Raw genomic sequence first — 144,179 nt, forward strand, 5'->3', positions numbered from 1 at the left:
GGGAGTGTTCGTAGGGGGTGTCCTGAGGACGCTGTCCGTATTGTTCTCTGTCAAGTTGAATGTGTCCTAAGAACACTCGTGGTGTACTGAAATGTTCGCAAATAAACAAGATGGTGGTGTTCTGAAGAGGCTTCTAAGAACACTTGCGGTGTCCGGGGAGTGTTCGTAGGGGGTGTCCTGAGGACGCTGTTCGTATTGTTCTCTGTCAAGTTGAATGTGTCCTAAGAACACTCGCGGTGTCCTGAAATGTTCGCAAATAAACAAAATGGGGGTGTTCTGAAGACGCTTCTAAGAATGTGTCCTAAGAACACTCGCGGTGTACTGAAATGTTCGCAAATAAACAAGATGGTGGTGTTCTGAAGAGGCTTCTAAGAACACTCGCGGTGTCCGGGGAGTGTTCGTAGGGGGTGTCCTGAGGACGCTGTCCGTATTGTTCTTTGTCAATTTGAATGTGTCCTAAGAACACTCCCGGTGTCCTGGAATGTTCATAGGGGGTGTCCTTAGGACGCTGTCCGTATTGTCCGTTGTTCAGTTGAAAGTGTTGTAAGAACTATCGCGTTGTTCTGAAATGTTCGTAGGGGATTTGCAGTGACGTCCTGTTGCATTTCTGTTTGATTTAGTTTTCTTTTACAACGTTTTAGTTTTTGTGGAACAGAATATGTGTTTAGATAGGGAGTGTATAGTGAGCGAAGTCTATTATATTCTAAAATGCAAGGAATATCAGCGTTTACTTTACTTGCATCAAAGTTGATTAGAAATAGACCGTCAAGTGTACGTAAGTGTGATAGTGCTACGTAGCTCATGCCTTCTTTAAAGACTGTGGGCCTCATTACACGGATGGCAGTAAGGATTTACCGGTACCGGTAAAATACCGGTACCGGTAAATCCTAACCGCCTTACTACGAGGTCCCTTTGCGGGTTGGGGGATTTAACGCGTGCTTTTTGCAGGCGTTAAAATCCAACCCGCAAAGGGACCTCGGAGCTAATTACAGCACCGCAAAATTCCGGTGCCATAATTAGCGCCTTCCCCATTCCCATAGAGCCCTATGGGGCAGAAATGGGACTGGGGAAGGGCAATGGTGGAAGGGGGATTTACCACCCCTCCAACCTTGGAATGGGGCGGTAAATCCCCTTTCCACCAAGTGTAATGAGGCCCTGTGTTACCAATATCTATCATTGCTTTGTCTAGGGTAAGACCTTGTGATTTATGAATTGTGACTGCGTATGCAAGAGTTAGAGAAAATTGCTCTCTGCGTACATACATATCTTTGAAGAGAAGGAATCTAGCTGTTGAGCGTCCTATCCGTTTTACTTCTGAAAGTTTGTCAAAGAGTATATTGACAAACTGAATTTTGTTGTCACGTGGGTATGTTTGAAAGCCAACAACTGTACCCAGTGCTCCATTAACTAGTCCTTGGTCCACGTCAAGGTTACGTTTAAGGATTACTCTGCAATTTAAGGATAATTTTAACATCTTTTCTAAGCCTGCTGTGTTTGAGATTGATTTTTCTAAATTATTTAGTCTTGTTGTGGCTTGGTCACACATGGGTAGTGTCATACCATGTACATCTAGTTTGTCTGTGGCGCTAATTTCCATTATTGGTTGCATTTCTTTACTTAGCATGATTTCATTGAATTTGAAACAGCTTGCAAGAGTTGGCATTAAGGCCATACAATTGACATTTTTGTGGGCTAATTGTTCCATAACATCTGCAGCACATGCATTATCGCCATAAAGTGCATTAATGTGCAGGGTTTTCAATGTTGCTTCTGCTTCTTTAGAAAGTATACCAACTCTCAAACTTTTTAAAATGTTGGCATAAGTTAGATCTGCAGATTGGCGCATGTTTTCTGTTAATTCTCTGTATTGGAAATGTTGCCAAAGGTTGACATTTCCAATGCAGCCAACAGTTTTACGGCAGAGTTTGTGCCCTAATGTTTTAAAAATAGGTTCACCTTTTACTGGTGTTAATTGAAGCAGATCTCCAAAAACAATAATATGTTTGCTCACTTCATCTATTAGTAGCATTTTCATTTGTTTCAATACTCTGCGTAATTCCATTGCAGCTTCTGCAGAAAGCTTGTAATAGTCTAATTTGTTCTGGTGTTCTACTGGTAATAGTAGTAATCGGTGTAATGTAACACCACCTATGTTGTAGGCAGCTAAACCTGTGGGGGCAGTGACAACAGCTGACAGTTTGTTGTTTGTCAATTGTTGAAGGAACTTACTAAGGATTTTGATTGTTTTGCCAGAACCAGCTTCACCACTGACGTACAGTAGTATAGGTTTATAATTATGGCAGGAACATTCTTTATTTTCATGTTTTACACCATGTGCAATTTGTGTTGTTACTTCTTGAAAAATGCTACTTTGGCATTGTTTAGTTTTGATTGTAGTATAGTTAAGTCTTCCTTATCTTCATACTGACACATGGTGTTTTCTACTTCTATCATAGCTAATTCTGCCTCATTTGTTATTAGTGGTTCTCCCAGTGGTTCTTGGCTTCCTGTTACAGAAGGTTGACTACTGTCAGGAGTATCCTTATCTAGTTGGGCTTGGAGTTCTTCTTCATGTTGCTGTTCATTGTGCAACATTGTTTTGTACTGTGTAAAGTTTACATCAGTTATAGTGCTTTCATTTGCTTTGAAAGCATCCTCATATGAGTCATAGTTATCTAGTAATTGTTCTTCTTTTCTCCATGGTTTGAAGAGTTGTAGCAGGGACATGTAATATACTTCTATATGTTGAGGAGTCTTCAATGACAATTTGATATGATTAATTAAATTTGGCTTAGTGAGTTTAACTAAGCTGCCTTCACAGTCTGTCACTCTATATTTACCTTTTTTTTCATCAGGTTTCATATTATTTTTGTATGTGTAGTTTTGGGCTATTTGGTATAGACACATGTTTTCCAAAGTATTACTTCTGTTTGGGTAGTATGTGTCCAATAAATTGTTTTTTAAAATGTCTTGGCTGTTGGGATCATGTTTGGCTATTGTTTCTATATCTTCATATGATTTTAGAACTCTTTTTCTAGATTTAGCTGGACCAAGACTTAGCCATACTATATTTTCAGATTTACCATATAATGAAGTACCAGTTAAACAATCAGCTGCTTCATAAGATCCACATTCTCTATGGGTGAGCATTTTTATGCCCAAGCTGTATAATTTCTGAGATACTGTTTTATCTGATGACAGGTCATTCCAGAGGTCTTGGAGCTCTGTCTTTTCTGCTTTAGTTAAGTATGCTGTGACATATCGTGCAACTGCAGTAGAATTGTCTGCAATGTACTGCACATCTATGTTTGCATTCCATAAGTGGGCAATGATTGCATTATAATCATTGATATATTTTTCTTCTTCTTTTCTTTTTATGTAATATGTATTTTTAGGTGACTTTCCTTTAACAGTATGTCTAACTGAAGACATGAGGTTGTTTACTTGACCTGTATTTGTAACTGGTCTAGGGAAACCAAATCGGCATTTGGTGTAGTATTTGCCTTTGTTTTTGTATTTGTGACGACAATATTTTCCACATTTGTGTCTTTGAAATTGTAAAATTTGTGCACAAAGATGACTATTTGTGGCTTCTGATGGAATTTCACAAGTGACATATTTTTCAATAAACTGTAAAACAGTGGCATCACTGTCTTGACCAAATTTAGGAGCATCTTTAATCCATAAAAGCATGTGGATATGTGGTGCTCCTCTGGCTTGGCATTCTTTTCTCCAAAAGAAGTGTTGCACTTCTCCAAGGGGAGGAACAGTTTTATTACAAATAAAATGTAGCATAGCAATGAAGCGATGGTGAAAATATCTTGCAACATTAACAGGATCCAAAGAACAAAATTCTCCAGGTGTTAGAATATGTATGTTTGTTTTGTTTTTATTTGATATGCGTAGGAAATAATGTAAATCTTCCCATGCATATTCTGCACAAATTAATGTAACAAACCAAGTGTGTGGGCCAAGGTTTCTGATCATACAACGTACATCTCCATGATGTCGAAACCAGTACTCTTTAGTACCACGCATATTTGCTAATAGATTTGTAATATTTGATTGTAAAACCTCATCCTTTTGTTGCACTTTCTCTAATAATTGTGTAGCTGTCATATTTTGAAAGTGTGATCCCGATTTTAATATGTGTGCAACTCCGTAACATAAAGTTGCTAGTTCACTTTCAAAGAGTAGGTGGAATATGTATTCCACATTTTGTCTAAATCTGGGATCTTCAGAATACATCCGTAATGAGCGGTATTCTGAAGCTGATATTTGAATAGGTCTATCATCATACCTTCCTCCTTTGCCAGTTGGAAAGAGTAGAGGAAAAGCACGTGCTTCTATACTTTTTTCCCATATACTGATTGGCGATCCTTTTGTTTGACGCATTTGGTAAGTTTCTGGTACATCTTGTACGGTGTCATTACAGTGCAAAGGATGAATTGTATAATGGTCTAAAGTATTTGATATTGTAGCAGGATCTAGTAGCTCAAATTGACCAGCTTCTTGTGTTTCTTGAATTATTTCAGTTGTATCTTTCAAGTTTTCTTCAATATTAATTTCTTTGTAATATTCATTATTCTCGTTAAGATATTGGAAGGCTTGTCTAACTTTATATAAATCTACCAGCTGTTGCATATTTGTTTGTCTTTTGTAGGTACTCCATTTACTGATATAATTAAAGATTGCTGCATTGGACGTTGCACTCCTAGAGTATGCACATTTTCTTTTAGATTTAATGGTAAATAAACTACTTTTCCACGAATGCCTTTTACCAATTCAGAGGGAGGTAATTTTGCTGTTTTTGGTTGAAGGCGTATTATTGCTTGAAATGGGTGTACTGTTTGAATTATGATGCTCTCATATAAATGAAGTTGTTGTAGAGGTTTTGGTACGGGGTATAATTCCAAATTATTTGTGATAGAACGTGAAGGAGTTTGGTTGTTGTCAAGTTTTGTAGTGCAATAACTGCAAAGTATTAAGGGCTCAGTTATTTCATATTTGTTTTCTGCTAGAAGGTAGAGAGCTAATTCAAACCATTTAGAATCTTCATTGTATTCTATTTTGTTTGATAGGTCCACAGATTTTGTGTTACTTTTATGTAAAATTCTACGGCAACATACATGTACATGGTTTGGTACTTCAGCTGATGTACTTTTAAATTTTAGTATTTCTTTTTTGTATGTGTTTAGCAAAAGGTTGCCATGTGTAGAATTGTTGCTTAATTGGTTTAAAGCTATTTCATTCTGTAAATGGCTTTCACTTCCAAAATATTTTTTCTGGATATAGTGAATTTCTTCAAGTAGGTCCTTTGCTGTACCAGGTAGAAGGATGTTATTTAACTTTGCTAGTGCTAAAGCAGGACTTTTAGCATAGTACAGGTTATAGACTAGATTTCATATAGTTGAATGATGTGTTGATATCCTTTTGATATCATGGAAAGTGGTTTTACAAGTAGGTCCTGTAATGCAGGCCAATGAATGTCCTTGTAGTCCTGTGTACTTGCGCACTGGACAGGTATCTATATTTTGCAGTAATTTAATTTTGATTTTGTCTTTGCTTTTTACAAATTTATTGAGGAATTGGTGTAAAGATTTGAAACATTGTTTGGGAATGTTACACATTGACGTGCATGGCCATTTGTACACTAGACGTTCTGATTCAGTTGAATGGAGGGGTAATTCTAAGTTTTCAGGGCATATTTTTGTAAGGAGTACTTCTTGTTCCATTATGGTATTATTCACTTTTTCATAACCTCGACCACTGCTATTTATGGCAATTGTATTCGTTTGCTTTTGTTTGTATGCTTCTTCATTAAAATATGGTTCTGTGCTCATAGAGTGATTCCATTCACCTCTGCAGATACTTAAGAAGTTCTTTCTGTTGACATTTCGCTTATTGAGAAGTCTTTTTTGTAATTTAGTTATTAGTTTTGCTAGTGGTTTCATTTTGTGTAACAGTAAAATAAATAAATTTCTTTTGAGAAGAATTGCACTGTCCATCAATGCTTCTAAGATTAATTTCCTACGATAGGTTTTAAGCTTTGAACCTGATTTCTCTCCTGTTTTTATAAGATTTTGAAGGACTTTGTGACGGTATATTTTGGCTAAAATACTTTTCTTGGTATGCTTACTTTGCACTATATTAAAATTTGAAGAAGTAGTTTTATCTGTACTGATAGCTGATTTTCTGTTAATTGTTTTTTGGTTTGTTTTACATTTTGATAGAGGAAGCGAAGTTGTTGTACTTGAAACTTCTTGTGTTTCACTAAATGATTGTATTAGCTGTTTTGTTTCAACTTTTTTTTACAAATTCTGCTAGAGATGGATGCTTATGTTGGACACCTTTATTTTCATTTGCTCTAATTTTGTGTTGCTTTCTACGGAGTTGTCTGTTGGTAGGCATTCTTTAGGGTCTGTTGAAAAAAATAAAGAAGATATGGGTTGGGGTGTTCTGGAATGTATGTGTGCTGTGTGCATGAGTGTTTGAGTAAGATGATAAAGATGTATGTAATGGTGTGTGATTGTGCATTGGGAACTAAAACTAGTAGGGATAGGTATTCTTGAATTTATGTGTCACTAAACTGGGGTTCAGATGACAAAAAAAAGGAAGCTAGTGGTGTGGAAAAGTACAAATAGTAAATCTAATGTATACAATTAAAACAGTTGTTTGTTCTATAATATGAAAATTGTAGTGGTACAGTTGGCTAATTTGTGTGTCCAAAAATAGAAATTTGTGGGCCATTCTGGTTGTAAATCGCTGTTTACGACATGGACATTTTTTGGACAAAATGGTACAAAATCTCTATTTTAAGAAACCAAAATAGCTGGTATTAATGTTATAGTATATTTGATTAATAATATACATATTATGGTGATATTTTACTTACTTTTTTTTTAAAATTAACAGGTAACTTCTTAGTTTTTCTTTCTTCTTCGAATTCGGCTGATTCTTTTCAGGAAACTGGTCTTCACTGCAACTGTAAAAGCTTCAAATTAGTAACTTTGTTTGTATATAGCACTGTTTTTAATTTAGATATTGATTTTTTTTTAATTGAAATCCTCAGTGCCTTCTGTAAAACCATTAAACTAATTTATTTACATAAGATACATTGCATCAGTTCAGTACATATGATATGTTCTTAATGAACAAATTGTATTGAATGACTAACTGTAGCAAAAATAAAATATCTTTACTATGTCTTGTGAAATTTATAATATATTAGAGAATACCACTATTTCTGTAAGTAAACTGTTCTAGGTAATAGCGCCTCAATGTCATGTCTAATTTAAAGTAATTAAGTAAATAAATAAATAAAAACAAAAAATATGAAATTGTATAAGTATTTTTATAAAGGTTTAAACATAGATTGTGTTTGCATGCAATTTTGTTTGAATATATGTAGTCTACATATTTAATTTAAAAAATGTTAGTTTAACATGATTTGAGTGTGTGTGTATAAAGAAAGTAAAAAGTGTAAAGGTGTATAAGTGATAGTTGATTTTAGGAAATTGAAAAAAGTACAGTAAATTCATTTTACAGATTTTACAAGGTAAAAGTCTGTTTGAAAATGTGTTCATCTACCATAGCTCTCAACTCACACGCTTTTGGCGGGTGTCACACGCCTTGTAAAGGGCAGACTCACCCGCCAAGCCTCCTGCACGTTCCAATGGGCGTCTCACCCGCTAAAAACCGAATCGGGTGATTTCACCCGCCTGTAAAACAAAAATGGTTGAGAGCTATGTCATCTACTATACAGAAAATATGCATACCTGAAGTTTGTGTTCATGCATATGGATATGCATGGAGCTGCAAGTAGAAATCTTGAAGACTTGTACAGTATTTGTGGTAGATGCTGCTTGCCAATGATATGACACTTGTACTCAGAGAGATTCAGAGTACATTTGCAGTGCTGCTCTATGATGATGCAGTTAGATGTAGAGGTCTTGAATGTGATTGGTGCATGGTCATGTGATTTTTGAGGTACATCCAATGAGGGAATGGCAGAGAGAGTGTAGTGGAAATGGTAGAAGGGCTGTTCATGTTACAATATGTCTGCGGACATGGCGGTAGTTCCCGGACATCGGGAGTTACATCCGGGGATTTTTGGGTTCAGAAGTCATGCAAATGAGAATAAGCACTGAAAGGGATTGGTCAGGAAAGTTTGGTGGGTGTGTTGTGCCAGGAGAGATTTTCTGAGATACTCTTTTTGCTGAGAGAACAAAAGATAGCTATGGCTGTGTGTTTCAGAAAACAGATTGTTTGGATTTTAGGAGATTCGTGGATACATTGGTTGAAGGTGCATGCAGAAAGCTGTGGAGTAGCTGTAGATCTTGGATTCCCACATGTGGAAGTACACTGGCATGGAGTACGTGGAATGAAGTGGTTGGATTTGCTACCACTCTGTGCTACTTTGGAGACAGAGCAACATCCAGACCTAATTGTAATTCATTGTGGAGGGAACAGTTTAGGGCATGTGACTGGAATTTTTTTGCAATTTGCTATGAAAGAAGGACTGAGGAAGGTTATAGACATGTTTCCTAATTCTCAAGTGATATTTTCACGGATTGCGCAGAGACAAATGTGGCTTCGTTCTTCTTCATTTGGTCCAAAAATGGAAAAAGCAAGGCGCAATGTTAATAAGGCTGTTTGTGGCTTTCTAAGAGATTTTGGCATGTCTTCTTTTCACAATGAAAATATTATGTTTTGTAGTACATACATTTTTCGCAGAGGTGGAGTCCATCTTACTTATGCTGGCAATCAGATTTTTCTGAGAAATGTACAAAATGCATTGCGACCTTTTTTGGAATTACAACAACGATTTTGAAGTAGATGTTAAGCATTTACAATTTTTGACTTACAAACACCACCCAAAGGCTCTTTTCAGAGCCACCACTTCTTTACAGAGAAAATTACAATGTTTGTGATGGAGTAGTAACCCAATTTTTTTAATGTTCGCGAACTGTTTGCGGACTTCTAAAAAATACAAAGAGCCCTGCTTCATTTATTTTCACTTCTATTTTTTAACTGGGAAAGGCGGCTCTGAAAAGAGCCTTATTTTTTTTTGATTTTTGTAATTTTGTATTTACACTAGGAGAGGAGGGTAAAGGAGGGTAAAGGGGGGACACCAACCACAGGGATAAGAAAGGGCGAGCTGAGAGAGGAAGATGTAGAGTGGGTTTTATTTGGGTAGTGAGCAGGTCTTCTCGTGCTCTGAGACGATAGTCTCAAAAGCACTCAGAAGTCGCTCACCCCTGCAGAGTACTGTGTCGCAGTACATACATACAACTGTGACCCTCGAAAGGTAAGGGTCATTAGCATTCTGTATGGCCTGTGAGGCAGCTTGAGAAAGACGCTGTCCCACAGAGGTGGTCCTTGTGGTGACAGGATCAGAAACAGAGGATGAAGTGGAGGAAATCAACCTGCTACGTTCTTCGCAAGGTACAACCCTGCGAATAGCCCCAGAGTGAAATGACCTCAGGTGTCGCTTCATAGTAGTGCTCCCAAAGCTGTAGTTACCGTGCTTCCCACGACTGAGTATCATTTTGCACTCATTGCAGGTAACATGGTTCACACAAGCCTTAGGACCATTCCCATGAATGGTAAATAACCGCCACACCCAAGACTCACGCCTAGTGCGGGTAGTAGGGATTTCCTCTACCTCATTCTCATCATCCTCTTCTTCCTCCTCCGCATCCTCAGTCCTGTTCCCCTCTTCAGGCCCTTGGGGAGGTGGTGGTGGTGGAGGGGGTGGTGGTGGTGCTAAAGCAGGTGCAGCACAAAGTGGCAGTTCAGCAGCCAATGATGCCATGTCGATGATGGTGTAGTCTGCAGGTGGCAGCAAAAATCACTGTGTTCTGAAGAATAGCCAGAAACACAATGGGAATAAGCTCTTGGGCGTGGTCTTTTTTAGGGGTGCTTGTGCGTGGTCTGCGGACATGCGCACTGTGCGCGGACAGATCGAACACAAAAAAAGGATCGGAAAGTTTCAAAAGGTATATAGAAACTCAAGATTGCTATGTGGGACTTGTGGCATGGTGAGATTTTATTGAAAAATATTATGGATTATGGATTAACTGAAAATGTACTTTTAATTGTCCGCATTTCAGGACACACGATGAGCGTGGGCGCGGTCATATGATCTGTTTGCGAACTAGTCTGCGAAGGAAGCGCCTGTCCGCAGGACACCAAGTGCACGGAGATTGGTTAGCGCATGCGCATTGATGTCCTACGGGCACTGTTCGGGTTCTGAAGTAATTAAAAGTGCGTCACACGTGAAACGAACATTTCAGGACACCGCGTGTGTTCTTAGAACAGTTTAAACTTGGTAGCGAACAGTAAGGACAGATATAGTGTTCTTCAGGACACGTGTAATTTAGTTTATGTACGAACATTTCAGGACACCAATTGTGTTCTTAGAACACTTTCAATTGGGTAGCGAACACTACGAACAGTTGTACTGTTGTTCAGGACACCTAATTTTTGTTTATTTACAAACATTTCAGGACACCAATTGTGTTCTTAGGACAGTTTTAAGTTGATAGCGAACATTACGGACAGATATAGTGTTCTTTAGAACACTTTAATTTTTGTTTCTTTACGAACATTTCAGGACACCACATGTGTTCTTAGAACAGTTTCAACTTGCTAGCGAACAGTACGAACAGGTGTGGTGTTCTTCAGGACACCTCCATTTTCGTTTATGTACAAACATTTCAGAGCACTCGCACTGTCCGCGGACACTTTTATTGTTTTTTAAAAAAAAAACGGAAACTATTCACAATACAATATAAAAATTAAACTTTATTTAACATATATTAATAATTTATGACAGAGAAGGTGAGGCAGAAACAGAAACAAAAACAGGAGAATTTGGAGTTTCAACATGATTGGTATTAGGTGAGGAAGGGATGGAAATCTCATCAAAACGTTTTGGATTATGGAGAGGGTTTGGGGATAATTGACTGGGATATGGTGAGGAGGGACAAGTACATGTGGGGCAATGGTATGACGTTTTTGTTTTAAAATGATCTTCAACAAAAGTTTTCAAATTATTAAAATTGGTCAACAGTAAATCAATTTTGTCTTTTATGTTGTCAAGCGTGTTTTCCATAACAGCTTCTTCAGAGGTAGTTTCTATTTTGTTATGCTCTGTATAAAAAATATATATATATATATGTTAAATGTATACAAAATAATAATATTTAAATGGTTTATGTTATAAAGTGTTTACCATTAGTTTCACTATCTTGTGACATTTCTTCATGTGGGAAATTGTCCTCTAGCCATTCCAGAGTACTATACATTTATGTGAGAAAAAAAAAGAAAAGATAATATATTTTTTAATCTAATACAGAAAGTTTATAAATATATGAGTAAAATGAAGTACACTTACTATTTCTGGTAAGAAAAGTCCTATGTATTCAGTGGATCTGGTCTTGTTCTCAGTTCTGTTGTGTCTGTGAGGTAATTATGTTGGAAGCCAATTTATGTTCTTGTGGTATATTCCATTTCAGAACATATTGGGCCTCATTACGACCCAGGCGGTAAGTTACCGCCTGGGCCGTGACTTTACCACCATGGCGTAAACTACGTTTACGCCATGGTGGTTGGCGGACTTACCGCCCCATTCCAACCTTGGCGGGGCGGTAAGTCCCCAATCCCCATTTACCCTTCCCCATTCCCATTTTTGCCCCATAGGGCATAATGGGAGTGGGGAAGGCGTTAATTACGCCACCGTAAATTACGGTGGCGTAATTAACTCCATGGTCCCTTAGCGCCATGGATTTTAACACCTGCTAAAAGCAGGTGTTAAAAGCGCCATGGCGCTAAGGGACCTCGTAATTGGCGGTAAGGGGTCGGCGCAGCTAACGCTGGCGTAAACCCCTTACCGCCAGGGTCGTAATGAGGCCCATTGTATTTAAATGAATGGTTAGTGTGTTACATATATGGGTTACATTTCTTATGTATTACTATATATAATGTGTTTGTGTGCTGCTTTTTGAATTTGTTAAATGTTCTTATATTATGATATAACAATCAAACATACCCCCCCACCCCCCCACAGTTTTTAGGTAGTGGTACTGTTCTCCGAACATGTCCGCAAACATTAAATAAGTTTGCGGACATCAAGTTCATAAGAAGAGGTCTAGTCAGTTCCATATGACATGTATATAAAGTCAAAGTCATTATTGTTAAGTTTTGCTACTAAAAACCTATGAAATTCAGTGAAAAAACTTTGTTAAAGGGACGTTATGGTTAAGTTGCGCTACTAAAAATCTATGAAATTCAGTGAAAAAACTTTGTTAAAGGGACGTTATGGTTCCAAGTAAAACCGAAAAACCCTTGAAATTTGCCAATTATGGTAAGCTATGCAACCATAACTCGCGCCACCACCGTGCACTGCTAAGACTAACACACAGGACATCAAAGATGACATCACAGTGACATCAGTTTTTTTCACTGAATATATATATATATTTCTTTTTGGACTTCCCCTGTTTCAGTAGAGTGTCATCAGTTTTAGTGGAGGTCGAAGCTTTGTGTGGAGCCTGTGATTTTTCAAATATGCTGAACCATTCTGACTCTTTTTGATCTTGTGTGGGGGCAATCTCATCAGATTTCTTTTTGTTGATCATGGGCCCCTTGATAGTCGTCGGCGCAGAAGACTCCGACCCCAGGACTTGGGGCGTCAAGAATTCATTCTCCTTCGCGGATAGCTGAGGTGTGCTCACGTCAAGTTTAGTTGTTGGCTGACCTACATTCCAGTCAATCTCAGGCCCATTCTTGTTTGAGTCAGTAGAGAGGGATGCCGAGTTGAACTATATGCCTCACGGCAAGGGCTAATCCCCCTATCATGTATATTCAAAGTTGTTCACTCATTTTTTTCGACAGAGATGCTTTTTAGGATTTCTTGCGGCCAGAATGCACCAACAGCATGGCTCCAATATATCAATGTTCAAAGGTCGACTATCCAATCGGTTAGACCCTGGGTCTACGATGTTTCTCTCCATGGTTATTCTAGAGTCACGTTCTTTTTTCAAAATTGCTAAGGCTTTGCAAGCTATTTTGGCCACCAATTTTTTATCTTCGCATTTGTTTTTCAAGGCTTCTTTCAGCACTGTCATCGAAAGATCATTCTTACTCCATATCGTTGTGTTTTGTCCACAGCCATTTCAACCAAGTTTATCTCCAGTTTCATGATTTTTGTATTCAGTACTGGTATCAATGTAGTCTGGTCTCTATAGTTTTCGTTCAATTGTTCGAAGAGTTTTGTTAGGGGGTGACTGCGAATGACGTTGCAGACATCAGATTGGGTTGCAGCTCATTATCACCTTTTCAATTATGACGTCAATTGGAGGCTAGCCATAACTCTCACTCCCATTCGGGACTTCTATGGCTTGTCGTTTCAGTTTCCTCACTGGTGGTCTTTCAGATTCAGATTCAGAGGAGGAGGAAGAGTTATCCATTATTAAATGGTCAATTGGTCTGGCATTATCCCTTTTAGACTCTGCTGGCTCAGTGATTTCAGGGCTATCTCGTGGCATTGAGCTTTTGAGCTGTTTCTGTGAGTAGCAGAAATCACTATCCCAGCTTTTTTCAGTTCTTCGCTGTTTCCTCACAATCTTTGCCCGGTCAGGCGTCACCCAACTGGCGGACTCTCTTAATTCGACTTCGTGCTTGCTCAGCCATTCAATTGTATCCACTGCATTTGGCACAGATGCTTTGGGCCCATCCTGCCGACTCACCCTCTTTGCATCTTCTTTAAGCAGAGGTTTAGCCATCGCAGTTGATGCAGCCATCTTGGCTTGTAGGGTCACAAGATCTCTGATCACTTGATCTACTACCACAATTTAGTTGCTGCGATTGTTGGTTTGAGGATGCTCTGCATACTCGTCTTGTGGGTAGGGATGTAACGGTATTACGGTATACCGTTAAAGATACCGTGAACCACTTAATTGAACAATAATAACCGTCACATTTTTTATACCGGTATACCGTTCATACCGTTAAGTGTGCTTTTCAATCTGATTTGGAAAGGCTGCAGTAAGCAAGTGCTGCACAGTCTTGGTCTTGCACTGTTGGATGTGCCGTCTGCCAAGTAGTTTCAGTTGGAGCAGTTTTTAATGCCATTCCATAAACCACACGTGCCTGACACAAAATCACTATGTTAGCAATAGGAAGAATAAATACAGTGCCAAGAAGGAAAAGGGTTTACTTTGGGTTGGCGGCTTTGGGGTTTACATATTTATAATGGATGTTTTCTAAACATATGACAATGGGGGATTTCCCTGGTTCTATCATTGAATTTACATACAATAAGTCGCGCTGCGAAATTTACTCATCTGTGTGGGTATTCCCTGCTGCCATACCAAAGGGTAACATGTCCGTGATTACTGAACACCTTTTGGCCCGCAAGTAAACTAAAGGCTGTAACGTAAAGAGAGAGTGCGTGTGTGTGTGTGTGTATGCGCACAAGCGTATACTACCATCAGACTCCATTGATCTGTGGCATGCAGGTTATCAAGATGGCAACATGGTCATCTTCACCAGTGGCCAGTGGGTTGCTAAAAGCTTAAATGACCACTTAAGAAAAACTATTCAGTTTGCTTTGCCAGTCGCAGCAGGGCACCCCCCGCTGGCTCCCTCCTCCTCTCCACACATGTGTTTGGTGGAAGCAAGGGGTGGCATTTCAGTGGAAAGTATGTTGAAAAGCCCAATTCTGGCCCTGGATGCCTGGTTTTGTTTGTGATGATAAATCTGACAATTTATGACTTTTTAGAAAATATTTGTTAAGATTAGTTAACTCCACCTGCTATACCGCGATAACCATGATATACCGTCATTTGGCAAGAAGGTTATTGTACCGTCGTAAAACTAATACCGTGACACCCCTACTTGTGGGTTGATTCCTCCTATTACTCCTCTAGCCTCCCACAGTTCATCAGGAGTAGATTCGAGCTTGGCATAGTTGTTACCATCTTGCTCTTGGATCACCATTGGGTCACTGCTCTCGTCCGTGATTAAGGAGGCTGAAGTCTCCCTCCTGGTGTGCATTTTCCCAGAAAGCGACAGAGCTTCACAGCAGCTTTGTTTGACATGGGCACGCGTTAGGGGGATGCCGGTTCTTTTCTCCATTGTCCACAAGTCCACTCGGCCCACGTGGAACACGAGAAACACTCCTGCCACACTCCGTGACACTCTGCATCAGGCAGGGTGTTATAAAGGGTTGGCTCCTCCTTTCTGCAATGAAAACAAAAAAAAACACTGAAACTGGCAGCACCTCCCCACGTGAAACACTCCTGCCACCATTGGGCCTCATTCCGAGATTGGAGGTAGCCATGGTGCTATTAGCACCATGGCTGCCTCCAATACCGGTACCGACTCTGAACTGGTTCAATGGGGACTTAGCGGTGTAGTCCAACCTTTGCGGGACCGGTAAATCCCCATTGAAAAAGGCAATCCCCATTCCCATTTGAGCCCTCATAGGGCTCAAATGGGAATGGGAGGGAGCTAATAATGGTACCGCAATTTGCAGCACCGTTATTTGCTCCCTGGTCCCTTTGCAGCTCCCGCTAAGGGTGCCTGGTAAAACCAGGTGCCCATAGCGGGACCCGCTAAGGGACCTCGTAGTAGGGCGCAAAGGGATTACCAGCACTGATGTCCTTAATGGTGCCCGGTATCCCTTTGCGCCCTACTCAGAAAGAGGCCCATTGACTTTAAGAATACATTCTTCTCATGCATCCCGATTCCCAGTACCTCACTGCGTTCACCTATCACAGAATGAGATTCCAGCACACTTGGCTATCAGAGTGGTACTGTGAGTCCCCCAGCATTTTCAACAGGGTACTGCATGCTGATTTAGGCAGCATCCAAGTGCCCAGTATCATTTTACAATATGTTGATGATTTGCTAGTATGTAGCACCAATGAGCGGCAGTGTAGAGAGGACTCCATCACACTGACGCAACTAATAGCAGATAAAGGGTACAGCTGCATTATCCCTCACACGTCTCTAAGCAAAATATAGCTGCAGACATGCCAAACCTCAAAGAATTGTTAAATACTTTATTTGACAATTATATCACCTATCCTAGGTATAACACAGGGAAAACATCGAGGACACTGCGTAGCACATTACTCCGTCCCAGTGGACCATTCCAAGAACTATATATTGACCATGCTGACATGGGAGAGTGGTGCAAAACATATTGGTATCTCATGGTCATCATTTGCCCGTTCTTCTTTTGGATAGAAGCAGGGCCATGTGCACATCTAGACGCTAAATCAAACACCAAATTCTTAGTATGAAAAGTGTTTCCCTGATGAGTAGTGTGAGAAGTTCTTAAATCTGATAACCAAACTCACTTCTTTAATGAGCTGTTTAAAGAAATAGCTGCATTGTTAGGAATTTGCCATAAAATGTGCTCCATATTCCACCACCAGGCCATCAGTGCTGTCGAGCGGATGAATGGCCTCCTGAATAGCAAATTGTCAAAGTTATGTGTGACCCTCAAAATGAATTGGGTCCACTGTTCGCCCCTGGCCCTTTTCAGTTTGAGGACACTGCCCTGTATGGACCATCACCTCTTGTCTCACAAAATTGTGACGGGAAGGAGAATGCACATGCCGCTTTCACCCATACCTAGTGCATATGCTGATCACAGAGCTGCGACCATTCTGGGAGATGAATTTACAGGATATTTGCATCAGTTAACAAGGTGCATAAAGATTATTTCTCGCCAGATAGCGCCCAGAAGAGAATAACTAGACGACTGCATGGCACCCGTCCCAGCAAGTGTGCCACCACTACAGCTGTTCCCCAGCAATACAGTGTACATAAGACATTTTACCCACAGCAGAAGCTAGCCGAGATTCAATGGACCATACACGGTGCTGTATGCCACACCGTTTGCAGTGTAAAAAAAGGAGTTGCAGTATTGGGTGCACCTTTCTGATGTCCAGAAGGCTCCCCCTTTACCAGACTCCCAAGACCCGTCTGCACGAAGTGAAAATTAATTGAATAACGTTACCAGCTCTTGTCACTTTGTATCAATACTGGCTCCATTGAATCATGTTTTTTTCTTTCAGGATTATATTCACCAAGTGGTATAAAGCGTGTGTTATTATATTGTGCAACTTGAAAAATAATGTGATTAGTGTATGTTCATCTCGTTCTTCTCACTATCTGCAGATTTCTCCTCACAAGTATTGTGTAATAATGTCTGTATTATACGTATGTTAATGATTTATTGTAAGATTATGCATATATTCGATAGGCCAGTTTATATAGTGAGGACATATAAAGGGGGGGTGTATTATATGGTGTAAAGAACATGACATTTTTATGGTAATCCTGAGGAGCAAGGGCAAGGAGCATCTGTTTGGCTGTGGCGAGAGCTGAGTAAGGACTGGACCCTTTCATCCAAAATACTCTACTTGTGAGCCTTCCTAGTCTCCAATTTTCAATTTCCAGAGTGTGGCACCTGGAGGTTCCTGGAGGCGCGTTTGCCTTTAAGACTATCAGTGGGTCAGCCCATATAAGGCCGCCTCCCATGCCAGTTGCTTCACCGATGGGAGTCCGTTCAGCTCAAATCTCACCGGCCCCCTATATTAAGACAGCAATTTTTAGTGAGGCAACAATGCTGCAAGGTGAAGTCTGGTTGGGGGAGGAAATGGATGCTGCACCCAACGCTGGTCGAAGAAACTCCTCAGTGGTGGTTTCAACGGTACTGCAAAAATTGATTGACTTAAATAAAGCTTGTGCATGTAAACAGACGTCATTGCTCACCCCCAACCATAATGGGGGTATAAAAATCCCACAGAAAAGATGATGCAATGATGTGACTGATGTCAATCGAGACATATGGGGGTCCGGTAATTACAAAAGAGCAAGGACATTAGAGGACGTATCCTCTGATGATTCATCTCAGTCAGCAGCTGAAAAGGTGGTAGAGTCACAGAAAAGACAGCCTTTACACAACAATGTAACCCGTTGCTCAAGTCCGTGCCATTTAAATCCACTGCCGCGAAATTCAAACAGTGATGACTCTCTGGATGATTCAACATCCAGGGACTCATCATTTGTGGAGCGAGCCTTCCCAAAAGTTAGAAGAGAACGACCAGCCTTTAGTCAAGCAGCATGGGATGCGCCAAGGCAAGTCAGGGGCGGTAGACTGGCTCCATGTGCTCATGTGCCCTCAAATGACCTCACAATGGCTTTGACTTCTGCAATGACAATCTCTTTGGCCCCATTTAGCAAACTTTATGAAGGAATAAATGAAAACATGAAAGATGTTACAACCTTATTAGCCCTAATGAATTCAAGACTCTTACATTTAGAGGCAATGTATGGTGGGCATAGAACCAAACAAGAAGAGGTAAATCAGAACTTATTGGCAGGCCTCGCATTAGTTAATGAAGGCAAACGCAATGATGTGATCGATAAAAAGCTGTTTGCTGAGGTAGCTAAGGAAGCGCTAGCTCTCTTTCGTAAACCCCACGCGGAATCAAGAGGCGGGGAACCAATTGGAGCTTGTACTGCGCCTCTCAAATCAGTGAAAGAGCTACCGCCCTCACTGTCTCTTCCGCTTAATAGTGCAGCGCCAGCAGAGATTGTAGCAAGACAAACTCAGCCAAGTCAACTCGAGAGCAATCTAGCCCTAATGCAAAGGATTCCTAAAAGCCCACAGTTGGCGGCCTTGCCGATTTGGAACTCATGGTTCTTCCTCATCAGGTCACAATTGAGGGCGAAGGCCTCCTAAATACCTGTGTCATACGCAGTGAAGGTGCTGGCCAGGACAATATAATGGAAACTTCTTTTCACACAGCATTCTTACAAGCCAGAAGCACTGCAAATCTTACCTTGTTATATAGTCAAGGCGTGTCTATTTCAACACCTCAACTACCAGCTGTAGACCAAGCCTCCGGAAATAAAGTGGTGACCATTGACCTTACAAAGACAGCAGGTCTGTTCCCTATTTTTGGAGGCCCAGTTGCAGAACAACTAAAAACTGAGGAAATTTAAAAATGCAATTCACCTCAAACGAAGAAGCAAAAAAACATGCCAGGTCGTAAAAAGTTCCATCAAAGAGGTGCCTGGAAATTCCTCCGGAATATTAATATGCTACAACTTGTTGATAAAGCAATCTGCACACAATTGAATTTAGGTGTAACAACTAAGGAGAGCAAAAAAGGTACCAACAGAAACAACAGCAATTATTCCGCAAGTGGCCGATGGTCATCTAACTGAAGCCACAAAGACAGATCAAGAAGAGCTGATAGAATTATCAGTCTATGAAGACTTCGTTGAGGAAGACAGGGCCCCTGTGAATCCACCTTCTGATGCATCTATCATCATAGAAGCGGTCACCTTGCCTACTAGACAGGGGCTAAACAGCTGTTTTATGAATGTTGAAGCCGATACGTTGATACCAAAAATGTCTATACCTCATGAGCCTCATGTTAAATTAATTAACTCAAATCCTGTGATGGGTGGTAGGATCTCCTCTATAATCCCGTTTGAAGGTGGGGCAGTTAACAGGGAACTGACACCTGTGAGCTCTGTGTTTTCTACTTTACAAGAAAAAAAGGAACGTTTAAGGATGATTGTACAAACAAGGCACCCTTAGTTTGGGAGTATATGTCAACTTCCTTTAAACGTCTCTAAGCTTGACGGAGAAAGCATTGTGCCAACTGCTGCACCATAGGCTGTTGTTGTAAGCAACTCACGAAAAGACAAGTACTATCAGCCGGCGGTGCCTGAGAAAAAACAGAAGAGAAGTAATGGGAATGTAACAGCTCGTCTCGCGGAACATACTCTGTTGATCAAGTTGGTGTTGGAGAGGTTAGAGTCGTGTGATAAATTAATTCTGAATCAATCAAATGTGCTAAAACTGCTCCATCATGTACCACGCCTACAGTCATTGGGTTCCAAAGACTTAAAAATTGTCAAATTTCCTGATGAAGCATGCAATGATAAAGTGATTCAGCATGTCGACTCCAATATAATTGCAAATGCAATATTGGAAGCAGGGGAAGATCTTTTGTCCTTGGGGTTCAATACCTATAAATTACTGGAAAATGCACGCTGCAAAAAAGTGGAGTTTGAGGTTTCAACAGAGGAAGTCTTAGTTGCCCAAGACTCCAACTTATGTTCCACCGGGAGTACACAAAAAACAATGCCGACGGAACATATCCCGACAGGACCGACTCGCAGGAGTGAGCCGGATATGAAAGAAGGGCCAATCAATTCGGCATCACAAAGAAGGATGGCAGTCGAGCAGGAGGTGATGCCCAGATACAGCCAAATGGAGAAAAATCCAAATTACCATAAACAGCCGCAGCTCTTTCACTAAGAGTGCTACCGCCCAAGAAAGTAACCAAGTATGCGAAGAAATTAGCCAAGACTGGAATTGGCTGGCTTCGGCCTTGAATGTTAAAACCCGAAGCTAATGCCTGACAGTGTTGCACAGCTCTGCTCTTTTGCCTCATGGAATACCTGTGGGTTTATTCATTTGTTAAACAGTGCCTGGCTTCATGATTTGCACCTAGTTTGCCTCCAAGAAACTTGGATATGTGAAATGCCAGTTGTTTCAGACTTTGAATGTGCACTGAATCCAGCAATTAAGGCAGAAAAGGGGCGGCCTTCAGCTGGCCTTCTAACCATGATGAAGCGGTCCTCAGGCGGTCCTCAGGCTATCGGTTGTTAAATTCAAAGAACTATACGCCATACATTCAAGTCTCAGAGATAGGCAAAATCGATCACCTGTTAAAGGAGTGGGATGTGATCCAGGTAATAAATCTGTATTGGAATCACCAACGTACAGGGACCTACCCATTTATTAACCACAATTATTGATAATCTGCTTGAATCGAAAAGGGGGGTCAGAATCATAGTATGTGGTGATCTAAATATTGATTTTTTTTAATCCTCAAAACTCCGCTAAAGTGCAACTGGCGAAAGATTGGTCGGAAAAATTAAACATAAGACGTCTAACAATGCTAAATGGTTGCACACAAGGGGATATACCGGCGAAGTCCACATGGCAATGGGAGGGCCATTCGTCAATCATTGACTACATCTTTATATCGGACGCTATCCATGTCAGGGTAAATTCTTTGAAAGTTTGTGCAATGGAAAACAGTGACCATGAAATGCTGGAGTTAAAATTTCAAGTCTCTGAAGTCAAGCAAAGCCATAAATGGGGGACAAAGGTCCGGGTTGAATCAAATCGTTTAAGAGTGAGGCTGGAGGTAAGGGAAGTTTCGAATCTCTGCAATCAATTTAAGAATAACCCGGAGGAGGCTGAATATGCCTCTTTACTGTCCCAATTTAAAGCTAAAAACACAGGGTTATATCAGTTGTCGTTTCGCAAGAAGCACTGTTTCGATCTAATGGTGATGCAGCATAAGAGACTGATGCGTGCCGAAATTCGAAGAAATAAGCAAGGGCCAATGAGTGAAATAGCGTAAAAAAACAGTGCGACCAAACAATCTTACATGAACTGGCTAAAAAGCCACACATTTCTGCTATATCAACAAGATGCAGAGGCCATGCTGAAGACCCTAGCAAACAAGAACAGTGGGGAGTTTTTGCGAATCATCAATCGCATGGAAACGCCGCAGGAAGCCTTACAGGAGTGTTTGGTATCAGAGCTTGAATGGGTGAAGCACTTTACGACTTTATATGATAAAAACCCAGCTCCGAAGCCTCCACTATTACATGAAATAACATTGTGGGATCTACAATTCTTGAGAGAAGATATTCGAGAGGTTATCTTGAAAGCTAAAAACTCCAGGGTGCCCGGTCCAGATGGGCTGTCCAATTTTATGATCAAACAGCTCCCCGAACTCTGGGCTGATTTGTGCTTCGACTTATTTGCGAGAATTAATCTGCACCGACTGTCGCCAACCTCATGGAAAATGGGGAAAATTGTGCCAATTTTCAAAAAAGGCAACAAAATGTCACCTAAAAACTATCGTCCTGTGGCACTGCTGGATGTCTTAGGCAAGATTTACCCTTCTTTGCTCCAAAAAAAACTGATTGATTGGGCCCAATCAGCCAACAGAGTTGACAAAAGACAGGCAGGTTTTGTGAAATATGTTGGATGTTCTCTGAACCTGCTTGTCTTGAATTTACTGAAAATGGAAGCCCTGCGGGCAAATACTAAAGTCTATCTTGCCTTTGTGGATTTTTCTTGTGCTTTCGATATGATGGATCAAGAATTACTCTGCCAAAAGCTGGGGTTGTGGGGTTGCCCAGCTGGTTTATTAGAGGCTATCAAAGAACTCCATACGGACACATCCATTGCAATCCGATTAGATCAATCAGGTTCCCTGTCTGCACAGATCAAGACGCATAAGGGGGTCAAACAGGGCTGTCGGTTGGCAGCTGCAATTTTTAGTCTTTTTATTTCGGACATTGGCAATGCAATAAATTCAGTCCAGGCCTTTCCACCAAAGCTCCACTTATCTAAGATAAGCTGGATGCTGTATGCAGACGACTTGGTTATCTTGGATTTAACCCCGATCGGTTTACAACGTAAACTTGAGGCAGTCCAAAAGTATGTGAACATGAATAATCTGAAAATCAACGCAGTAAAGAGCGAAATACTGGCGTTCCTTAATTTAAGAGCTAAACAGATGGCAAAGGAGTCAAAGTTTGTGTGGAAGTTAGGCCAAGACCAATTACGTATTTCAAAAAGCGTAAAGTATTTGGGCATGTTGCTGAATTCCAGCATTTGTGATGGCCCATGGACACTGGAATCAAAGAGGAAATGTGGTCAGTTAGCATGTCAGGGCCTACTATTACACAGAAAGTTCGGAAGATTCTATATGCGACCCCTGAGAAACTTTTACGAACAGAAAATGGCACCGATCCTAACATATGGAGCAGAGAAAGCTTTTGGCTGCTCGTTCAACAATTGGTCATCGTTAGAGCACATGTTCTGGTCTAAAGCCTTAAGTCTACCAATTGGAATTTCGACAGCCTGCATAAGGTATGAACTTGTGTTAATCTCTTTGCAGGCTCAGATTAGCTGGAATCAACTGGCATTATTTCGGAAATCCAGAGCTTAGGAAAGAATCTTGCAATTCCGAATACTTCACAATGCGTCTTCCGGTGGAATAGACATTGTTTCTTTATGGGGAAAACGTTGTGAAGACCTACTACTTGCATATAACGTCAGCATGGAAACCCTTCATTCAAATCCCACGGCAGCAAAAGTGAAGATCTGGCGTGCCGATTGGGAGGCCACGTGTAGTGAGCGGCTTGCAGCTAGAGCTATGACAAACTCCCCTGCAGAAGCAAGAGGCTTTAACGTGCTACAAAAATATCTGCACCTATTTCCAAATCCAAAAGCCAGACGACTCTTTATGCTGTTCCGCTTAAATGCTTTGGATACCAAGGAGCGGTCCAGCCATTGGACTTGTAACATAGGTTTGAATCTTTCTTGCCGTTTCTGTGATAAAGAGGTTGAATCACTAAAACACTTTGGGCCTCATTACACGGATGGCGCTAAGGGATTACTGGCACCGGTAAGGGCACCGGTGCCGGTTATCCCTTAGCGCCATGCTACGAGGTCCCTCAGCGGGTCCCGTCCTTAACGTGTGGCCAGACCACACGTTAAGGAAGGGACCTGCTGAGGGACTTCAGGGCAAATATCGGTACCGCTAATAGCGGTACCGTTATTTGCTCCTTCCCCATCCCATTGAGCCCTATGGGGGCTCAAATGGGAATGGGGAAGGGCCTTGGTGACTGGGGAATTACTGCCCCGCCAACCTTGGAATGGGGCAGTAATTTCCCCATTCACCAATGCGGACTCTGTAAAATACCGGCGGCAACCATGGCGCTAACAGCGCCATGGTTACCGCTGTCCGTGTAATGAGGCCCATTGTGTTGTTCTGCCCAGAACTGAAAGATGAAAGATCAATTCATTGGGGCCGCTGGAATGACGATCATCCTACTGTGTGTGCGGAAGAATGGTGGATAAGAATGTGGAACAGCACTGACATGAAATTAGCTATGCCTTTAACCACTTTCTTGGATTTAATTGAAGAAAGGCTAAACAGGTGCGTTCATTTGCAGAACGATTGACCTAAACAAGACTAAGATGACTGATTGAAGAGGAACAGGTTGGACTATTGTGCCAAGGGAGGATGGGAGGGAGAGATGTGTTTGTATTTGGGTTGATTGTGTTTTTTCTCTGTGTGTAATATTTTAAAGGTTTGAATTTAAACCAATAAAATTAAAAAAAATAATAATGATTAAAAAAAAATATGGTCATGGTCAAGATGAAGCTTTTCAAAATGGCTTAGTAAATATGAAAATAACCCAGACACTTCATAGGGTTATATGGCATTGGAAGCCACAAGGTCAGGAGAAGGGTTGAGGAAGAGAAGGAATATGACCAATATAAAGGGGTAGCGTTTGACACCATGACTGATGTGCACCGTCCAGAATTAAGTCACTTTTGGTATAGTCACGTGCTCAGTGGGGAAGCAGAGGCCAAATGGGAACTGTTATGTTTGCTCTCTCATCCCGCATGCGTCAGGAGAACTTAAAATGTAAGTACCCCAAGAGATCCCACCCTTAGAAGCCCAGTGTTCAGTCCATTTGGCACTGTGTCAGGTTAGAAGCATGTTCCAAGGGCACAGAGTAGGAGATGTGTTGATGGACAAAGATGAGGAGAAATGTGCAAAACATGAAAAAGATCCCGGATAAAAGACACACACTTTGCTGGAAATGGACAGTGTTGTTTGCTTCTTACAAATGGAGGGAGTCAGAGTAAGCAGGGGGGTTGATGGATGGGATTCAATAAAGAAATCAAATGGGACAAACAAGAACTGTCTCACCATATGGGCCACATATGTGTCAACATTAACATGGATTGAAACAAATGAAACTTCAGTAAAAGTGCAAGCAGCAGAATAATATGAGTTTTGTTTCTGAAGACATGGCACTTTTCCTGAAGACACCACATCAAGTGCAACACGCCACTGTTTATTCCCGACCTCAGCAAAGTTACAGCAGCACTCATGGACATCTTTTGGGAGTGAGGCCCGCAGGCATACATGCATCGCCCACCATCATGGAGAGGAACATGCTCCTTAACAAACTTGCACTCAGCTATCCTAGTGGTTCCTGATGCCCACCTGGCACTAGCAAATGTAACTGCAGCAGAGTCATAGCCATTCCAACCCCCACCAGTGAAGAAAAAGAAGTGCACAATTGGGAGGAATCAAATTATTTTGCCTTTTTTATATTAGTTATCTCAAAAATGAAGGTCCTGTTAACCTGTCTCATGGGATTTTTGCTAGGGAACTCAAACCCATACATTAATAATGATTTATGCTTTTAGCATTAGCCAAACGGAAATACAATAGTTGCAAAAGACGTGTTCTGGTGTGAATTAGACTCTGCCAAAATACTGCATCAAGCTTTGGATATTATACCATCTAGTGAAGTCTTAGAACTGTTGAGTGTGTGAGTGGTCTGGTAGCACAAGTAATACAAAAAATAACTTCTTAAAGTTTTCTGTTACATGCTTTTTCTATGTTCTCTCTCTCTCTCTCTCTCTCTCCCTCTCTCTCTCTCTCTCTCCCTCTCTATCTCTCTCTCTCGCTCCCTTTCCCAGGTGAGATGAACATCCTGCAAAATAATTGGAAACATATGTTTATCAGTAAGGAAGCTGCAAGGCCTGGGAACGGTTAGAGTGCCAAGTTGTCTGGTTTCATGGGAACGGATGTTAGTGTAGCTACTATTTATTGCCACAAAGTGCTGAGTTCACTTTTCACTAATTGCCAAATTAGGTCATCTACAGGGGGATGTATATGAAATGTCACGTGTAATATACTAACCAATAGAGTAGGGTTATCTATGTCAAACTTTAGGTTTGTAAATGGCAAGAACCAGTAGGAGATTAGGGATTTGCATCTACTTAATGTCTGGAACATTATAGTAATTTTGTGGTTTCTGTCTATAAAAATTGTGTCCGAATGTTGGCGAGTAAAGCTTCTCAGTCTTTTGGTCACATGAGAATCATTGACCTCCTGGCCGATGAACTGACTCTTTTTGAGAATATGAAGTTATTGTAACTAGCACGACTCTTGGTCTTTGCCTGCTCCTTGCCTCTTGGGGACCTTATTGCGGATCCTGTCTATCTGAAAAGTTTCAGCAGGAGTGTCCGTAAGCATATCTCCAAACAGATGTTGGACAGTAACTTTCAGTTATCATCAATAATTTCTGGTATATTCGTGAGACGAAAGTTAGATCACCTTGAACAATTTCCCAAGACTTCAGTTTCTATTTCCAAGTTTTGAAAGACTATGGAGAGGTGTTCCAGCAGTTATTCATTTGTCATCAGTCAAATCTTGCAGTGTGCTTTCAGCACTGTTTGTCCTTTCTTCCAATTTGGAAATCTCCTTTTTAATTTCTTGAACTGAGTGCTTTAATTCGGCCATGAGTGAAACAAATTGGTCTTGGAAAGACATTGGGCCTCATGATGAGTCCGGAGGTAGCCGTGATAGTAAAAACAGCAGGCTGCCGCAAGACTCGTGCATTTTTCCGGCGCCTGGCTCCACGACGGAAGCGCCGGCACTGTTAATAACGGTGCCGGTGCTTCCCGGAAAGTCTGCGGGCGGGTGCCGTCCTGTCCACCAGGTTAGTCCTGGTGGGCAGGACGGCAGCCGTCCGCAGAGGTCCAGTAACAACGGTGCTGGTAGGCTTACCGGAACCATTCTTACCGGACCGGCACACTTGTAAAGAGGCCAATAGTGATTTTTTCCTGAAATGTTGTTAAGCATTGCAATAGTTCCTCCTTCGTTATGGCTGCCTGAATAGGTGGTACTTCTGCTTGAGATATACCGTTCTTTGCCATCGGTTGTAAATTCTCATCCTGAATCACACTTTTCCGACCAACAGTGATGTAGGCCCCTTCTGCTTGGAGGCGTTGAGATTTGGGTCGACACAGGGTATTTTTCACTTTCCCCTTTGATAGCAGGAAGATATTGCTTAAGCTGTTTGGGATCTCCCAAAATACAATAGTATGGGGTTTACCTTTACCCCATCAGGGACTGTGCTTAGGGCACCTTGATGAAACAGGTGCCTTAAATTTGCTAATTCTCTTACAATAGATGCAAATCCCCTCAGCTTTAAGATTTGATCTGAGCTCCAGCATATCGTCTTATTGCCACAGAAAACCAGTAAGAATGAGCTTGTCATTCCCTCATAACTGAAACTATGTGAAGTAGTATCAAGCACTTATTGAGAGCCCCCCCAAAACATATTCCATTTCTTCTTCCTCCAAGGATCAGCAGAAAGCCAGAGGTGCTTTAGATACAGCTTCACGTTGTTTCTATCCACGAATAAGTGTGACTCGAGCCCTGCTGTGAGACAAATAAAGTTAAGGAAATTAAATGGGCCTTGCCCTCGTGGTGAGCTGGGTCTTTCCCATAGTCAGCCAGCAGATCTGGGTGGATGCACGCTGCGACAAACCGCCTCTTGTCCGCAGCACTGTCTCGCTCTTCACCAGCTGCTGATGTCACGATGCCCGCTCCCGGGGAGCCAGCTCAGGCCCTGCGTCCCCGAAAGCGGACATCAAGTCCCCGGGGAAGGTCTCAGCAACCGCTTATAGGGGCCCTTTGGACAGCGTCCTGGCGCCTATGGCGCCAGGCTCATAGAAAACGTCAGTCCTGGCGCCATAGGCGCCAGGCTCATTATGAAAGTGTTTGGGTGCACTTACCTGATGCAGACCATGCTGCAGAACCCCGGCCTCCTTGAGGCCTGAAAGGAACTACTTTACCTGTGGGACTCTTTTACCACCCGGGCGTGGTCGGGGAAGGATACATACCTGATTGGAGGAAGGACACATTCTAGGAACTTCTTCCAAGGCTATTTAAACCACACCCGATCAGCCACACGTGCTTCGCGTTGTTCTGCATCTAGCAGCTGGACGCTCACCGTGTCTGCTCCTGCATCTTGACTTCTGCCACACCTGCCAGCATCCTGAATCACCTGCAAAGGAAGGGAACAAGAGAACAGAAGAAGGAAAAGGCCTCACCTGCTAAATCTGCATCCCAGAGACATTTCGCCGACAATCCTGAAAAGGAAGACATTTATTTTTAAAAGCACATCGCATCGATCGCTGCAGCGCCGCATTCTACTCACCTTTACACGGCGCCTCCATGTTCAGCAGCGACCATCCGGATTCGCAGTCGTGCCCCCGCGCCTAGGGAGCAAAAGACAAGAACAAAGGTGAGAGAAAGAAGGGAAAAGGGAAGCTAAAACTCCATGTCAACACTTACCTGTTGGGTCATTCCCTTTTCATTTCGGGTCCGCGCCGCATCCAGGCATTTTCGGACCCCGGCCCCTAAGGGGAAAAAGACATCAGCGTTAATGAGTGAATGAAAAGACATTACCAAAACACTCATTAAAGACTTACCTGATTTCCACAAGGATTTCACCGCTCACCTCGGGTCGGTGCCTGTTCCCCGGCATTCCGTACCCCGGCCCCTATGGAGAAAAAGACACTAGCATTAGAACATTAATGCATGGACGCAAGGGGAACCACTTATAGAAAAACTTACCTGGAAGCCAAGCAAGTTTGGTTCTCACCCATCCGAAAATCCAGTGACGTAACTGGATACCAACGCGCCCCTGCATCAGAAGCAGGATGGAGAGCTCGTCCTTCCAGACCCTAAGGTGAGACGCTACGGGGAAGCAAAGAAGGGTTTTGAGGAGGGTGAAAGGGGTAAGTGGGAGGCCGATTGCATTGCCCCGCAGACAGTTAACCCCCTATTCTCACCTAGAGAAGGATACTTCTGCGAGTCAGACAAGCCAGATCTGGGGCCCAGTCCAGTCCGTCTTCCGAACCCTGCGCATCACCTTAGACGAGGTCACAGCAGCGCGAACCAGGCCAGCGCCCCTGTGGGAGTCAGGTGAGCATTACAGCTGATGAATGGAGGCCATGGGCTGGGTATCAGATTACAAAGCACACCGTCCCTCCCACATGGAGATTAAAAGAACCACTGTAAAACAGCCCAATCAGGGCGATGACCCGCTGTAATATTCAACTATGTTCAGTCATTCTTGTCTCTCTGTGTCCTCATGGTCCGAGGCCCTCATGATGGAGCCCACCACCAGCGCCATCTGGGAATCACTAATTTAAATTTCCATTTATCATATCAGTATTGAAACAAAGAAATGTATGTTTCGTGTACCCAACAACCTAAGTTAGTACACATATGGATGTTTACACCTCATTTTACGTAGAAAGGAGAAACAAAAGATTGCAGAATGCTAGAACTAGCCCCAGTAATTAAATATACGAATATTTATAGTACACAAATACCAAATGTTTACTAATTTGTAATGTAATTACACTTCCTATGTCTACAAAATAATATGCTTATAAACCAGGGTTCTATGTTTATTCTTCAAACTTTTCTTTTCCGCTGCACTTTTTGCCGAAAATTATTTGCCAATAAAAACCATTGATTATTTTTGAATTTGGGGCTATTCAACCCCAATACCCCCTGCCCTATTATGTATCCCTGTACACCACCCCACCCTACCCCTTATATGCCCTACACCCAATAACCCCCATATTTTTAAATGTTTTTTAGGCAAAATAATTTCACCAAAAAGTCTAGCGGAAATAAAACGGGGATGAATGAACATCGTACCTAAACCAGAACCTATTTACATTTGTTTGTTTATTTGGTAATGCGCAGCAAACCCGTAGGTAACTGGGCACAAGAGAAAAGAATACTTACAGCTTAGTTACACAATAGAATCAATACAGTGTCAACAAGGAGTAAACAGTTGGGTTACAGTGAAGGATAAAGTAGGTTACATGGACACATGAATGGATGATACAATAGAATAGGTGATAGAATAGTCATTTTCATAATCAGACAAATGTACGGGTGGTACACTAGAAAAGGAATTTTCATTATCAGGTAGGGGTAGAGCTTACAGTCGTACAAGATTCATATGTCATTGGACCGTAGTCAGTTTAGGGAGTTGCGTATGAAGCTAAGATAGGACTGTTCAATTCTGAGGATCAGAGCTAGTGTGTTCCAGTGTTGTGCAGCTTTCACTGGGAAGCTACCTCCTCCAGATTTAGTTAACTTGAATCTAGGTATTTCTAGACAGTGGGAGTTGGCTGCTCTAGACGGGCGAGTTGAGGTTTTTCTGATCATTCTTTCTGTGAGATATGGGGAGCATTTTTAAGGCATTTGAAAGTGAGCGATATGGATTTAAGTAGGATCCTATCACTTATTTTTAGCCAGTGGTGGTCTCTTCTAAGCTTGGAGATGTGTTCTCTGTTGGTTAGATTTAGGGTAGTTCTCAGGGCATAAGTTTGACGTATTTGTAATGATGTGTTTGTTAGCTCCTAGATATAGGGCATTGCAATAATCTAGTTTTGATAGTATTAGGGCATTGGGATGGGTGATACAGCTTGCTTCAGATAGTTAAGGTCGGCAGGCCCTGATAAGCTTGCCTGTGTAGGCAGTGGAGGATGCCAAGGAGTTGACCTGTTTTCTTAGTGAAAGGGTGGAATCGAGATAAAAACCTAGTCAGGCCGATTCATGGAATAATTAGCGCGGCGCAAGTGGGCAAAAACGTGCGAATCGCAGTGGAATAGCGAAAATCACAGTGCAAGTGCGAAATCGCACGAAAAGCAGCGCACGTCGATTCATGGAAGTCCGTGCGCGAGAAAACCAGCGGATGTGCGATAAAAAGTGCGCCGCACACGTTGGCGCACAGGCCATCTAACAGCGTGCGCCAGGTCACAGCGAAAATCGCACAGGCCACAGCGAAATTCGCACATAGCGCGGCGCACGCAACAAAAGTAGGCGGAACACGGGCGTAACACTCGGAATGGGGAACAACTTGCAAAAACGTGGGCGTCACGGGGGAAGTACAGGGCACAAGTGCGCGGAACGCCCACACGCTCGCCTACAACACGTATTCATGGAATAGAATAGGGCAAAAAAGCGCACGCTCAAACCAGCGCACAGGCACAAACACGACCGCCACAAGAAAGCAGGCGGTAGCGTCTCTGCGGCTGTAAGAAATGTGCGCCAAAAGGTGCGCCAATAAATAGCACCCATATACTGCCATGATGAATGTCCTATACTGTGGCCCTCCAGGACAAATGACGTGCAAAGGGGTACCCACAAACACGGACACGCTGACAAAAAATACGTGTGCGTGTATACCGGGGTGCGCGGGAAGTCTCACACGCGATTTGGCCGGGTACGTGGATTTCAGGGGTGCGCGGGAAGTTCCACACGCGATTACAGCAGGGTACGTGTATTTCAGGGGTGCGCGGGAATTTCCACACGCGAATAGCCTGGGCGCGTGTATTTCAGGGGTGCGCGGGAAGTCCCACACGCGATAACAGCAGGGTAAGTGTATTTCAGGGGTGCGCGGGAAGTTCCACACGCGAATAGCCTGGGCGCGTGTATTTCAGGGGTGCGCGGGAAGTTCCACACGCGAATAGCCTGGGCGCGTGTATTTCAGGGGTGCGCGGGAAGTTCCACATGCGATTACAGCAGGGTAAGTGTATTTCAGGGGTGCGCGGGAAGTTCCACACGCGAATAGCCTGGGCGCGTGTATTTCAGGGGTGCGCGGGAAGTTCCACACGCGAATAGCCTGGCGAGTGTATTTCAGGGGTGCGCGGGAAGTTCCACATGCGATTACAGCAGGGTACGTGTATTTCAGGGGTGCGCGGGAATTTCCACACGCGAATAGCCTGGGCGCGTGTATTTCAGGGGTGCGCGGGAAGTCCCACACGCGATAACAGCAGGGTACGTGTATTTCAGGGGTGCGCGGGAAGTTCCACACGCGAATAGCCTGGGCGCGTGTATTTCAGGGGTGCGCGGGAAGTTCCACACGCGAATAGCCTGGGCGCGTGTATTTCAGGGGTGCGCGGGAAGTTCCACATGCGATTACAGCAGGGTACGTGTATTTCAGGGGTGCGCGGGAATTTCCACACGCGAATAGCCTGGGCGCGTGTATTTCAGGGGTGCGCGGGAAGTCCCACACGCGATTACAGCAGGGTACGTGTATTTCAGGGGTGCGCGGGAATTTCCACACGCGAATAGCCTGGGCGCGTGTATTTCAGGGGTGCGCGGGAATTATCACACGCGATTTGGCTTGGTACGTGTATTACAGGGGTGCGTGGGTAGTCACACACGCGATTAGGCTGGGTGGGTCCTCACAGGTGTTCCCTGTACACCCTTGACGGCCCCTGCAGGCAGCCCACAAAACAGGGGACTACCCTGCACACCTGCTCATGTCTCCCACCACCCCCACCCCCCCAGTCACCAGGGGCAGCCTCCACCAGGCCCCCACCATGTCTCCCACCACCCCCACCCCCCAGTCACCAGGGGCAGCCTCCACCAGGCCCCCACTCATGTCTCCCACCACCCCCACCCCCCAGCATCCAGGGGCACCCTCCACCAGGCCCCCACCCATGTCTCCCACCACCCCCACCCCCCAGCATCCAGGGGAACCCTCCACCAGGCCCCCAGTCATGTCTCCCACCACCCCCACCCCCCCAGTCACCAGGGGCAGCCTCCACCAGGCCCCCACTCATGTCTCCCACCACCCCCACCCCCCCGCCACCAGGGGCACCCTCCACCAGGCCCCCACTCATGTCTCCCACCACCCCCACCCCCCCAGTCACCAGGGGCACCCTCCACCAGGCCCCCACTCATGTCTCCCACCACCCCCACCCCCCAGTCACCAGGGGCAGCCTCCACCAGGCCCCCACCCATGTCTCCCACCACCCCCAACCCCCAGCAGTGCAGGGGCACCCTCCACCAGGCCCCCACTCATGTCTCCCACCACCCCCACCCCCCCAGTCACCAGGGGCACCCTCCACCAGGCCCCCACTCATGTCTCCCACCACCCCCACCCCCCCGCCACCAGGGGCACCCTCCACCAGGCCCCCACTCATGTCTCCCACCACCCCCACCCCCCCAGTCACCAGGGGCACCCTCCACCAGGCCCCCACTCATGTCTCCCACCACCACCACCCCCCCAGTCACCAGGGGCAGCCTCCACCAGGCCCCCACTCATGTCATCCACCACCCCCAACCCCCAGCAGTGCAGGGGCACCCTCCACCAGGCCCCCACTCATGTCTCCCACCACCCCCACCCCCCCCCCGCCACCAGGGGCACCCTCCACCAGGCCCCCACTCATGTCTCCCACTACCCCCACCCCCACCATCCAGGGGCACCCTCCACCAGGCCCCCACCCATGTCTCCCACCACCCCCACCCCCCAGCATCCAGGGGCACCCTCCACCAGGCCCCCACCCATGTCTCCCACCACCCCCACCCCCCAGCATCCAGGGGCACCCTCCACCAGGCCCCCAGTCATGTCCCCTATCACCCCCACCCCCCAGCAGTGCAGGGGCACCCTCCACCAGGCCCCCACTCATGTCTCCCACCACCCCCGCCCCCCCAGTCACCAGGGGCACCCTCCACCAGGCCCCCACTCATGTCTCCCACCACCCCCACCCCCCCAGTCACCAGGGGTAGCCTCCACCAGGCCCCCACTCATGTCTCTCACCACCCCCACCCCCCCGCCACCAGGGGCACCCTCCACCAGGCCCCCACTCATGTCTCCCACCACCCCCACCCCCCCAGTCACCAGGGGCACCCTCCACCAGGCCCCCACTCATGTCTCCCACCACCCCCAACCCCCCAGTCACCAGGGGCAGCCTCCACCAGGCCCCCACTCTTGTCTCCCACCACCCCCACACCCCCGCCACCAGGGGCACCCTCCACCAGGCCCCCACTCATGTCTCCCACCACCCCCACCCCCCCCAGTCACCAGGGGCACCCTCCACCAGGCCCCCACTCATGTCTCCCACCACCCCCACCCCCCCAGTCACCAGGGGCAGCCTCCACCAGGCCCCCACTCATGTCTCCCACCACCCCCACCCCCCCAGTCACCAGGGGCACCCTCCACCAGGCCCCCAATCATGTCTCCCACCACCCCCACCCCCCCAGTCACCAGGGGCAGCCTCCACCAGGCCCCCACTCATGTCTCCCACCACCCCCACCCCCCCGCCACCAGGGGCACCCTCCACCAGGCCCCCACTCATGTCTCCCACCACCCCCACCCCCCCAGTCACCAGGGGCACCCTCCACCAGGCCCCCACTCATGTCTCCCACCACCCCCACCCCCCCAGTCACCAGGGGCAGCCTCCACCAGGCCCCCACTCATGTCTCCCACCACCCCCACCCCCCCAGTCACCAGGGGCAACCTCCACCAGGCCCCCACTCATGTCTCCCACCACCCCCACCCCCCCAGTCACCAGGGGCAGCCTCCACCAGGCCCCCACTCATGTCTCCCACCACCCCACCCCCCGCCACCAGGGGCAGCCTCCACCAGGCCACCACTCATGTCTCCCACCACCCCCACCCCCCCAGTCACCAGGGGCACCCTCCACCAGGCCCCCACTCATGTCTCCCACCACCCCCACCCCCCCAGTCACCAGGGGCAGCCTCCACCAGGCCCCCACTCATGTCTCCCACCACCCCCACCCCCCCGCCACCAGAGGCACCCTCCACCAGGCCCCCACTCATGTCTCCCACCACCCCCACCCCCCCAGTCACCAGGGGCACCCTCCCCCAGGCCCCCACCCATGTCTCCCACCACCCCCACCCCCCAGCATCCAGGGGCACCCTCCACCAGGCCCCCAGTCATGTCGCCCACCACCCCCACCCCCCCCCAGTCACCAGGGGCAGCCTCCACCAGGCCCCCACTCATGTCTCCCACCACCCCCAACCCCCAGCAGTGCAGGGGCACCCTCCACCAGGCCCCCACCCATGTCTCCCACCACCCCCAACCCCCAGCAGTGCAGGGGCAGCCTCCACCAGGCCCCCACTCATGTCTCCCACCACCCCCACCCCCCCAGTCACCAGGGGCAGCCTCCACCAGGCCCCCACTCATGTCTCCCACCACCCCCACCCCCCCAGTCACCAGGGGCACCCTCCACCAGGCCCCCACTCATGTCTCCCACCACCCCCACCCCCCCAGTCACCAGGGGCAGCCTCCACCAGGCCCCCAGTCATGTCTCCCACCACCCCCACCCCCCCAGTCACCAGGGGCAGCCTCCACCAGGCCCCCACTCATGTCTCCCACCGCCCCCACCCCCCAGTCACCAGGGGCACCCTCCACCAGGCCCCCACTCATGTCTCCCACCACCCCCACGCCCCCAGTCACCAGGGGCAGCCTCCACCAGGCCCCCACTCATGTCTCCCACCACCCCCACCCCCCCGCCACCAGGGGCACCCTCCACCAGGCCCCCACTCATGTCTCCCACCACCCCCACCCCCCCAGTCACCAGGGGCACCCTCCACCAGGCCCCCACTCATGTCTCCCACCACCCCCACCCCCCCGCCACCAGGGGCACCCTCCACCAGGCCCCCACTCATGTCTCCCATCACCCCCACCCCCCCAGTCACCAGGGGCACCCTCCACCAGGCCCCCACTCATGTCTCCCACCACCCCACCCCCCCAGTCACCAGGGGCAGCCTCCACCAGGCCCCCACTCATGTCTCCCACCACCCCCACCCCACTGCCACCAGGGGCACCCTCCACCAGGCCCCCACTCATGTCTCCCACCACCCCCACCCCCCCAGTCACCAGGGGCACCCTCCACCAGGCCCCCACTCATGTCTCCCACCACCCCCACCCCCCCAGTCACCAGGGGCAGCCTCCACCAGGCCCCCACTCATGTCTCCCACCACCCCCACCCCCCCGCCACCAGGGGCACCCTCCACCAGGCCCCCACTCATGTCTCCCACCACCCCCCCAGTCACCAGGGGCACCCTCCACCAGGCCCCCACTCATGTCTCCCACCACCCCCACCCCCCCAGTCACCAGGGGCAGCCTCCACCAGGCCCCCACTCATGTCTCCCACCACCCCCACCCCCCACCATCCAGGGGCACCCTCCACCAGGCACCCACACATGTCCCCCTGCCCCCAGGTCCTGACGATAACCAATCATGGCAGTAATGGGCAGCATACCCAGCACAAACACCCAGGCAAGGATTGCATCCACCCACATAGTGAATGCAATTACATGATACAACCCCAATGGCAAGTATGTAAATGAACACATGTCCGTCACACACACATACACAATGGGTGCAAGTGAATGTCAAAACCCATATCATGACATGTATGAAACCAATGAGAAAATACCACAAGTGAAAGTAAATAAAAATTGTATTAAAGATGTGAAATAAGTAAACAAATCAAAAACACAACAATGGGGATAACAAAATAAAAGGTCCATGTCCGAGAACAAATGTAAAAAAATAAAAAAAATTAGGAATCCAAAAACAAATGTAGTCCAAAGCAAAATCATGTGGAAGGAAAATAATGAAAAACCATTTCCTCATGGTGAACACAATAATTAATAAAAGAAATCTCCATTCAAAAAGCAAACTATATACACGAAAATTCAAGGGTCCATGAGCCCAACACCATAAATGAAACCTACTACTACCTAATGAAAAAATATATACAAAAAAGTGGCCATTGTCCGAGCGGTCCAAATAAATAAAAATGAATAAAGGAAACATAACACTAACTAACTAAATAACTATATACAAAGGCAGCAGGCAAGTCCTGCAGCTCACTCGGTGATGTTGCTGGCCAGGGCATCATCGAACTCCATGTCGATGTCCTGGAGGCGGGACTCTGTCCTGGCCCCGAGGTCTCGCAGGGATAACCCCATGTCCAGCTCAAACTCCCTGCGAGCTTCCTCGAGGCACTCAGCCCGCATCAACGCCCGACGCATGGAGAACTCCGCCCTGACCATGGTGAGCCGCTCCTCTTCCGCCCGCTGCCGCTCCGCACCTATCCACTGGACCAACTGCTCCCACACGGAAGACACCACCATCCCAGGGTTGCCCTGCCCTCCGGCCGATGCCTGCTCCTCTGATCTTGATGGCCCCGAGCCATGATGCCTCCCACGTCGAGCCCGCTGCTGCCTCCGACGCCACTGCCTCTGCCAGCACAACGGCATCCAGGCTGATGGAAACCACCGACGCCGTCGTGCACGTGCCCTGCCTGATGATGCTGACACATCTTCCATCTGCTGGGGTCCAGTTGCTGTGTTGTCCACCCCTGCTGGACCTCTGACTCCCAACTGTGGCAGGGATGGGATCCCCACCGAGCTGGCTGCATTGGTCGGGGCAGGTCCACAGGGGGCCCTGGTGGCATCTGGGCTGGAAGACGGCAAGGAGAACGACTGGTGTATAGCCTGCACAGAGGAGGAGAGGGCCGCCACATTGGCCAACACATGCAGGAAACCCCCGAACATGGCCGATCCCAATCGGGCCACGTCGGCACGGTGCACTTGGTGATGACGTGCGTGCTCCTCCCGGGAAGCACGCACGGCATCACGAATCACAGCCGTGCGCATCGCGACCCCAATCAGGACCTTCTCCGCACGGCCAGTGGTTCCCACGTCCGCAGGTGGAGGGGAGTCAGGTGACATGGACATCCCCTCTACCTGCGGACGGGCCTGGGACGGGGCATCCCTGCTGGTGCATGGTGGTGCACTCACAGGGTCAGGGACAGCGACATGCACAGGCCCCTCCACGGTGACCTGTGCTGCCTCCTGCCCCTGGCCCTGGACTGCACCACTTGCACCAGCAGGGATGCCCCCACCAGGCCCCATGTGTGCCCCAGTGGCGGCCTCCTCCTCCTCTGTGCAAACCACCAACCTGGATGGCTCCTCACCGTCTCCCACCGTAGCAGGCCCCTGTGGGGGCTCACCCACCCCTTCCGCTGCAGCCGTGGGGGCATCCCCGCCGCCTTGCTCCACAGCGCCGTCTCCGCCCTCTTCTTCACTAGCCGCTGCGTAGAGGGAGACAAAGAACACAAGCATCAGGGTACTGTACTATGGTCCCCTAGACAGGAAGCAATAGCAGATGACCACCACTGTCAAAGTACACTTCCATCATGTCCCTCCACAACACATGGGTCAGTCCAGGCAAAACACACACAGTAACAGGCATGCTGCATGCCATGGACATTTCCATGCATGTCCAATGGACTCTTGAAACATTCAATGATATGGAACTCACATGCATCATGGCTCATGCATTTCACATGCACACACTTCACCTCAGTCACATCCATCTGGCCCCAAACACAACAAACACAGCGGCTACAAGGGCAATTTGGCTGCTTCACTGAATCTGTGCATTGTCACACACATGTGTCTTGCATCCATGGCATGCACAAGTCACAGACACGCAGGTCAGCCACACAGACATGGCTACCACATATGTACCTGGCATCGGCACCCATCCCTCACCCCCACCCATGTCCCGGTACAGAGACTGGCATGCTCTCATGTTCAAAATCTGCATAGGGGTCCCCATGCGGCATTTAAACACATGCAACAACCATGTGGGTCACACATCACTGGTTGCACATGCATTACCATGATGTCCATGCACACATACATGCATACATGGCCTATGGCACACATACAGGCAAGTATCATAGACCCAGCACACAGCAACATGCCCTGTGTCACACAGTAATGCTTGGACACTTACCGCTCAACTCCAGACGGCCTCCCTCTCAAGGATCTGGGCGTGGAGCGCTGGGTGTACGCGTTCCAGGACCCTCATCTGGATGGAACTCATGCGGCCCAGGCCCCCCTCCACGAGGCGCTGGGCCTTCACAAGGGTCCTGGACCTCAAGTCCTCCTAGCGCTTCTTGATCTTCTGGACGTTGCGGGTTGCCACCCCCTCCGCGTTGATGGCAACCACACAGTCGGCCCAGATCCTCTCCCGTCCATCCTTGCTGGCGCGGGACGATCCAAAGAGGGCATCATACTGCCCCAGGACATGCTCCACCAGGACACCAACTTCTGTGGCAGTGAAGCTGATGCCCCTCTGCCCCTCTGGCCTGGGGTTGCCACTGGTGCCAGATGTGGAAGTGCCCGACATGGCAACCCCAGAGGCAGGTGTGGGTGGGCAACTGGGTCCTGGGGCTGACTGTGGAGCGATGTAATCCCAGTCGGGAGTCTTCAGTTCCAGCAGGGGTGGACACAGCAACTGGACCCCTGCAGATGGCTGATGTGCAGGCACCAAATGGCAGGGCACGGTGGCAGCAGGCAGGCAGGCAGGCAGCAGCAGATGGCACGTGGGAGGCTGCTCGGGGCACGGGGGGCAGTAACTCGGCCTTCTGGGCAGGAGCGTGGTCTTCCGTGTGTTTTCGCGTGGCCAGCTTGATACGGAGTGATTTGGCACGTGAAAATTCGGCACGTCAGCGTGAAATCCGAGGAAAGGCCCTTAGCGCGTAAGCGCGTAAGCACGCATATGCAATTCTATTGGTCCAGAGTCCCTCAGCGCGTAAGCGCGTATGTGACGTGACCCGCATGGGTGTTCCCCACCCAGCACGTGATGACGGAGCACACGTGTAAATACTGCACGTCAGAGTGTCATCGCGTGTAATTGGACAAAAGTGCGCGTACACGCGATTGGCCTATGTACGTGTATTTCAGGGGTGCGCGGGCACTTACACACGCAAGTACGTCAGCGCACCTGTATCCCGTTGTGCGTGTGAATTTCCACACGCTATTGGACTGGGAACTGGATTCCAGGGGTGCGCGGGTCACACGCTCGCCTAGAACACGCGCAAAGCATGAATTTGCACACTTTAACAATAACAAGCCAGACGCCAGGATGAACATACCGTTCCTAGCAGCAGTGGCAGTGGGCTACCAAAGGAGGAGGAGGAGGATGGTCAGGGCCAGATTATTCACACCCAGAACCAGCCTTTTCGGAATGCCTGATGACCAGGTGTATGGAAGGTACAGGTTTCCACCACACATAATACTGGACCTGGTGAGTGAGTGGGAGGATGACCTCACATCACCCACCCTGTGCTCCCAAGCACTCAGCCCCCTGGAGAAGGTCCTCAATGTACTGCACTTCTTAGCCACTGGATCATTTCAGCGGACAAGTGCCATAGTGGGTGGGGTGTCACAGGCCACCCAGTCACGCTGCCTACACCAGGTCTTGAACATCATCACTGCACACCCATCAGTCCGCAGGCACATATACCTGCCCAGAACACCTGCAGAAAGGCATGCTGCCGCCCTGGATTTTTACGGTGTGGCACGATTCCCCAAAGTGCTAGGTGCCATTGACTGCACCCATGTGGCTCTACGTCCCCCCAGGGCATCTGAGCACATCTATAGGAACCGCAAGCACTGGCATTCCATCAACGTGCAGGTAGTATGTAATGTCAAGGGAATCATCACCTCGGTATATGCCAACTATCCCGGCTCCACCCACGACAGCTTCATTTACCGAATGTCCACCCTATGCCGGGACCTAGATGCTGGGCGGCATGGCGATACATGGCTGCTTGGTTAGTATGTATGCCACTGCACATACATGCATGTTGGATACTGAGCAAGGTCACAACCCCACCAATGATACCAATCACCACCTCCACAGGGGACAGTGCCTACCCTCTCAGCCCCCACATGATGACGCCAATTCGGAACCCCACCACGCCACCCGAGGTAAGATATAACACAGCCCACATTACAACCCGGGGCATAGTGGAGCGCACATTCGGAGTGCTAAAGTCATGCTTTCGCTCCCTTGACCGTTCTGGCGGGCAGCTGTTATACGCTCCCCCAGTAGTGTGCAGGATCATAGTGGCAGCATGTGTCCTGCACAACGTTGCAACACGCCGAGGCCTGGCCGTGGACATGGTGGTGGCCCCACATCCCCAACCACATGCACAGCCACTGCGCATGGGAGGGGAAAGGGCACGTGGGGAGGCAGCCCGTACACAGCTAGTGGCTAATTACTTCACATAGAAATCACACCCCTGTGGAGTGCACACTGCCCTGGCACATTCCATCTGACAATCAATGATGACTCAACCTGACACTGATCCTGAATGTCTGGAGAATGAACCGTGAATACCATATCAGCCTGAGATTGTTCACCTGGAAGTGTCACAATGTGTGCATCCCTACCCACACAGACACCACCAATGCAGTTTTGTGGAGTTACACATTCAAGCAGCTAAAAAGAATACCCAGGTAAACAAAGTAATCCCCACAACATGACACTAGTGTCACTATGTACAGTGTCCCTATTAGAAACCTGCAACACCTGAAATGCTCACAGCAATGCCGGACCAACAACATACTTGAGCACGTACTACCATTAACATGACATCACAAATTTTACATATTAGTAGTCTCACCACCTGGAAATGCCTGCACTCCCACCACCACCAACTGTGCAGTGTTGGCGCCATGTAGAGTTGTAGGTGCACTGCTGCCAACATGGACCCCATCTCCAGACTAGAGGTCCTTGTGTAGACATGAGGAAGGGACCTGCAAATTGGGAGGTAGACACAGAAGATGAGTTACACATCAATGCAACATGCAGTGTACAACACAACAGCAATATGCACTAGGAATGTATACACAGTATTGACTACAGACTGCCCACACAGCTCATGGGAGTCCAACGTCACTGTGTAATTCACTGTCACTTGGGCACACCCTTTGCAAGCCCATGGAAACGGGAAACAGGAGGGGTGTGTGTGACTCAAACCCAAGCATCTGAACCAAATACATTACAAGCCTGCATGTGCCCAGCCACAATGCACCGTATGCCCACAGGAACCACGGAAGCCAACAAATCGTCCCAAAAAAATAGGGAATAAAATAAATAACAATAAAAATAAAAATAAGAAACAATCAAAAATGGCCATTGATGGGCCCGGGGGGGTTGGGGAGGCCACCCAGGAGGTCCGAGGACAGGATGCACACCAGAACCCACCTGCGTGGATCCTGGGAAAATAAAACACCTCCATGGGCTCATGGCCCACACGGCTACCCTGTTGTGGGAGTATCACTGCTGTCGCTATTATCACCCTGTGCAGCTGCATCCGGAGGTGGTTGCACTATGGGAGGCAGCCCACGCAAGGCCCTAGTCTGCTCCTCCATGGCTGCAAGCATGCGGGTGTGGTAGGTCTGGTTCTGGAGGATGAGTGTGCGGAGGTCCCCATGCAACAACTCACGGGATGCCCGGACCTCCGCCCTCGTTGCCTGCATCTCAGCTGAGAGCGTACGGGTGAGACGCTCCAGCTGCTGTTCTGTCCTTTGGTGTGTTGAAGCCTCAAGCTCAACAAGAGTGGTCCTGAGGTGAAGGAGCTCCTGCCTCAGGGCTTCCCTGTGGCCCTGGGACTCAATGGAGATGGCCTCCTGCAGAGTCGCCAGTGCCGCCCGCCTGTCCCTGTTGGACCCCAACATGTCCTCCCTGTGTGACTGGCAGATGGAGTCGGTTGCCTGCTCTAGTCGCTCCATAAGCCTTTCTGGGGGGACAATGGAAGTGGCCACGCTATCCATGGCCTGAGCCATCATCTCGGATGATGCAGCCTGTTGGGTTGCCATACCGTAAATGGATTGCTCCCATGCGGTATTGCCAGGTGGCGTACGGCCACCACGTCGGCGGGCACCACACCTGTCTGGGGCAAGGCGAACTGCGCCTTGCTGTGCCGGCACTGCCTGAGGGTGCAGGACTACATTCCCCCTCTGATCTGCTGGCCCAGGAACAGGATCAGATGTCGCGGAGTGTGACCCTGCATCCGTAACCACCAAAGGCGTAGCTGCCAACACTGACATCCCCATGGAGGGTTCTGACCCTGGTGCAGGTGGGTGAGACAGAACAGAATCCCTCCCTGGAACACTCACCTGCGACGGCACGTAGGTCTCATCCGAATCAACACCTGAGTACAGCTCGGGGGAGGTGCAGCCAGAGACACCCCTTGAGAGCACGACCTGCAGCACTTGTGGGTTCTCCCCCACCACCACACCACGTCCCTCACTGGTGGTTGGTCGGCCCTCGGACCCCTCCTGGGTCTGCACCATCTCCACAACCCCAGCAGTATCAGGTGCGTCTTCCCCTGCAAAGACATGAAAACAAAGAAATGGAAACAGGCATTAGCACCATGGCACACAATGAGGGCTGAGAAGCAAGAGAACCAGTACTTGATTGACACTTGTCCCACATGACTAAAACCCTCCCATGCATGCACCCTCACTGCGTATGAAGTGCAGGCAAATGGCACACACTGATGACACCAAGATGGAAAATGAACACATTTTCTGCATGCTGCCTGGCAGTGGCATCACACATTGGCCTGTGATTGCCAGGTGAAACACACATGCCATCACACAGATGGCATGTACCATTGCTATTGAGTGAAGATGGAGAGGAGGGCAGCACCTATTCATTCAGTCCAGTTCCCGCATGTAATTGCTTTTCTAATTCTAACAGGTCAGAATTTTCACCTGGAGCTGCCAGTCTGAAATGGTCCAATTGCACAGGGACATGTGTGTACAAATGATATCCAGGTAACAAAGTCACTCCACTTCACCATAGCCATGTCAGACATGTGACTAGTGGACAGCGACATGGCTAGTAAAAGTGGGGGAATGCAAACAATCTGACTGAATGAACAGTGAAAAATAAGCAACAATGGTGTGGCAAGGTGACACTTCAAGGGCAACTGGCGTGCAGTTGAGCTAGATGTCTACTGTTGGCAGAAGGGATACTGCTATGGCCAAATGCAGCTGCGCAGGAAGTATTGCATGAAGCACATGGCTGACCCATACGACTCAGGCGCACACACTCTCACCTGGCACACAAACAGAAGCCCTCACACACACACCATGCACATGGATGACACACACATGCATGTGCACTCACCGGACAATGCCTCGTAATCAGCCAGATCTCCCACGCCTTGGATCTGTTCCTCCGTGACGTAGGTCCCAGCGACTGACTCATGTGGAGTGAGTTCCATGTCTACTACTGGAGACCCACCTCCAGTCACTAGAGTTGCGGCATGACTTGAGGCCAGCTTACTCTTTGCCCTGCGCTTTAGGTCATTCCAGCGCTTATAGCAATCATTGGCTGTGCGCCTCACGATTCCAAGGGCACTTACGATGTCCGCAACGGTCTGCCAGTGTGCCTGGCGTTGTGCAGGTGTGGTCTTGGATCCTGCAACAATGACCATCTCGTTGTCATGTCCGGACACATACTCGACAAGTGCATTCAGTTCGTCATCCGTGAAGCTGGGCTTCCTGGACGGGCCGGACTGTGTAGCCGTGTCTGGGGCATCAGCCTGTGCCGGACGAGCACTCTTCCTCTTCCGCTTGGAAGGTGGTGGTGATCCTGAGTGTCCTGCGCCGCTCTGGACACTAGGGGCAGGAGCCCTGGTGGACTCTGTATCAGGAGTGTGGGATTGCACACTCAGCATGGGAGTTGGTGCAGGCATTGGCTCTAGTGTGATGGTGTCAGGGGGAATGTCAGCAGCATGGACTAGGACCGACACTGTCCTGGCTGGGTGTGTGAGGGCTGGGGTGGATGGAGCCGCAGCTGCCCCTGCAGCCTCTCCGCCCTGCCTCCTTGGTGCAGCAGATGACCTTGCTGCCCCAGATCCACGTGGCATGATGGCATCAACGTGCACCAGCGCACGTGTCGTAGCCCTGCTGACCTGGAAGTCAGCCATGGAGTCAGCCAGGTCTGGTGCCACAATGGGCTGGTCCAACAGGGGCTGAGCATGGATGGTGTCAGCCACATCAGCCTCAACGGGAGGCGGGGAGGGGGGGATTATGGGTGCCCGTGACTGGTCCTCCACACATGGGGGGACAGGCTCACCCTGCAAGTTACGTCCACGTCCCCTACCGGATCCACCATGGCCACCACTTGTGGCTCTTCCACCTTTGCCACCCTTACGGAATCCTCGCCTCCCAGCCATGGCACTGATGTTAATGTGCGTATGGGAGTGGATGTAGACTATTGTCCTGGGCAATTGGGGGTCAGAGGGGTTGGGTACCAGATGGTAATTGTACCCTAGTGCTCTAGCAAGGCTGAATGTAACCCCTGGGGAAAGATGACGGGTCACGCAATGCACAGGAGGCCCAAAAAAGGGAGATGACGTGCACGCAACCCCTCCTAGACCACGTGTGCAGAAAGAAAAACCTGCACTACGCTGTGGCACCCAGTAACACAAGAATGAACGTATGCGTGTCACACGCAGCCTAGAATGACCTCTGAAGGGGTAGGCTACACACGGGGCAGGCACAGATGTTAGATACGTGCGTGACTCACCGTCTGCCTGGTAAACGAGCGTGTAAAAGGAGCACATTTGGTTGGCAACACCCCCGCCAAAAGAAGATTTGTACGCTGTCTGAGGAGACAGGACAACAGTAGAAGGGAACACTGTTTGAGGGAACAGGCCCAGGTAAACCAGTAAAAGAGAAAAAAGAGAAAAAGCTGTCAGAGGTAACAGGGAATACGAACTTGAAACGCCGTGAAGTAAATCGCGTGTGAAACGACAAGAAGTACAGAATTCACCCACTCGCTCTCCACGAAAAGCACGTACAAGGAAAACGTGTTCTACACGTACCTTTTATACAGGCCCACACGTCCAGCGTCACTTACGCGGCGTGTACGCGCTAGGGCCATTTCCACCAATTACATGCTTTGTCACTTCTGCGTGTAGGGCCATTTCCACCAATTACACGCTTTGTCACTTCTGCGTGTAGGGCCATTTCCACCAATCACACGCTTTGTCACTCCTGCGTGTAGGGCCATTTCCACCAATCACACGCGATTACACTCTGACGTGCAGTCTTTCCACGTGTGCTCTGTCATCACGTGCTGTGTGGGAAACACCTGTGCGGGTCACGTCACAGACGCGCTTACGCGCTGAGGGCCTTTCCTCAGTTTTCACGCTGACGTGCAGGATTTTCACGTGCCAAATCACTCCGTACCAAGCTGGCCATGCGTACGCACACGGAATACCACGCTCCTGCCCAGAAGGCCGAACTACTGCCCCCCAGAGCCCCGAGCACGCTCCCACCTGCTGCTGCCTGACTGCCTGCTGCCCCTGCACTGCTGGGGGATGGGGGTGGTGGGAGACATGGGTGGGGGCCTGGTGGAGGCTGCCCATGGTGGCAGGGGGGTGGGGGTGGTGGGAGACATGAGTGGGGGCCTGGTGGAGGGTGCCCCTGCACTGCTGGGGGGTGGGGGTGGTGGGAGACATGAGTGGGGGCCTGGTGGAGGGTGCCCCTGCACTGCTGGGGGGTGGGGGTGGTGGGAGACATGGGTGGGGGCCTGGTGGAGGCTGCCCCTGCACTGCTGGGGGGTGGGGGTGCAGGGGGACATGGGCAGGTGTGCAGGGTAGTCCCCTGTTTTGTGGGCTGCCTGCAGGGGCCGTGGAGGGTGTACAGGGAACACCTGTGAGGACCCACCCAGCCTAATCGCGTGTGTAACTTCCCACGCACCCCTGTAATACACGTACCAAGCCAAATCGCGTGTGAGAATTCCCGCGCACCCCTGAAATACACGTACCCTGCTGAAATCGCGTGTAAAACTTCCCGCGCACCCCTGAAATGCATGCGCCCAGGCTATTCGCGTGTGGAACTTCCCGCGCACCCCTGAAATACACGCGCCCAGGCTATTCGCGAGTGGAACTTCCCACGCACCCCTGAAATTCACGTAGCACGCTGGGAGACATGAGTGGGGGCCTGGTGGAGGGTGCCCCTGGTGGCGGGGGGGTGGGGGTGATAGGGGACATGAGTGTGGGCCTGGTGGAGGATGCCCCTGCACTGCTGGGGGGTGGGGGTGGTGGGAGACATGGGTGGGGGCCTGGTGGAGGATGCCCCTGCACTGCTGGGGGGTGGGGGTGGTGGGAGACATGAGTCGGGCATGAGTGGGGGCCTGGTGGAGGGTGCCCCTGGTGGCGGGGGGGTGGGGGTGATAGGGGACATGAGTGTGGGCCTGGTGGAGGCTGCCCCTGCACTGCTGGGGGGTGGCGGTGGTGGGAGACATGGGTTTGGCGCCTGGAGGAGGCTGCCCCTGCACTGCTGGGGGGTGGGGGTGGTGGGAGACATGGGTGGGGGCCTGGTGGAGGCTGCCCATGGTGGCAGGGGGGTGGGGGTGGAGGGAGACATGAGTGGGGGCCTGGTGGAGGGTGCCCCTGCACTGCTGGGGGTGGGGTGGTGGGAGACATGGGTGGGGGCCTGGTGGAGGCTGCCCCTGCACTGCTGGAGGGTGGGGGTGGTGGGAGACATGGGTGGGGGCCTGGTGGAGGATGCCCCTGCACTGCTGGGGGGTGGGGGTGGTGGGAGACATGGGTGGGGGCCTGGTGGAGGCTGCCCCTGCACTGCTGGGGGGTGGGGGTGGTGGGAGACATGGGTGGGGGCCTGGTGGAGGCTGCCCCTGCACTGCTGGGGGGTGGGGGTGCAGGGGGACATGGGCAGGTGTGCAGGGTAGTCCCCTGTTTTGTGGGCTGCCTGCAGGGGCCGTGGAGGGTGTACAGGGAACACCTGTGAGGACCCACCCAGCCTAATCGCGTGTGTAACTTCCCACGCACCCCTGTAATACACGTACCAAGCCAAATCGCGTGTGAGAATTCCCGCGCACCCCTGAAATACACGTATCCTGCTGAAATCGTGTGTAAAACTTCCCGCGCACCCCTGAAATGCATGCACCCAGGCTATCCGCGTGTGGAACTTCCCGCGCACCCCTGAAATACACACGCCCAGGCTATTCGTGAGTGGAACTTCCCACGCACCCCTGAAATACACGTAGCATGCTGGGAGACATGAGTGGGGGCCTGGTGGAGGGTGCCCCTGGTGGCGGGGGGGTGGGGGTGATAGGGGACATGAGTGTGGGCCTGGTGGAGGATGCCCCTGCACTGCTGGGGGGTGGGGGTGGTGGGTGACATGGGTTGGGGCCTGCTGGCAGGTGCCCCACAGTGCTGGGGGGTGGGGGTGGTGGGAGACATGGGTGGGGGCCTGGTGGAGGATGCCCCTGCACTGCTGGGGGGTGGGGGTGGTGGGAGACATGGGTGGGGGCCTGGTGGAGGATGCCCCTGCACTGCTGGGGGGTGGGGGTGGTGGGAGACATGAGTCGGGCATGAGTGGGGGCCTGGTGGAGGGTGCCCCTGGTGGCGGGGGGGTGGGGGTGATAGGGGACATGAGTGTGGGCCTGGTGGAGGCTGCCCCTGCACTGCTGGGGGGTGGGGGTGGTGGGAGACATGGGTGGGGGCCTGGTGGAGGCTGCCCCTGCACTGCTGGGGGGTGGGGGTGGTGGGAGACATGGGTGGGGGTCTGGTGGAGGCTGCCCATGGTGGCAGGGGGGTGGGGGTGGTGGGAGACATGAGTGGGGGCCTGGTGGAGAGTGCCCCTGCACTGCTGGGGGGTGGGGGTGGTGGGAGACATGGGTGGGGGCCTGGTGGAGGCTGCCCCTGCACTGCTGGGGGGTGGGGGTGCAGGGGGACATGGGCAGGTGTGCAGGGTAGTCCCCTGTTTTGTGGGCTGCCTGGAGGGGCCGTGGAGGGTGTACAGGGAACACCTGTGAGGACCCACCCAGCCTAATCGCGTGTGTAACTTCCCACGCACCCCTGTAATACACGTACCAAGCCAAATCGCGTGTGAGAATTCCCGCGCACCCCTGAAATACACGTACCCTGCTGAAATCGCGTGTAAAACTTCCCGCGCACCCCTGAAATGCATGCGCCCAGGCTATTCGCGTGTGGAACTTCCCGCGCACCCCTGAAATACACGCGCCCAGGCTATTCGCGAGTGGAACTTCCCACGCACCCCTGAAATACACGTAACACCTTGGAGACATGAGTGGGGGCCTGGTGGAGGGTGCCCCTGGTGGCGGGGGGGTGGGGGTGATAGGGGACATGAGTGTGGGCCTGGTGGAGGATGCCCCTGCACTGCTGGGGGGTGGGGGTGGTGGTGACATGGGTGGGGGCCTGGTGGAGGCTGCCCCTGCACTGCTGGGGGGTGGGGGTGGTAGGAGACATGGGTGGGGGCCTGGTGGTGGGTGCCCCTGGTGGCTTGGGGTGGGGGTGGTGGGTGACATGGGTGGGGGCCTGCTGGCAGGTGCCCCACAGTGCTGGGGGGTGGGGGTGGTGGGAGACATGAGTCGGGCATGAGTGGGGGCCTGGTGGAGGCTGCCCCTGGTGGCTGGGGGGTGGGGGTGGTGGGAGACATGAGTGGGGGCCTGGTGGAGGCTGCCCCTGGACTGCTGGGGGGTGGGGGTGGTGGGAGACATGGGTGGGGGCCTGGTGGAGGATGCCCCTGCACTGCTGGGGGGTGGGGGTGGTGGGTGACATGGGTGGGGGCCTGCTGGCCGGTGCCCCACAGTGCTGGAGGGTGGGGGTGGTGGGAGACATGAGTGGGGGCCTGGTGGAGACTGCCCCTGGTGGCTGGGGGGTGGGGGTGGTGGGAGACATGGGTGGGGGTCTGGTGGAGGCTGCCCATGGTGGCAGGGGGGTGGGGGTGGTGGGAGACATGAGTGGGGGCCTGGTGGAGAGTGCCCCTGCACTGCTGGGGGGTGGGGGTGGTGGGAGACATGGGTGGGGGCCTGGTGGAGGCTGCCCCTGCACTGCTGGGGGGTGGGGGTGCAGGGGGACATGGGCAGGTGTGCAGGGTAGTCCCCTGTTTTGTGGGCTGCCTGGAGGGGCCGTGGAGGGTGTACAGGGAACACCTGTGAGGACCCACCCAGCCTAATCGCGTGTGTAACTTCCCACGCACCCCTGTAATACACGTACCAAGCCAAATCGCGTGTGAGAATTCCCGCGCACCCCGGAAATACACGTACCCTGCTGAAATCGCGTGTAAAACTTCCCGCGCACCCCTGAAATGCATGCGCCCAGGCTATTCGCGTGTGGAACTTCCCGCGCACCCCTGAAATACACGCGCCCAGGCTATTCGCGAGTGGAACTTCCCACGCACCCCTGAAATACACGTAGCACGCTGGGAGACATGAGTGGGGGCCTGGTGGAGGGTGCCCCTGGTGGCGGGGGGGTGGGGGTGATAGGGGACATGAGTGTGGGCCTGGTGGAGGATGCCCCTGCACTGCTGGGGGGTGGGGGTGGTGGGTGACATGGGTGGGGGCCTGGTGGAGGCTGCCCCTGCACTGCTGGGGGGTGGGGGTGGTAGGAGACATGGGTGGGGGCCTGGTGGTGGGTGCCCCTGGTGGCTTGGGGTGGGGGTGGTGGGTGACATGGGTGGGGGCCTGCTGGCAGGTGCCCCACAGTGCTGGGGGGTGGGGGTGGTGGGAGACATGAGTCGGGCATGAGTGGGGGCCTGGTGGAGGCTGCCCCTGGTGGCTGGGGGGTGGGGGTGGTGGGAGACATGAGTGGGGGCCTGGTGGAGGCTGCCCCTGCACTGCTGGGGGGTGGGGGTGGTGGGAGACATGGGTGGGGGCCTGGTGGAGGATGCCCCTGCACTGCTGGGGGGTGGGGGTGGTGGGTGACATGGGTGGGGGCCTGGTGGAGACTGCCCCTGGTGGCTGGGGGGTGGGGGTGGTGGGAGACATGAGTGGGGGCCTGGTGGAGGCTGCCCCTGCACTGCTGGGGGGTGGGGGTGGTGGGTGACATGGGTGGGGGCCTGCTGGCAGGTGCCCCACAGTGCTGGGGGGTGGGGGAGTGGGAGACATGGGTGGGGGCCTGGTGGAGGCTGCCCCTGGTGGCTGGGGGGTGGGGGTGGTGGGAGACATGGGTGGGGGCCTGGTGGAGGATGCCTCTGCACTGCTGGGGGGTGGGGGTGGTGGGAGACATGAGTGGGGGCCTGGTGGAGGCTATCCCTGCACTGCTGGGGGGTGGGGGTGGTAGGAGACATGGGTGGGGGCCTGGTGGTGGGTGCCCCTGGTGGCTGGGGGGTGGGGGTGCAGGGGGACATGAGCAGGTGTGCAGGGTAGTCCCCTGTTTTGTGGGCTGCCTGCAGGGGCCATGGAGGGTGTACAGGGAACACCTGTGAGGACCCACCCAGCCTAATCGCGTGTGATAATTCCCACGCACCCCTGTAATACACGTACCCAGCAAAATGGCGTGTGATAATTCCCACGCACCCCTGTAATTCACGTACCCTGCCAAATCGCGTGTGATATTTCCCGCGTACCCCTGTATTACACGTGCCCTGGCTAATCGCATGTAAGACTTCCCGTGTACCCCTGTAATACACGTTCCCTGGACAATCGCGTGTTGAACTTCCCGCGTACCCCTGTAATACACGTTCCCTGGACTATCGCGTGTTGAACTTCCCGCGTACCCCTGTAATACACGTACCCTGGCTAATTGCGTGTAAAACTTCCCGCGTACTCCTGATATGAAGGTTGCCCGCTTTGCGTTCCTTGTTTGGCAGCCCTGTAAACTGGTCCAGGGTTAGCGCAGCCCTTTGCGATGATTTAGCGATGTTGATGGCTTTTCCTTGCGCGAGGGCGTTCTTGGGGGCGTTACTGGCGCTGCTGCAGGGTCGCTGCGATTCTCTGCGCCACGGCTGGTTTGGGAGCATGGAATCCATGAATACGCTGTGCGCGGAAATCGGTTTTAGCGCACGTGCCTGGCGCACACAATCGCACGCGGACACTCTGCGCCAGCCGCTTGCGACACCTTTCTGCGAAATTCTATGAATTACCCTGAGTGTTTTTACCTTGTTTACTACTTTGATTATATTGCCATCTATATTGAATGAGGCATAGTTGGGATGTAGTTTTTTAAGGTTGTCTGTGGAGCCAAGGATCAGGATCTCTGTTTTCTCGTCATTCAGGCAGAGGCCATGGGATGCCATCCATGCCTGAATGAGGAGATATATTTCATTCACCAAGGCTGTGTCCTTATCAAAATTGCCCGAAAGGGGAATGAGGATCTGGGTGTCATCTGCATAGTTAGTGTAGGTGACACCCAGGCTGTCCAATTCATCAAATAAGGGCTTGGTGAATATATTATACATGATGGGCTAGACACAAGATCCCTGGGACGCCACAGGAAGTTTGGATCGGGTCAAGCGATGCTGATGGGGAGAAGACTCTCATTGATCTATTTGCTAGGAAGGACTGGATCCAGGCTATTGCGTCACTCGAGAAATGGGCTGCCGACGCCAGGTGTTTGCACAAGACTGCATGGTGCACCAAATTAAGGCCACCGATAAGTCAAGGAGGAGTAGCATGACTGTTTTGCCTTTGTCCTTAAGCTTGTCTATTTGGATCTTTAGGTCAATTAACGCTGTTTTATTACCATGGTGTGGTCTGAATCCGGATTGGCGTGATCCTAGTAGGTGGTTGACTTCAAGGTAGTCCTGGATTTGCAGGTATGTTACTCTATCAATTATTTTAAGGGGAAAGGGTACCGTGGTGATGGGTCTGGAGTTGGTGGGGATGGATGCGTCAAGAGTCTGTTTCTTGTGGAGAGGTAGAACCCAAGACTCTTTTAAACTCTTTGGGACAGTGTTAGTTTTAAAGGAGGCGTTGATTAGTTTTGAGATGAAAGGCGCTAGATCTCTTGCTGCATCTTTGACTATTTGGGCAGGACAGTTGTCACCCTGACATTTGGATGGCTTAAGGGATAGGATGATTTTCTCCGTTTCCAGTATGGAAACTTTGGTGAAGCTGAACGGTGCTTGCATGTTCAGTCTTTCGGTGGGAGTGGGGACTTGTGGCTCAGTGAGAGGCAATGAGGCTTTTTTGTTGGCAATTTTAGTTTGGAGGGATGTTATTTTGCTTGATAGGGCGCTCTGGATGCTCGTGCACCATTGTTTGTCCTTGGGTACATTGTCTAGAGGGGGTATCAGGGATTCTAGTTCCCGGGGGATCAGAAAGGGCTCCTTAGTGTTAGAGCTATCTTTAGAGATTCTCTCGTTGAATATCTCTTTTTTGGAGCAGATTATTTTTTTCTTGTATTTATTGGGCAACTAGGTAAATTGTAGTTTTTTTTCCTCTGAGGGGGAGTGGCACAAGCGGGACTGTAATTTTATTTTCTGAGTCTTAGCTCTTTAAGGTGGGGTGTGAACCAGGCGTTGAGATGAGCCTTCTGTTTACTTTTACAGAGTTTGGATGGCACAATGATTTCTAACGCAGTCATCATTGTATTGTTGTAGACCTCTACTAGGAGGTTCGGGTCAGTGTTGTTTGGAAGCAAGTTGAGAGATGGGATGAGGAGAGGTAATAGTTTGTCTGATGTAATATATTTTTTGCATCTAGTGGGCAGTGGTGGTGCAATAGCAGTGGTTTTTTGCATTTGTTTATCTATTGTTAGTGAATAGTGCATCAGATGATGATCTGTCCGATGTTGCATGGTAATATTTGTGATAGTGGAGATGAAGTTAATGTCGGCTACCTAGTCAAGGGTTCTTCCTTTGTCGTGGATAGGGACGTGGACTTTTTGGGTAAATTCATGCTCTGATAGAATTGTTGCTATGGATTGTGCCTGTTTGTCCTCAGGGACATTAAAGCCTAGGTTGAAGTCACCCGGCATTAGTATTTGAGAAGACTCTTTGGTGTTATTGGCCAGCAGGCTGGATAGGTCGTCTTTGAAGGTACCGATAGGTCCAGGTGGTCTATATAGCAGGAAAATATTTAATGTTCTATTACTGGATACAGGTAGTTTGGCTTTAAGCAGTTCACAGGATTTAAGTGGTAGTGGGATGCCAAGTGTTAAGGCAAGGTTGGTTTTGGCAATCATAGCTATGCCACCCCCTCTGTCATTGGGTCTATCCACCCTGAGTATCTGATAGTTGTCAGGGATAGCTAGCATAAAGGTAGGGCCGGCTGCGTCATGTAACCATGATTCAGTGACTGCCAGGAGGTCCAGGTTATTGGAAGATAGGTTGGCTAGTTCAGTAGCGATTGCCACTAGGGATCTTGACTTAATCAGGGCTCCAGAGATAGTGGTCGTATTTTCTTGGGTACCAGTTAGGGTAGGTCTAGATTGGTTCTTTATGGTGTAAGGTGTTAGTGGATGGCAGGGCCTCATGATCTGATCCTACTAGTGAATCATGGTTGGGGTCATTGGTATTGAGCTTGTGGAGAGGATTTAGATTGGTGGAGTTGTTCGTTCTAGGCTCATAGAGTCTGGCTAATCTCTCTATTGTTTCTGTCAGGTAAGGTGCAGGGTGTGGATTTGATTAGAGACATTATGATGTAAAGTAGGATTAGTCTTATTAGGTGCGTCCAGTTCTTTCCTGTATACATAGCGTTAGTTCTATTCCACAGAGTGGGCTGGTCCCAAATTAGCAGGTGGGTAAAGTCAATGACGAGGGTTTGGGCAAGTTAAAGACCGCAGAGTAGCGTAATCCCATGTGAGTAAGGTAATTTGGAGCACACGAACGGCTAGACTAGTCTGGGCAGGAAGATACTTGTTTAATGAAACATACGTTGCCTTAATTAATTACATGAAGTGGGGTCCTGTGCTCATATCATTACTCCTGTTGTGGTCAGAATCATTGACTCTCAAGGAAAATGCAAACAAATACAAACATGCCGATAAGAAAGTTAAAAAAGTTGACAATCACATGCATTCTAACATAAAACTGGAATCAGGGTCAGCCCATTTATTAAAACAAAAGGACTTGCCTCTGTTCCAGGAAGCAGTTTACACAAATGTGAAGCCAGCAAAAAGAAAGATTCAACATACAAATGGGGGTACTACTAAACATTCTTTTTATTTAACAGATAATGACAGATTGGCTGAAGCTCAAAATTCTTATAATGAGCATTTCATTCAATGTATGAACACAGGTGGGCAATGTTTATATTCGACCTGTCAGCTTATCCAGGAGCAATTTCATTTGGTAAACATGTGAATCCATTATTACTTCCAAGTTTTGACACGGTAACAGAGCTTAGTTTTCGAGTGATGCTGCAACCCTGCAGGGGAATCTTCACGATGAAATGAGAAGCAGAAAAAATGCACAGTGGCGTGTGGATTCCTTCTGGATCCTGCGCTTCTCACATTTGCTGAACAGGACATTATTAAATAAAAAAAATGGAGAAAACACTGAATAGTTTCTACATCAATGTTCATTGAGTATAATAAATTAATCTTTATTTAAAACTAAAACTACACTGTAAATGTTGGTTTCAATAAAATTAAGTAAGCACTCTTAAGATACTTAGGCATTCTTGGCTTGAAAGAAACTAAAGAATCAGTTCAGGCAAGACCCTTTGTTTCTCGTCACAGCCAACTGGTATAATGGCCACTGTGAATCTGTACTCTATTGTGGAATATAACACCAACAGTTTCACATTTTCTGTGTGCTATAGAAACGTGAACGTGAGCAAACTTCAAAATGTTGGTATTAATGTGTGGTATAATGTGTCATTATGTTGAATGCTAGTAAGCACCACGTTGACCACAGACCATTTCCTGCTAAGCGTTGGTAACCAGGTTATAGAATGAAACACTATCTTGGTCTGGTACGATAAGGTTGTGGCTGCTGTACAAATGGAGGCATACCCACTCTCTTGGGGACCTGAAACTCTACCTTTCTGCCCTGAATTCTCTCAATTGCACTGTTGATATAACGAAAAGGGAATTCTACCTAACCCACATTGACTCTCACTCCAACCATACTCACCGGCTATAGGGCACCCTAAACTCAGTCCTCACTCCTCCTAAATCTATGATATGGCATTCATAACACGCCTGTACACAGGTGTTTCTAGGCGCAAAAAGACAAGGAGTGGCAAACAGAGGGAGGACAAAACAATGATCTTACTAGGCCTTGTGTCATTCAGATCGTGGATGTACAGAGAAGAGGGAAGGGGAGAAGTGCCAAGGTTGGAGGGGAAGGGAGAAGTAGAGGTAATCAGAAAGTGTAGCCAGCAGGTGGCTCATATGTGCAGAGAGAAGGGGCTGCAGGGTTGCAGGAACAGACCCTTAAGTGCTGGGGTAGCCCAGAGGCAGTGCAAGGAAAACTGGACATGCAGGAGCCCGGGCCCGAGTTCAGAGGGTATCCAGGTGACCAGTGCAAGGAGCAATCAGGTAAATCAGCAGCAGAGAGGAAGAGAGAAAGCGGAAGTGTAAAGGAAGGTCTTGTTCTGCTCAGATTTGAGAGAGGCGGGGAGGCTGTTCTAGAGGGAGGACCCAGCTGAGGAGAGAGATCTGCCCCAACTCTCTGCTCGGAGAAGCGTCTGACCCTCAGAGAGTTGGAGGTGGATGAGCGGAGAGCTAGAGAAGGAAGATGTTTAGGAAGAAAACGTTGGAGGAAGAGCGGTCGCAAGCCCAGAAATCCTTGTGGACGATGCAGAAGGTCTTGAACTTGATCCTTGCAGGCATCGGGAGCCACTGCAGAGATTTCAGTGCTGGAGAGGTATTATTCCTGGACTTCTGGCCAAGGACAAGCCTTGCAGTCCTGTTCTGGATAAGTTGTAAGGGTCGAAGAGTAGAGACAGGCAGATTTAGAAAGAGGCTGTTGCAGTAGTCCAGCCTTAATAGGACCAGAGCTTTGGAGACAGTGAGCTTCTGGGGGAAAGTAAGAAAAGGAAGAATACCTCTGAGGGGGTGCAGCTGATAGTTTGACTTCTTAGAGACATCAGAAATTTTAGGAGAGAAGGAGAGGGTGGAGTCGAAGTTGACATCAAGGTTTTTAGCCTCACTGGTAGGAGCAGGAAGAGGGCCCAGCGTCGGTGGCCAGAAAGAGAGACGAAAGGAGAGAGCAGGTGTCCCAATGAGAAAGATTTCAGTCTTACTGCCATTAAAGCAGAGATTGCTGGTGGAACACCATTCCTGAATTGCATCAGACAGTCTGGTATGAGAGAAAGAGCAGAGGTGACTGACCGGAACCTGAAAGAGAGCTGGGTGTCTTCTGCATAACACTGAAAATTGGGGCAGAAAGTAGCGATGCAGTGGGAAAGAGGTGACAGGTATTGATTGAACAGCCAGGGGGAGAGGTTAGACCCCTGGAGAACACCACAAGTAGAGGAAGTGTTAGGCAGAATCCTGTGCAGCTCCCTTGGGGAACACTGCAAAAAGATTAAGACTACAGGAGTAAGCAGTAAACCTAATTGGTAGCAGTCTGCACCACCCAGATTTACCTGGTAGCTGTGGCTGAGCAGTCAGACCTCTCTCAAGAAGAGTAGGGCAGTATATAGAGTATACACAATAGGGCTAAAAACACAGTAGAGCAAACAAACACTGACCAGGGCTTTGTATAAAAAGTATATAACTATTTATTTAAAACACACTTTAGGCAATATACTAGCACTCTAAATCAAAAGCAAGTTAAAACACAGTCAGGTAAAGTATACACACCTCCCTTAATAACTGTTAGACAAGTCAGAATTAAAACACCACGATTTGTTAAACAGAGGTGAGCGCATAACCTGATGGCACTCCAATAGTTCAGTTAAAGGGAGAGAAAAAGGCAGAGCATAGAAATAAAACAGGTCCCAACACTTTTAGGAGTTCTCAGCAAGGGAATAAAGGCAGTATAGACTGTAGAGCCAAAGTTCATAAACCAGGCCCACTTAAAAGGGAGCAAAGCGAAATGTGCCCAGGATCACACGGTTTAAAAATGCTCTAAAAGTCTTTGCAGAATGTTCAAAAGTGGTTGGGGCGATTCAAGAAGATAAAGTTAGGAGGTCTGGGGCCAACCCAGTTGGCAAGCCAAGGAATTAAGGGTCACCTTGGGCAAACCGAAGAAAGGGAGGCCAGGCACGACACAGTACCTTAAACAGAGAGGAAGCTCCAGCGGTGGTAGTTGTTCCTGGTAGTGGTTGTAGTTTGTTGTTTCGACCAGGGGAAGAGAGGATCTCGTCGACGAGGAAACGTGGAGTTGTTGCACTGCACAGGGATGAAACCAGCCGCTGAGTTCGTCAATAAAAGGAGCGTTCCTTTTATTCGCGGTCAAAGTGGTGAAGCTTGGCTATCCGGCCACCGGGGTGCTTGGCACGGGCGATTCGACCAACAGACGTCTTTGGAACGCAAAAAGGGCGAACTGCTTGGTCCCACCAGCTCAGAGGAAGAAGACTCGTCCAGCAGAAGATCATCTCTTGTCGTCGGGAAAGTGGTGAGGTAGTTGCAGCACGGCTTCACCGGTGGTGTCATCGTTGCAGATGGCTCAGCTTCTTCCCTCTTCGGATTCTTAGGTCCTGTGGCGACTTCTGAAGTTCCAGTCCCAAAGACCCTGATTTTATGCAACAAAAAAAAAACATTCATCAGCCTAGCTGTCAATCACACATGCTAAGTGGTGAGCCGGCAGGCTCACCACTGGGCCAATCAGAGTAGAGTGCAACTTGGGTTGCCGAGGCAACGCAGTCCAGGGTGCCAATTCACCCCTCGCCCCCTCCTGTGGAACCCAGACAGAGTGGCACCATTTGGAGGGCTTCTGTGGAGAAGGCCGCCAAAATAGTGGAACAAAGGGCTCGACCTTGGTCAGAGTTACAGAGACGGACACAAATGCCATTTTAAAAAAGAGTTCTGGCAAAAAGACCCAACCGGGGATTTAATATTAAATAAATAAACCGGCGGTATCTTTAACATTGCACCAAAAAGTGGTGCGTTTAAAATCAATGGGAAAATCCCATAGAGAATATTCCGGTGAAATATTTTGCGTGGTAACCACTGCCACCAGCCAGAAACTCGACAAGGGGGGACTGGATAGTGCCCCCTTGAAAACAGACCCAGGGGCAATATAATTAACCCCTTCCAGTACTTCCACAATATGACGGTTTGTACTGGTTCTGTTCACAATTTAGGACTAGTAAAGTCAATGGTGACTTTACATGACCTGGTAGACAGTAGTCAGTCCCAGGGTATGGAGTCTATGTTTGGGGGTCACTATGACACCCCTGTGCTACTGCACTGAGGGTGCTGTGTAACACACACATAAAAAATAGATGATACCCCATGGAGTAAAAAACCCCATAGCCCATAAGCGCACAAAAAGTCAAAGAAATACCTCAAATCATGCCTAAGAGTGGTAGGAAAAGAGTCTCACTCTTAGCAGGAGAAAATAACAAACCCCAAAAATACAGAAAAGCTGCTGGGGGACTCACTAGGTTTGGGAAATTAGCCTTATAAGAGAATTCTCCCTAACAGGAAGAGATAGAAGAGAGGAAAGTCTCAAGTTGGACCTGGGAGGGTCGGTCAGTAAGAAAGGAGGTCAACCAGGCCAGAGCCTGATCAATGATACCCTGGTTGTCATGGAGGTGTTCGAGGAGGATGGCATGGTTGACCGTATTGAAACCAGAGGATAGATCGAGGAGAATGAGGAAGGAAGGGAGATTAGAGTCAAGATTGGAGAGCAGGACTTCACTGGTGTCAGGGATAGCAGTTTCCATGCTTTTGGCAACTCTGAAGCCAGACTTGTGGCTGTGGAGGCAACCAACAGATTCAGTGTGCAGATTTATCTGGGAGATGGTCAACTTTTCCAAGAGTTTGCCCAGGAAAGGAGTGATTGCATTTGGGTGATAGTTAGCCGGAGAGGAAGGATCGACTGAGGGCTTCCATAGAAGGGGGTGAACAAGAGAGAGCTTAAGTGGAGAGCAGAAAGTTCCAGTGGCAAAGGAGTGATTGCAGAAATCGACCAAGGCTGGAGAAAGGGTGTTGATGTGGTCCTTGATGGTTCTGGATGAGCAGGGGAAAACCTGCGTTGACTAGACTTCCATAGATTGGACTTGTCTAGAAACATCATTAGGGGTCAACAGGGGAAAGGAGGAGAAAGGAGGAGGCGAGATGGCCTCAGACGGGCCAGAAGTGATAGAGGAGGAAGAGAAGGGCGAGGAAGAGAGAGTGGACAGGATGTCCTGAATTTTAGTGGTGAAGTGAGAAGCCAAGGCCATGCAGAGGGCCTGGGAGGGAACGGGAGAGGTAGAGACTGTAGCAGGATTGGCCAGCCCCTTGCTGATTTTGAAATGTTTGGCCAAGTTGTTATATGCCACAGAGATGTAGGCTTGGATATAGGCTCTCTTCTTAGAGAGCACAGAGAATCTGTACTGCCTTTGAAGCTGGTGGCAGGCCATTTTGTCAGGGGGTGCGCCAGATGCCCTACACTTCCTCTCCGCTGCCATACACAAGCGTTTAAGGGCGGTAAGGTTTAAATCTTACCAAGAGTTGCACTTGGATTTTGGCTTCAAGTGGATCCTCATGACAGGTGCAAGGACATCCAGAGAGTTAGAGATAGATAGATGAAGGTTAGAGAGGGCTGTGTCAGGGTGTGAGTCAGCCAAAGGTGTGGGAGGAGGAGAGAAAGTTGCGCTGAAAGCCTCAACTGACACACGATTCATGGGTAGGATGACCGAGAAGGTAGGTGTCAGTGATGGAGTTGGCTTGACCTGAGGGGTAGAGAGAGAGGTGGGAGGAAAGGTGAGAGGTTTGGAGAGAGGGAAGCCTTAGGGGATCAGAACATCCAGAGTGTGCCCTGCAGAGTGAGTCAAAACAGAGGGAAGAATAGAGAGGGAGAGAGAGAGTCGTAGAGGTTGCAAAAGAGTCCTGGAAACGACTGGTAGCATCCAGGTGATGTTCTGGTCTCCAAGGAGGAGAAGTTCAGAGGAAGAGGCAAGGAGGGAGGAGAAGAGGTTAGCCCACTCAGAGACGAAGAGGGCGACTTGGCAAATCGGCCTGTAGATAATGGCCACTGTGTGAGAGAGGTCAGGAGAGATAGAGAGCCTGCAGACCAGGCATTCAAAGGCAGAGTAGTCATGCATTGGAATGATAGAAGCAGGGATCCACTCTGGGAAAATCAAGTCTACACCCCCACCAGGACAGTTGGTTCTGGATGCGGAGAAGATCTTGTAGCCATTAGGAAGGAGAGTTTCAAAACCTGTGACAGAGATGGCGGTGAACCAAATCTCGGTGAGACCGAGTACATCCACATCAAGCTCTTCCCAGAAATGTCAGATGTCAGAGGAATGTTTGACAGCTGAACCAGAGTTGAGAGTAGCGATGTGGAGCAGGTTGCCACATTTGAAGGACTTCCGGGTAGGGGTATAGTACTATGACTATCAACTCCACTCTCACAGCTAATGGCCTAGCTGAATACTTCTCTTCAAAAATGTCCAAAATTAGAGACTCTCTTCTGACCTTTCTAACACTCCCTGCCCTACATTTTACACTTTGCTTACTCTACCATCATCCTCTGCCTCTATCTCCCACTTAAGTCACCCTAAAACTGATGAAGTCCTATCTCTACTGATGAAGGCTAGCCCCTCTTGTGCCCCATCAGACCTTCTATCTCCTTAGCTAGTCAAGCGTATTTCCCCTTTAGTGCCCTCTCACCTTGCTGAACTCTTAAACCTGTCCTTCGACTCTGCTTGCTTTCCCTCTGTTTTCAAAACATCCACTGCCATCATTTGTCCTAAAAAAGCAAGGTGCTGACCCAAACCTACTGCCTCTCCTTCTGCAATACTATAAAGTGTTCAAAATATTGTGTTGAACTGTTTTACCAATTTCTTAGACATCCACAACCTTCGAGAACCCATTACAATCAGGTTTCCACTCCTGTCACTCCACGAAAACTGTTCTCATGAATGTGTCCAAATTAATCACCTTTGCGAAGCACTCCAATCTATTTTCTATCCTAATTCTTCTTGACCTGTCTGCTGCCTTCAACACTGTTGATCCCTCTGATTTCCTTAGTACTCTCCTTTTCCTTAGGATTTACAATCAAGACCTTGCCTGGATTGAATCCTACCTTGCACTTCACCAATTCTCTGTCTCCTGGAGCGACAACAAATTTCAACTCACTCCTCTAACTGTTGGTGTTCCACAAGGCTATGTCTTGGATTTGCTGCTTTTTACACTCTACACTTCTGCTCTTGGGGCACTACAACTCTCCTCCTTTGGGTTCTAGTAACAGCTCCTTGCAGACGACACCCACATCTTCTTCTCTCTTCCTGAACACTCCTCTGATCTGTCTATCAAAAAAATCCAACTGAATTTCTGATGTTAAACTCTACCAAATCAGGGGTGCTCTTCTTCCCTGACAAAAGATCTCTCATCTCTTCCTCTGCCTATCCAGTTCCCACCTGACACTCTGCCCTACTTTTCTTCAGCTAGAATCGTCAGTGTCATCTATGATCCTTCTCACACATTTGCTACTTTCATATCCAAAACTGCAAAATCAGCTCTCCTTAACCTCCTACAAATAAGGAAAATCAGGAACCTCCTTCCTTTCAACACTGCCAAGCATCTCTTAACCACTGTTGTCTTCTCTAAACTGGACTATTGTGCCAGCATTCTCTTTGGTCTCCCCAACTATGCTTTCTGTCCTCATGACAAAATCATTAACTTCTCTACCTGGACTCTCTTCTTTTTGCCGTCACCAGGCTGGATGATTTTTGCCATCCTTAAGGAAAGTGTTGTGTGAAAGAGTTAATTCTACTACTCTTAAGGAATCATTATTTGAAAAGATACTTTTCCCCATCCTCAATAAGGTGTTGTGTGAAAGAGACTATTTTGCTACTCTTAAGGACATAGTTTGAAAAGGACACTTTTCGGCATACTACCTTTAATAGTCCAGGTGAAGTGAACCACTTCCTGGATTCAAGAATTGTTGAATGTTCATGTTTGGTTTTTGCAAATTTGTTTGCTAAATCAAAAACAGAGACACTTATCTTACACCTTTGATTGTTCATTTCTAGTGTGAGGGTCAGATACGTTTTGGAAACAAGGACATTTTGCATAATTCTGATGAAAAGACACAGACTGAACTTGAGTTTTAGTTTTCCAGGAAGAGAAACCCTCTTTAGGATAGGGACAGAAAGGCCTTTATCCAACCCCTTTCTTTTATTAAAAATGTGTGATGTTGAAAACATTGCACATTTGTGTCCACCTCTCATTTCTGACCCCTCACATATGACGTCAGGAGTGGGATCAGATTCAGTTGACACAAACTGGGGAACCCACATGAGTGTAATAGATACAAGCCGCTCACACATTACATCTGGTGAACAGTGGCATAGCAACACTCCTACTAATGGGTGTGATGCCCAAGAACTTGAAACAGATTCCATCTCCTTAACGTCTATATATGGAGAGAAACCTAAACAAGTTTTCTTCTCTACCAATGAGACCCTTAAGAGAATTGTTATCCAGTCAAGCCATTTTACCCATTAGGAACACTTTAGAGGGCCTTATATACCATCTTGTCTGTCCCCAAGACTGTTTGATACCTGGAAAGGATAACATAATATTTCCTTTGCAGTTGAGGATTGATGTCCATACCAGCGTGTCCCTCCATATTATCTTTTGTAAAGAGGGTAGATTAAACATGCTGTCTCTTCTTACTTATGGAGAAGAATGAAGATTGCCTGTGCTTACAGCACAAGCCAGTCTTGATTCTATTAAAGACATGGAGGTGAGCATGATGCTTTACTTTCTTTATTGCTGCCATTTCAGCACTTCAAAACAACAAACATTTAAACTGGATATTTCCTGTTTTCTTCAAGAACTGTGAGAAAAAAGGGTAAATGCAAAGTTTAAAACTTAAGTTCAATATTCTCTTCCCTGAACTACTAGCCCCATGAGTCTCCTAGCTTCTGGTAGTTCTGAAGCTCCTCTCCGTCACCTATCAGGTGCTTGCCTGGGGTATAAGATCCTCCAGCCCCAGGTCCCTTCCTCTTTCTTTGTCTTTAACATAATTCCATGCATAAACGTCCAACTTCTAGAACAAATCAATCCAATGCCATGGATGTCCAACGGATCCCTTGACACTTTGGCTCCACTGGTCCAACAGGACAACTCACCTTTTCATGACCCAAGCTTGAGGTCCTTCAGTGTCCATCAAGACGCTTTCTGCTCGTCTCCTATGAGAATTGAAACAACACCATGAGGGCGGGAGTGCGCCAAAGTCTATATACAACATCAGGTACATAACATTCATCAAGACTTTTGCCATTCTGGGTCGGATATAATGCTCGCCTACGTGCCATTAATAGAATCAAGACTGGCCTGCACTGCTAGCATGGGCAATCTTCATTCTATGTCAAGATAGGTGGCAAGCATTATGCTTGTAGAAAGCTTGCTATCACCTTATTAGTCATATCCGACACAGGTTTGAAATAAAACATTTTAAAAGTAGATTCTGATGACCAATCTGCTGATTTAATTATGTCTTGTAAGGAAACACCTGCTGCAAAAACTCTAGAAGCCATCGCACCTCTAACAGAATGCGCGCCAAAAAAGGCCAAGTCAATTCAAGTCCATTGCATCACCGCTCTTACCCACCTAGCAATCGTCTCTGTGGCTATGGCATGATGGGGCTTCTTATGCGGTATAAGCAGTTGCGTCACACCTTGGCCCTCATTATAACCCTGGCGTTAAGGGGTTAACGGCGCCGTAAAAGGTGGCAGCGCTGTTAACCCCTTAACGCCTGATTACGAGGTCCCTTTGCGGGTTGGCGATTTTAATGCCTGCTTTTTGCAGGCGTTAAAAACAAACCCGCAAAGGGACCTTGGTGCTAAGTACGGTGCCGCAATTTGCGGCATCGTACTTAGCGCCTTCCCCATTCCCATTAAGCCCTATGGGGCAAAAATGGGAATGGGGAAGGGCCATGGCGGCATGGGGAATTACTGCCCCACCAACCGCAGAATGGGGCGGTAATTTCCCATTCTGCCATGGTGGAGTCGGTAAGTTACCGGCATGGACCATGGTGCTATTAGCACCATGGTCCAACGCCAGGGTCGCAATGAGGGCCCTTGTGTCCTAAATTAAGCTGTTGCTGCCAAATAATCCTTAATTCATTGTGCTAGGCATAGTTCTTTTTACATGTGAAGTAAGGGTAGGAAATTATTCTGGAATTGCTCTTTGTTCTCTTCGCTATGTTGAAAGCCACCTCTTTGGGGTAAAATATCTTTCTATTAATTTCCAGGGCCTCGATGTCAGACACCATTCGGCAAGCTACTAAATATAGAAGCATCGCTAGCTTCCCTGAGAATTGAGAGCAGTAAAGGCTGTCATTCTTTGGCATCTAAGAAAGAGTTTCAAGACATCCCGAACATCCCATGAAACTGTGCATTTGGGTTTTGGCTGTCTCTTCAACTTTATTCCTTTCAGAAGTCTAATGACCGCTGGGTGTTCTCCTACTAGACCACCCTCTACCTTGTTGTGCCCCGCAGATAACACAGATCTATAGACCCCTAATGTTCTGTAAGCGCAAACGTCCTGAAATCAGCCCACTAGAAAATTTAGAACCTGCACTACAGGGGCTGAAACGGGATCCAAACCTTGTTCTATGCACCATTGGGATCACCGATGTGGCACCATGTGGCACCGTAGCACCTAATGGTGGAAGGCACCCAGGAGTCTCTGATGCAGTCAGCAGCGAGTTGTGAAATGCCTGGCAACTCCCATCTCTTCCTGAAACCCTGCAGGTGATCAAGTGTAGCGCACCTGTTTCTATCAATGGGTGACGCTGACCTTTGCACTGAGCAGAAGGTCGAGGCGATGCAGAGCTATCCTCAGAAAATCTGAAGAAAGTTCTATCGCTACTGGAAACCGTGCCTGAGACTTCCAAAACGGTATGATCATCACAAGCTCTGCTTATTCTCTGCAAGCCTTCGCCAGGACCCTGGTGATCTGTTACGCTGACCTGGTCTCTGCAGAGGCATTGGGGCACGGTTGCAGCCCTCCCTAAACTTGAATCACCCCCTTCAGGCCTCTCCCTCAGTAGAAAAGCTGTGAGCGGTGGTATGTGGTGATACTGCTCCTGCGTGGAGATAAGAGTGTGTGAGTGCGCCAATCTGTGATTGTTGTACCTCTCGAACCCTTCACCCCAAAGTACGGTTTCTGTGAGCATACCCTGGCCCATAAAGCTCACCTGTGAATAATGGAAGATAAGCTCTCCGTCCTACTGCTTCTGGCAGGGGCACGTCAAATGGGATCTAGTTCCTTCACTGATCCCTGATAAGGATTAGTCCAGTCCAGCTGTGACTATGCTTCTCCTTATGATTGGTAAGTCTTTCTTGAGCACTTGTGATGCTGTTCGTTCTGTTTATTGTCTTTATATGTTGCTCCTATCTATGCCCGCAATAATGTCTCTCTTCTGTTTTCTTCCCTTAGATGGAAATGCGGCCTTAATGCAGCTGTGAGAAGGGAGACGTGGCCGGATGGAAGATGGATGCTACCGCAATGTTCGACAGCAGGTAAGTGATGGTTTAAGGAAAGTGCGAAGTATGGCGAAGCACAACCTTAAACTGATTGTTTTTTCGATGTCTAACCTTGTATTCTGTTTTTTCTTACAGGTGCTGCTGTCGGCGATGGAGCATGTCGTGCTGCGGTGCCAAGATGAAGATTTCGGCGTTCCAGAAAGTGTAAAGATGAATACTTGGTTCACCTGAGAGATGTACAGGTAAGAACAGCTTCCCCCAGTTGGTAAGTATGCTGGCAGGAAGCAGGATGTCCAGGAAGCAGGATCTTCAAAGGTAAGTTTGACATCAGGCGACAGTGAGCGTTACACTGCTTGCAAGTGCAGAATAACGTGAAGCGTCTGTCTTGAGGATCGGGGCAGCTTATATAGCTGAGATCATGGGCACGCCTGTTAAGATGGATTTCTGAACTCTGTCATGGAGGGGCAGTATTTCAGCCTAATGCACACTTCTCACTTCAGACCCGGGAATGCCAAGTGTACGAATCGTGTGAGAGTGCCAAGGACTCGGAATACAACAGCAACCTGACGGCGGTGACAGAGCAAGGCTCCTGGGTAGGCTGGTCAGTCCACTGGATGGCCAAGGGACGCTTCCGAAGGCTTACGTGCAGGAGATGATGAAGATGCCGAGAATAGTTGTTCCCACTATTCCAAAGGGTAGAAGTACCAGTACAGGCCTTCTCATTTGATCAGAGGCAGAATGGTCTCACAGGGCGACAGCAGTGCAGAGGAGCAGTCCTTCAGCGGGTCACCAGCGATTCCTCGGTTCAGCCTCTTAGTTGCAGGATACTTGGCTCCTTTATCCGTCATTCGTGAGAACTCAGGAGATCGACATGGTAGTGGTGTTTCCAGCCTCCTCTTATCCAGAGTTCCCTTTGTGCCAAAATGGAGAGGACTCAATGGGAGATCTGCTCGCAAAACACTCACACCATAAGTGGACCAATCACGGACCACGGTGGTCCCAGGCATTCCAGACACACTAGACTCTCTGGCACCCAGGATGTGTATTTGGACCAGACATCCCAGCCCACATCCTGGAGGCACACACAAGGCATGCAGAAGCCCACGAAAGCATCTGTGTTTCGCAGGAAAGTACATGCCCAAATAATGATGGCCCCGGGTCGGCTCGACCTGGGGAAGGTGAAGGGGCAAGACGGTCAACGGTCAGGACAAAGAACCTTGTGGCATGGCCATTTTGGAAGCCAGGCCACCCATTTTGGGCAAACACGAGAAGCGCGGTTAACAGGGCAAAAGGGAGTTCAAAACACAAAGAAACGATCGCTGCCACCAGTCCCGTCCGTGACATACTTCCACAGTTCATTATAAATCCATCGAGAGTTACAAGGGCCTGTAGAATGACTAGAGACCCAAGAGCGCGGTAATGTAAGTTACGGTGCACTCTTGTGCCATGTTGCGTGAAAGCTGCAACATGAGAAAAGAACTACGGAAAATAACGTTTCCCGGTACTGACTGTCTTAAGGGCATGTCAGTTTCCCCGTAAGAATGAAGCGAAAGCCCAGAGGAGAGCGGCGGAAGGCTGCGCTTCTCTGGCAAAGTCTAGATCAGGGTGTAAAACAACAGCAAAAAGTTTGGGGGTTGCCACATGGAAGGAAAATGACCTACAATATTTAATCTTTCCTAGCACTCGCCCCTCCCAGACTAAGGACAGGGGGAACTAATCCACCCCTGGATGTGTCTCTTGTTCAGGTTGGTTAAACATTCTGGACAACCCATCAGCATTGCTATGTTGGACACCTGGCCTATGCTCAAGCCTTGTAGACTTATCGACCACATAAGCAACTTTGGATTCTCTCCCTTCATGTTCATCAGCCACTTTAAGGGCTTATGGTCAGTTTGCACAGTGAAGTGGGTCCCATAGAGGTAGGGCCTCGGCTTCCGTAGGGCCCACACAACAGAGAAGCATTCTTTCTCTACTGTGGACCATCTGAGCTCTCTGTCCTTAAGATGGCGACTAATGAAACCAATTGGGTGTTCCTTACCCTTCTCATCTACTTGCGATAGTACAGCTCCTATCACAGTGTCAGAGGCGTCTGTCTGCACAATAAAAGGTCTTTGATAATCAGGGGCCCTGAGGATAGGGGCCTGGCACAAGGAGTCTTTTAAGCCGTTGAAGGCCTTCTCACACTCGTCGGTCCAAGTTACCTTCTTGGGTTTCTTCGGAGTGGTGAGGGCAGTCAGAGGGGCAGCTATGGTGCCATAGTCTGCCATGAAGTTGCGGTAATACCCTGTGAGTCCTAAGAAGGCTCTCACTTGGGTCTGTGTAGTGGGGGTAGGCCAGTCTTGTACTGCTTGTACTTTAATGGAAGAGGCTGTATCCTCCCTTGACCTACTTCATGTCCAAGGTAAACCACTGAGCCTTATCCAATCTGGCATTTACTAGCCTTTATGGTCAAGTGTGCTTTCTGAAGAGCCTGTAGCACAATCCCGAGGTGTTTCACATGGTCTTCCCTGGTGGCGCTGAAAACTGTTATATCATCCAGATATGCAAGACAGAATTCATTCAACCCATTCAACACATGATTCACCAGCCTCTGGAAAGTGGCAGGTGCATTCTTCAACTAGAACGGCATTACCCTGAATTGGTAAAGACCGTCTGGAGTGGAAAACGCTGTCTTCTCCTTGGCATGTTCTGCTGAGGCTATTTGCCAATAGCCCGCAATGAGGTCAAACGTGCTGAGGTACTTGGAGGCACCCAAGGTATCCACCAGCTCATCTGTTCGAGGCAAGGGGTGTGCATCTATCTTGGTGACAGCATTCAGAGCCCTGTAATCCACGCAGAACCTCAATTCAGAAGTGCCTGCTTTTGGAACCAAAACCACAGGGCTGGACCAAGGACTACTAGCGGGTTCAATCACCCCAAGATCTAACATTTTGTTGACCTCTGTCTTAATGTAAGACCGCACTTTGTCTGACATCCTGTATCCTCTACTTTTGGTAGGAACGCTGTCTCCTGTGTATATGTTATGTTTGCACCAAGGTGTCAATCCAGGGGACTGCGAAAACAGGGGGGACAATTGCCTAAGCAAACTTTTCACCTCAGTCTGTTGATCAGAAGTCAGGTGAGGGGCCACACAGACACCCTCAAAGGAGCTGTCTGAAGGACCACTTTGGAACAGGTCAGGGGGAGGTTCAGACTCCTCTTCCTCAACATCTGAAGCCAGTAGCAGTGCTACGATTTCGACTCTTGGGACGAAAGCCTTCAGCCTATTTACGTGGAGCACTTTTGGAGCCTATCCAGGCCTTCCAAGGTCCACTAAATAGTTGACCTCCCCCAGGGGCTCGACCACTGTGTAAGGGCCTGACCATTTGTCCTGTAAAGCTCTAGGCCTTATGGGATTCATGATCAGGACTTGCTGACCAGGTGTAAAGTTGATGAGGGAAGCTTTCTGGTTGTACCAATGTTACACCAGCGGTTGTCCTGCCTTCAATTTGTCACTAGCCAGACCCATCAGAAGTACCATCCGTTTTCTGAGCCCTAACACATAGTCGACTACGTTGGTAGTAATAGGGGGAGTGGGCATCTCCCATCCCTCCTTGACTATGGCTAAGGGTCCCCACACAGGGTGACCAGACAGAAGTTCGAAGGGGCTGAAGCCAACACCCTCCTGTGGTACCTCCTGGTAGGCAAACAGTAAGCATGGTAAAAGAAGATCCCATTTTCTTCTTTGAGGTTCTTCCAGAGCCCCAATCATACTCTTTAACGTTCTATTGAAACGTTCCACCAGACCATTGGTGTGGGGGTGGTATGCGGAAGAGAACTTGTAGGTGACCCCACATTCCTTCCACATAGCCTGCATGTACTTTGACATAAAGTTGCTGCCTCTGTCGGACACAACTTATTTAGGGAAGCCAACCCTAGTAAAGATGCCAAGTAACACTTTTGCAACTGACTTGGCAGTTACAGTTTTCAATGGGATGGCCTCAGGATATCTGGTAGCATAGTCGACCAGCACCAGGATAAACCTATTGCCTGAGGATGTTTGCGGGTCAAGGGGGCCAACGATGTCGATCCCTACCCTTTCGAATGGTATTCCCACAACTGGGAGTGGTACCAATGGAGCTTGGATTGTTGAGCCACTCTTACCAGATAACTGGCAGGAGGCACAACTCCTGCAGTGACATTCTACTTGCACCCCGATGTTGGGCCAGTAGAAGTGCATGGATAACCTTTGCTTGGTCCTCTTAATACCAAGGTGACCAGCAAGGGGCACTTCATGCACCAGCTGCAGGAGGAAGGGTCTTACAGCAAGGGGAACCACCAACCTTCTATGGTCTCCTTCTGTAGACTCTGTGGGCTCACTGTACAGGAGTCCACCTTCCCAATAAATCCGATGCTTCCCAGGAGGTTCACCCTCCACCTGGGAGCAGCCCTGTCTCCTTAGGCCTTCCAGAGATGGTCAGTCACGTTGGCTTTTACTGAATTCTTCCCTGTCAGGACCACCTTCTACTAACAAGTCTTTTAGTTCAGGATGGTCATTGGGGTCAAATACTTCAGGTATCGCCGCCTCCTCGTCAGGTCCGGGCGATTGACCAACTTCCTCCACCGCAGTGGTAGGTGAGTTCGGGGGAATATTTTCTTTCCCTCGTTTTGGTTTCTTTACTCCTTTAGCCTTGGGTTTCCCCTTTGTCTGGGGCAGTGCATTGGCCTTGGCCAAGGCTGCCCGTGTTTGAGACTGTGTGCAGGGTCTGTCAGTAGTGTCTCCTACGAGCCCTAAAGCTATGAGATCATTGCCCAACAATACCTTTCCTGTGACGTTCCTCTGAATGCTCACCGGAATCCAGACTGCTGTACCATTGAGAGTAAGATTTACAGGTATTACTGGAAACATGCTAGGTGGGCCATTAGCCAACTTAGTGGGCATCAGAGTAGCTCTGGCAACTTCTGCTGACTCTACCAAGGTAGAATCCACTACAGTTCGACTGCACCCACTATCCCTAAGAGCTGGAGTATCGACTCCATTGATCAGCACACTGTCCTTAAAGTAGTGCTTGGTATTATTGGGAATCCTAGCATAAGCCTCTGCGACTTTAGGCTCCCAGGAACCCAGGGAAACTAAAACTACCTCAGCTTCTATTCCACTGGGGAAGGACTCTGAGGAGAAGGATGCTCCTGTAATCTCTTCTTCCTCGTAGGAGGAGAAGGCCAGATTAGCGGAGTAGACCCCCAAAGGTTTAACCTTACACCGGGGATCCCCCTTCACATGGTCAGTTGCTCCACAAGCAAAACAAGATCCATTGGGTCTGTTTACATAGGGAGGCTTACTATAAACAGAGTTCTGTTTCGGAGGCTGACCTCCACTACCCTGTGAGTTCTCTTGTGTTTTACCCTTATTGTTCTTTTTGTGGCCCTTTTGGGAAGAAGATTTATCAGTTTCCCCACCCCCGTTATCTTTGGACTTTTTCCCTTCCTCCTGCTTACCAGGATGAGTTTTGTCCTTATGGGACACTCGATGTGACACCCATAAATCTGCTGCAATGGCAAGCTTCTTAGGATCTATCTCCTTTGAATCTGCCAAATGCTGCTTAAGCTCAGGGGAAGAAGATGCAAAAATATGTTCCAGCATGACAAGACTTATCATACCTTCAAAGGTAGAAACCTTATAACCTTTGACCCAGCCAGTCAAGTTTTTTAAGGATTCGGTTACATAAGATACCCAAGTACCACCTTCTTTTTTCTTATACTCTTGGAATCATTTTAAATATTGGGCAGGAGTCTTTCCAAACTTTAAAATGAGAGTTTGCTTCAACATTGCAAAATCTGCTCGCACAGCCTTCGACATTTCCATAATGGCACTGCAGCCAGAATGGGGCAGTCTGCTGAGTAACCAGGCAATTTTATCAGCCTTGTCAACTTGTTGAACTTCACATGCATACTCAAACGTATTCAGCCAGTCCATAATGTCATTCTTTTCCTCATATGCACTGAGCAGATCTTTTGGAAACCTTGGATGAGAGGAGGCCCCAGACCCATGTCCAGGACCCTTGGATTCATTTGCAACCTGAAGCTTCGCCAGTTCCAACTGGTGATCCCTGTCTTTCTGTTTTTCTGCCTGTTCGATTTTTTAGTTTGGCCATACTGAAATCAAGCTCCTTCTGCCTAAGCAGCAGCTCTTGCTTCTTGAATTCAAGCATGGCCTCCCCATCGACACTGGCAGAGGAAACATTGGACATTTCATCCTCCCTGTCCTCATGGTTCCGGTGGACCAGTGCAGCGGCAGAACTGTCAGATCTACCAGTGAGAGCAGCCCCACCTCCTACTGCACTGTCCTCAGAAGCTATAGCGTCAAGCCCAGCTTCTTGCCACGCCACGATTCTTTGGATCATATCCAATTTGGTGCCTTGAGATGAGACACCTCTCCCAGCACACATCTTTTTCAATGTTTTGTATTTAGAAGCATTTAAAGTTAACAAGGTATATGTTTCCATACTGTTAGATAGGACTATGGCCTTTTAAAAGTTATACTACGACAATTCACTACGTGTCCTGGTAGGAATAACTTGAAATGCCTTCGCTCGTGCGCAACACTGGATACCTTCAGCCGTATCCCACGCTGTACACCAATTTGTTAAGATGGATGTCTGAACTCTGTCCTGGAGGGGCAGAGGTTCAGAAGGCCAGCCTAGTTTCTTGGAACAGGGTAACCTCTGGAAAAGCCAGACCAATCAGGGTAGCGATGGCAGTGGTCAAGACTAGGTCTCAAGAGGGGTGAGGGTGACTGAAAGCCCGCAATGAGCACACAAAACAAGGACACTTACAAATTACTCCAAGCAGGTGTTATATTAAAAATATAGACACATTTATTACAAGGCCTTTGTAACATTGACCATAGTAAAGAATCACAGTAAAACTCAAGTAAACCAACACATCACAATCAAATACAATATATATACAATTACCGAAGGGTCTAAAGAGTTTGAAGCAAGAAATATGCAGACCACCTAGATGGGGAGGAAAACAGGCAGTGCAAGTAATCGTTAGACCCAGTTCGCCTTCAAAGGCCACCTAACTAGAAGGAAGTCCGAGCCCTACGAAGAGTGGAGCCTTGTGCTCAAAAGTACCTGCACACGCTGGTGCCAACGGGCCAAGGGGAGTCTCTTCAAGGAAATCAGGCAGTTCAGAGCGGTGAACAAATGAGGACAAACAGATCTCTGCTACTCAAGCGCAGCCTCCACTTGTGGGCAGAAGCAGAGCGCGAGTGCGAAAAAGGCGTGCTGTTTAACACAGCGAGGAAAAGCTACAGGCTACTGCAGGAGGGCGACTGGTTCCTAGCGTTGCTACTCACCGGTCCCCGATGCAGGCAGACCCAGGCTTCTCCGCATCAGTTTCAGTGCTGGCAGGTTCAGATACGAGCAGGGGACGTCTCGGCGTCATGTAGATTCCTCAGCAGCAGAAGTTAGAGCTGAGGATGTCCCAAGCGCAGTGAACCCGCACAGATTGTTACCAAAGCAGGGCAATGCAGCGGCCGTGTGTATTTCAGCCTAATGCACACTTCTCATTTCAGACCCGGGAATGCCAAGTGTACGAATCGTGTGAGAGTGCCAAGGACTCGTAATACAACAGCAACCTGACGGCAGTGACAGAGCAAGGCTCCTGGGTAGGCTGGTCAGTCCACTGGATGGCCCAGGGACGCTTCCGAAGGCTTACGTGCAGGAGATGATGAAGATACCGAGAATAGTTGTTACCACTATTCCAAAGGGTCGAAGTACCAGTACAGGCCTTCTCATTCGATCAGAGGCAGAATGGTCTCACAGGGTGACAGCAGTGCAGAGGAGCAGTCCTTCAGCGGGTCACCAGCGATTCCTCGGTTCAGTTTCTTAGTTGCAGGATACTTGGCTCCTTTATCCGTCGTTCGTGAGAACTCAGGAGATCGATATGCTAGTGGTGTTTCCAGCCTCCTCTTATCCAGAGTTCCCTTCGTGCCAAAACGGAGAGGACCCAATGTGAGATCTGCTTGCAAAACACTCACACCATATGTGGACCTATCACAGACCACGGTGGTCCCAGGCATTCAAGACACACTAGACTCTCTGGCACCCAGGATGTGTATTGGGACCAGACATCCCAGCCCACATCCTGGAGGCACACACAAGGCATGCAGAAGCCTGCGAAAGCATCTGTGTCTCGCGGGAAAGTACATGCCCAAATAAGAATGGCCCGGGTCGGCTCGACCTGGGGATGGTGAAGGGGTAAGACGGTCAACGGACAGGACAAAGAACCTCGTGGCATGGCCATTTTGGAAGCCAGGCCACCCATTTTGGCCAAACGTGAGAAGCACGGTTAACAGGGCAAAAGGGAGTTCAAAACACAAAGAAACGATCGCTGCCACCAGTCCATCCGTGACATACTTGCACAGTCGTTATAAATCCATCGAGAGTTACTAGGGTCCGTAGAATGACTAGAGACCCAAGAGCGCGGTAATGTAAATTACGGTGCACTCTTGTGCCATGTTGCGCGAAAGCTGCAACATGAGAAAACAACTACCGAAAACAACGTTTCCCGGTACTGACTGTCTTAAGGGCATGTTAGTTTTCCCGTAAGAATGGAGCGAAAGCCCAGAGGAGTGCGGCGGAAGGCTGCGCTTCTCTGGCAAAGTCTAGATCAGGGTGTAAAACAACAGCAAAAAGTTTTGGTATTGCCACATGGAAGGAAAATTACCTACAATATGAAATCTTTCCTAACAACGTCCATTAGGGCCGGCTTACCAGCCACACCCTGCAACTCAGAGTGACCACGTGCAAAGGCAATCCATTAGCAGGCACACCCAAGAATACACTTGGGGCTGCTTAATGGATGGAATGTTCAGGGTTAATGCATCTGCTTAATGGATGGAATGTTCAAGGTTAATGCATCTGAAGTGCTATTTCCATAATAAAAGCTTTTTGGTGTTCAATGGATTTTCTTCTTTACTTTTGTTCATGGGCCTGGCGCCAAAGGCGCGAGGACAGTGTCCACCCAGGTCTCCTGTGCATGCGACCCCTGCATGCCTGTGCCCCTGACTTCATGACCATGACATGATCACGATGAATGGCAGAAAAGCATTCTGCACCGCCTCTGTCCATGGGTGCAGGAACGCATCTGTGCCCGCTGCCCCTGGGTCTATCCTCCAGCTGAAGTACCTGCGCGTCTGTGCATTCAGTCTGGATGCAAATAGATCTGTGTCTAGGGGGCTCCAGGTATCCTGTAACCACTTGGATACCTGAGGATGTAGCTTCCAATCGCTGGAGTCTACAAGATATCATGAGTTCCAGTCTGCTACGCTGTTCTGTGCCCTGGAAGGTACTCTGCTGCTGTCTCTGGAGCGCTCGATAATGGAGCGGCCCGGGAAAAATTGCTTGGATTGAGGCTGCAAGCAGTCCCACTATCCTGGCTAGACTCCAAATCTAAATAATCTTCTTTACTAATATTGCTCTTATTTCTTTCTTGATTGCTATCACTTTGTGCCCGAGAGTTCCAGAGTAGCTTTTGTGGTATCTATCGTGAACCCCAAGAACTCGATTCTCTGAACTGGTTGAAGCTGAGATTTGTCTAGGTTCACTAGAAATTCCAACGCACATTGCCGGTGAGTGTTACCTTGTCTGGTCCTAGCACGTGAATATCATCTAAATAAATTATAATCCGAATTCCCCTTTCTTGTATGGCCATGGCTACGGGTCTCATTAGTTTGGAAAAAGCCCAAGGCGCGGATGCCAGGCCAAACGGGAGACATGAGAAGTGCCAAATCTCTCTGTTCCATCGGAAGTGCAGATATCTGCGATACGTTGTCGCTATCGGTATCGTGAGATATGCGTCATTGAGTTCTAGTCGCGTTAGCCAATCTCCTGACCATAGGAGGTCCCTGAGCAAGTGAATACCCTCCATATTTAAATGATTGTATACAAGCCATTCGTTTAAGCTCTTCAGATTTATAACAGGTCTTATCTTCTCCCCCTGTGCACTAGGAACATGTTGCTGATAAATACTGCACCCCTATGAGAGTCGTGTTCGATCGCATTTTTGCTTACTAGTTTTAGCAGCTCGCTCTGCAGCAGTGACGTTTCCTCTACTGCCATATGAATCGGGTGAGGTTCTCATCTCTGTATGAGGTTGCCTATGAACTCTAACTGAAGGCCTGCTACTGCTTGGAACACCCAAACATCGCTGGATAAAGCTTGCCATTTGTTCAAAAAGCGGAGGGTTCTCCCTCCTACCTGTTTGCATGCTATACTCACCCCCTGTGGCACTTGGCTGCCGGTAGGCACCTCTCCCTCTACGCCCTCTCGGGAATCTTGATCTCACCGGGAAGAAGGTTTCTTGCTGTCTTCCTTCCCAATACTGGGCTTGTGGCCCGTGGGGTCTGCATTGGAAATTGTATCGACCGGACGACCGATGACGTCCGGTCCTGGCAAAAACACACCCGGGAATATCTTTCTGATAGACCTTTGTGCCTTCTCCAATGCGGAGTAGGTCCCCACGAATTGGGACATTTCCTTAGCAAATTCTTCTCCAAACAGGAGTCCTTTAGCACCTTTTCCTGCTTCATAAAATGGCAGGTCGCTGAACTTTCCGTCTATATTCAGCAATACCCCTCTCCTCCTCTATGAGGAGAGGGCGCAGTTGGCATTGCCAAGGTGGCACACCGCTCACTGCACCCAGTTACCCAGGCTTGGGCATCCACTGGTGTCCTGGTATCTTTGGCTTTTCTGCCAAGTCCATTACTTTTGCCAAAGGGTCGGCCAGGTCGAGGACTTTATCTTGGCACCCTCTGCATGCTCTGTCCATCCCTTTCCTGATGTCTCTTGCCAACTTGGTCACAAAAGGGAGCATCTTTGGATCGAGGTCCAGGGTTTCTGCCATCTTGTCTGGCAATAACAGCCGGGGCCTCTGCCCTCATTCGGGAGCGCACCTCTCTGTCTAGGGGCTTCCTGATGTGTTGCGCCATATATAGTGCAACCCTACATGAAGGCACCCACTCTGAAGAATTTGGGTGTCTAATGGCTTCGGGGTTGAACAAGTCCCCTGTAATGTCCTCTTCCTCTGGGACAATGTTCTCTACCATGGGTTTCTCTGGGGTTCTCCTCCTCTTCTCCCCCTTCATCATCAGGCGAATAGCCCTCGTCCATGTCCCCTGAATTATCCACCACTGGGGTAGGGGGTCTGTTATGGCAATCAGCTTTTTTGCCAGGAAGGCCTTTTTTAGTCTGGCGAAAGGGTCGTCTTCTCTTTGGGGGTCTGTATCCACCCTCTTTTCCTCACTCGGTGGGGTCAAAGAGTCTTTCCTCTTCCGAGCTTTACACCCCCTCTGCTCAACCCCTTTTTGGGGGTGTCCAGCTGACGTACCTTCTCCCGGGCTGAGAGGTCATTTGCTCTCTCTCTCTGCAATACATGCCTCCAGCCTATCCAGTCTCTGGGCTATGGGCTGCACCCCTTGAGAGACTTCCTTTGACAAGGAGTCCCCAAACACCTTTTTAAAACTTAGTGACAATGCAGTCTCCTGTTGCATGGGCACTTTCTCTCATTCCTGCTCACTCCATTCTGGTGTTGTGGACTCGGAATCTCCTCAATAATGAGCCATTGTAAGGCCAATGCTCGTACTGTCAGCTGATCAAACTGGCTTTTAGGAGAGCAGTAGCACCACCACACTGCTCTGGGCCTTCTGAAGAAGCGGTGAAATAAACGCTTTGTTGTTTATAACTTGTCTGTTTTTTTTTTTTTTTTTAAAATTCAATTTTTATTGATTTTTGGAAAACAACAGCATAGGTACGCAAATTACAAGATTTGGGCAATCGCCCTCAACAAATCAGACTATAAGCCATTATTCCCTGCGTTTGTTCCCCCCCTGCACACACAGTATCTCGAGCGCTGCTGTCTACTCATAGAAATGATGCGGCATAGGGCAGCGTCAATCCGGGTTTTCTCCGCCAGTGGTCGACCGGCTTTCCAGGTTCCAAGGCCATTCGTTCCATGTCGGGGCTTGTTTTTGGGCCGGGCCAAGGACGCTTGAGGGTTTCAGGACGTGGCCTATGTATTGCCAAACACCTCTTGAAATTGCAGCCAGTCTGTCTCTATTTGGGTACTTGAACCATGTAAAGCCGCAGTGAGTCTTTCCATTAGGAATATGTCTTTGGCAATCATCACCCATTCTTTCTTCGAGGGGAGGGCGGGCCTCTTCCACGTTCTAGCGCGGGCCGCTCTGGCTGCCAACAGTAGGGAGTGCGAGAGGTCCGGTAATTTTTCCCAGTAGTCATCCTTATGCTGCAGGCCAAACAGTATCAATATCGGGTCCAGCGGGAGCACACCTTCTCCCGCCTCTTTCAGCCAGCTAAGGACTTCGGCCCAGTAAGTTTGGACCTTCCCGCATGTCCACCACATGTGCCAATAGTTTGCCCTTTCCCCACACCCGTGCCAGCAAAGGGGGATTACGTCTGGAAACATCCTAGAAAGTGTGATCGGGTCATACTGCCATCTGTGCAGGAGTTTGACAGCATGGGTTTTGTATTGGCAGGAGATCGAGGTCTTAAATGATCTACTACAGAGTCGCCCCCAGAGACCGTCTCCGATCCTACACCCCAAGTCTCTTTCCCATTTCCCCCTGAGGCTTTTGGTGGTTCCCTCCCGGGGGTTAAAAGGGCAGAGTAAAGGAGTGAGATGAGGCCTCTCATTTCTACATGGGTATCTAAGATTTTTTTAACTGGGGTGAGTTTTCCTTGTAATTTGGGCTTTAGTTTTGCTTTCATTATGATTCCCTTGAGTCTCAGGTAGAGGAGTGGGGGGAGCCTACATATTCCCAAGGATTCTTCAAGCTCCTGGATTCTTATAAAGTACTCCTCCCTGACCAACTGACCAACTCTGCATAGGCCCGCGTCAAACCAGGGCTGATCGTGTTCATGGCCTGGGATTTCCTCTAAAACTGGTGTCGACCAGATGTGACTCATGGGGGAGGGCCAAGTGGTCACCTTCTCACCGTGTCCCTTACCCTCCAACGCCTTCCACATTGTTACTAGTATTGGGTGATCCCTGATTCTCCTTGGCAGCTTTTTCATCGGGACCCATAACCACTCACCCACTGCGACCGGGCTCAGGAGGGAGTTTTTGAGAAAAACCCATTGTTTGTTGGGGTCCTCTCTGAGGTGGGGGGCCAGGGTTCTGAGCTGGGCTGCTCTGTGGTAAGTTTGTAAGTCTGGGAGGCCGACCCCCCCTCTATCCTTGGGGAGGGTGAGTGTTTCGTAACCTATTCCGGGTCTCTGGCCTTGCCATATGAATCTCGTTATATGTTTTTTGGCTTCTTTAAGAAGTGCGTCTGAGGCTTCCAAAGGGAGCATCTGGAAAACGTACAGGACCCTGGGGAGAAGGTTCATGTTTACAGAGTTTATCCTTCCCATCCACGAGATTTGCCCCTTGCCCCATGTCTCCATATCTTTAAATAAGTTGTCAAACAGCGGGGGGTAATTTGTCTGGCTTAGATCTTCGTGGGGCCGGACAATGTTGATCCCCAGGTATTTAATCCCTTCGGTGCGAATTTGGAATCCCACGGGGGACAGCTCCGTGAGGTCCCTGTCTGCGTCTGGGGCAAAGGGGAAGATCACTGACTTCCCTATGTTCATCCTGAAGCCTGAGAATTGGCCGAACCGTTCAATAACCCGAACGGCCGCGGGGACCGAGCTAGTAGGTTCCCTCAGGTGGAGCAGTATGTCATCTGCATAGAGGCCGAGCTTGAAGGTCTGACCTCCAACAGCAATACCGCGGACCATCGGGGCACATCTGATGTACTTCGCGAGTATTTCCATGGTCATGGCGAACAGGATTGGGGAGAGGGGGCAGCCCTGCCTCGTCCCCCTTTGAAGGCTGAATGTTCGTGAAAGGCGACCATTCACCGTGACTCTAGCCGAGGGGTCTGTGTATAAGGCCTTAATGGCTCACCTGATTCCCTCGCCAAAGCCCAGTTTGACAAGGACTCCATGTAGAAACTCCCGGTCCACCCTGTCGAACGCCTTTTCGGTGTCGATGGCCACCAAGACAGGGTTGTCTCCCTCATCAGATGCAGGGTCTTTCGGAGGGTATCCGCCCCTGTCTCCCCTGTATGAAGCCCACCTGGTCGGAGTGGATGAGTACCGGCATATGGCTGTCTATTCTCGTGGCTATGATCCTGGTGAACAGTTTAGCGTCCACATTCAGGAGGGAGATTGGTCTATATGACCGGCAGTCTGTTGGATCTTTGCCCTCCTTCGGGATCACTGTTATCAGTGCTTTGCCAAAAGACGGAGGCGCCCTCCCGGTCCTCATGATATTTGTGAATAGGCCCGCCAGAAACCCCGCTAGTAGGCCTCCAAAGGCCTTATAGAAGCCTGCGGTAAATCCGTCCTCCCTGGGGGCCCTGCCCAGCTTAAGACCCGATATTGCCTTGAGTACCTCCTCGCTCGTTATTGGGGCGTCTAAAGCTGATGCCTCTGGGGGGTCCATCACAGGTAATGTTACTCCTCCGAGGTATGCTCCCAGTGCCTCCGCCTCCACTTCCCCTTCCCTCCCATAGAGAGTCTCATAGAACCCCGCAAATTCCTCCACTATTCCCTCGGGATCCGTTTTTGTCCCCTCATCCCTGCATGAGATCCTTGACACCCATCTATCTCTCCGTTGACCCCGGAGTTTGGCCGCCAGCATGGCATCGGCCTTATCCCCTTTCTCATAATACCTTTGGCGCAGGTGTTGGAGGCCCGCTACAATTTTCCCCATCTCCAATGCTCTCAGCTCTTGCCTTTTCTCTCTTGCATCCCCCAAGTCCCTTTCCCTCTCCTCATCCCTCTTCCCTTCAGATCCCTCCAATGCTATTATCTCCGCCCGTAGCCTATGAGCCAGGAGAGTCCTGGTCCTTTTTTTGGAAGCCCCCTCTCTAATCAGAACACCCCTCCAGGTCACCTTTGCTGCCTCCCAGACTGTCTCTATGTTGACTGCATCCGTGTTATTGAGTTCAAAATATTCATTGATCGCCTTCTCCATCTTCTCCTTAAAAACCACATCCCTTAGCAAGAAGTCATTGCATTTCCACATGAATTCTCTGGGTTTCAGACCCAATACACTAATATCTGTCCAGACCATGTTGTGGTCCGACCAGCTAACCGGGCGGATGATGCAGGACTCCACTCGGCTCGTTGTTCTGGTGCCCCATGAAAAGATAATCTATTCTCGTTCTGGTACCATGGACCGCTGAGTAGAAGGTGTATCCCTTACCCTCCAGATGCAATTCCCTCCATGTGTCCACGAGCCCAAAGCCCCACATTAGCTCCCGGAATTTCCCCTGGGGTCTGCCCCCTCGGCTGCCTAATGGGATGGCCCCTCCACTATGATCTAGTTCCCGATATGCCCACATGTTAAAGTCTCCACCCAGTATAAGGAGCCCCTCTGTCCTGGCCATTGTCTCTCCCATCGCCACTCTGAGAAATTCAACCTGGCACACATTAGGACAATAGATCGCTGCTAGGGAGACCCTGGAGTTGTGCAAGTCACCTGATATAATCATGGCTCCACCGTCTTCCCTCCCCCACCTGGTTACCTCTGTGAGTCTCTGGTTTCTATACAGGATGATCCCGACTCCACTCCGTTTCGTGGGAGCGGATGCCCAGAAGGTCTGGTCCACGTGTGCTCCCGGGATGGCCCTCTCCTCTCCCGTGACCGTTCTAGTTTCCTGTACAAAGAGGATATCTATTTTAGCGTTCTTCATTTCCCTCCCCAAGAGGGAGCACTTTGCTGGGGAGTTCAGACCCTTTACATTGAGTGAGCCAATTCTCAGTGACTCAGCCCGGCCCCTATTCTCATTGTCCGCCATTGGGTCCTTGTCTTGTGTATACCTTCTTCCCGGATCAGTGCTTGCTGCCACTTCCAATGTGGTTTTGAGACTGTGTGGGTCCCCAAGATCCCCAACCCCAACTCCCTCCCTTCCCTCCTTCCCCCTCCCCCTCTTTATCATGACGCCTGCCAACGGGCAAGCCACCAGGGTGAATGCAAGTCCATCCACCGCAGCCCCCTTGTTAAGCTCAGCATCCCCGGCCGGGGCTGTTTGATTCAATCTCTCAGTCTCACTAATAGCGAGCCTCTGATCACTTAGTCCCCTTCGGCTTCCGTTGTGGGGGTGTTAAGTTTCTTGAATTTCCTTTGGCCCTTTATCTTCTTCTTTGTGGACCAGCGGCCCTCCGGTTCCCTCACAGCGCTCCGAGGCTCTTGCGCCTCCATCTCGTTTCCTTCCTCTGGGGTACCCCCTTTGATTACCTGCAGCACTTGGGATGCCTCCTTGCCGCTGGTTACTCTATAGTCCACTCCTGAGCGTTCAAAAGACAAGGCGAATGGGAAGGACCACCTGTATCTTATGTCTTGGCTGGTGAGCCACTGGGTGAGTGGCCGGCACTCTCTTCTGCGGGTAAGAGTGAAAGCCGAGAGGTCCTGGTAAATCCTCACTGTGTCTCCTTCGAACAAGAAACTCTCCAGCCTTCTCGCTTTCTCGAGGACCTCCATTTTCTCTCTGTAGCGGAGGAAGCGCACAACTATGGACCTTGGGCTGCCCCTCGCTCCACCTCCCCCTCGGTGGGCTCTTTCCAGCTATACTTCCTTGCCCCCCATTGAGTGTGAAGAGTTGGTTGATGAGGCCCTGAACATTTCTCCCCACGTCTGCGGCAGTCTCACCTCTCTGTTGAGTCACACCCATAATGCGCAGGTTGTTTCGGCATTCTCTGTTCTCTAGATCGTCCATTTTCAGGGCTTTATCCTCCTCTCTGATTTCTAGGTCTGTTAGCCTCGCTTCGTATTTCATGTCTAACAGGTCCATTTGGAGGTGATTGTTTTCCATTCCCTCCATTTTTTCCTCGAGCATCTCCACTCTCCCCCTGAGATCAACTATAGAGGCTTGTATGTCCGTTCGAATCGCTTTTATCTCCTGGAGGATGTCCTTGAGGTCGTCCTTCGTTAGCACTGCGGGGGTGGGGTCGGCACTTGAAGGCATGGTGACTCTGTGTGGATCACTGAGGGGTGCGTCGGACCGGCGGAAGCGTTGGAGGGAGCGGATTGCGCCCGTGGGCTGGGTTGGTTCCAGGGCTCCGGTCTCTGGGTGCCCTTTGGATTATGGGTGGGGGCGGGGGGTGCCTCTCACCCTGCCTTAATGCCTTGAGGTTTCCTCTGGTCGTCTTGGGCTCTCCCCGCTTCCACGGAGGCAAGCTTGCAAGTGATGGCTCCGGTCCTCACGAGGGGGGCTAGGATTGTGATTGGGGCCCGTTTCTCCAGATGCGTCATGGCTGAAATGTTCCGGGGGGACCCCTGTACTCCAAGGGGGAGGGCCGTGCCAGCTTTTATGGGGTGAGTTGCACTGGTCCGTGCCCGGAGGGAGCCGGGGGGGGCAAACCCAGTCCGCCGAGTATCAGTTCTCCCCCCTGCGCTCCTCACCTTCTCCGGGCTGTCGAGGGCCTCCACACATCCATTGTGGGCTCGGACCCCTTCACTGGGGGCTCCTTTTCAAGTAGGCCTCTGTGCGCGGGGGATGGGTCGGGAGGCTCCCGGAGTCCTGATTTGCTGCTAGTTGTCCGCATCGGAGCGGTTCTTGGTGGCGTGGGCTCCCACCAGGGCGCCCCACTCATCCCTGGCCTTGTGCGATGTCCATACGCCACCGAGGCAGAGCTCTGGGGCTAGGGAGACCCTGGAGTTGTGCAAGTCACCTGATATATTCATGGCTCCACCGTCTTCCCTCCCCCACCTGGTTACCTCTGTGAGTCTCTGGTTTCTATACAGGATGATCCCGACTCCACTCCGTTTCGTGGGAGCGGATGCCCAGAAGGTCTGGTCCACGTGTGCTCCCAGGATGGCCCTCTCCTCTCCCGTGACCGTTCTAGTTTCCTGTACAAAGAGGATATCTATTTTAGCGTTCTTCATTTCCCTCCCCAAGAGGGAGCACTTTGCTGGGGAGTTCAGACCCTTTACATTGAGTGAGCCAATTCTCAGTGACTCAGCCCGGCCCCTATTCTCATTGTCCGCCATTGGGTCCTTGTCTTGTGTATACCTTCTTCCCGGATCTGTGCTTGCTGCCACTTCCAATGTGGTTTTGAGACTGTGTGGGTCCCCAAGATCCCCAACCCCAACTCCCTCCCTTCCCTCCTTCCCCCTCCCCCTCTTTATCATGACGCCTGCCAACGGGCAAGCCACCAGGGTGAATGCAAGTCCTTCCACCGCAGCCCCCTTGTTAAGCTCAGCATCCCCGGCCGGGGCTGTTTGATTCAATCTCTCAGTCTCACTAAGAGCGAGCCTCTGATCACTTAGTCCCCTTCGGCTTCCGTTGTGGGGGTGTTAAGTTTCTTGAATTTCCTTTGGCCCTTTATCTTCTTCTTTGTGGACCAGCGGCCCTCCGGTTCCCTCACAGCGCTCCGAGGCTCTTGCGCCTCCATCTCGTTTCCTTCCTCTGGGGTACCCCCTTTGAGTACCTGCAGCACTTGGGATGCCTCCTTGCCGCTGGTTACTCTATAGTCCACTCCTGAGCGTTCAAAAGACAAGGCGAATGGGAAGGACCACCTGTATCTTATGTCTTGGCTGGTGAGCCACTGGGTGAGTGGCCGGCACTCTCTTCTGCGGGTAAGAGTGAAAGCCGAGAGGTCCTGGTAAATCCTCACTGTGTCTCCTTCGAACAAGAAACTCTCCAGCCTTCTCGCTTTCTCGAGGACCTCCATTTTCTCTCTGTAGCGGAGGAAGCGCACAACTATGGACCTTGGGCTGCCCCTCGCTCCACCTCCCCCTCGGTGGGCTCTTTCCAGCTATACTTCCTTGCCCCCCATTGAGTGTGAAGAGTTGGTTGATGAGGCCCTGAACCTTTCTCCCCACGTCTGCGGCAGTCTCACCTCTCTGTTGAGTCACACCCATAATGAGCAGGTTGTTTCGGCATTCTCTGTTCTCTAGATCGTCCATTTTCAGGGCTTTATCCTCCTCTCTGATTTCTAGGTCTGTTAGCCTCGCTTCGTATTTCATGTCTAACAGGTCCATTTGGAGGTGATTGTTTTCCATTCCCTCCATTTTTTCCTCGAGCATCTCCACTCTCCCCCTGAGATCAACTATAGAGGCTTGTATGTCCGTTCGAATCGCTTTTATCTCCTGGAGGATGTCCTTGAGGTCGTCCTTCGTTAGCACTGCGGGGGTGGGGTCGGCACTTGAAGGCATGTTGACTCTGTGTGGATCACTGAGGGGTGCGTCGGACCGGCGGAAGCATTGGAGGGAGCGGATTGCGCCCGTGGGCTGAGTTGGTTCCAGGGCTCCGGTCTCTGGGTGCCCTTTGGATTATGGGTGGGGGCGGGGGGTGCCTCTCAACCTGCCTTAATGCCTTGAGGTTTCCTCTGGTCGTCTTGGGCCCTCCCCGCTTCCACGGAGGCAAGCTTGCAAGTGATGGCTCCGGTCCTCACGAGGGGGGCTAGGATTGTGATTGGGGCCTATTTCTCCAGATGCGTCATGGCTGAAATGTTCCGGGGGGACCCCTGTACTCCAAGGGGGAGGGCCGTGCCAGCTTTTATGGGGTGAGTTGCACTGGTCCGTGCCCGGAGGGCGCCGGGGGGGGGCAAACCCAGTCCGCCGAGTATCAGTTCTCCCCCCCTGCGCTCCTCACCTTCTCCGGGCTGTCGAAGGCCTCCACACATCCATTGTGGGCTCGGACCCCTTCACTGGGGGCTCCTTTTCAAGTAGGCCTCCGTGCGCGGGGTTGGGTCGGGAGGCTCCCAGAGTCCTGATTTGCTGCTAGTTGTCCGCATCGGAGCGGTTCTTGGTGGCGTGGGCTCCCACCAGGGCGCCCCACTCATCCCTGGCCTCGTGCGATGTCCATACGCCACCAAGGCAGAGCTCTGGGGCCCGCTCGGCGTCTGCGCACGGCGGGGGGCGTGCTCCGGCGTCCCCCCCTCGGTGTTATGGGCGCGGGCCGCGGCTGCGGAGACGACGATCGGCTGCTCTGGGTTCCGCGGATATGTCGTATCCAGCTTCCAACTAATTACTTTCTTCCGTGCTGAGTGACTGCTCGAGTTAATTGAAATGAGCGCAAGCAATCGGAATGGCCCGGGGAATGCTGGGGAGCTTAGAAGCCTCCCGCTCCCCCGGGTCCTAACGCCCGCCTTCTTCGGCGGCGCGTAAGTGAAAATGTGTGGAGCGGGGCCAGTCGCCTCACACCAGCATGTTCGCTCGTTGCTCCGGCCTTGCCTCCACTGGAAAGACAACACCGGAGCCTCCAATCTGAAGAAAACCTAGGTATTCACTAATGCGCGCGCAATCGAAGAAACCTAAAGAAGCGTTCAGCGCGCAGTACACGGCTACTGCTGTTCAATAACATTCCATTTTACACGTTCACTACTACGAACGCGGTGGAGCTATATCATTCAGGCATACAATTGCATGTCTACTCCGTTAAGCAACTCTACTTTATGAAAAAGCTGTCTAGCACTTCATTGAAGACACAAACAAGAAGTCACTTATCTCATGTTAGGCAGCAAAAAGAAAAAGGAAGGGAGCTAGGGCTGGAGGATCCTATACCCCGGGCAAGCACCTGATAGGTGGAGGAGAGGAGCCTCAGAACTACCAAAGGCTAGGAGACTCATGTGACTAGTAGTTCAGGGAAGAGAGTACTGAACTTAACTTTTAAACTTTGCATTTACCCTTTTTTCTCACAGTTCTTGGAGAAAACAGGACATATCCAGTTTAAATGTTTGTTGTTTTGAAGTGCTGAAATGGCAGCAGTAAAGAAAGTAAAGCATAATGCTCGCTTCCTGTCTTGACAGAGAAATAGGTTATTTTTTTAAAATCTTTCTCCAGTTCCCATTAAAATCAATAGGGGTAAAATGGTGGGAAGCATGGTGTATGAGATTTCTTGGGAACCATCAAAGACAAACCTAGAAGCCATTTGAAAAATAAAAACCCAGATTTTTTTATCTATCCTGTGATGTGAAACAAGAAACTGATTGCAAATTAACTAAAGAAAAGAGGTTGGGTAGGGAAGCCAAATCTCTTAATATGTCAACATGCATAAATCCTGAAAATAAAGACACTGAAAACGTATGTATTCTGTTAGGCAGAATCATGTGCAGTACCCTTTGGGACCGCTACACACAATTAAAACTACAAGTGTAAGTACAATTTCACCTTTGGTACAAACCTGTACTACAAGTTGTAGCGATGGCTGAGCAGCCAGACTTATCTCAAGAGTAAAGTGAACAGTACAAGAGGTTACACAAAGGACAGCAATTACTATGGTTCAAACAAACACTGATTCAAGGTTTCTGAGTAAAAGAATATAAATGTATTTACACCATCATTTATAAAACAGTTCACTGTTACAAAGCAGCAGAAAATCAGAGTCTTAATATACTACAATAACACCCAATAATTTCTGGACAAGTTAAGCACAAAATGAGTGTGAGCAAAATGGCACTCCAGCAATTTAAAAGGGAGAAAGGACAAGGTTATTCAAAATCAACAACACCAACAAGTTTTAGGCAGGGCAATCTAGAAAAGGCTACTACAACTAGGATTCAAGTCAATATGCCTGGGCCAATGTTAATGGTTCAGAATCTTTGCAGAGGATCACACAGTTCAGAATAGTTTGCGGTTAAGTCTTTGCCAAGAGTTCAAAACGAAGTTGGTCATAGGAAAAGTTATTTAAAGGAGAAGAGAAGGACAAGCCTTCGGAGAGGTGAAAGATTTCAAGCACTTTCACTGTGGTCGGACGGAAAGAACGACCGGATTTGCACAGTACCTGAAAAGAAGAAGAATGCTGTAGCTCAGGCAGTTGTTACTGGCAGTTCCTGCAGGCTCGCTGTTCGTGAAGCTTCAGTCATGGTGAGAAGAAGGAGGGCAGCTGGAGGGTCCTGCACTGCCCAGGGAAGAAGCCAAAAGTGGGGCAAAACGTTGAATAAAAGGTGCGCTCCTTAAAATTCAAACTGGTTCTCTTCCCAATGGCTATCCGATCTACTAAAGCGATGCACAGCAAATTCGACCAGGATGAGGACTGGTGTCTGACATTTGGCGAGCTGGTTGTTCCCACCAAGCTCAAGGGAAGAATATTCCTTGCAGATCTCCTCTGTCGTAGAAGTTTCAGGCAATTCGGACCTGCAGCAGGGATTCACCGGGTGTCCAGTAGTTGCAGCAGTCGTCTTCCTTCAGCTCCTCTTTGGTTCTCTCGTTCCAGTAGCGACTCTGCCTTCCAGTCCCAGAGACTGGCTTTTTATGCACCAAATCCTCCATTCACACAGCATGGCTGTCAATCACACAGCAGCTAATCAAACACGAGTGCGACTTGGGTCTCCAAGGAGACCTTGTGCAGGGGGCCTCAAACCCCTCCCTCACATCCTGCCTACACAGACACTCAGGTGCCTAAGCATGGGCTTCTGTGCAGAAGCCCCCCAAAGGACGGCGAACAAAAGAACCAAACCTGGTTTGGCGCGCAGAGTCAAATACTAGAAAGACCTTAACTAAAAGATATGGCAAAATAACTCGACCAGCACCGAGTTAGAATATACGTGTATTACCGGGTTTCGTTCGAGGCTACCACCATAGCCTCTAAGGGTACTGAAGCTATTTTCATAGTCCGTGGTAGTATAAAAATGGTAGATACCACTGCCACCAGCCAAATCCTAGAGAAAGGGGAACAAAATAATGTTCCATGAGAATCAGACTAAAGGTGATAACTATTAACCCCTCCAGTACTCTATTGGAAGATAGGATCTACTGGCTCTGTAGATTTAAAAAGACTAATAAAGTTAATGGTAAGTTTACATGTTCTGGGAGACAATAGTCAGTCCCAGAAAATAGAGTATACAGTGGGAAGTCGGAAAAGACACCCCTGTGTCACTGCACTAAAGGTGCTGGGTGACACAGAGTAAAAAGATGATGCCTATGGAGTGGGTGAGACTCCATAGTCCATGAGCATAAACATTTACAACACACAGCAAAACAATGTAAGAGTCGGAAACAAGGCTCACACTCTTACCAGGTAAATAAATTAAACCCTAGAAATCCAGCAAAGCTGCTGAGGGACTCAAAAGGTAAGGGAAATTAGCCATTCTGGAGAATTTTCCCTAACATATTCTGAGGAAAAATCAAATCCCTCCTGGGAAGAAAATGTGTCTAACATACTGGGGTGCTGTATTTGCAGAAGTTTAAGACATCTTACACACTGCTGTCCATTTCATTGACCAAAAATATTTAATCTACCAATCGAGCAACACAAATTAGATATTGGATTTTCCTGTGAAAGCAATATGTCTTTCCATTCTAAAGAAACAACACCTCTATAGAAATCAAGTGCTATACTCTTTACCGGGTATACACATCTTTACAGAATCATAATTGTATTACAAAGAAAAACCCTTTGGGCCCAATTAGATACAGGAAGTAAGGGATGTGCCATGAACACAGATTTACTTCCCCAGGGTTGTAGACCTGCGGGACAAAGGACCATAAGGTGTATTTATTGCCGTACAAAGGGACACCCACAAACTCAAATCGCTGTTACAATTCTGGGAAAAGAAGTACATTTATTAATGGTTGTATTACCCAATCTACCAACCCAACTGGTCTTGGGGAGCGAAGTTCCACATTGTGACCAGTAGATCTCTCAAGTGACACAAGTAGGACTTAAAATACACAAAGACACTATCCTTACAAAAATACCCAACAAGACCAAAAATGATTATCAGAAAACATACCTTCCATATTCTCCAATGTATTCATGGGAAAAGAAGGATTAGCTTTCACAGGCCCTGTTTGGGATTGGGAAACCCAAAATAAAGAACATCTTCCTTATATGGGACATGCTATTGGTTTTCAACAAACCAATGACCTTGGAGCGGGAGGCCAGATATTTAGGGGAAGGGCATGTGATGAATCCTGTGAAATCATCACTGATCCCCAGCCAAAGATCTCCTCCTATGTGGCCAGGGAACAGCAGCCACTACCTGATCATGACCCTGGGGTGGTATTGTGAGGGAGAATCACATTTTAGGAGATGGCTGTTGGGGAGAGGTGGTGACCCTATCGGGAGGGTCATGGTATTCTTTCATTCCCAGAGATGAAGACCTCATAATTCCTGAATTCTTAAAGGCGTTTTGTCATTTTACAAATCGTTCTTATTGTAAAATACATAAACCCCTTCCTGCAAAACAGTCTGAGCAGAATGATATTCATACCTCATATACATATAATATTTAACATCTCCTGTCTATGATGTTTTTGATTTAGGCAAAGATCCAAACCAATATAACTGTAAAAGATCTAAGATTCCTATGGACTCCAACTCCCATAAATCCTCAAGTACTGAGATGAGGAAGAAGGAGTTAGTGTGGATTGAAGGAAACACCAAGCTAAACGTGAAGACTGTTTGTCCCTATGGAAATCAGCTGTGTGGGAAATTTGCATGGTGAACACCTTTAATTGAGAAGTAGGGAAGAGAGATGCAGAGTGGGCGAAGCGGAAAGCAGAACCGAAGGCAGAAGCAAACTCATGGAAACGGACAATGCTGAGAGAGACAGGCGTTTCCAAGCAACCGCTTGTGAGCATGACTTACTGGACAGGTGTGAGACCGGAAGAAGCACAGCGGATGCCGTGGAAGGACTGCTGAAGAACCGGCAGCAAAGCAAAACTGTCATGTTGAACAGCAGCAGTTCTACCAGCAGATTAATGTAAAGCCAGCGGGAGAACTGACTGAGGGTCTGCCAAGAGGGAAAAGCCTTCCCATAGTGCCGGAAACACCATCAGACACCGGAGAGTCTGAACATAGGCTTTGGGGACTCTGGAGCCTGCGACAGGCATATGAACAATTGAAAACGTATTTTGAATACCAACCAAGTAAATAACTAAAATGCCTTCCTTATTGTTAGATAGTCATTCGGTCAATGCCGTTGGGGTTCCAGGACAGGACAAAACAGGACTAGTAGACACAGGCGCTGCCACATCTGTTTATCAATTCCACCCACTCAATCCCTAGATCTTTACACAATTCCATATCCGATAAAGTCTCCACCAGGTTGACCATACTTTGGACATTAACATGCGAAAATTCACTTGTAACCACTGCACATGATTTTGTAAGAGCTTTCATTTCTGTACTTGTTCCCTACTTTGGGAAGAAGTCAGTCATTTTATGACCTGATATAGGAGCAAATGCCTTTTCCCTGGGAGTGTTCAAATTAGCAGTCAAAGCCGACTCATTTAAACTAAGGAATTATGCATTTCGGAGGCTGGTTCTCCCAGATTTTATCTTAATTCAGAGATCAACCTTTCCACTGAGTTTCCTGCAATTTATTTCCCATCAGTTTCAAGTCCTGCCTTTGCCATATTTGTTAAACAGGCAGCTTGCACATGACTCATGGGCAGTTGCAGGGGAAGATTTCACTGCATGTGTCACTTGGCACCTTAGGGAATAAACGGTATTCCCCACCATCTTTACATTTAATCAACAGCTCACAAAATGGCTTCCAATACAGCATTGGTTTAAGACTAGTGGGTTCAAGATATAAGTACCAGGCTCACCCTCACCCCCTTTGCTGTAGCCACCCCTGCCAAACTGTAAAACTTTAGTGTGCACTTTTCCTGCACTTCCTCCGTGCATGCTGCACACTCTCCAGGGTTTTTTAATCCTCAACCGACACCAAGGAAGATTTGCCAAGCACCAAGCTCCCAGGCAAAATAGTCAAACCCAGACACAAACACTGCAACTGCTCGATACCAACATGAGAGAGCTGAATCAAAGTGACACCGGTACTGCAAAATGTTGGCGTGCACTTTTGCCACACTTCAAGTATTATTACTTGAGTTTTAAATTGCTGGTCACTTCCTCAGATATTAATGATGGTGGCCTGTGGTGTGTTAATGTTTTTAATAATGCAGGCTCTTAACAAATCAAATGTTTACTATAATGGGTTGTGGGTACCATGTGCCATACTTGGAACTAACCTTTAGCAAGTGAGTCATGCCATAAAATGGGTGTTGTTCAACGGGTCCATTCAGTTCAGGGCCCGGACTGTCAGTTAGACTATCAATACTCGCACATGAGAATGCAAGCTCTTTCCTTAACTCCTAATAGGTTTTAGAAAAAACAAGTATCATTGCCTCTTACTGACACTAGTCAAAATCACTGTGGTGCTTATTCACACTAATAACTATAAATAACTCTAGCTGCATTACAGGACACATCCTTCATACCTTCATTTGGGAGAATGCTGACTTTAATGAAGGGCATGACGCAGGTAATCGTCCATGTGGAGCAAGACGCCATGATTTGTTACCATGGCTATATAGCAACACCATCCCTAGATACAAACAAAAGACTATGCTAAGAAAAGTGTATTAACTGTAGACTATGCAGCCACCATCTTAAGAATCCACATTTCTATTCAATGTACTGTTGTATCTGTGGCAAACACTAAACCTAGAAGTGTTGCGAAAAAGAGATATGCTACACGTCTTAATATCTGTGACCATTTTAAGTGGAATACCATTGCGTGTATTTACCAAACTGAAGTTGGTTGTATAAACCATTCCGTGTTAACTTATTAATTAACGTGAATTTAACTGTGAATTGAAACAGATATAAATTGATGACAATGTTAAGATCATGACATAAATATTTAATAATGCAAACCATCTGATTTAAATTGTGTATATCAAAAGAGTGCACACTGGACAATTCCAATGTGTAATACTTAAAGATGATGTCCTTGTGAGTCCCCGATGTCTTTGGGGTACAATGGGGTTGTGCCCTTAAATTGTAACATTCAGTATAACGCTTGCTAAAAAGTTCGGAAGCTCTCTTACATTCAACATAAGTACTGTATAAGGTTAACTTGATCACTGATTGATAAAAACATGCAGTTCATTGTCTTTGTTCAGACAATCTCTTGTTGCATTCATTTCAAATATCAATCCGGCCATCTTTTGTCTCAAAGCAATTTTGCTTTTATCACATCTTGGCTTTCAGACTAAGAAAATACATCTCAGAGCCAAGATGTGATAACATAGAAATTATCCAGTTTGATTAAGGGTTTTTTACCACCATTGCTGTTTGTATTTATGTTTTTAACGTGTATTACATTTGTGTTGCTTTTGCTAGCATTTACATGTCTTATTTACTCAATTTAATTTAGCACTCATATTACATGTTTGCATTTTTTGTATGTATAGATTAATGTATGTTGTACTTTAGATGTTACTAACTTTGTACATTAGACATGTGTATATATTGGTGTTTTTTTTGGAAGTAAATGTTACTATATTTTCACTGTATATGGTATTGTAATACTTTTTTCATTGTTTAGTGTTTGTTTATTTTTGTATGTTCATTGCTTACTAAATTATATATGTGCAATGCTTATATGAATTTAGGAAAGAAATATGTTAATGTAATGTATGATATTGAAATGTTTGCTTTTATTTTGTAGTTGTAAATTAATGGTTAATATACTTTTATTATTTGAAACATGTTAAGCGTATTTCATTTTATTTTATTGCACTTTTTGAAGAATCCCGCTGGTGTATATTATAATTTCAGTTTGTTATGATATAGTAATATTGTATTTTTTTTTTTATTTGATATGGATAATATCATCATCCTTTCAAATTTCTTTTCCTTTCATTATATACAAGTGAAACAATACAAAATTGTTTACAATGTACACAACAATGCAATTTATGAATAAAAATAATTGGACTATATATTTCACTGGGTGAGTTGGAACAAGATTGATAAAAGATTAATAAAAGATTGATAATAGCTCAAAAGCAAATAAATGAAATCACAATTAGAAATACACTGAAAGGAAGACAGCTTGAGACACCCAAATTTAGCCTTCAAAGTAAGTGCTGGGAAAGATGGCCTCTAAGTAATGAACAATCGCCACTCTCATTCCCAAGTCTGGGTTATTGGTTATATAGGACCAAATGGTGTCCATTGACATAAATTTATATTTGCTTAAGCTGCATTTTGTGAAATAGGTTATACTTTGGCTAGTGAGCATTGGACAAAATAAAATACAATGTTCCAAGGTCTCTCTTTGTGATTTGTCTAGGCAAAAACGAAATGAGCCTGATCTTTTGGAATTAGATTTCATTTTGCCAACAAATCCGCAGTTGGCCACAGGTTTAAACGGAATCTAAGAAATTGTTGTCTAATGTGTGAACTCGGGCATTTCAAAAGATAAAGTTCTGTTGTGTACAAAGCTTTGGTGGCAAAGACCCGAGTGTCAAAGTTTTTGTACTTCAAACATAGACTGCGTGTTTTTGTCCAGTCATATAGATAGAATTTTTTTTTTTGCTCGGCTTGGATTCTGTATGATTAAATCTAGAGTGATGGAGGCATCGGCTAGAATATGGAATACGCTATTGCACCAACTCTTAGTAAAAGCATGATTCTGAGCTAAAAGATGTTGTGCTAGAATGCCGAGGAGTCCGTCAGATGTGAGACCTAATATACATTTTCTAAATAGAGCACACATCCTCCATTCATTATGTGATTTCAGGGAGGGAATTCCTAATTCATGCCGTATCAGCGGTAGAGGCGTACACTTTGGTAGCTGAAGAATCTGTTTCCAAAAGCGTGCCTCTAGAACTTGCCACCAGCTGGATTTCATGAGCAGCTTGGTTTACGAGCCATAACACAAGGCAGGAATTACCTTTTGTTGGTAAAAAAGAAGAATATGTTTAAGCGTGAATTTACCATATTTCTTCTTTAAAACTTTTGCTTGGGTAATTAACATACAGAGTTTCAATTGTATGTCCTCTTCCCACTCCTGTGAGGAGACAGAGGCCTGAATGATGACCCCAAGATATTTGTAGAAGGAGACTTGGGACAGAGGGGCGTTGTGTAGGTGCCAACAATGGCGCTTTACCTTTGATTTACCATGGGGCTTACATATCATAGTTTGTGTTTTATGGGTGTTAATTATGAGATTGTTGCTAGAAACATAAATAGCCAAGCAATCCAATAACTTTTGTAGCCCAGAGGGCGTCTGTGAAAGAGGAGCAGATCATCCGCATAGGCCAAATGAGTTATGGTGTGGGACCCAAGTTTGGGGGAGTCACTATTAGTAGATTGTAGACTGATTCCAAGATCGAACAGAAAAAAGTTGAATATGGAGGACGCAAGAATGCATCCCTGCTTGAGACCTCTCTCAGTCGAAATAATGGATGAGAGATTTCCTGTCATGGATAATCTGATCTGTACCGTTGTATTGGTATGGAGCAGCATTACTAGAGTTAAAAGTGAGATGGGACACTTGTGAAAAATAAGTTTTTGTTGTAAAATTGCTCTATCGATGGAATCAAATGCTGATTTAAAGTCTATGGGCCTCATTACGACCTTGGCGCTAAGTGAAAAACGATGGCGGTAAATGGTTACCGCCATCGTTTTCCGCCAGGCACGATTATGACCCGTGACCGTTAACTACGATGCCATTAGCGCCATCGTAGTTAACGCTGCCGCTAACTGCACCAAGGGAGCGCGCACGCGACCTCCCACACTGTACTTTGCGCCATGGCGGTAAGGTACGCAAATGCCGACCCGAGCGGACATGCACCTAACGGCATCACCCAGGCCGTTAAGTACCTTACCGCCATGGTGCTAATTACGCCATCGCGAACCAACCGTAAAGGGACATGTAAAGTGAATGCAGCTGCCACAGGTGCACAGAAACAGCACAGGTGAAGGCAATACAGACTCAGGAAGTACAAAAAGTGCACACCTAACCCCTTCCCACACCCAGTCACACTCCACAATGATACCAATACGACTAGCAATGTTGGGGCTGGAGGACCTGATAGCAATGCGAGTGCTACAACTGCAGCAACAACAACAACAACAACAACAACAGGCTGCACGGAGGAGACGCAGGAGGAGAAGGAGGGCAAGGCAGGGCCAGCTAGCCCCACCAGCACAGCCAGTGGCACCACGCAGGCAACCCCCAATCCCACGCATCAGAGCCAGTCCATTCAACCTCACTGCAGAGCAGATCCATACCCTGTACCGTTTGGACCGGGACACCATTACCGCCATCGTAGACATGACACACAACGACATCGTCAGCATGATAGAAAGTCCAACCGCCATCCCACCCCTACTGAAGGTAGTGTCTGTACTCCACTTCCTGGCCACAGGCACCTATCAGCACACAGTGGGGCACTTGCATGGAATCTCACAACCATTATGCTCACTTACGCTCATCCAAGTGCTCGATGCCCTCCTCAAGCACACAGATGACCACATCTCATTACCACGGACTGCCCAGGAGATTGCAAACACCAAAGTGGGATTCCATGCACTAGCAGGCATACCTGGTTGCATTGGTGCCATCGACTGCACCCATGTGGAATTGGTTGTTCCACGTGCCATGGAGGTACCGTACCGCAACCGGAAACAGTACCACTCAATTAACGTGCAAATGGTCTGTGACTCCAACAAGATCATCACACATTGTTGTGCCCGATTCCCCGGATCAACCCATGACGCAATGGTCCTGAGGAACTCCACAATACCACGCTACATGGAGCGACATGCAGGCCCAAGATCCTGGCTACTCGGTGAGTCCAATGTCATGACCATGGAAATGTGAAGTGGGTAGGTGAATGACATACCGATGCATACTCCACCTGGCTGAAAGGGGGGGGGGAATGATGCATACTCCACCTGGCTGAAAGGGGGGGGGAATGATGCATACTCCACCTGGCTGAAAGGGGGGGGAATGATGCATACTCCACCTGGCTGTGAGTAGCAGAGAGAACGGAGATAGATGATACCCTAGAGCAACCCAGACTCCACCCAACGCCAGTAAAGCCAATACCCAATGTATGCAGCCCTCCCCTGTTAATGAGGTCGTGCCCCAACCATGACACAACCATCTGCATGTGCTTTTTACCAAATCAGACCCCATTGCCAACAATGCAGAACACCTAAATGCACCCAACACCATCAACCGACAGGCCTGTCCCCCACAACTGACCACGAAGGAGGCACATGACGGACAGAAACATCAACACACCATTACACAGACAGCAGGGCCCCCAAAATGGCCCTGTCCACATCACCATCGCTCACTGGGGCCATGATGAGGCGCACAGAAATGTTGCAATGATGTGTGCATTGCCATTACAGGACATGTGCCAGGCCAACTAACCAAACGGCATGAACGGACACAGTGGATGGGCACTCACAATGCACTCCACACCACTGCATACATTGGGTGATGGCATGCAAGACAGGCCATGGGAGACATGAGCATATACTTGTTGCATTGTGTGAATTGATCAGTGCATGTAGGAGTGATCCTAAGTAACAGTTGGATACAAGCCATGGTGGCACATCATGTTTTTGTCATACGTCATGACTGACACATACAATCTCGCCCAAATACAGGTGATGCAGGCTATCCCCTGAAGAGGTGGCTCCTTACACCAGTCCGGAACCCGCAGAACCAGCACGAGGAGGACTTCAACCGTGCACATACACGTACCCGTGTGGTCATAGAGCAAACATTTGGCCTATTGAAGGCACGGTTCCGATGCCTCAGCAGGTCTGGTGGTGCACTCCTGTACCGCCATGAGAAGGTGGCAAAGATCGTCATGTCATGTGTCATGCTACACAATATGTGCGTCAGACGGAATGTGCCCCTGCCCCCTGACGCAGAACTGCAACCACCTGACGATGAGGATGAGGAGGGTGCTGATGGGGCGGCACCCTATGGAGGAGGCGATGCCCAGGAGGGGCGTGCAATGCGCCAAACTATCATCGACCACTGCTTCTAACACACACGGCTGGTGTGTACCACATGGAGACTGCACTTGGGCCACTGTGTGTTCCTGGGACATGCACACTGTGGACTGTACACCAATGAAGCACACATATGCAATGAAAATGTCGACACAATTCATTTTGGAGAAGCAAAAAGTGTATTTCGGAGATAACATGTCGTGGCACACCCCCTCCCCCCTCCCCCCTGAATACCCCAACACACCCACTCCCCCCTCCCCCCTCCCCCCTGAATACTCCAACACACCCACTCCCCCCTCCCCCCTCCCCCCTGAATACCCCAACACACCCACTCCCCCCTCCCCCCTCCCCCCTGAATACCCCAACACCCCCTGTGATCAAGTGGCTGATGTATTATTGCACCGGGCAGGCACTATTGGCAGCCCCCTCTCCCAGACCCCGGGGCACCCCTGCCTGTGCTCCGCAGGGTCCGGCCTGATCGGCGGACGGGGCTGCTCGGGGTGGAACTGGCAGCGGAGGATGTGCTTGGCTGCTCAGTTGGATGCATGTCCCGAATTGAGCGTGCAAGCTCAGACAGCACGCGCCGCATGTCAGCAAGTTCGGCACAAATGTCCTTTGTGCAGGACTGCATGTCAGCCCTCAGGGTCTCGGAGGTTTGCACCATCGCTGCCCTCAGGGTCTCGGTGCTTTGCACCATCGCTGCCCTCAGGGTCTCGGTGCAGTGTTCCATTGATGCCCTTGCACCCCCACATTCCGTGACATGCTCATTAAGGAGCGAGGAGAGTTGCTGCTGGCGAGTTATGAGCTCCTCCAGGCTCTGTTGTTCCCTCTGTGCCATGCCTATTGCCTGTGGTGTGTCCATGGGGCTGCTCCCCTCCTGCAGACTTACAACAGGGCTTGGGGGGGATGGCCAATCGTCATCATCAATTTGCACCTGTGTGGCATCCTCATGTGGGCTGCTTTGGGACAGGGTGGGGGATTGGAGGTGGGCAGTGGGGGGTCCCACATCAGTATCCTCTGCATCCCCTGCATCACTCTCTGAGCAAGCTGGTATGGCAGCAGTTTCCCCCATAGTGCTGCTTCCTGCTGAACCTGTCCCCTCTGTGGGAACCATTTGGGGGATGTTTACTGCTTCTGCTGCAGCTACCTTGCTACCTGCTGGGGTGCCGGTCAGTGGCCTGTCCTATTGTCTGGCACCGGCTTTTGGCTGCTGTGGTGTTTTTTTTGCTGCAGCAGAGGTGGAGGGTTGTAGTGTTGGCCCTGTGGTCCTGGCCCTCTTGACAGGTGTGGTGTCAGGTGTGTCCTCATCATCGGGTTCTGAGTCTGAGCCTGTGGTGGAGCAAAGGAGGAAGAGTGTTATTGATGGGTCTGCGTACATTGCGCGTGCATCGTGATGGATGACATCATTTGGGTTACTAGATGCGGCACATTTGAGGCAGGGGCATACAGGTTGTCTCACTTTTGCGTGGAAGTAGCATGGAGGTATGTGGGTGCCTGCAGTTAGGGTGTGCATACTGCATGCGTACTGGGTGGAGGTCAGATGTGGCTCTAGGCAGTACCCTGCTGATGTGTTGCATTTACACTGTAGGGTAACATTGGGCTTCACATGAATGGACTTCAGTGACTCTAGCATGGCTTCATTTGAGGCACCTACCTGCATCGCCTGATGCCGGTGCTCCTCGCTCCATCCCTCCTACCCCTTCAATGGACTCCATCCCGATTGTTGAGGCGCATATTTCTTCCCAGGGCTGTAGTTTGATTGGGGACTCAGATCCTCCCCCGGTCGCCATGCCCATGTTGCGGTTCGCCGAGAGGATGCTCCTGACGCGGAGCCGGAGATCGTCCCAGCGCTTCCGGCACTGCCTTGCGTTGCGGGGGACGGTCCCTACCGCACTAACCCGCTGGGCAACTAAGGCCCATATGGCCTTCTTCTTCACAATAGCCGGCCGGGTCATCTGTGTGGAAAAGACCACAGCGGAATTCTCCTGTAGGGTCTCAGCAAGTATATTGAGCTCCTCCCTTGTGAACCGGTCTTGCCGCTGCCGGTCACAGGCTTTTCGGACAGATTTGGGCATTTTCGAGCAGGGAAATGGGTAGGTATTGGTTTTTGCAGGGTCTCAGGGTCAGATGTCCAGTGGTTGCGGAGGATGCCGATGGATTGTGTTTTTCAAGATGGCCGCCGTGCTCTTTCCCGTTCCGGCGCGATGGCGCTACTTCCGGTTCCGCTTATTTACGGTGACCGTAAAGTACGTTGACCGCTAATTACGGTCACCGCTAAGTACGGTGACCGCTAAGATGGATGGCGGAAGTGTACCTAGCGCGGCGGACGACGCCGGTGAGTGCCGTTTTGGGGTCATTTCCGCCATCGCGTACTTTACATTACCGCCATGGCGTAAAGCTCGTGCCCGATGGGTCGGAATGAGCCGCACTTTACGCCATCGGGCCAAGCCGTAAACGCTATTTACGCCATGGCGGTAATGTCCGATACTTACCGCCTGGGTCGTAATGAGGCCCTATGTATGCTAAATATAATGCTTGGTTCTTGTCCGCATATTTAGATCTGAGAGTGTTAAGAGTTAGAAGATTGGGAAAAGTTCCAAGGCCGGCAACAAAACCCGCCTGAAAAGGGTCCCTTAGATTGTTACGAAGGGTCCAAGAATTCGAAGTCCCTGAGAACAATTCTAGCAAAGATTTTACCGGGTGCGTCTAATAACGCTATGGGCCTATAGCTGGCCGGAACAGAACGGTCCCCTTTTTTGTAAATGGGGACTATTATTGAGTGTGTCCAGGAGGGAGGTAACGACTGTGTGGTGTTAAAGGTGGTGAAGATCTTGTGAAGAATCACGGCCCATTGTTCAGGATACATTTTGAACATATGATTTGAAAGACCGTCTGGGCCACAAGCACCGGAGTTACTGATTTTTTAAATTAAAAATATAATGTCATCTAGGTCAAAGATTAGATGGAAAGAACTCCGTGTATCAGATGCTATCAAGCTAGGAGGGAGAAACGGACGGGCATACAACGCCGTGAAGTGCTTAATCCACTCTAATTCAGATACCGGATTGGATTGCAAAACAACTTGTGGAAGATGAGTAGATTTATTTAGTAGGGACCACACACCAATAGCAGATTTAGTTTGAAAGGAGGAAAGCGTGGCTTCCCCGTCGTGTTGGTACATCTGGATTTTCAAAGCTTTAATGGCATTTTTGTGCCTCGTCTTAATGGATCTTAGGGTGGATGCACGGTCAGCTGCGGGAGCATACATGGCCTGACGTTTCAAGGCCCTCGTGTGAGCTTTTAATAATTGTACTTGGGAATTGAAAACGTGAAGTCTAGGGCCTGAGGTCATTGGAGCCCCATGGGGTTTGAACATTTTGGGTTGCTGGAAATATTGTAACAAATTTGAATAGTGAATAACATCAGACTCGTTCCTAGTTTCCAGGACTCCATTTAGCTTGCACAAGGAACTGGGGGACCATCAGAGGCGATTGCCTCCAATATTGAGTGTTAAATTTTGATGAGCGTGATTTTCAACGAGTTTGGTACATGGGGACTGAATCGTCCATTTTACAACTAATTGGTTATGATCACTGTTCTGATTTGGGATCACTTGAAAGTGGTCCATACTGGAAAACATAGAAGCGTTCACAAAAATGTAGTCAATTATGGACATACTGCATCCTCTCTTCCAAGTGAACCTAGGAGGTGTATCGGTTGGAAAAGCTACATTGAGCATAATTAGATCATAATTATCCACCAGAGCCATCCATTTGGATAATCTAAGTTTACTGGAGGCACGCGGGGTGAAGCAATCTAAATTTAGATCCCCTGCAACGATTATGTTAGATACCAGGGGATCGAGGGCCACCAAATTAAGAAGATCTATGAAAGCCTTGAAAAAACACCCATCCGATACACCAGCTACATTCCAATATACATTGATCAAAGCATAGTGATTTGTATAACAGGAAAGTCTAATCATTTGAAGATACTGATTTGGGCAGCACCATTCTTGAGCGGCCATACCACAACCCATCTTGATTACTGTTACAAGGCCAGAGGTTGGTCTTCCAGAAATCCCTCGTTGAGCTGGATTTAAGAAAACTTGATGATTGTCCCACAGTGGCACTGAAGTCATCCACGTTTTTTGAAGTAGAGGTATATGATGAGACATGAGGTTATTGTTATTGTTGTTGATCAAGTGTGAAAAGCCTCTAGTGTTCCAACTAACAAGCGATATAATCTGTTTGTTGGTCTCAGAGGCTAGCTAATGTGATTTCAGGCCTAAAGAATGATGAGAGGCACTTGGAGTTGATGCCTGATTAGTGGGATGCCCATGAGGGGCGTGCTGAAAATTGGCTGATGAGTGATTGGTTTGATTCAGAGCTAACGTGTTGAGGGTATCGATTGAGAGGACAAAACCCAAGGAAAATAATTCATCTCTGGCCATCCAGATTAAATTCTGGATGGCTCGCGAATGAATCCACATTCTGACAGAGTTGGTGTTTTGCTGAGGTGCCAATTCTACCAATGTGATGTCAGATGAACCAATGTCTTCAAGTGAACGAAGGTCTGAAAAAATGGCCAGGAGAGAACTTCGGTTCAGAATGTATTGTGGGGAAGGACTGGGTTTGCATGCTAGTAATAGTGAATAATTGGCTGGGGGTTTTCCTACGGATTTTCGAGGTAAAGGATTTGAGTGGGAAGGGGGGAAATTTGTTGGATTCACACGAGAAACAACAGTTGTTTGTCTCAATTTGGTGAGTGACTGAAGCATGCCAATCATTTCCGGGGCCATTTTCACCAGTTGCGCATATGGGTCTGGAGTAACAACCGGTTCAGAATTAACAACAAGGGCATGGGACACAGTATTTATGGGTCTTTGGGATGAGGCGTCAGGGAGACTATTATGCATCGTTTGAGGTATATTCGAAAGTGTAGAACTACTAGCAGATTTGGGAACGATTGGCCCATATGATATAGAGGACATATAGACGTCAACTGCTTTCTTAATCTCGTCTCGATGAGCTGCATCATGGTTTAGATTTGAATCAGAACTGATTCTGTCACTTGGGGCCTCAATCATTACAACTTTTGCAGTGGAGGATTTGTTAAATGTGGGCTCAAGTTGCTGAGTGGCAATCTCTACTAGTTGATCTAGAGGAGCATAAGATGTAAGGGGTTGAGGTAGCATTGCGTATGGTTTGTTTGGGCAAGTTCAAGTTTTTTATGAAAGTTTTAGATTTGGCAGTATTAATTTTGTTCTTACCAGAGACATTTTTCTGAAGTTTGACAGCACTGGGGTGCTTTTTCTTATCTTTAGAGAAAATAGTGTATGTTTCTTTCATGGGGGAAGTCTGCTGCACTTGAGGTTTAAGCAGGCTTTGATTCTTTTGCAACACATTTGGTAGCGGGCCGGATGTCAAATCGATTTTTGTTGGAGGACGTTTTTGCTTTTGTTTGGGAAGACAGGAAGAAAACTGGTCTATTTTCGAGCATTTATTGTGAGGAGAGATTGCGTTTGGGTCGATGTTCAGACCCGTAGCAGGACACACAAACTCAACTGACGTTTCAGAAGGGCGGATAATCTGTTCAATAAAGGGCAATGCCTGATCCGGTAGTTCCTCTAGGACTTGGAGGATAGGGACAGAAGAAACTAATAAGCATTCAAGGTCTGGAGGGCAATCATCAGGTTTGGAGTGTGGGTCAGAGCGAACATGGTCAGATCGAAGGGCCACGAAGTTTGAATTTAATGAATGTGGACCAGGTGGAAATGTATTCACGGAGGTGAGCAAGGCTGGTTTTGGATGCTCAAGAGACCACTCGGTTTGCCATGAATTTATTTTTTCCAGCAACACCGTGTGGGTTTGCAACTTTGCTTCACAAGTATCATACAACTTGGTTAAAGTTGTGAGAGTGACATGGAGAGCATTTAAGGCAAACTGTGAGAGAGCCGAATTGCATTCAATGTGGTTCGCTAACGGGGGTACAATTTTGGGGGTTTGTTTTTTACATGAACATTCTGGAGGTGAGAGTTGAATACAACTGAAGGTAGGCGATGTGCTCAGAACAGCATTAGCGATTTCAGTGGGGGCTGCTGTTCTTCGAGGAGTGGGGGCACAAAAGGAAATCTTTGAGATGGAAGAGCCACAGGTCGAGAACATGATAGTAGATTTGGATAGATTATCGGACAGGAGTTGAGGAGAAAATGCAGAGTTGGATGGATTAAGATCAATTATAGCAATGTCAGATGTGTGTGGCGCTGTGGGCGAGAGGTTATGGAGAAGCTCGGCAGTGGGAGGCACGTTTTCAAGAATGCTACAGTCAGTGATGGCATTCTGATCAACCCGACATTTAGCTGCCGAGGCGCCAAGAGGGAAATGCAAGTCGTGATCCATGGCTGCAGAGATTTGGACTTGTGGAATGGATGTATGACTCACAGGATGTGCAAGGGCTTGACGGGACAAAATGTTCATTTTTTGCAATAGTGCCTCGCGAGAAATGGCATCAGACGCTAGCGTATGACACTCGACTACGGAGGCCTCAAGAGTACGAGGTTGAATTTCTTTGCAAAACTTACGTATGTCTGGAGAGCTCGGTTTCTTCAGAGTAAGATTAACAGCGCATTTAAAGCGCAAGGTTTTTGGGGTTGAAGTGGAATTTGCAAGCAATTTCTGGGAGTCCTTCCAAGTGGTTACCCCTGGATCAATCAATAAACCCTTGGGCATACCGGTTTTGAGGGTGGGAAACATTCTACAATTGACTTAAAAAAAAAAATAAATAAAAAAAAATAAATAAAGAAAAATTAATAATAATGACCCAGCAAGTACCCACGGGCCCGACCGGCGCCGCGGTGAAGCGGCAAAGCGGGGCTTCTGGGGACTTGCTGGGTGCGCGCGCAGCTTCTCTTAAATAGCTCTGCCTCTAAATCTGGGCTGCAGAGCCTATATGAAGAAAGAAACGTCGTATTAGAAAGTTTGTTGGCACTGAATGTGCAGATGAAAATGTCAACAAAGGTAATCACCTTCTGGACGTCGTAGTGCTTCCCAAAAAGTTTTTCAAAGCGGCAGTGAAGCAGAGTCTCCCGCAGCAAAGCTGGACTTCTGGGGACTTGCTGGGTGCGCGCGCGCGGTGCGCACGCAGCTTCTCTTAAATAGCTCCGCCTCTAAATCTGGGCTGCAGAGCCTATATGAAGAAAGAAACGTTGTATTAGAAAGTTTGTTGGCACTGAATGTGCAGATGAAAATGTCAACAAAGGTAATCACCTTCTGGACGTCGTAGTGCTTCCCAAAAAGTTTTTCAAAGCGGCAGTGAAGCAGAGTCTCCCGTGGCAAAGCGGGACTTCTGGGGACTTGCTGGGTGCGCACGCGCGGTGCGCGCGCAGCTTCTCTTAAATAGCTCCGCCTCTAAATCTGGGCTGCAGAGCCTTCTGGACGTCGTAGTGCTTCCCAAAACGTTTTTCAAAGCGGCAGTGAAGCAGAGTCTCCCGCGGCAAAGCGGGACTTCTGGGGACTTGCTGGGTGCGCCAATAATATTGTGCGCCAATAATATTGTATTACAAAACATTTTATACTTTGACAGTCATTATATATGCACATTTAATATAACTTTAATAGTTTTACATTGTATACATTAACTTGTATTAAGTGTATAATTATTACTTGATAATATTATGTGCTTATATGTTTGTGAGTGATTTAAGGTTACAATAATATTTGATTTCAATATAATATATTTTCTAATTAATTGATAAAGTTTATTATGATGTTACATTAGCATTATCATTTCTAATGTTTGTAGACTTTAAGATTTTGTTGGTTTACCCTTAAATCTTTTGCTATGTTTTTAATCAGATAATTGAAACTTTTTTTACAGTTTGTTTTTGATTTGTAATGTACGTACTCCTATGTCTGCGTGTAAAGACGGCGCAGGGGGATGTCTGTACTTCCGCTCTCTATATGGTAGAGGAGAGGCACAGAGGACCCCAGCCAAGATTCTCTATTGTGGTAGCAATGGACGAGCCATCAAGGCCTAGCTTCTCAGGTGGGGATGCAGGCTGGTTCTTAAGTACAGTGTAGTCCTCAAGCACCCACAAAGGAATGTCCGCACACTCTATTGGTTAAAACACATTCTTTATATAATTAATATTCAAAGGTATATACAATATCACGATACCACACTGTGTGTTCAGAAAATCAACAATGGTAAACATATACAGTTCTAAAGTGGTACCACAACAATTATTCGATCTCTTTAAAGTGCATCAACTATATGGTCAAAATGTCACACAGATCAATAAAGAGGAAACCAGCAGTAGAGAGAGGAAGGAAAGCAAGATGGTTGAACAATTGGCAGGATACTGGTCACTACCATTAAACACAGCTCTGTGTGGAGATCCCCCCACCTGGGCAACCTGTAGAATAAAGATACAAGCCCAGTCCATATATTGTTCACACTAGACTTCCCAATAGTTCTGCAACCCCAAAATACCGGCGTTGTAGCGTTCCTGGACAGGGAATTGACGGCCCTTCTTGAGTGCCCTCCCCTTAAGGCAGGAGTCACGGGTCGTTGAACGTCTGACGGAGAACAGGTTGAGCTACGACGGTGAAGTGGCAGCTTCGTTCCTAGTGGTGCTCGTTGACGGGGAAGCGTAAACGTCCTGCAAGGAAGAGGCGTGCGGGGCACCTCAGTGTCGATAGTTCTGGACTGCAAAGAGTTTGACGAACTGTGGCCCAGCGAGGGCGTCCAGTCATCAGTGTCTCTGTGGTCTTTGGGTGGCGGGAAACCCACCGGCCGATGCTCCTCAGCGCGTCGACGGTCAGGCCTTCTCCAGCAGGATACAGCGGCGATGATGCGGACAAGAGCGTCCTTGGATCAATTCAGTTCTTAGGCAAACAGGAGCACAGCGGCTCCAGTCGGCGACGGTGGTCGTCGACTGTAGCGGACAACAGTCCGGGTGTTTCTCCTTGTGATTCCGTGGCAGTCCCCTTCTCGGGTCGGCAGCCTGTCAAAGGTCTGTCTACCAGGGAGCTTTGGCAAAGATCTGCTGGTGCACGATGGTCCCTCGTAGCTCGGGAAGAGGGCGCCTTACCAGGTCCTCTCTGGGTCAGTCCTTGGAGGCACAGCAGCTTTCAGATTGTGAAGGAGAGCAACAGCAATTCTTCTCATCCAGCAGGGCTTCAAGGTGAAGCTTCAGTTACTCAGTCAAGATAAAACTATCTAAGTCTTTTAGAATCAAAAGGGTAAACACCTTAGCTTAGACATATATCAAATGTCATGGCCACAGGCCCCAGAACAAAAAAACCACACCATCTAGTGATGGGGGCAATGGGTCACTTGACTCACTTATGTCCCTTTGGGACCTATAAACACAGGGGCCCTGGCTGGACTCAGTCATATAGAGATGTGAGCAGGAACACTTTATTTCAGTGCAGGAGTGCTTTTATTTTACAAGAACTTTCCAGGAGCTGAAATCCTTTATTCCAGAGAACATCCTTGTGTGCTGACTCATAGGGTGTGGCTCCCTAGGCCTGGTCTTCATGTGCTGACTCATCGGGTGTGGCAGGGTGTGGCAGGCAGGCTGAACCTGGTGGGCGTGGCTTTAGAAGCTCAGCTAAATAAGCTGCTCCATCCTCAAGGCCGGTGCTTCGCGTTACTGTGCACTCGCATGCAACGTGATGCTCACCGCCGCTTGGACCAGTTTACTTACCTTTGAACCTAGGCCTTCTCCTGCATACTCATCTCCAGGAAACCGGTGCTTCATCGCTTCATCTGCAGACTCATCTCCTGAAATCCACTGATCTTGATCCCGACGCCGCATCACTGCACTCTGCATCCACTAACTCGGACCCTGTTAAGAAGAAGAAAGACAAGGTTAGAACATCCGTCCTAGGGCCGTGCTGCATTTGAACCCTGCGCGCCCCCTTGTTAACAATTTACCAGCTACTGTACCGCTGCAGCTTTGTTCTTCATTCCTTCAGGCTGTCACCTTGAGCTCCGCAGCTTCTGCCGGGCTGACAACATCACCTGCAAGGGAAGAAAGCAAAAGAGCAAACATCAAAAGTGGAATGGTCAGCAATACAAGACAACAAACTTTACAATACAACATTAACAGATGAGGTAAGACAAAGGCAAACAGGAACACTTACCTGAAGTATAGTGGCTTAGTCGCAGCAGGACTGGACTACCACGTGCAAGGGACCATTGAAGGAACTCGGTCCAGATCATACAAGCGTCCCTGCCAGAAGCAGCAGGACGGAGTGCTTGCCAAAACTAATCAACAGGTGAGCTTTCCAGGGACAGCCCATCCCACGGGTACCATGGTTTGGGAGAAGGGGTCTGGAAGGGGATCAGGCGCACAAGCTGGCATACTCTTGCCCCCTATTCTCCACACAGGAGCAGTCCTGAGCAGCATCACCTATTACCACCAGTCACCACATAAGCACAGAGGACGAATTCGGGCCCGAGCAACCTCACCTCTGGGAGTGCCAGAACCACGCCTACGCAGAGACCAGGTGAGCGTAACATCAAGACGATCGGACGAAAATTTGAAGGGCATTCAATTGAACCTTTTTTATGCAAGGGAATAATGATTGAAGTGAGCCATGACAGAGGAATAACCTTAGTTTAAAATATGATGTCATAGCGACTCTTCAAGATGGTTGCCCAAAAATGAGGATCATTTTTTAGGACACAGGGAGGCACCCCGTCGCGGCCCGCTGATTTGGAAATTTTGAGTTTGTTAATCGCCCATAGGACATCTTCAACTTCCCAGGGACATTTGGACGGAATTGAACTAACTAGAGTGTGGACATCAAAAGGCATGAATCCCTGTGGAAGTTGATATTTGCCTTGATAGAATTGTGTCCAAGTATCACCTGAGTTTACGGATTTGAATATGGAAGTTTGATGCCCAATTGGATTCCTCAAATTTGCCCATATGTCCCTGGTATTGTTCTTACATAGGTGAGCAATGATTCTTTGACTATCATTCAAGTAGCGGTCAAATTGAATTTTCTTTCAACTCAATTTGTAAGCAGAGATAAAAAAAAAAGTAGAATAAAGTAATCCATGAGGATTACAGATGAATGTTGTAACCCTCTAATGTCTCGATTTCTTTGAGATTTAAGAAGCTGAATTGATTTAATGAAACGGTTGGGTTGAGATGTTGCCCTATTTGTTATTTCTTGACACGCTAAAGTTAATAAATGCATGTGTATCATGTTAGTGTTCCACTCAACTGCTTTATGACACAGGGAAACTAAAGAATGGTCACCCTTGACAATCCAGGGGTCGCGACTGACCCGCGCTGCAGGAAGTCTGCATAAGCCTGTGTTCCATCAAATAGACAGAGCATATCTATCAATTTGGGCCAGGGTTAGATTTGGGAAGATGTGGAAACACTTAGATGAAAAGGATACGATACAATTGAAAATCATGTGTGGTCACCCAGATAAGGATGAAGTATGATTAACGGACTACAGTAACATGATAGCATATGCAAAATCGCGATGTAGTCTATACTGGAACTACTGGTACGATGGTGCCAGGTTGCATAGTAGTGTGGAGAATCTGGTGAGATAATATGCATGTCCCAGTCTTCCAGAAATGTATCCCATTGAATACCTCTATCTCGAGCTCTGCTGTGTATGGGCCCTGATGTGTGTCAAGGTTTGTTGATCTATGTGGTATCAATAATGAGTTGAAGTCCCCTCCAATGATAAGTTCATAATTAATATTGCTAATAAGAGCATCAGATAGGACTTCATTTACATTTTCTAGTAGAGAAACCAACTGAGTGGCATTGGGATTCCAATAAATAGAAACCACTAAAAGTCTAAGAAGAAAGGGGACTTCGAGGATCACTTCTATAACTGGTAATTCATCTGAAGAATAAATATACTTGGAAGTACATTTAAATCTGTTGTGAATCAGTATGGCCAAGCCTCCAGACGGACCGCCTGTAATACCCTGTTTAGCTTTATGTGTAAAGGAGGTGAAGCCATCTAATAAGATGTCAGACATGCTCATGGTCTCCTGTAAAAGAATTAGAGATGGTAACTCCAATGGACACAATGGGCCTCATTATGAGGCTTGTGCTCACGGAATGAAGGGGGCCGGTACGGGACCGGCCCCCTTCATTCCGTCAGGGCTGATTACAAGGTTCCCTTCGCTGGACCCGGATCAGACGCCTGGTAAAACCAGGCGTCCTTTCCGGGTCCCGCAAGGGGAAGAGAGAGGTAACAACGGGACACTCATAATATACCCGTTGTTACCCCCATCCCCATTCCCATTGAGCCCTATGGGGGCTCAAATGGGAATGGGGAATGGTTCCTGCAAGGAGGACTTACCGGGTCCTCCTATGTCAGAATGACCCGGTAAGTCCTCATTGCAGGAACCCGGTAAAGGAGCCCGGTTTGGAGGCAACCATGGAGCTAACAGCTCCATGGCTGCCTCCAAACTCGTAATGAGGCCCTATGAGTCATGCCAAGAAAATAGATTTTAAAATCCACAACAGTTCCAAGAGTGGATGGAAAACGATGAAGATTATAACTTTTCCACAGGTTTGTTACCATTTGCTATTGATTTAATGAAAGGTTCAAGCCATGCTAGGCCCTTTAGAACATTAGAGAAGTTTCGAGTTGCCCCAGCATAACTTTATTAAAGTTATTGGAATGTGGTTCACCTATACTAGGTGGGGACACCTCTATCTTGGGAGTCGGCATGAAATCAATGAATGTATTTTTCTCTTCCACGGACTTACATGCCTGTAATTCAAACCCCAATAGGGCCAAATCTGCTTGATGGTCCCATAAGAGTTTGGCAATTATTTGGGAATACAGATTGCATATCATCCGATTGTTTTTGCGACTTGGTAGCTCAATCCATTCCACATCATCTGAGATAAGATTGCGAAGAGCCGGAATTTGATGGAAAAGTCGCATGTGAAATGAGCGATTTAGACTTGCTTGACCATTTATAGAGACATTGCTAACCCATCCTAGAATGAGCTTCATGTCAGAAGAGACTTCAGCAAATGTTGGAATGGTGTCGTGAGGGCAAGAAGATGGATTACAAGGATTTATGGTGAATTGGCTTGTAATGCTATCAGTGTGCATAATGGGAATCGCTGGTGCATTTATGCCTAAAATATCAGAAACAGAAGGAAGACTTGAAACATGTCCAAGAGTGACAACAACTAATGAGGAGGAATTTAAAAGCGGCACAACATTCAAAAGTGGAGCAGCATAGCACTCTTCTTTTTGATCTGTTCCACTATTCAAAGCCACTTGAGTTGTTTCATGAGGGAAATGAGAATTGCAGGGATTGTTAGTTTGTGCTGCAATTGTGGCCTTTTTGTATTGTGACATTTGAAACAAATGTGGCATCTGGCTTTGAATAAGTGGGACATTTTGTTGCAAACCTCTATGAGATGTATCAGAAGGTACTGAGGGCTCAGAGGCAGCAACCTTGGGAAAACAATCTTGAATAGGCACAGTGTATGATGCTACTTCTGCTGTCCAGGCGGCCATTGCATTCAGTTCGTGATCCTTAAATTGAAGCAAAACTTTGCTTTCAGCATTAAACTGGTGCAAATCTAAGACTGCCTCATGGAGCGAAATGTTACTTCATTTTTTAATGCTCGAGTTATGTCCTTTAACTTTAGTAGAAGGCATGTTTTTGGGTTTGGGTTGATGCGAGTCATTGGCATTATTATTGGAAATAACTTGTTTGGACTGATGTCTTCTTTTTTGTGCCCTCATATGCAATCTTCTGGCTTTTCGTGGGAGATGATATTTTGTTGGTACAGAGTCGTCTTGAGTAGAATGTTCCTCAAGGCTAACATGCTGCTGGACATCCATGTCCGTCTGCAAGTCCAGCAGGTCAGTGATTGCAGAGGGACTGTCAGGAGAGTCCTGTTTGGAGATCTCATGATCTTCCGATATAATGGTGTCAGCAACTGTGTCACCTAAATAATGTGGCACCAAATTTGTTTTCACCAAGATATATTTGATTGCCAAGATTCTATCATGTTTCAGTTTGGCAACTTCCACTAGATCAATTTGTGGATTTTCTCGAGAACCCAAATTATGGTTGTAAGGTCCATGTACCACCTGAGCATATGATTGTGGATGGCCAGTTGATAAATCAATAAGTTAATTGGTATGAGTGTGTTGTGAAACTGTAAGTCTACTCACATTGGCATCAGGAGGCATATTTGTAGATGGAAAAAAGCTCTTTCTGATTGTCTGGTCCAAAATGCATGACATTTATCTTGGGCCAGCATAAATCCTTCTAATTTGTTCAGTTTGGCAATGATATCAAAAGTAGATGTTTTGAGATCGCTGATAGCCTTGAATAACTGAACCTGTTCCCGAAAGGCAGATGAACTAATTGCAGGGGGTGAGGGACCCAGCGATAGGTGGATGCACCTGTCTAATTCCGCCATTATCCCTGAGGCAATCATCAAGGTATCTGATATAGGCATAGGGCAATCTTCATGAGATACTCCCAAAATCGAATTGTTAATGATAGGTAAGTTTGACTAGTTTATTTATTCATTTATTTAAAATATTTATTTTTGTTGGCAGAGGCAAACAGCAAACACATACATCTGAATGGGCAGTAACATTCACATTATACATGTATCAGAACAGTTGTACCACAACAATAATGGAATAAAAAAGTACAGAGCAGTGGCATCACAGTATATCAAGATGGTGCAAGGCATCAATGCGGAGCTTGGGAGGACTCTCCCCCCATAGGAGATTTCGTCTAAGCCATGGATGTAACTGTTGAAGGCAGTCCAAATGTTCTTGGGGCGAGAACGCACTGGGATCGTGGCTATAAACTCCTCCTCACAATTGCGGGACCCAGTAAGTAGGTTTAGCAAAACAAATGGAGGTCTGGGAATCTCTCTACCAGCACAAACACATCCCAATGACCTGTTCTTGGGTGAATAACCCCTGGGAGAGTCTCTACCAAGTCTTTAGCTCACTGTCCCTTTCACAGAGAAGAAATTTCCCCGCATTTCAGCCTTTTTCCTGCCCAGGGGCAGTCCAGTGCCGAAATGCTAGGCAATTCTCCTCTGAACAAGAGTACCATCAGTAACCCCATACACGTGTTTCAGCCTTGTTGGGCCTCATCAATGAGGTGAAACTGTTGCCTCTCTAAGAACAGTGAGCAAGGGGTCCACATCTGGATCGCCCTGTTAACTTAGGGTGAAACCCAAATTTAATTTATGCAAAACAAATGGGGGTCTGGGAATCTCTCTACCAGCACGAACACATCCCAATGACCTGTTCTTGGGTGAATAACCCGTGGGAGAGACTCTACCAAGTCTTTAGCTCACTGTCCCTTTCACAGAGAAGAAATTTCCCCGCATATCAGCCTTTGTCCTGCCCAGGAGCAGTCCAGCGTTGAAATGCTAGGCAATTCTCCTCTGAACAAGAGTCCCATCAGTAACCCCATACACGTGTTTCAGCCTTGTTGGGCATCATCAGTGAGGTGAAACTGTTGCCTCTTTAAGAACAGTGAGCAAGGGGTCCACGTCTGGAATGCCCTGTTGACTTAGGGTGAAACCCAAAGTTAATTTATGCAAAACAAATGGGGGTCTGGGAATCTCTCTACCAGCACAAACACATCCCAATTACCTGTTCTTGGGTGAATAATCCCTGGGAGAGACTCTACCAAGTCTTTAGCTCACTGTCCCTTTCACAGAGAAGACATTTCCCCGCATATCAGCCTTTGTCCTGCCCAGCGGCAGTCCAGCGCCGAAATGCTAGGCAATTCTCCTCTGAACAAGAGTACCATCAGTAACCCCATACACGTGTTTCAGCCTTGTTGGGCATCATCAGTGAGGTGAAACTGTTGCCTCTCTGAGAACAGTGAGCAAGGAGTCCACGTCTGGATCGCCCTGTTATCTTAGGGTGAAACCCAAAGTTAATTTATGCAAAACAAATGGGGGTCTGAGAATCTCTCTACCAGCATGAACACATCCCAATGACCTGTTCTTGGGTGAATAACCCCTGGGAGAGACTATACCAAGTCTTTAGCTCACTGTCCCTTTCAAAGAGAAGAAATTTCCCCGCATTTCAGCCTTTGTCCTGCCCTGGGGCAGTCCAGCACCGAAATGCTAGGCAATTCCCCTCTGAACAAGAGTACCATCAGTAACCCCATACACGTGTTTCAGCCTTGTTGGGCATCATCAGTGAGGTGAAACTGTTGCCTCTTTAAGAACAGTGAGCAAGGGGTCATGTCTGGATCGCCCTGTTAACTTAGGGTGAAACCCAAAGTAAATTTATGCAAAACAAATGGGGGTCTGGGAATCTCTCTACCAGCATGAACACATCCCAATTACCTCTTCTTGGGTGAATAACCCCTGGGAGAGACTCTACAAAGTCTTTAGCTCACTGTCCCTTTCACAGAGAAGAAAATTCCCCGCATATCACCTTTGTCCTGCCCAGGGGCAGTCCAGCGCCAAAATGCTAGGCAATTCTCCTCTGAAAAAGAGTACCATCAGTAACCCCATACACGTGTTTCGGCCTTGTTGGGCATCATCAGTGAGGTGAAACTGTTGCTTCTCTAAGAACAGTGAGCAAGGGGTCCACGTCTGGATCGCCCTGTTAACTTAGGGTGAAACCCAAAGTTAATTTCTGCAAAACAAATGGGGGTCTGGGAATCTCTCTACCAGCACGAACACATTCCAATGACCTGTTCTTGGGTGAATAACCCCTGGGAGAGACTCTACCAAGTCTTTAGCTCACTGTCCCTTTCACAGAGAAGAAATGTCCCTGCATATCAGCCTTTGTCCTGCCCATGGGCAGTCCAGCGCCGAAATGCTAGGCAATTCTCCTCTGAACAAGAGTACCATCAGTAACCCCATACACGTGTTTCAGCCTTGTTGGGCATCATCAGTGAGGTTTACCCATTTCTGGAATGAGGGGGGAGAGGAGCTCTTCCAGTTCTGCAGAATTCATTTTTTAGCCACAATACAGCCCACATTTAAAAATGTGGCCATGGATTTAGCCCCATCAGTCAGCCACATTCCAAACAGAACTCCCATTGGGTCTGGGTCAATAGGAGTGTCGCAGATCTCAGTTAGTGTCTCCAGGATCTTACCCCAGAATTCCGTAAGCCCCAGGCACCCCTTGTGTGGAGTATAGTACAGCCTGTTAAGCAGCTTGAATTGAATGGTGCAATAGCAAAAATGAAGGGAAACTCTGCTAGTGTGTGAACACATCTCTCCCCACATTTGATCCGTGAGTTCCAGTTCCAGTTCAGTCGCCTAGTTGTCCCGGGCCCTAGAGGATTTGGGTGGGGCAACCAGTAGTAGTATCTTGTACAGTGAGGAGATCACACCTCGGGCGCCACCTGTGTTGGCAATGTATGCAATCCCGGGGGACTCCAGGGGTTCCTTGGGGAAGTCAGGCCAGGTGGCGCAGAAGGCCGCACTGAGTATATAATATTGCAAACATTCTAGAGCTGAGCCAGTATGGCCAGGTCTCCAAGTCTGTGGCATAATGAATTGCCCATCTGGGAAAAAGTCTGTTAGGGCGTGGTATCCCAGGGCCTCCGAATGATGCGCCAGGGCCTGGTCATGTGTAGGTTCCAGCCCGGGGAATCGCCAGGCGGGGAGCCACTTATAGTACGGGTGGTGGTCGGCCCCATACGTAAATAATCGCCCCCAGGCATGTACAATGGCGTGAACCGTATCAATGGGGAAATCCGTCTCGTATTGCCGGTGCAGTATCAGTGAAATGACAATGACGCTGCGATCCAATACCACATCATGTCAGGGGCAGTGAACCCCCCCTTTATCATACGGAGGTGTCATGTCAGACCATTTTTTCCATACCGCCCGGAGTGCCATAAGAACTGCGCACAGGCTTTGTGCAGTCCCGCAAAGTATTTTTTCCCGGGCCAAATGGGGACATTACAAAATATATAGAGCAGCTTGGGGAGTAGTATCATCTTGACAAGTGAGATTCTATCGGCCAAAGATAGTGGAAGGGAGCACCAACGCTCCATTTTGGCTTCAGCTTGTTGAGCTGCCGCCAAATAGTTATCAGCTAGTAGTGTCTCTTTAGTCAGGGATACCTGGTCCCCTAAGTACTTAACCCCGTCAGGCGACCAGCACAGTGGGTATTCATTCACAGGCTGTGGAGTGGATCTGGTGAGGGGGAAGAGCTCGGATTTAGTGTAATTTTTGGTAAATCCAGAGTATGTGCCTATACGGGTGATGTCCCGTAGTATTGGATCGAGGTGATTGTAGGGTCTCTAACAAACAGTAGTACGTCGTCAGCATAGAGTGAGATGATTTCGGGGGCATCTTTCAGCCGTATCCCTTTGTGTGAGTGACGTGACTTAACAAGGTCCGCCATTGGTTCTATCGCCAGGGCAAAAAGAATCGGGGAGAACGGGTAACCCTGGCGGGTGCCTCTAAATACAGGGATTAGGCCAGACGTCAGGGAGTTAACTCGGACTCTGGCAACTGGTGAGGTATAAAGTAATTTAATGTATCCAATCATGTTGGGTCCGATGCCCATGGTTTCCAGCACCAACCACATATATTTCCAGGACACCATGTCAAACGCCTTCTGGGCATCAAGCGTGACCGCCACCGCATTAGCGCGTTGGTCTATTCGGGACATGGCATTGAGGAGTCTTCTAATGTTGTGGGATGTGGATCTCCCGGGTACAAACCCCAATTGATCGTCGTGCACCATATATGTCATGACTGGAAGAAAGCAGTTGGCAATTACTTTAGCGAAAATTTTGGTATCTAGGTTCATCACCGAGAGGGGTCTATACGATCCTTATTCATCGCTGGGCTTGCCGGGGTGGAGTAGTATGGAGATGGCCACCTCACGTAATGTGGGAGGAAGAGTTCCCAGCCGAAGCACCTCGTCCCATACCTCAAGCAGTCTAGGGACCAGCAGGGCAAGGTGCTCTTGATAAAATGCGTCCGTAGGCCCATCAGGGCCCGGTGCCTTGCCTTTAGGAAGACTGGATATGGCCTCGACAATTTCATCCAACAGAACTGGAGAGTCCAATTGGTCCCTGGTTGCAGGGGAGACACAGGTTTTGGGTATTTGCTCGAGGAGGTTTCTCAGATGTGACTCGCTATGTTCGGGGGGTTGGGAGTATAAATCCATGTGGAAGTCTGTGAAGACGTCTAGTATCTGTTGGTCGGACCATTGCATTTCCCCCCGTTTGTCCTTAAAACCAGCGATCTGGGCCTGGCCCCACTCTCCCCTTGTCAAGGAGGCTAGTGTTTTGCTGGGTCTATCGCTCTCTCCTTACTTCTGGGCTGCCTGAGGGTGGCTAAAGTATTGGACCTCCCTTGTGGCCAGGTCGTGAAATAGCTTCAATTCTTCGCTAATCTAGGAGAGGACAGCAGGGTCAACTGATGGCGGGTGCGCCCGCTCTAGATCGTGTCGTCCAGCTTCCGCGCTGCTGAGGGCTGCTCTGATAGTTTTAAGGGCTCCCGCCTCCCTAGAGATGGCCATGCCTCTGATAAAGGCCTTGAAGGCGTCCCATCGGATTCACATGGTGGTGGATTGGGGTGTATAATGCTCGAAGTAGGATTGGATGTCGGCAAGGATGTCAGCTTTAAATACAATATCCTGAAGTGCAGCCAACTTAAACTGCCACGTATTGATGGTAGGCGAGGGAACACCCAGGGCCAAGGAAAGCAGAACCGGGGCATGATCCGACAGCGTGCAGGCAAGTATACATGTGTCTACCACTCTACCCAGCATCTCGCTGGATAATAGGAACATGTCTATTTAGAGGAACTGTCATGTACTGAGGAGTAGTAGGTATATTCTCGTGCCTGTGGGTGCAGTGTCCTCCATACATCTTGAATATCCAGGGTTGTGCAGTGGGCCAGTAGTCTACGTGATGCACCGGACAGCGGCCTAGGGGCTGTGTCAGTCCTGTCCAGGGCAGTGTCTAAGATGAAATTCATATCCCCGCCCCAAATAATCTGTACCCCCACATAGCCCAGCAGGAAGGACGCCACCAGATCTATAAAATCGGGCGAGTACACATTAGGGCCGTAGGTATTCACCAGAAGGTATTCCCTATTGGTTATCATACAATATAGTATGACATACCTCCCCTCCACGTCAATGTAATTCTGCATAGTACAAACTTGAGTGACTTATGAATCATCGTCAGGACCCCCCTGGTCCGCGTAGAGTATAAAGTGAAATACCTATTGGGACCCCAGGATGGTGCCATACACTTCGTGCGGGGGCCGATAGCGTGCGTCTCCTGCAGTAATAGTATTTTGCATCCATGTCTGTTGGCGTAAGCCATGACTTTACGGGCTTTAGTGAAGCTGCTCAGGCCCCGGATGTTCCAGGACATTACTATGGTAGGCAATCTAGGGGTCTAAGGTACATCCCAGCATTGTCGTCGCTGAACACATTTACCATGTGAATCACCACAATGCCTGTGCCCTGATGTAGTATAGCATGCAAAGCTGCCTCTGCCGTTTCCAATAACAGTCCCCAACTCATACCCTCCCCCCACCCGCACCGCCCCATCCTTGTAGGTAATGTGCCCGCCCACCCCCTCCCTTCCAAACCATAATCCCCCAATAACCATGAGTCAGCGCTGGATTCCCAGCGTGGGTCCAGTTCGCTAGTAGCCCAACCGGGGCCAGGACCCAACACCAATGTAATAAACTTATACCTTGCAATTGCAGTGGTGTGCGCTGCTGCCATGAGGTAGAACAAAGACAACCACGGATAGTATCGAGCGGTATAACAAACATTAGAACGCATAATCATCACATTGTTCCACACCCGGCTGCCCGGACAGGGGGTGAATTGCCCACCTCATGGGTGGGATAGGCACCAGAGAGTGGGGATAGTGAAGCAAGTGTGGGGTCTCACGTAGGTGGCCAAGGCCAGACCTATCGGGTCCGGGGGGGGATCGTAGACGGCCCCGCACAGAGCACTCACCAGGTGTGGTTGTCTCGGAGAGTAAATGTGTATGCGTGGTTAAAACAGTGGAGTGTTGTTACCATCAGCACATTGAAGAACAAACATTAATGATGAGGCTACATGTTCACTGGCTGAGATGGGTTCAGTCATTTGCAGCAAGGTCTTCATTCGCGTTGTGGGGTGGTATCTGGGACTCTATGAATTTCACGGCTTCCTCCAGCACCGTGAAAACATACAGCTTTTCTCTGAAGGTGATCTTGAGGCAGGCCGGAAAGGGGATTGCATAGGGGACATTGCGTTCTCGTAGTAGTTTCTTGACTCCTAGAAACTGACGTCGCTCTTGTTGAACACCAAGACTAAAGTCGAGGAATATACGAATGCTATGTGAGTCAAGGCAGAGGTCCCCTTTCTCGCGAGCCAGGCGGAGGATGAGATCCCTATCCCTGTAGTTGTGGATCCTGGTGATTATAGGCCTGGGGAAGTCCCCAGGCTTGGGGTGTGGTGATAGGGCCCGGTGAGCTCGCTCGACTGTGAAGTGTGGTGACATGGCAGGGTCGCCCAGAGGTCTTTAAGAAGAGAGAAATAGAGCACAATCACCACTAGCTACCCACCTCTATCACACCAAAGGGGGCTCTTCAGAAAGATTAACTCCTCAGAGTAGAAATCTCATTAAATTGTATACATCACCATGATCAAAATAACAAATGTAGCATATTTAATCATGTTTTTCTCAAACAATGTCACTAAACATGCATAAAAAACCTTTATTTGCGTTCATCCTGTGTGAATTATCACAAAAACGAAGAGGAAAAGACACCAATTTACATTTCTAGCTGTTATCTTCACCAATGCATTTATACTTTGCAGGCATACATTGGTTATGTGATGTTAGTAACAATATGTGTGACCACATTACAATTATACAAAAATATGGTATAATAGCGTCTACACTCTGATGTGTTTCTGGGGCAGAAGACAAAACTGTTGCAGTCTAACTCTCATCAGTGAAGTCCCAAGACCCGTCTTCAGGACGCATTAGGTTTTGGACAAGGTTACACTGTCTGCATGGCGTCTATATGTCAGTGTTGTAACCTAGGAAATAGATAAAATGAGGCACGTATAAGACCTAATATAAACAAGCTCAATATAAAAACCTTTTTACTGATGGTATAGATGTTGTAAATCAAAAAGTAGCCAATTTGCTAACCTTGTGTGAATTTCTTGGGGTGTGGAGGGCGAGATGATTGCATAAATCAATCTAGCAGGCGGCAGATGAATCCTTCAGAGTAATTCATGTCTTTAAGAAGAGACTCAACCGCCAGTTCCATACGCCCCATAAGGGCGTTCTCCAGAACCCCGATAATACGGAGATTGTACCTGCGTGAGCGGGATTCAAGATCATCACATTTCGCCTTTACAGCTTTACAGCTTTCATATCTCGGGTCAAGGTGGCCACCGTATCCTGCTGCGAGTGTAAGCTGTCTTCATTTGCCCCAATACGGTTCTCTGCCTCCGTGATTCTGATTCCTGCCTGGTCAACACGCAATTTGAGGGATGCCACATTAGCGTTAATGTCGTCAAGCTTTTCGTGGAAGGATGCAAAATTCTTGGCCATAGACTCCATCATTGTGGTGAGATCAGGGGCAGATGCAATGGAGGAGGGTTCGTGACCAGGGTCCCCCAGAGCGGGAGCAGCAGGCTCAGCCCCCGCGCGTAGAGTGGCTCTTGCAAACTTGTCCAGGGTGCGGACCCTGTGTCAGGATTCTGACTGTGCCTAATGCAGGTTTGGGGCATGTGGTACACACCACGCACCAAGAGCAACATCCTGGGCTAGGGAAGAACAGGCAGTGGTCCAAGCATCTGTATTTTAGGACTTTGTTGTGCCCTATTTGTAGAATGCAAGCCTGGAGGCAGCAGAATGCAGCATTCGGCATCAGGACCAAGAAAGACTTCAATACCCAGCATGCTCGCGCCTTTGCGAGCAAAAGAACTACTTCGGGACAACGCCCGAGGACCAGCGCATGCGCGCGACGCGCGCAAGGATCCCTGCTTGTGCTAAAGGAGTTTGACCAGAGAAGACGTGCAGATCGAGGGCTCCTGCAGGCAGCAACCCGCGGGGCCAAACCCCGCCTGTGAATACTGCAGGCCCCGCGCACCATGGCAGATAAGTGCATTATTTTCTTGGGCTAAACTAATGTGAACAAGCGACCGCTAACGGAACACTTACAAAGAATACCAGTTACTTCCAGCGTGTCGACTGGAACACGCTGGTTGGGATTTAGCGTTGGGTGCACACGTCGGGATTGGGGTGAAGCCTAGCACTGGAAGGGATTCCAAAGTCCGTCTAGGCGGAACATTCACCCGGTGCCAATTAGTTTGTGTGAAGTAACACGGCTTGACTATACTCGGAACGAACGAATGTGTGATTGTGCCGTGTGAGGAAACACAGTAGTTGACACTACACTCACACCTGTTTTTGGTTTTCTTGTAGCGGCGCTCCGCTGTAGTGTATAGCAGGAACTGGTATCGCGCCGTAGTGTTACGGCAAGAACTGGGGCAAGCTGCATACCTCAGCTGCATCATACGAAGCTAAGTGTCTCTTGAGTTATTCTTTTTACTGTGTATAGTAATACTTGATCTAGGGGTGTCTGTGTGAACAGCTCAAGAAGCGTGATAGGAACGCTTCTACCAGAGTAACGTACTATGTGCATCAATCACTATTGTGTATAGCGTGAGACCCAACAGGTCTCAGAGGTTCTTGCTGAGTGTAAGAGTGAGTGTAAGGGCGGAGTGCCATCGATCTCAGGAACCCCACAAGGGGACAGCAAGACAGACCTTTCCCTATAACCCCTTCTCTATAACCCCCTTTACCTACCATTCCCTTATCCCTTCTTCCCGGTTACCCTAACTTCCCCCTACCTATCCAATCCAGCGGACCCTAACCCTCTTTCCCCGGCGGGTTACGGAAGCCTGAGTTTATTACCAAGCCAGGCACCAAGACCCAACGGGGAGGCAGGTGTACGTGCTACCTCCGCGCAAGGTTGAGTGTCTGACACCCTGTTGGCCCCTATAGTTATATTAGGCATTACAGTTTCGAGTAGGGGGGCCCGCTGGCACTGACCCGAAGGTGTGTAGGGCGTAGGTGTGCAGTGCCAAGCTCAGCACCGAGTGGAGGAGCCTGGAGTAGGGGACAGCCCAGTATTTGTTATCAAGGACGGTTGGCAATGGAGTTGCAAGCGGGTTTCAGAAGGGAGGCCACGTCAATGTGCTGGTAGGTGATGGGCGACGCAGTCCTCAGCATCGAGAGCATCCAGCCAATGGAGGGTTGTTTTGCGGGGCAGTCGGGGCGATGGTTGTGCCGCTGTGCAAGTGGGTGCCTGACTACCCAGCACTGCAGTGGTCAAGAGGTGTTGTCACTGCGGGGCCCCCAGCGGGCGAAGTGGGGCGTGGATAGTGTCAATGCGGGTCAGGTGAGCCCAAAGCTGTATGCCACTAGGGCGCGGGCTGAGGGGCTGTAGGAAGGCCACCAAATGGAATGTCCGTGGCCAATACTTTACAGATGTACAGGCAATCCAGGAGGGAGTAGATGTCCTGATGCACAGCCTGGAGCAGTGGTTGGGGCCTCACAAGCAGTGTTTGGAAATGGGGGCAGGCTTGATTAGCTAGAGGGGCTACCCGTTGTGTGAGGGCACACGCTCAGATGCCAAAGGTGGGGGGGTAAGCGTCACCCCCACTCCTCACCTGTTCTCCGTGCATGATGAATCCAGTGTGCTGGGGGCCGCGTCCAGCCTGCAGGCTGCACACCGCAGCACCCTGGGCCTCAACACCGTCCCAGTCCACAGTAATCAGCCGGCAGGCCGCACGGAGGCTGCAGCCGCCTCGCAGGGGCCGCGGCAGTTCAGACAGCAGCATCGCAACACGGCAGTAGGAGGTGGCCAAGATGTCGGGCAGCTGGGGGCGGTCTCCTCCGCAATGCCCGGCTTGAGGTGGGAGGGACCGCGGCCCTCAGCAAAGGGGAAGACCCACTCCCTGGCTCCCGCAAGACTTCAGCTGACCGCCAGGGGCCGGCGGGCAGGTAGGCAGGCCCGTACCGGCTTAAGGATTAGGGCGGGCAATACAGCCAGGGAGGTCCCCCTCCAGGGGAGCCGCGGCACCGGGGATCTGCCGCGCGGCTGGGCCGCAACTGGAACAGTATGCAGCGGGTCTCCCGGAGCTCGCCCCAGGCTGGAGCTTGGATAGGGCAGGCAGCAGAGTTCGGGCAGCAGCCTGACAAGTTTACTGCTGATGGCGGTAGAAGAAACCGCTGATGCAGGTGGATTAAGGTTCACGCCTCACGGAGCTATGCGGCTAGGCGGCCATTTTCGGACAGCACCCCCCAAGTTTGATTCGTCTTTTACAATGAGTGCAGTAGTGTCATTTACTTTTCTGGTAGAACCTGTATTGTTGATGCCTGGGTGCAAATTCCTTTTGCCTGAAGGAGATTTCACAGGTGTGACATCATGGAAGGACGATTTTAAAAGACTGGAAATTGTCTTAACTGACCCCTCACTGTGTACAATGGCAGTAACGTGTGAAACCTTGCTAGGTGTAGGCGAGTCATGGGCCTATGTAGTGGGTGTGGACAGGGGCAGGTGAAAACGGTTTGATGTTTTTGAAATTGGGTCTTGGAGGCATTTACCACTCCTAAGACTTTAATCTATTAGAGCTGAGGAAAGGTTAACGGAACTAAGCAACACTTGACAAAGGCGTCCTTAGATGCAAGGAACTGAACCCAACGGGAGACTAATCACAGGACTCTAATGGAATTTTCTATTAGATTGTCGATATTAGGAAAGTGAACATTGTAGAAAAGACCTGGTGTACGATATGCATTGGGCAGTAAGCCCTTTTTGGAAAGAGATACCAGGCAGGAGAGTACACCAGGGGATCTGTGAGAAACAGAAGGGGGCAATTCCTAATAGGGGAGTACACCAAGAATTTAGAAAATAGAAGAAAGGAAAATATTCAGTCAATAGATTCCTTGCAGGAGCATATACCACAAATTATAATTTGGAACGGTTGTGTGACAGATATACATTATCATTTGAAGCAATTGTTGAAGTTAAACATATTTTCCATCCTGCGAAAAGTGTTCTTTGAAATAAGCATTTTTGTTTTGTCATCCTGAGAAAAGTTATTTTATGGATGAGACATTTGCTTTGCCAATCTAAGGAAAGTATTTAGTGAAAAATAAATTTTGATTGACTTGAACAGAACATGTTTGGAGCAAAACACTTTCAACTGTGTTCCTAAATTAGTTCAGGGGAAGGGAACCGACCCCTGGACACAAGGATTATTTTGTTGGAATGATACCGTTAACCCTTACACACTTTAGTTGTGTTGGAAAGAAAGACATTTACCCTGCACTTTTTGATTGTGTATGTTAGTGTGAGGGTCAGATATAATTTGGACCCAAGGCTTTATTTAGTTTCATAGACAGGGACACTTTTATTAGGATATGGATAGATGGGTTTTTATCTCTCTCACCCTTCTGAGTGCGCAAGTCTAAGTGTACCGGTTGCCGTAGGCTGACAGCTCTCTTGAGCCTGGGTCTCTGTTGTGAGCGGGGGCATCTCGTGCCAAAAGGAACAAAGGGACAAATCACGTCCCGGGGTCACCACTTGAAAGTGAGCGTCCCCAAAAATGCAACACAAAACTCCCCAATGAGGGTGAATAATGGACGCACCCCAGGAGGAAATGAGACCAAGACCAAGTGCGGGTGAAGGTAAAAAGTAAGTTTATCAAAACCAAAATAGGGCAAGCAGAGATATCTGCAAACTCTAAGAGCGCTCTGCCAAACATCAGAAAACATCTGTATTATATCTGCCGACTTCTTGTATCTTTCTTTAGCTTGTCTCAGCTGATCAGTTACTTGTTTGAAGGCTTGAGTAATAGTAGTGTGCAAACTTCTTACTGCTGGCATTTCCAGGAGTTGAGGCGGGTCAAGATTAGAGGTTCGAGGATGTAGCCTGTAGATGGTATAGAAAGGGCTCTTTCCAATGCTGGAGTGCAGGGAATTGTTGTAGGCGTATTCGGCTATCCATAAGATGTCCTTCCAAGTGCTTTCCGTTTGGTATAACATACATCTGAGGTATTGTTCTAAAGTCTGGTTGGTCCTCTCAGTCTGGCCGTCAGTCTGGGGATGGTGGCTGGTGGAGAGTCTTATGTCGATTTGCGCTAGCTCGCAACATTTTTCCAAAAATGTGAGATAAATTGGCTGCCACGATCTGAAATCAGGATGGATGGAAATCCATGAATTCAGACTATTTGTTCTAAGAATACTTTAGCCAGGACTGAAGCTGAGGGTAAGCCCTTTAGTGGGATGAAATGAGCCATTTTAGAAAACAAGTCCACCACCACCAAAATTGTGTTGAACCCATTACAAGGAGGAAGGTCAGTTATAAAGTCAAGAGTGTAACACCTGATCCAGATTAAGCACAGTGACGAGTGGAAGACCGCATTCCGCACACCTTTTGGGCATTATGAATATCGGGTAATGCCCTTCGGGATAGCTAACGCTCCCTCGGTGTTCCAGCATTTTGTGGACCACATCTTTGCAGATTTACTTCTACATTCTCTCATAGTTTATTTAGATGATATCCTGATCTTTTCTCAAACATTACAGGAGCATGTGCTACATGGTATTACAATGACTACAAAAACACCATCTTTATGCCAAGATTGAAAAATGTTCCTTTCATCAGTCCAGTATACCTTACTTAGGATTCATCCTTTCTGCAAAAGGAGCAGCAATGTATCAGAGGAAAGTAAAGGCAATATTGCAATGGAAACCACCCCAAAATGTTAAGGAGATACAAAGATTTTTAGGATTCTCCAACTTTTATCGCAAATTCATTCCAAGCTTTTCTCAAGTCATCAAGCCTTTGACAACACTTTTGCAAAAAGGAAGTAGTTTTTGTTGGAATAAGGAAGCTCAACAAGCCTTCGGGAAGTTAAAAGACACCTTTTCCGGGGCTCCAATACTCAGACTCCCTGATCAATCCAAACCCTTTATTTTGGAAACTGATGCACCTGAAGCCGCAATAGGAGGGGTCCTCAAACAACTTTCCAATAGAGGCATCGAACACCCTATCGCCTACATATCCAAAACACTTACCAGCTCAGAGCGCAACTATACCATTCTGGAAAAAGAATTGTTAGCCATAAAAAGAGTGTTTCAAGAGTGGAGACACTTGCTGTTGGGGGCTCAGCATCCAGTTCAGATCCAAACAGACCATCAGAATTTGAAGGTACAGCAAAACTTCGAGTGCCAGAAGAGTCGCCAAGCTCGATGGGCATATTTTTTCTCCTCCAACAACATAGTTCTCACATGCATCCCAGGAACCAACAACCATATCGTGGATGTACTGTCTCGGAGCTCTTATGAAAAATTACCTTTCACTCCTGAAAAAATGATGCCTCAAGATGCATACATTTATTTCGTATCTTCCTTCCTCCAAGAAATCCAGAGACAAGGAAAGAACATAATGCCTGGAGAACTAGACAAACTTCACCTGCAACAAGAAGATGGACTGTAGTTCCATCACAAACAAGTGTATATACCTTCAGAAGCTCTTAGACAACAAGTACTTCATATGTGTCACGATCATAAGACTGCAAGTCATCAAGGAATCACTACTACATTAGAGTTGATCAGTCGATACTTTTGGTGGCCGGAGGTGAACGAAGATGTCAAAGAATATATTTCTTCTTGTGCAACTTGTCTCCAGTCCAAGAGCCATCGACAGTTACTCGTAGGCAAACTCGTGCAACCAACCCTGCCTACCTTTCCCTGGGATCACATATCCACAGATTTCATCGTGGAACTTCTACCTTCCTCGCACAATGCCATGATAATGGCAACAGTTGACCCTTTAACGAAACTCGCCCACTTCATTCCTATGGCTAAGCTGCCCTCCGCAGCTCAGATGGCTTCCTGTTTTTTGCAGATAATCTTCCGTCTACATGGATTACCCAGAAGCATCCTATCAGACAGAGGACCTCAGTACATTTCCACTTTCTGGAAACATCTGTACCAATCTCTGGGAATTCAGCAAAACTTGTCATCTGGGTACCAGCCCGAGTCCAACAGCCAAACAGAGAGACTTTATCAGTCTTTAGAGCAATACCTTTGCTGTTTCATCTCTGCCTCACATGACAACTGGAGCTTGTTGTTACCACATGCTGAGTTTGTATATAATAACTCATTATAATCTGCCATACGAATGTCTCCATTCTATTCCACCTTTGGATTTCATCCCTCTGTTTTCCCAACAGCCACACCTACTCCAACTAAAGTGCCTTCTGTGGATGCTCTTGCAGCGGACATACAATCGGGCCACCAAACAGCACTCTCTGACCTCTCTGACACCAGACAGAGAGCTAAAACACAAGCTAATGTAACGCTCCCCTGATATCCATGGGGACGCCACTCAGCCGGTCCGGACTTCTGACCACTTCGAACCCTTCCCTGGACTTGCTCAACCAAGCACTGGGCCTGAAACACAGAATTATCAGAGGTCAATTCCCTATTGGTCTTGCTTGTCTGGCCCCCCTTTTCTTCCCTGGATCCCAATCTTCCCCCGGACCTCTCCTCACCTTGTTTTTTGATGTGGGGTGCTCTCTATCCTGCCTTCGATGCAGGGGTGCATTGGGTGATGCGGGCTGGAGGGTGCCTAGTTGCTTCACTGGCACGGGCCCGGCTGACGGTGCTTGCTGCGGCTTCATCCCGACCGGTAATTGGAATGAGTCTTACAAAAGTTCTGATGGCTCTAGTCCCTTTAATACTGTGTTTTTCTTTCCTTAGGTGATGAAGGTCTTGAGGATTGTGATGCGCTGCTGTAGTAAGTAGGAATGCGGAGCGTGATGCTTATTGGCTTCCTTAGCACTAACCAATGTTTGTCTTTTCTGTGTCCTTTTAGGTGCCGCAGTAACCCAGCATGGAAGCGAGCTGAGGAGATGAGCTGCGGTGAGAAAGCGTGTTGTGCGGCGCCTCTTAAATGTTTTGCGCTAACCTGATGTGTCTTTTCCCCTTTTTCAGATCGGTGGGATGCTCCGTAGCAGAAGTTGTCGGATCGACGGGAGTTCAGGTAAGGATTAAACTCTATTTGCAAATTTGAGAGAGCTAAGTATTGCAGAATGCTTACTAACGTCTTTTCTTCTATTCTTCTCCCCTTTGGTAGGGCGCGTTGTGCCGATATGGAGATGACTCTGCCGTAGGAATCCGCAAGACTGGGAAGAGCTGGACAGAAGTTGGATGATCTTCGAGGTGAGTATTGGCAACAAAGTTCTTATTCTTGCAGGTGCTCTGGCGCTGAAGAAAGAAGTGGGCCTCTTCAGGAGATCCGAGCACGGTGAATAGTCTGTAGTATCCCAGGTATCCCTGGGCTGAGCCACACCCGAGAGACTAACCCGCTCATCCAGTTCAAGGAACTGAATTACATGGGGGCATCCATTGCCCATTAATACACTGCAAGTCCAATACTAAGTGGATCTCAGGAATGTGTGTGAGCTTGGTGCCAAAGGCGCCAAGTCTGAGTCCAAGTAGGTGTCTGGGGAGATGGAGAGGCCCTTAGGGGTGACTAGGTGGCCGTGACCTGGCTCCAGCCTGATATGCCGGGTGTCTGGGGGCAGGAATCGTGACAGCTAACAAAAGACGCCTGCAGGAACCCATCTACAATCCTGGAGACAAGAAATGGCTTTCCTCTAAGTTCCTTCCGAAGCGTCTCTTACCATCCCAGTTGTCTCCTAAATACTTTGGAACTTTTTCTGTACTTATGGCCGTAGGAGCGGTAGCTTATCGCATCCAGCTTCCTGTTTCCTGGCATCGAATACATAGCGTTTTCCATGTTTCACAACTGAAACCACATGTAGTGGACAGACTCAAGAGGAGGCATAAAGCCATCCCTCCACCGATCGATACACTTGACGGTCCTGAATACAAAGTCGCTGCCATCTGTGACTCCAGATACTATCAGGGATCTTTACAGTACCTTATAGGCTGGAAAGGGTATGGGCCTTTCCGATCGCACCTGGGAATATGCGGCCTCAGTTCATGCCCCCGCTCTGGTAAACAAATTCCATCGAAAACATCCCTGGAAACACGGACCTATGACCCCACGGGTAGGGCATACTGTTAGAACTCCCCCAAGAGCTTTTTGGATGCGATGGAGAAAACACCATCCACGTTACTTGAAATGGAATTCAAGATGGCGTCTCCTCAGCTCCGTTTGTAGAAACCCCTGTGCGGGTCTAGTCTTTTCCAAGATGGCGGCGCACCTTTCCGGTTCTATATCTCTCACTTCTGGGAACGGGTAGGTCGTCGGTTCTGTGACTGCTCCCGTGCCTAAGCTTTTGCCTCCGCATTTTTCTGCTTTGCTACTTGTTTTTCCCTTCAATTCGTTTCTTGGTAATCCTTCGATTCATTCCTTTCCCATTTTGGCATGCCCTGTTCATTCTAACTTTTACTTTTACTTTCTTGCTTTTCTGCTCGCGGATCTCCTCCGCTTTTCCCAGCCTTTTTCTTATTCTAAACTTTCACTGCAGTTCTGCGGTTTTCACTGCGTACCCTGTGCGCAGCTCCACTTACCTTAGCTGCCGGCTCCTCGGTGCTCTGCGGTCTCTGCCGTGACTTCTTCAGTCCCGGTCCTGCAGCATTTCCGCTGCCCCTTACTTACCATGAATTGAGTCATCGTTCCTGCGTGCTTACACTTGGAAACCTGCAGCCGCCGGATCACTTCTTTTCTTGTGAACTGTTGAGAGTCTCCTTTGCCCTATTCAAAAGCATTCACCATTACTCTACATCCTGGCAGCCATTACTACAGCTACTGTTCAAGAACTCCATCTACCACACGGATCTTCACCTTCTCGGGTTTTATTCCCCGCAAAGGTTTCCAGAGTTGCTGCCCCTGAGGTGCACAGAGCCCATTTACTGGTCTCTGGACGCCTTGAGGGAAGTATTCTCATTTCATGGCTACTCAAAAGACAGCTATTGTGAGTACTGACTCTTTAACACAAGGAGATTGTAATAACTTGTATTAATGGTGATATGATCTGCACGTGCAGAGATTGCCGATAATGGTACCACTGTCTGCATTAAGAGACCCTTGTTCCATTTTTGGCCTTTAACTTAGGCCATGGGTGGTTAACAGTAGGTTTAGCCTGTTGCCGTGGTGCTTAATAGAAAACCCATGTCCCCCCAGTTTAGATCTTTATTCAAACCTTTTGGGTGATTCTGAAAAGAACCATTGTGGGGTTAAGGAGAGAATGGGAGGGGTGAGTGGATGTAGGAAAGATAGGTGGAAAGTAGACACATTTTTATTTTTAAAAGATTTATTGTTACGCTCACCTGGTCTCTGCGGGGACGTTGGAGCACGGTTGCAGCCCTCCCTGGAACTGGCTCACCTGGGTCAGGCTTCTTCCCCCATTCCTGCATTGTGGACTGCGCTGGTTGTTGATACTGCCCCTGCAAGAATACGAGAGGCCGTGAGAATGCTGTTATATGGCTGTGGTTTCCCTCAAACGATTCTTCCCAGAATGTGGTGAGCATGAGCCTACCCATATAGTCTCACCTGTTTATTAATGAGGGTGATCTCTCTTAGATAGACCTAGTTTCGTCACTGGTCCATGTGCGTGGCAGCCCAGACCGGCTGTGGCTGAACCACTTCAAAGGTAAGTCTTCTTCAACAATGATTATTGTCTGTATTCTTTGCAATGTCTTCTTTCCGTGATTATTGTTCGTATCCCTTGTAATGTCTTTTCTTGTCCCCAATAGGTGATGAGAGGCCCAGGGGAGTCACTGTGCTGAAGCGAGCCCCAATGGAGGTATGAGGCGGTGATTATTGCTGGAATCAGGTAAAACGCGCTTCAGGCGATGGTATTGCTGGAGTCAGGTAAGATGCGCTTCAGGCGATGATATTGCTGGAATCAGATAATATGTGCTTCAGGCGATGGTATTGCTGGAATCAGGTAAGATACACTCCAGGCTATGGTATCACTGGAATCAGGTAAGACGCACTTCAGGTGGCAGTGAGCATTACGCAAGCAGACTATCGCGAAGCGCTTGCATGCGAGCGTGGCAGACTTAAATAGCCTGGTCCCAGCCACGCTCCTTTGCTCTGCCACTCCTAGAAGATGCTGCATGTGCAGCCCAATGTATTCCTATGGCCACACCCGACCTGGATGCACGTGGAGGCCCTGCAGGGGAGGAAATAACACATGCACCAGAACAAAAGTGTGCAGAGCACACTTTTTCATGAGCCTGGCGCTAAATGGAGCTTGTGGTCCTTGCTCTGTGGCCATGACATTTATGTATTTTTTTAATTAACATTCTGGTAATAGGAAACCCCAAAAAGGGAGTAAAAACAACACCTACTGTAAACCTGCTTTGGCATGGAGGGTCCAACGCTGGGGCGGCAGAGATGACACTCCCATCATTGGCACTAGATGACGTCAATGAGAAAGGTCCAGAGGATGACACAGCTGGTGATGATGGTCATGCTTCCTCTGCAGCCTTTGGCATTTCAAGTCCAGTTATGGGTTGCAGGACATTGCCAGACCCTGCTCCTGAAATGTTCATCCATCTGCTACCAGTGTTAACAGATCAAGTGGTTTATCAATCCTGTGGTGCCTAGGGTTCGTGTAGAATGCAACAAAATGTGCACTGTGCCTTCTCGACGTCTGATAGTGGAGTGTATTTAGGCACCTTGAAGTATACTGCAAGCACTGGGAAGGTGTGAAGATCCTGCCGCCATACTTCTAGGATGGAGCTGGCTGCTCTACCCTCTCAATGTCTTCTGGGTCTTCACGGACAGTGACAAGGTCAATATCTTCATTGCTAGAGCGTGCCTCAAATGTTGTGTTGCCATCTCCATAAAATAATCAAAAAGAAAAATGAAAATCAAAAGAAAATAATTTAATGAAAAAGGACTAACAAGTCCATTAAAAGGGAATACAAAAATTAAAAACGAATATAAAACCAAGTACAGCAAATGTTTTGATAGGAAATAGTGTCAATTAAGTACATTTGTTAGACAAACCGTTGCCTGTTTCTACATGACTTTGTCTCCAAAGCAATGAGAAAATGTATGGATTTCTGCAGTATATATGGGAGTCGTGATCTATGTTTCTATGAACCAATCATTTCTCGAATTTCATATGTGCACTTTCCCTTAGGCCAATCCGTTTGCAGATTTTTTGTTCCCATGAATCACGATTTGAATAGAAGAGTCTGTTTGTAATCTTTTCATATTAAGGATTTTTTAATATGTTAAGTGCCAATTTGATTGTTGATTAGATCAGTTGTGGCAAATACTTATTTCCACGAAAGTTTTATGTATGTTCTTCCATATTGAAGTACTCCAATGAATCGGGATTTGAGAATTCAATGTCAAATCTTAGTGTTGCTCTCATTGAGGTTTGAATCATGAAGTTAAGCAAAACAGTGGCCCTCTGTCGTGGCGTGATTCGGTCCAGCGCAGAAGCAGCAAGAACTCCTATCTCCCCTTGGTGGTCTTGGCGCCTGGATTAGATAACACAGGGCACCGTGACCTCCACGGGGAAAGAGGGTTAAGGTCCACAGATTAGATAGGTAGGGGGAAATGGGAAAACCGGGTTAAGTGTTAGGGAGTGGTAGTGGATAGGTAAGGGGGTTCAAGGGAAAGGCATGCTCTTTGGCTCTGTTCTCTGCAAGTCCGTTTCGTTAATTATTAGGCTGAAGTTCTTCCTGTACCTCTGCGATCACATTCTCACACTTGCATTCATCTTTCATGCATGCGTTACCCTTCTTCTGAAAGACCTCGCTCAGTTTTAGCTAGCACTGAACAGTATTCAGTACAAATGCAGGTTCACAGAAATGTTGAATCCAGGCACAATGTGAGGGCACATGGGTTGTACATGAGAAGACACAACAAGGTTCCTTGACCTAGAAATGCGCACCAAGTGAGTGCTCTGGTATGGCCAACAACCACAACATATTTGCATTCAGAGAGTTAAACACATAAATAGAAAAGCACTTAGCTCTGGCTTTCCCTTCTCGCTCTGCTGGCCGCCTGTACAGTCTGCGTGAGCAGCTGGTACTCCGTAATCAGTAAGTTTGCTCCTGATAAAAAAAGTAAACAGTTAGTTTGTTCCTCTCGTAGGCCGTGGGTGCTCCGTTTTACCCAGACTTAAAAATGCGTGCAACGTGCGAGCGAACTACGGCATGCATCTGGGTTAGTATCTGTAGTTTGTAAATGTGTTCCCAAACTCGCGGCTGTCAAACAGTCAACCAGAGCCTTCCTGGAGTTAGTTAACCAAGTAAGTATGCTCCGCAATGTTAAACAAAAGAGTAACACTTATCTTTGGCAACGCAGGGCCAGAGGATGTCTTCCTGGCAGTGTGGGCGGGCCCCGCGTAAGGTTTACACTGGAGCTCTGTAAGGGTGCATCCTCTCGAGCGCGAACAAGTGTTCGGTGGCTGCGCATGCGCGATAGCTATCTCGCGCATGCGCATTGTTTTGGGCGTCGGTTTGGGCGTTGCCTGAGTTGTTTGCAGGCCCTGTGTGCCTGATCCTTCCTTGAATGAAGTCCGGGCTGCTGGGGCTGTAGTTCTTGGCCTTGGGGCTGCTGGGACATGGAGTCTTCTGGGTTCTTGCTCCTTGTAGATGCCCTGTTGCCACACAAAACACATCTACACATGGGGGCATGACATCTACTCAATGAGCCATCCCCAACTGTGCCAGCAACCATTTTGCACTTGTTTCTACGTTTGGCCAGCCTGGCCTGGCCACCCTTAGCGCCATCACTAGCACCAATACCTAGCACCAATACTGGTACCGCCACCGACTTGGTGGTATGGGGACTTACCGGTCTATTGTGACCTATGCTGAACCGGTAAGTCCCCATTTGAAAAGCCATTCCCCATTCCCATTTGAGCCCCCATAGGGCTCAATGGGAAGGGGGAAGGCGTCAATAACGGTACCGCAAATTGCTGTACCGTTATTAACCCCGGTATCCCTTTGCGGGTCCCATACATAACGTCTGGTAAAACCAGGCATTAAGGGAGGGACCCGCAAAGGGTCCTCAGAATAGGGCGCAAAGGGATTACCGGCACCGGTGGCATTACCGGTGCCCGGTATCCCTTACCGCCCAGGTCGAAATGATCCTGAGTGTGTTTTTTCTCTGTTTTAAAAAAATCTTTTCCAAATTAAATCCAATATCAATGTTTTTGTAGTGTTAACATTCTCCTTTCACATAAAATAATGTTATTGGAAGGTTAAGATGCCCTTGTTATTTAATTGGTTGTATACACGTTTTTCTAGCTGCACTCTTCCTCTTCTCACTATCGTCTGAATAATTTGTAACATTATGACTTCTCAATTCACCTAATATCTTTATATCTTTTCTTTTGTTGGTAATTCTTGATCTCAACACTCAGACATAGATATTGTTCATGAATCTAGATCTTACATAGGCATGCCCCTCTTCCTCGTCACAGTACTTTTGCAGATCTTGATATGGGTATTATTTTTGGAAACAAATAAAAGGAGTTCTGTGTTTATAATATGCAAGGTAGATGTTTGCACCAACTCAGTCTTCCTTGTCACAGTCCCTCACTAAACCCTCCTCACTATTCCTCACCACAGTCCCCAAGTACACCCCCTCACTCTTACATGTCACAGTTCCTAACTGCCCACCTCACTCTCCTTCGTCAGAGTCCCCAATTACACAACATTTGCCTTTCTAGTTACAGTCTCCCAATAACCCCACCTGGTTCTTCCTTGTCACATTACATATTACTAATATCTTCTTATCTAGGAGACACAAAAAAGAAGAAATACTTCAAAAACCTGATCTTGTGTAGCTCAAGAATAGATATTGATAACAAATGATATGGTATCAGGTCTGTTATCAGAAAAATATACAAAGTTACATGTGTTGGGGGTCATAGCATAACGAAAACCTTGAAATTCAGTGGAAAACATTAGTTAAGGGACAGTTAAGGTGAATATGTTCAGTGAAACAAATCCATTAAAATTCAGTGAAAAACCTTTAGTTGAGGCAAAACTATGGTGAAACAATGTGATGCTACAAAAGCTTCAAATTCTGAGAAAAACATTTGTGGAAGTGACGTTAAGGTGCCGATTTAATGCAACAAAACCCTTGAAATCCATCAGGTGTTGAAACCTGGCCACCTTAACTTTGATTCCCCCAATGCATGGCCCCTAAGCACACTGATGACATCACAAATTACATCAACAATGATATCACATATGACATCATGAATGGCATCATGATTGACATTACTGGTACAGCACATCACGTGTGCAACAAAGGGAGATGCAACATTTAGTAAGAGAACCATGGTACTATTATACACCAGCGTTACTCTATATTGTTTGAGCATTCGCCATCATGAGAAATTCTAGTACCTTTATAACTCTTCTAAGAACAGTCCCCTATGCAAAGAAGACATTTGAGTACTTCAATTATGACTTTACACCTGTCCACCGAAGAATACAAAATGCATAACATGGGCCAGTTTCTGAAGTCAGTGTATGAGCATTGGATATATATATATTCAATGAAAAAAGTTTGTTAAGGTGACGTTATTGTTAAGTTGCACTAATAAAAACCTTTGAAATTCAGTAACAAAACTTTGTTAAAGGGACGTTATGGTTACAAGTAAAACCGAATTTCAGGGGGTTTTCGGTTTTACTTGTAACCATAACGTACCTTTAACTAAGTTTTTTCACTGAATTTCATAGGTTTTTAGGAGCACAACTTAACCATCACGTCCCTTTAACAACATTTTTCACTGAATTTTATAAGTTTTTATAAGTTACTGAATGTAGATATTGATAGCATGAATTTGATAGGTTTTTAGTAGGATGCCCTTAGTTCATATACATGTAACATAGAACATACTGCACCCCCGTCCCACGCTAGTGATTTTGAGGTCCGCGGACCGTGTGCATGTCCGTGGACGGATGTGGTCAACATCAACACTATCCAAAAACACAGGGGGTATCTTACATTGTTGTATAAGTAATAAAAACTCTGAACATGTTCAAAGAGCAGCATATACATAAATAACATTCAATAATAAATAAGAAGTGCAAACTGTATATGTAAGACATCAACAGTCCAATTACATAGCATATGCAACATAATAGAAAATACCAAAAGAAAATAACATATGCCTACAGCAGAATTACCTCACAGAAACTGCACAGCAAATATCAACAGCACACCTACGCAGCAGTAACAGTAAAACTGAAAAAGAAACGGGTAAGTACACTACATTCATTTCATATATTTATAAACTTTCTGTATTAGGGTACACTGAAAAAAAAAGATATTGTATTTTACACAGAAATGTCTAGTACCTTGGAATGGCTAGAAGAACATTTTCCTCAAGATGAAATGAGTGAAAACAGTGATACTTATGGTAGACACTACACTTCTCTAAATAAACCAATTATTAACCATTACTTTATGTGTACTTAACATATATATATATTTTAACAGACCATACACACAATACAAATAATACAGGAAAAGACACCTTGGAAAATCATCTGCAGCGTGTAGAGCAAACAATTGATCTATTAATGACAAATTTCATTCTTTTAAAAAACTTTGTGGAGGAACATAAAAAGGAAAAAATTAAATATCACTGTCCCACACGTACCTGTACCCCTTCTCCATGTCCCAGCCAACCATCCTCAAAAACTCCCCAGCAAGAAAAAACGTTATGATGAGACTTCAATCCCTTCCTCCCCTACGATCCAACATGTACAAACCCCTAATACCCCTGTATTTGTATCAATTTCTGCTTCCCCCTCTCTTTCATAACTTTTATATTTTTATACAATAATAAAATATTATGTGTGCTGGTACTAAATGCCTCTGTGTCTTGTTTTTTTTAAAAAGGTAGTTAGGGTGTCCACGGACAGCGCGGGTGTCCAGAATGTCTGCAATTCACGAAAATAGGGGTGTCTTAAGGACACTATACCTGTTCGCACTGTCCACAATCAAAATGGAGGTGCCTTTAGGACACATACGATGTCCGCATGTCCGCAATTAACCAAAATGGGGTTGTCCTAATGACAATATACCTGTTTGCACTGTCCACAATCAAAATGGGGGTGTCCGCATGACACTAAATCCATCTGCATGTTCACAACTATTCAAAATAAAGTGTCCTAAGAACAAACCCCTGTTTGCATTGTCCGCAACCAGAATGAATGTGTCCGTAGAACACATAACCCGTCCGGTTGTTCACAAAGTTGTGACACACTTTTAATTTTTACAGGGACCTGGACACTGTCCGTAGAACACCCGCACGCATGCGTATCACACCATTGGGTCCTCCGAACATAGCGCCTGTCCGTAACTGTCCGCCGCACATGTGTTGCACTTTTAATTAGTTTGGGGACATGAGCACTGTCCATAGAACACCCGCACGCATGTGTACACCCGACCCTGTGCATTTGGTGTCCTAAAGACACCCGTCCCATTCACAAACGTGTCCACAACGTCATCATGTGACCATACCTATGCTAAGCGTGGGTCCTTGTTCGCAAAAACAGTCCCGGCCCCAGGACACCCAAAATTTGCTTTTTTGAGCAATACAAGGTATTTTCATGTGAAACTTCACCCTTGCACATGTGTCAGATGAAGTCCCTAGCTATCTACATACTTTTTGGAACTTTTTTAACCCTTTTTTGGTGTTCGAAGTGTTCGCGGACAGCGCGGGTATCCGCAAAGCGTGCCCCAGGACCCCATAATAGGCCACACCCCAGAACTGCTCCTCATTCTGTTTTTTGGAGTTCCAGGATAGACACTGCTGAATTTTATATTCTGCGAATTGCTGCCTTTGCTGTGCCTCCTGATACCATTCAACATGGCAACCATGGCTGCTGCTGCTCCTGTTGGTGCTACTTCTGCCTCAGCACCAACCCCACCACCTCCAACACCACCACCTCCCCAAGGGCCTGCAGAGGGGAACAGGAATGAGGATGCAGAGGAGGATGAAGCGGATAATGAGGATGAGGTAGTGGAAGTCCCTTCTACTAGCACTCACCGTGAATCTTAGGTGTGGAGGTTGTTTGCCACTCTTCATTGAGTACCGAAAACTTGTGCAAACAAGGTGCGCTGCACTCAGTGCCAGTTGGTGCTGAGTCATGGCAAACCGGGTTTGTACAGCTACGGTACTACCATGAAGCGACACCAAATGTCCTTCCACGGTGGGGCTATTCGTAAGGTTGTACCTTGCGATTAACGTAGTAGGTTGAGTTCCCCTGCAGCATGCTCCGTTTCCGCTCCTGCCACCACAAGAGACACTCCTGTGGGGCAGCGCATCCCTCCAGCTGCCTCACAGGCCATAAGTGATGCTGTTGACCCTTACCTTTGGAGGGTCACAGTATTGCGTATGTACTGCGACACAGTACTCTGCAGGGGGAGACCCTTCGAAGTCCTTTAGAGGCTGCGGTCCCGGATAATGAGAAGGACTGCCCATTACCTGAATAAGGCCCACTCTACATCTTACTCTCTCCATCTGCACTTTCTCCTCCCCATGGTTGGTGCCCCTTCTTTGCCCTCCCTTCCCTTCATTTCCTTATGTGTCATGTTTGAAGAACTGAAAAAAATACAAAACAACAAAAACCAAAGAAAAAAGGCTCTTTTCAGAGCCACCTTTCACAGTTCAGAAATAGAAGTGTCAATGAAATGCTGCAGTGCCCTGTGCCTTTTCAGAAGTCCACAGACAGTTTGCGGACATCTAACATTTTTGAGGTGGTGCCCTATCAGAACCATTGCACTTTTTTCTGGGAGGAAGTGGTGGCTCTGAAAAGAGCCTTTTTGTGGTGTTTCTTTGTGTTTCAAAAACTTGAAATGTTCAACACCTACTGCAAAATGGATTGCTATAATTCCAAAAAGGTTCACAATGCATTTTGTATATTTCGCAGAAAAATCTGATTGCCAGCATAAGTAAGATGTACTCCATCTCTGAGAAAAATATGTGTGCTACGAAACATAATATTTTAATTGTGAAAAGAGAACATGCCAACATCTCTCAAAAATGCACAAACAGCCTTGTTAACATTGCACCTCGCTTTCTCCATTTGTGGACCAAATGAAGAAGAACGCAGCCACATTTGTGCAATACGAGAAAAAATTACTCGGTAGTTTGGAAACGTCCATGACTTTCTCAAGTCCCTCTTTCATTGCAAATTGCAAAGAGATACCAGAGACATGTCCTAAACTGTTCCCTCCACAATGAATAATAATAATGTCTGGATGACGCACTGTCACCAAAGTAGCGCAAAGAAGTACCAAATCCAGCCACTTCATTCCACGCACTCCATACCAGTGCACTTCCACATGAGGGAATCTAAAATGTGAAGCCACTCCACAGCGATCTGCATGCACCTCCAACCAATTTATCCATGATTCTCCAAAACCCAGACAATCTGTCTTCTGAAAGACACAGCCATAGCTATCTAATCTCCTCTCAGGAAAAATACTTTCTGAGAAAGTCTCTCCTTACACATCACACTCAGTAAACCTTGTTGACCAATTCCTTGCTCTGCTAAGTTTCAGTTGCATGCCTCTCAACTTCAAAAGCCCCATATCTAATACACGCTGTCCGCGGACAACCGCGGTGTCCGCGGACAAATCGTAAATTCTGAGATTGCGGAATGAACATTTTAATTGTGTGTCCCATTTGCCCTTCGAGATTGGCTCTGAAAAGAGCCTTTTTTGTTTTTTTAAAGATGCTTCAATAACCCGTTTTTTTTTTTCTTTTTTTTGTTTTTTTTCCCCTTATTTTCCTCCAAATATCTTCACATTAGGTTCTCCAAAGCAATCCTTATGTTCCAAAACAGCATGGCATTTCCCATAAAAGGTAAAGACATGCCATCTTCTTTAAAGTAAACAACATTACCAGAATCAATGTTGTCATTATTGCAAAACAACATGCCAGCTCAAATCATAAAAGCAAACATGCCTTGGTTAATTAAACACCAAGCAACATTTTGTTGAGGACAAAAAACAGAACTATTGTACCAAAGCAGAAAAAATAACCCTGGCATTAGGAAGTACTTTCATGCCTGCCTGAACCAAGTTTTCCAGATCTTGCAACAAAGTAGGGACACTGACATAGCCCAAATGCAAAGCACCACAGTGCAGGACAACTACATGTGGACTATTAAACCTAGCCATATCGTGACAAACTTCTAGCATTGCCTGTAAATTAAAACCAGGCACATTGCACTACACCACCTCCACTCCTTTTATGTTAAAATTTTTAACCAAATTCCGAGATTTAGCATACTGCTCCAAACCATTCACAAACACATCTCCAACCACAACACCCTGACTTTCTCCACCTCTGCTATCTTCACTACACACAAGCTCTCTCAATACAAAGCAGAACCTCAACACCTGATTGGCTAATCCCCAAAATACACTCCCATTTAATGCTCAGAAGCCCCGGATGGGGCACGCTTTGTCCGCGAACACCTGCGGTGTCCATGGAGCGGGTAACACTGGGGCAGCCCTTCTACCCTTTCCACTTCCCTCTCTGTACCATTCCCTCATTGGCTACTGTTAAGCAGTCACACAACCATCCACCAATCACATCCAAGAACTCTACATCTAACTCCATTATCACAGTTCAACACTTTAGATGTACTGTTGATCACTCTGAATACAATTGTGCTTTGATTGCAAAGCACCTAATGCAAAAACTACTATAAAAATCTCCAAGATTTCTACTTGCAGATGCATGCACATCCACATGCATGAACACAAACTACAGGTATGAATATTTTCTGCACAGTACATGGACAGCTCTTCTATAAATGCATACAAACACGGTAAATGCCACTTACCCTGAATAACCTGTACACCAAGCTTACTGTCATTTCTCCCATCTGCTGTTATAAAGTGTCACTTGCAAAGCTGTCTGCTCTCCATTTTTTTATTTACCCATATTACTAACTTCTAATGTGCAAACTGTTATTTTCTTCATTCATTCTGTAATTTATGTGACCACTGCCACCTATGTATCCAAATTTCAACCATAATAGCATTTAATGCATTATAGTGCATAGGATGTACTTACAATTTCCTTTCTATACCTTCTGCATATTTAACATACAATCTATAATTTGAACTTAGTTTAGACATTATTACAATAGTAATCAGAAATAACACACACAGCTGTCTAACAAAGTGTAATTTCATGTTAAAAGATGGAAGAAATAACAGTATAATTGTGGGAGAAGGCTTTGTTGTGTGTTATAAAGTGACACACAGCCAGGATGAGTACATGAATCTTTATTCATGCACATACATAGCCCATATAATTTGAAAGGCTCACAGCTGAAACAACACCACTGCCTCTATAACTGTTGTTCCAATCTAGACAGCTCTCTCATTCCAGCTGGTTGCCCATTCTGTTCTAGAATTTACAACAGCATTCAACTATACACAGGGGAAGTCATGTCTATCACATCACATACAACTATGAACAAACAGTGTAGTAAACCAAGACATACAACATCTCCCCCATTCCTTCAGTCTGCAACGCAGGCACCAGACCCTTCATTGCAACCCTTACTTTATTTCAGACTCTCCCATATCCAAGCACCACAGGATTACCCAGTAGTTTGCTAAACACCTGCAGTCTGGTAAACTTGCTTTGTCTTTTTGCCACTTCTCCAGGTTTTCGTATTTGAACCTTCTCCCCTACACCTATCCTGGAGAGTAATAAGCTGCTAAGCCCATCAAATCCTTCTGCTTTATTTCCCACACCTTCACAAATGCATAAATTGCATGCTTTTCCCCACAGTTCCTGCCATTTACCCTGTATACATGGCAAGAAAATCATACAGTTATTTCTCCTATCTCCTAACATCCAATAACATTGCCTTAAAAAGCCAAGTGTGCTCTGTGTGCTTACTAATGTAATCATTTCTAAAGCACATTCAATTGACAGTAAAATATATAGAATGCACATAGGCAAAGAAAAGTGCATCTACATGCTATGCACAGTTATCAGAAAACACTACTACTATATAACCAAATGAATTCATGTCTTCATTAACAACAGTGCTATTAACACACATATTTACTAACTTCTTTCTTTCAAAATTGTAGTGAAGACCACTCTCCTGAAAAGCAGCAGCGTCTGAAGTACGAACCAGAACTCAGAAGAAACCTGCTCTTTCCATCCAAAAAAGTAAGTGCAATACTGCCACAATGTTCTAACTGTTACTCAAACACTGTAGAATTCTAGTATTGTAGAACAAACAATTGTATGAACCCTGCAGCATTAGATTCAGTATTACTGTTTGCCCTCAGCAGCTGCATATTTTGTATTGTCATCTGAACACCAGTATAGTAACACACAAAATAAGAATAGCCTTCCCAACCTGAAGTAGCACCCCATTGCACAATCAGACACCTCTACATACATCCTTACCATCATACTCAGACACTCATGCACAAAGCACACATACACTGCAAAACATCCCAACCCACACTTTCTGTTTTTCTCCAACAGACCCCAAAGAATGCCTACTAGAAAGCAACTCCATAGAAAGCAACACAGAAGTAGAAAAATAAAAATAAAAATGTCCAAAATAAGCATGCACCTTTAAGAGAATTTGTACAAAATGTTCACAAAAACAGCTAATACAGTCACTAAGCAAAACTAAACCAGCTTCCAGAACAGAAACTTTGCCTCCTCTTTCAAAATGTAAAGCAAAACAGCAAGTGATTAACAAGACTGCAGCTACCACTAGTGCTAACACTGCACCTATAAATCTCGATGTAGCCACAAGTAAGCATACCAAAACCATTATTTTACGATAAATGTTCCGCCACAGAGTCTTTCAGAACCTTATAAAAACAGGATAGAAATCACACACAACCCTTAAAACCTACCATAGAAATTAAATCCTAGAAGCTCTCATAGACAGTGCAATCCTTCTCAAAAGGAAATTATTTATTTTAGTTTTAAACAGAATGAAATCACTAACAAAACTTAGTACTAAACTACAAAAAATACTTCTCAATAAATGGAATATCAACAAAGATAGCTTCGCAAACATCTGTGGAGGTGAATGGAGTCACATCACAAGCACAGAACCATATTTCAATGAAGAAGCATACAAACAAAAGCAAATAAACCCAATTGCCATACATAGCAGTTGACAAGGGTGTTAAAAACTTAAGTATACTATTACGGAACAAGAAACGCTGCTCACAAAAATATCCTCAGAAAACTTAATATCAACTCTCCATTCCACTGTACCAATACGTCCAGTCTACAAATGGCTGTGCACATCAATGTGTAACATAGCGTAAAAATCTTTCAGATCTTTACGCCAGTTCCTCAATCAGTATGTGAAAGGCAAAGACAAATTCAAAATGAAACTACTACAAAGTATGGACTCCTGTCCAGTGCGCAAAGACACAGGACTACAAGGACATTCATTAGGCTGCATTTCTGGACCTATTTGCAAAAGCACCTTCCACCATATCAAAACGATATCAACACACCATTCGGCTATAAGAAATCTGGTTCATAAAACTGTACTATGTCAAACGTTGTGCTTTAGCACTAGTCAATTTAAATATCTATCTTCTACATGGTACAGCCAAAGAACTACTCGAAGAAATAGAGCATATCCAGGGAAGATATTTTGAAAGTGAAAGCCACTTACAAAATGCAATAGCTTTACAACAGACTAGCAACAACTTTACAGATGGCAACCTTCTACTACACACATACAAAAAACAAATACTAAAGTTTAAAAGTACATCTGCTGAAGTACCAAACCATGTATGTGTGTGTTGCCGCAGGACTTTTTATAAAAATAGCACAAAAACTGTAGACATAACGTACAAAATAGAAGACAATGAAGATTCCTTGTGGTTCCAATTAGATCTCTATCTTATAGCAGAAAACAAATATGAAATTACTGACCCCTTAATACTTTGCAGTTACTGCACTGCAAAACCTGTAAACAACCAAACACCTTCACGTGCTATCACAAATAACTTGGAATTATTCCCACTACCAAAACCCCTGCAACAACTTATATGAGAGCATCATAATTCAAACAGTGCTCCCATTTCAAGAAATAATATGCATTCAACCAAAAACAGCAAAACTACCTCCCTCAGAATTAGTGAAAGGCATTCATGGCAAAGTAGTTTATTTGCCATTAGATCTCAAAGAAAATGTACTCACTCTGGGAGTGCAACGTCCAATAGATCAATCATTAATTATCTTAGTAAATGGCATACCTAAAAAAGACAGGCAAAATGGCAACAACTCGTGGACTTACATAAAGTTAGACAAGCCCTGCAATATCTAAAAGACAACAATGAATACTACAAACACATAAATATTGAAAAAAACCTTAGGGAAACCACTGAAATAATTGA

The sequence above is a fragment of the Ambystoma mexicanum genome, chromosome 6q, assembly GCF_040938575.1.
Source record: "Ambystoma mexicanum isolate Mex_15411 chromosome 6q, UKY_AmexF1_1, whole genome shotgun sequence".
In the NCBI taxonomy this organism is placed as follows: domain Eukaryota; kingdom Metazoa; phylum Chordata; class Amphibia; order Caudata; family Ambystomatidae; genus Ambystoma; species Ambystoma mexicanum.